At 38.9% G+C, this 144,179-nt stretch overlaps 3 protein-coding genes and 1 long non-coding RNA gene across 10 annotated transcripts; 2 read left to right on the forward strand and 2 right to left on the reverse strand.

Annotated features, from left to right (window-relative positions):
• Nucleotides 1-53,954: 53,954 nt before the first annotated feature.
• LOC311077830 (adhesion G protein-coupled receptor E3-like) lies at nucleotides 53,955-76,224 on the forward strand. 7 transcript variants are annotated; one of them, XM_084106461.1, is made up of 30 exons: nucleotides 53,955-53,964; nucleotides 55,509-55,559; nucleotides 55,663-55,713; nucleotides 55,800-55,850; nucleotides 55,982-56,032; nucleotides 56,150-56,194; nucleotides 56,316-56,366; nucleotides 56,496-56,531; nucleotides 58,250-58,300; nucleotides 58,387-58,437; nucleotides 58,568-58,618; nucleotides 58,737-58,781; nucleotides 58,903-58,953; nucleotides 59,083-59,133; nucleotides 69,962-70,012; nucleotides 70,117-70,167; nucleotides 70,379-70,423; nucleotides 70,545-70,595; nucleotides 70,772-70,803; nucleotides 71,005-71,082; nucleotides 71,200-71,386; nucleotides 71,516-71,632; nucleotides 71,754-71,935; nucleotides 72,014-72,175; nucleotides 72,251-72,466; nucleotides 72,544-72,776; nucleotides 72,862-72,928; nucleotides 73,027-73,118; nucleotides 73,205-73,367; nucleotides 75,807-76,224. In XM_084106461.1, the coding sequence occupies exons 7-30, from the start codon at nucleotides 56,330-56,332 to the stop codon at nucleotides 75,864-75,866; spliced, it is 2,160 nt and encodes a 719-aa protein (XP_083962587.1). In that variant the 5' UTR covers nucleotides 53,955-53,964; nucleotides 55,509-55,559; nucleotides 55,663-55,713; nucleotides 55,800-55,850; nucleotides 55,982-56,032; nucleotides 56,150-56,194; nucleotides 56,316-56,329; the 3' UTR covers nucleotides 75,867-76,224. The 7 variants fall into 7 exon arrangements, with proteins under 7 accessions (XP_083962587.1, XP_083962590.1, XP_083962589.1 ...); XM_084106464.1 differs by having other exon boundaries at nucleotides 58,595-58,618; XM_084106463.1 differs by having other exon boundaries at nucleotides 56,009-56,032.
• Nucleotides 76,225-89,000: 12,776 nt separating this feature from the next.
• Nucleotides 89,001-90,460, reverse strand: LOC311077849 (GTPase IMAP family member 9-like). The gene has a single exon (XM_084106492.1). It carries the CDS (start codon nucleotides 90,441-90,443, stop codon nucleotides 89,604-89,606), a length of 840 nt encoding a protein of 279 aa, XP_083962618.1. The 5' UTR covers nucleotides 90,444-90,460; the 3' UTR covers nucleotides 89,001-89,603.
• Nucleotides 90,461-90,921: 461 nt separating this feature from the next.
• On the reverse strand, nucleotides 90,922-109,521 carry LOC311077961 (GTPase IMAP family member 4-like; the record flags this gene model as incomplete). Its single annotated transcript, XM_084106606.1, has 3 exons — nucleotides 109,462-109,521; nucleotides 91,000-91,716; nucleotides 90,922-90,932 (listed from the first exon to the last, which is right to left on the reverse strand). Exons 1-3 carry the CDS (start codon nucleotides 109,478-109,480, stop codon nucleotides 90,922-90,924), a joined length of 747 nt encoding a protein of 248 aa, XP_083962732.1. The 5' UTR covers nucleotides 109,481-109,521.
• Nucleotides 109,522-128,918: 19,397 nt separating this feature from the next.
• On the forward strand, nucleotides 128,919-129,771 carry LOC311077868. The gene is made up of 3 exons (XR_014605020.1): nucleotides 128,919-128,992; nucleotides 129,379-129,489; nucleotides 129,713-129,771. It is a non-coding gene; the product is annotated as an uncharacterized lncRNA (long non-coding RNA).
• Nucleotides 129,772-144,179: the final 14,408 nt, after the last annotated feature.

Consider the following 144,179-nt stretch of genomic DNA (forward strand, 5'->3'; position numbering starts at 1 on the left):
GATATTGCGCTGCCAGAGAAAGCGAAACTAAATCACCCGCGTGTGAAGCGCGCTTTACAAATTAAACTTGATGTGCCGCATGTCTAATAACAAGCACAAACTGTGTTAAAAAGAATTTGACGTAAGGAAAAAAGTAGGCTATCTGTCCTATAGCGTTATACTTCACCACAGCAAAGCATAATAATAAGCCTAATTAAAAGCGAACCAAGGAAGAAACATTTATAATCCCCTTCGAAAATGGGTGAGATGTGAGTGAAGATTTGGGAAAAGAAACAAGAGATTCCATGCAGGGATGAGTCACGATTTTTGAATATTCGAGTAGTTTATTTAATTATAGAATATCAAATAGGTTGTGTGATTATTCTCTAAAATAAAATCTCCATGTTTTCGGTGCTGATGCGGTAACGTGTTCATGTAACCGGAGGGTTCCATTTGAACCCAGAAGACTCTGACAGTACACAAGCACCTGCCTGGTAAATAGCCTATATTAATAATTTTTTAAAAAGTATTTCATTGCCAAGACATATACATGTATCTACTGGAATAGAGCAGAGTGTAAATATTGCATAAGGCCATCCTCATACAGTAGGCTAACTTACTTGTATGAAACTCCATCTGACACGATTTCTGTTCAGCAATCAACGATTGTTGTTATGCACTGGGCTGACGTTTGCAGGTTTTATTTTCCGGGTAGTTAACGTTACAGTTACTGTGCTGTAACTTTGGCATATTCCACAAATGAACGTGCCATAACTGACATGCAATACTAACATTACATTATCACACCAAGTACTCTCAATAACTAATGGCCCTTTCAGACAGGATGCACAATGCGCTGTGCTATGAAACCCATTTTTTTCAATGGCTTGTGCCGCGCGAGGACGTTTTGTTGCTGCGTTGACCAAAGCATTGGCGAGCTCGCGCGCACGCCGTGGTAAAAAACAGTTCAACTTTTGCCGCTGCGCTCAGTGACGATTACCTGCGCGGCCAATAAAAACGGGGCACCCAAACAAGCGCGGAAATCAAAATGAAAACTCCGCCTACTTTTGCTCAGACCAGCGTAGCGCTAATCGCTCTGTATCTGAAGGGCTATATTTTATTTCTTCATTTAATAAATTCAGTCAGATAGGTATTTGTTGTGAAAGAAATACAGTTACAATTTCAAGCATTTTCAAGCATTTTATCCCACATTTAAAGGGCACCTATTATGACTCTTTTCACAAGATGTAAAATAAGTCTCTGATGTCCCCAGAGTGTGTATGTGAAGTTTTAGCTCAAAATACCCAACAGATCATTTTTTACAGCATGTTTAAATTGTAATTTTTTTGGGTTCAGACAAACGCGCTGTTTTAGTGTGTATCCCTTTAAATGCAAATTAACTGCTGCTGCTGGCCCAGGGGGCGGAGCCTCACGAGCTCACACTCAGAGCCAGGACAATCTCATCTGATAATATCAAAACAGAAACTCTCAGTTGCAGTGTTCATTTCGACCCGGAGTCGGACAATAATGCCCACAGAGCCAGAGAATATATACTGTATGGAGATAGAACAGGTATAGTTTAGCTTAATGATGGTTATAATTTATTTGTCATCTGCTTTTAATGCAAGCCTGCTGTAGCAAACCTCGTCCGAATGATGACCAAAATATACTGATGAGTTCAGTGAAGTTTATTGTAGATCACACAAAATATGAAGCGTAGAGATTTACTCCAGAAAATCACAGTAAGAGCTGAATAAACAGTATAAGAAGTGAGCATTAAAGTCTTATCCATAAACTCTCTCTCCCTTTCATTATCAACAACATAGACAGCGAAATACACAAAACACTCGTTAGAACTAACAGTAAACAAATATAAACAACACACCTTTTCAGTGGGTGCTAAATAAACTGGTAAACCTTCTATCCGTAAAACGACTGGATGAGCTGTCATAAAGAGCGCGCTCGCACTTTCACTTCTGCCGTGATCAGTAACGTTAGGCCTGTCGCTCCGGAGAGTGTAAGCTGGATCACGAACAGTTGGTGAGATCCATCCTCGAGTAACAACGAGAGTAAATTAACTGCTGTGTTCATTCTTACATCCAACAACAAAACACCTCAATCGCTTAGGAGACATTATTGTCTACAGCTGCTCAAGCGTCGAAACACTGGCAGACTCTGTGTCCAGCTCACTCAGGGCGGGTCTATGCTCAAACTGAGGTGTCAATCAACCGTCGTGGGCGGGGCCTGTGCAATTCTACGTCACATTGCGCCGAATATGAGAACAGCTCATTCTGAGACAGTGCTTATGATTTATGGGGATTGTAAAAAAAATATTGGGTGGATTTTTATCATTCTAGGGTGGTTTTGCTCACACACTCCCAACACACATTTATGTTCAAACACCATGTAAAAGTGAATTTTGCATAATAGGTGCCCTTTAAGCACTTTTCAAACCTTGAAAATACAACATCAAAATTCAAGCATTTTCAAGGATTTCAAGCACCCGTACAAACCCTGTGACTTCAACCACAGCTTACTGTGAAATCAACTGAAAATACATTAAATCTTTATTTCAAACCAGAATGACTTTCTTTTTCTGTCGTTCATCTGCAGAAGCTCTTTTTGAGAATTAGCAGAGGTTTAGATGTTAATGATTTATTGAAAATGTTTGGTTTTTATTGAATCAGTGTTTGTTTTGGTGGTGCAATCTTAGCTTTTTATATCAGTTTTTGTTTTTTGTAACAGTGTTAACAAAACACATACTTTGTTGCAAGGAAACAATATACAATAATTATTATAGTTTTATTATAAAGACCTGTTTGTCTAAACTTATAACTGAGTAAAAGTCCTGCCATATGTTTATTCCACCCATGAGCCAGGAGAACACTGAGGAGTGTTCATTTAACACTGGGGATTTTGTTGTGTGTGTGGAATAAACATATGGCAGAACTTTTACTTTCTGACCCCTGGACTTTCCACCTCTGCAAGTCACTCAAGCACAAATTATTGTTTGCATGTTATGATCCGTTTGGGAGATATTACTTTTCTTTCTGTTGTAACCTCTAGAATTCCTGAATCATTTGGTGCAATAATTTTTATTGATAAATGATGGAGCTTTTTTGTTAGTTTGAACAGAAAAGGCTTGAGAGTTTCATTAAGTGGAAAAGATGTGTGAGAATAATAATAATTTCTAGTGTAGACAATACAATATCCTGTGAAAGAAAAAGTCATGATGACAGAACTTTCATTTTTGGGTGAACTATTATTTTAAGTACAAGCTTATATTTATATATGTTTATTTATATTTTATTGTGTCCTAAACATGTTGATTCATTTGTATTTATAATAATTTTTTAGATGTCTTAAGACTGTACTTGGCCTTTTCATCTGTCTCACCGGTGACGACTGAAATAGGTAATGTACTCTGAAAAAATGTTTTGTCAGTTCAACTTAGAAAAATGTACTTCATGTGGAAACATCTACAATAACTGGTTGAAATGTTGAAATGAAATAAATTATTTAAGATTACTGATTATAACTGATTTCAAACAACCTTAAAAAAACAAGGTTTTATTGCTACATAACTGTCAGTAGATATAACCTGTGAACCTGTAGATATAGCCAATGAAATAAAGTAACACACAAAAATTGGACAGGAAATAGGCCTATTTTAAAATATTAAATATTAATATGAATATCTTATTCTTCATTCAGTTCTGAACAGAATCAGATTGAACAGATTTTTTAAATGCTTATCAAAATAGAGTAGTGCTACAGCGCTATTATTATCCGAGCATGTGAGCAGAAAGCAGGGAGAGGACGAGTGAACGAGAGGAGAGCGTCATTTACCAGCGTTGCCCAGCACTGCAGTAGGGGGTTCAGCGAAAAAATCGGCAGCTGGCAGCAGGAAGTAGCTGCCGTTGACAGCTGGAAGCCCTGCCATATAGGCCTTTATCACAACACAATAGAACGCCGGAAGTAGCCGCGAAGCAGTGTACAGCGTCTTCCGGTTATTGCATTCACCATGGCTTCATGTTAATTATCACTGGACTACTTCGCTCTCGCGTCTCCCAAAAGTTTTTTTTTTTTTTTTTTTCTTGATTCCATTTGAATGGTTTAATTAAATTGTTATAACCAATTGTTTAAAATGTAATGATTTAAGCAAAAATTTCTTCAAAGGCTAACCAAACTTTTATTTTGACGGGTTGCCGTGTAGACCTTCTCTCTGTGTTTTATGATGATAGTTTCTCTCAAATGAAGCTAAAAAATGCTGCTGAAGTGACTCTCAGAGCGGCTGTGTTGATGAAGTGCATTAATGTTAATAAGTAAGGCTGAAAAAAATCGCGAGCGTCATGCGTGCCTCAGTGTGTGTGTGTGTGGTAAATGAAACGCGTCGGTGCCATTCATTCACAGAGACACGCAGAACATGCACGATTCCTATTTAAATAGTCTTTATGCGGTTTAATATTGACAGACACTGGTCTATATCGCGATTTTATTTAAGTTTACTGACCTACTTTTCATCTAAATTTGTAACTAAGTAACCACCGGAAGTGCGAGTACACTGCTTGGCGATTTCGAACGTTCCGAAACCAGGAAATGAGATAAAGGCCTATTAGGATGGACCTGCCATTTCGTGGCAGCCAATCAGTATCGTCCAACGTACTGTAGTAGCAACCAATCACATGTAACTGGAAGTCAAGCGACAGCAGCCAATGCTCAATGGTGGCGCCGTCGATAACCATAAAACATGGTAAATCATGTTAAACCATACTAGAACACTTTTTAAAATTTTTCAAACTTTTCAAGCCAACTTAAAGTTTGTCTACGAACTTTACCATCTAGTTCAGGATTGTGGTCTATCATTCTGATTTCAGAACAACAAATACAAAGCCTGTTTCAACAGTTACAGCTGCTTCATTAAACAAAGACGAATGTAGTACAACAAATGTAAAACTGAACTTAAATGATAGCAAAATATGATTTTAAATAAAGGTAATCGATGAGACAAAGTTTTTTTTTTTTTTTTTTATTATTTAAGTTTAAATGTTGTATATTTAAAGGGGTGGTTCGGGATTTTTGACATCGGACCTCATTTTTAAGTCAGCCTGGTTGTTATTCATCAGTGGAGACATTTTTTTTTTTAAATTATCCAGTCCTTATATTTGGATAGTTAGCCGATGCTAGGCTAGCGCGAGTCAATGGTATATGTTAGCCAGCCATTAAAAACCGTTTTACCCACTCCACAGTGCACCAAACGCAAATCAATTATAACACTAGACTATCGATGCAAATGTCCGTTGAGAGAATAATGTTAGAAATCAAACTTACCTTTCATCTCAATGATCCCAAAGGAACTAGTTTCTCAGCAGCTGCGGAATTTTACTTTGCTCCAGTTAGTAATGCGGCAAAAAGTAAACACAGAACAGAAGCGCACTACAGTTGTGCCAGCGGCAGGTAAATACACTTGCGTCATGTGTGTACCGGCTCACTCGGTTGCCTAGGTAATCAATATCACTCCGCTGCTGCTGTAGACAAGGCTTATGATTGCAGGGAACAAATTATAACTAATGCAATGTGATGAAAGGTCTCTCAACGGACATATACATCGATAGTCTAGTGTTATAATTGATTTGCGTTTGGTGCACTGTGGAGTGGGTAAAACGTTTTTTAATGGCTGGCTAACATATACCATTGACTCGCGCTAGCCTAGCATCGGCTAACTATCCAAATATAAGGACTGGATAATTTTTAAAAAAAAATGTCTCCACTGATGAATAACAACCAGGCTGACTTAAAAATGAGGTCCGATGTCAAAAATCCCTAACCACCCCTTTAATATGTATAAAGAATATATATTTAATAAATATAAAATTCTATATTATATTTATAATAGGCTATATTATATTTCGCTGCGTGTCATCCGCACCAATTACAAAAACAAACAAAAAAATAACTATAACAAATGATTTAGCCTTTGTTGCTTCAAAGAAAAATAATGCCTTTTTGAATTAACCTTATAGGACTACAATAAAACGAGGTTGATCGTGAATTAAAGCGCTCTGTATCTGCTGCTCACTCGCATTCGTTTCTAGCTGGCATGAACGCGTTTCGTTAACATTGCAGTTTATGTTTAAATAAGGCCAAATTGTTGACAATCATACACACATGCTCAAACACTCTAAAACTGCAAAACCAGTTGAAACAACTGGATTGAACACTCCAATTGATTGATTTTTTTTTTTTTAATGAAAAGCCTTTAAATAGGCTACATTAGCTACAATATTTATAATTTACTTAAGATAGGGCCTATTTGGACAGAGATTTATCCTGAAAGGAATTTTGCCTTTGCCTGTTCTCATAATTTAAGTTTAATAAATGGTTATGTTTATTTAATAAATATACAATATGATTACAGGCATTTCTTTTTGTGTAAGTTATAGATTTCATTATTTAACAAACATGTACACTCATTCATAAATTACATTTATACACGCACAAATTCATAATTTCAAGTGTAGCTTAATGTTTGTTTTTTTGTATTAGGCTGTCTATGATCTTCGTTACTTGATTTATATTTGATAAACATTTTTTCATCAAATAATATAAAATAATTACTAATATAAGTATTGTATTTTATTTAAATAAGTACTAAAATTTTATATTGATATAATAACTTATTTGCCTGGCTAAGCGGCAGGTGACGTCAGCTGCCAGTGGCAGCTACTTCCTGCTGCCAGCTGCCGATTTTTCGCTGAACCCCCTCTCCAGCACTGCTACACACACCATGTTAAAGCACAGAAGATTTGCAAACAGAAACAAGTCCAGAGAAATTTTCCAGAGCACATTTTTAAGCAGACTTTGCTTTTACACACACCGTGGAGAGCACAGTGCACACACACAGCGGAGAGCACACACACACACACACACACACACACACACACACACAGCGGAGAGCACACACACAGCGGAGAGCGCGATATTGCAACGGACATTCAAACAGATATTTTATTACGAATAAAAATGTTATATCTACTGTAAATGCAGGTACACTCACTTACTCGATCTCTCACAATACTCTAAGCTTCAATGAAAAATATCAATGAGAACATGTGTTTATGTTGCTAAGAGTGGTTGCTAGGTGTGTTGTGTAGTGATACATTGAACTGTTGGGTGATCCAGTCATAGCCATTTTTTATTGTCAATAAAACAGAGCTATTGACCAATCAGAATCAAGGACTGGAACTAACCGTTTTATAATATAACCCAAAATCACAATTTCTTAATGAAGCAAAATTCACAGATCAACAAGGAGCAGCCAAACACCATAGACAGTATATAAACTGGACACAGCGACCCCATAGGTTTCAACGGAGACAAGTGAAGCCAATTAGAAGCTCTCACTTCCTGATGGTCGAGTGTACTGCACAGACTCAAACTGAGCTTGACGACGTAGATGTGACGTAAGCAACCCGTCTGTCTTCTAGTAGCTGTGCCAAGAGAAATCTGAATCATTCCCTTCCGAAACTTGCAGAGACGGAGAGTGTGAGTAGGAGGTGTCCATGAGCTAGGAGCAGGAGAAACTTTTGCTAAGTATTCTGATTAATTATTTTGTCATTTTGCCTCCACGTCCCCCCGATTGCCCGTGAGCTTCTCCTCCTGTCCATACGGTAATCTCTCTACTGTGCGACAGAGAGTCGCGTGGTTATGACGCAATCATTAGCCTATTTTTACAAAAACGGCTTCTACGGGGCCATAACGTAAGATACAAGGTAATGGAGCCTTTTATACATTTTCGTGTTTCTTTAGAAATAAATAATGGACAAATGGAGTCTTTAAACGCCTCAGATGTAAAGTTATTCGCTGTCAAAGTGACGCCAAAATGAATGGGAGTCAATGGGAATGCTAACAGCAGGTGGGGGTCCGCTAATCAATGGCGGCGCCCGGGGAAGCTTCAGTTTTTTCCGAAACCCCCTGCCAAACACAAAGCTTTTCTTCTTCTTTGTCCTTCAGAGCAGAGGTCCTGTAGCTGACACGAGTCACGACTACACTGCCCTCTATAGGACTGGTGCAGTCGGAGTGCGCATGTGTCGAATCTGTCCATCCTGAGCTTTAGTGACACTTTTCTGAGCACCTCGTGTCTGATCTCTTCTCAGCTCAAACACTGACTGTCACTGAGTGAACGACAGATCTCTGTCTCTCTCTCAATAGTGCTAGTTTAGAGTCAGACCGGATCAAACCTTTGATACAGTGTTGCTGAGGACACTACTGGAATAAAACACTTCACATGCTGCGGAGAAACTCACTTATTTTCTATAAAATAAAATACTGCTGTTTTAGTGAAATATTTTTTTTTTATTTTTTTATTTTTTTTTATTTGCATAGAACATATTGAGGAAATGTCAGATTGTTACTTTAATATTAGTTTATGGATTCCCGCTGGCAATGGTAATTTTAAATTTGTCATTTTTAATGGAAATGGAAATAAAATCTTAAAAAATAGTAATAATAATAATAATATGTACATGATTATACTGGTATGTAACGTGTTTACTTCCAATTTATTTTTTTATTTTTTTAAGACGCATTGATGTTTAAATAATCCTATAAATGCATTTGAAAAAATAGTGTGTGTCGAAATGAATCGCTCTGAATTAGCAAAAGAAGAAGAAGTAAAGTCTAAAGCTGCACTTTTGGTTACATTTTGTAATAAACCATGTTTTTCAGAAATGTGTTATTTCTTAATATATGTTCATAAGTTAATCTCTCTGCAGACCCCTGCTACAACTACACTGTGCTGAACGATACATGGAGATCCATCAATAATACACATGGCTTACATTACAATAACTCCAAGTGTGACTGGTCTGTCTCCTGGAGCGGCTGGTATCGTCTCTTCATTAGCAACATGAGCGCTCATATCCCAGACACGTGTGTTGCGTGGGGCAGCTGTGGCACTGTTATCGCACTGTGGATCCGTGGTGGACACCCAACAGTAACAGATGGAGTCGTCACTCGAGATGTCTGCGGTGATGATGGGAGTTACTGCTGCGCTTACGGGTCTTTTCCCATTAGAGTCAAAGCCTGTCCAGACGATTATTATGTCTATGAGCTGGTTACACCAGCTGACTGTAATTTTGCATACTGTGCAGGTAATTATATTCACATGAGCTCTTTCTACACACTCATGATATTTGTGTCTCTGTTCATTAATCACTATTCATCCAAACTTTCAGACACTGGCAGCATTAACACCAGCTCTACAACTGTCACACCAGTGACCATCTCACCTGGTAATGTTACACACTGTGTCTCTATTGGCTTATTTTCTGAGTGTTTTCTAATGTATGTAGGCTACAGATCAGGGCTGCATTTCCCAGAAGCATCGTAAGCAGTTGATTGTAGAACAACTGACACAATGGTCTATATAATCAACTTAGGCTTACGATGCTTTTAGGAAACGCCACTCTGTATCATTGGATAGATGTGTGCGTGTGTCAGAAGAATTAAATATTTACTGCACCACTATAATTAAAGCTGCAGTCGGCAAGTCTGGCAGATTGGGTTGACTTAGCCAAAATTTTGAATGTTTACAACTCTCATGCCCCTCCCCCACTACCAGCGAGCACCCTCCCATCGAGGTCGTGTTCGTCAGTGCGTCACTGTGCGTGTGTACCTGATTTTCAGTGAATGCGTCTGTCTCTTCAGCATCGATCAACACCATGGACTCGGAGGTAGGCTGCCCTGGCTAATCTATCCATAGATAGCAATAACCGAGGAATTGGAAGCTTGTTAGTAGATTTTCTCTCCGCCATCACGCTTCATGCAATCTTCAGGCGAACTTCAGGCGTGTCGTGTGCATGTGATATTGTTACGTGCGCGAGGGAGGGGGGATCTGTGACTGTGGCGTGTGCATGACCTGTGATTGACAGTCAGATCTCACACCCCCCTGCGCTGATTGGACCCGATGATCCGGGAGCGGTGGATTTTTGCTAAACAAATAACACGCTCCAGGTGTTAGAAGCTCGGGTTTTTTTCTAAAACCACCTTATTTATGTTGTTCTGTCGGATTATAGTGTCAATTTCACTGAATATGATCAAAAAAATGTTTTGAAGCTTTAATTAAAAACGTCAGCTGTCGTTGCCAGTACTTTACTGTAGAAAATACAGTAGCAACATATTGTTGCCTCCAATTGATTTGTTAATCCATACAGTGATTTCTCAGGGTCATTATTTTATGTCTTGCTCGTGTGTCAGCGTTATTTAAATAAATGTTTATTTTATAATAAACCACAAAGCTTCCCAGCAAACAGAGTTTAGTTACAAGAACGTTCTCCAAATATTCAGTGTTGATTCTGGGAACATAATTTTTTTTCCATTTATACATTTATCAAATGTCCAAAATGTTATTTAAAGGTTAGTGTGATGTTCCTGAAACATTCTTTCAATCATCTTTCGAAAGAGTAATAAGAACACAAACTACAACTTTATTCAGACACAGCCTTAGATGAACTGAAGATAAAAGACATTAACTCTCTCAAGATCTGATTAAACAACTCCACAAACAGCATTACCAGCTTCACTTATTACTAACCAGACTGACTTTATTTCTGTCACACGTCTACAGAAGATCTTATTGAGAATTAACAGAGGTTTAGATGTTGATGAATGATTGTTTCGTCACCATTGATCACACATCTCTCATTCATCAACTCTGTACGGATGAGAATGGCCTGTTATGATTGGCTGGATTAAAAACACATCTAATGGGATCATCTTTTTTTTCTTCCATCCTTTTATTTTGGGTTAAAAAAAAACAACCCAAAATATTTACACACAAATTCAGGGTGATTTACAAATATGTGACAATTTGCAAATGCAGGAAATGTAAAATTATTTTAAAAAAAATGTCACCACGTTTTGCATTTGGGAATAAAATTATGTGCATATCAATTCGGTTATGCATTTGAGAATTGTATTTTGTAAATATATTTATATTGAGACTATACCTTTGTACTGGTGTTTTCATAATGTTTTTAGAAGATATATATATAATTTATAATATAATATATGTATAATACAGTATATATAATGTGTTTTCATGGACATATTTATATTTAGACTATGACTTCATATTGGTGTTTTCATAAGTTAATCTCTCTGCAGACCCCTGCTACAACTACACTGTGCTGAACGATACATGGAGATCCATCAATAATACAGATCCTTCAGTCAGAAACTGTGACCAATCTGTCTCCTGGAGCGGCTGGTATCGTCTCTTCATTAACAACACTAGCGCTCATATCCCAGACACGTGTGTTGCTCAGTCCAGCTGTGGCACTGATACCGCACTGTGGATCCGTGGTGGACACCCAACAGTAACAGATGGAGTCGTCACTCGAGATGTCTGCGGTAATGATGGGAGTTACTGCTGCTATATCGGGTCTTTTCCCATTAGAGTCAAAGCCTGTCCAGACGATTATTATGTCTATGAGCTGGTTAGTCCAACTGGCTGTGATTTTGCATACTGTGCAGGTAATTATATTCACATGAGCTCTTTCTACACACTCATGATATTTGTGTCTCTGTTCATTAATCACTATTCATCCAAACTTTCAGACACTGGCAGCAATAACACCAGCCCTACAACTGTCACACCAGTGACCATCTCACCTGGTAATGTTACACACTGTGTCTCTATTGGCTTATTTGCTGAATGTTTTCTAATGTGTGGAGGCTACAGATCAGGGCTGCATTTCCCAGAAGTATTATAAGCATAAGTTGATTGTAGATGTGTGCTTGTGTCAGAAGAATAACATACTTACTCTACCAGTAAAATACATTGTAAAAAAATAAATAAAAAAACTGAAGAAAAAAAACAGCAACACCCAACAGTAACAGATGGAGTCGTCACTCGAGATGTCTGTGGTAATGATGGGAGTTACTGCTGCGCTTACGGGTCTTTTCCCATTAAAGTCAAATCCTGTCCAGACAATTACAGCATTATGTCTATGAGCTGGTTAGAACAACTCTCTGCAATCTTGCATACTGTGCAGGTAATTATATTCACATGAGCTCTTTCTACACACTCATGATATTTGTGTCTCCATGTCTGTCTATATTTAAAGATGAAGAATGTGTCTGTGTTCTGATTGTTTTCGGGAATATCTGCATTGTTTTCTATGGCAATGGCGTTGCATTAGTAGGCATACGACAAAAACAACAACAGCAACATGGAGGGGTTTGCAACACAGATGTTGTCTTATTTAAATTTTACAACATGGAAATGTGTATCCGACACGTTGGACTACTGCGTCTTCTGTGGCAGCAGCAGAACCGGAGATTTAGATTTTTTTTGCTGTTCACATCAGCTAATTCTGGCCGGATTTCAATCGGATATGCACAAAAATCTGATTTGGACTGACAGTCTGAGTGTAGCCTTAGAAACGTTTTGAACATCATAAAAAATCAGAAGTAGTAGTAGTAGTAGTAAAATCTTTATTTGTCCCTTTACAGGGCAATTTAAGTAGCTTCAACCTCACAAACATACAATTTTTTATAAAACAGAAAACATCACAAACATTACGAAAACATCACAAACCCCGGGCATTTATAATGATTCTTCATATAGCCACTAATAAAATTCACGGTACCTTTATCTTTAAGTATTTACACTCATAACTGCATTTGAAACAAAAGACCTAGAAGTTTTAACGGCCCTCCACTTGGGCACTCTATATCGCTTTCCTGAGGGAAGCAGTTCAAATTCTAAAAACAAAATGTGAGATGTATCCTCTAGTCAAAGACTTCCTAAGAACATTTCTCTCACACAAAGCAGACAAACCCAGCTGTACAGATCCTGTAATCTTTGACCCTAAATTAATAATGCGCTGAAGCTGGGATCATTTAATCCATAAAACCAACAGATCATAGCAAAGGTCAAAACAGTTTCAATAAAAGATCTATAAAACATTATCAATATAGATTTATCCACTTCAAAGGACTTAAGCTTCCTCAATAAATATAACTGTTTTTGTGCTTTCGATATAATAAGATTTGTGTTTTCCACCCACCTAAGTTTATCATCAATTATACCATGGACTGGGTGAATACTCGATTCTGATTGGCTGCAGGGTGTCCGTTAAAAAGTGATAATGGACACCTAGGAAAGGCGTCCCGTCAATTTGCCTGATGACAGTTCTAAATGATTGCGCTGGCTCAAACTCACTGATCAACTGCTGCTGTCGGGTCGCTGTGGCCACGTTGCTTGGCAACGCCTGTATACGGGAGATATTAAATAGTGCGCTCGACTTAATAAATAAAAACCCTCACGATTTTTACTCTAAAACACATTAAAGTATTATTAATTGATTAAATATTTCTTTCTTTCGTAAGTAACCATGGTATAAGCGGGTTAATGCCCTTCGAGGTGTCCATTATCAGGTTTTAATGGACTTCGGCGGAGGCAACCGCCTCGCCGTCGTCCATTAAAACCTGATAATGGACACCTCGTCGGGCATTAACCCTTACTTAATGTACCCAAATACTTATATGAACTGACCTTCTCAACCTCTTTACCCGCAATAACTACTTTAGATGGAGTTCCGACAGAATTATAAAATTCTATAGTCATATCCTTAGTTTTGGAGACGTTAATTTGTAAATGAGAACTCTCACACCAATCCAAAAAATATTTCAAAATGGGCCCATGCTCTGTGTCACCTTGCTTTAACAGACTTGGCACCACTGTAGCATCGGCATATTTAATAATATGTCTGTCTGGATATTGACTTCTGCACCTACCTGTATATAAAATAAATAATAAAGGTGAAAGAATACAGCCTTGGGGACAGCCAACTGAAGAATACAGTTCACGGGAATGTTCTCCATTTACCCGTACTATTTGAGATCTTCTGGTCAGAAAATCTAAAATCCAGGCCACCAAACCCTTAGGAACATCAAATTCAGAAAGCAAACGTTCAGCTAAAAGAATTGGTTGAATAGTGTTAAACGCTGAAGAAAAATCTATAAATAATAAACGAGCTCATTGCTTACCGATATCCACATGTTTATATATGTAATTTAAGAGTGTCAGAGTGGCATCCTACACACTCCTATTTCTCCTGTAGGCAAATTGTAGCGGATCGATCAGCTGACTAATATGCTCTACGAGCCAAAATTTAATAATTCTCTCAAAACACTTCATTAATAATGATGTTAAAGAAATTGGTCTAAAATCGTTCATTTGTTTGCCTTTTTAGGAATCGGTACAATAATGGATTTTTTTTTCCACACTGAGGGTACTCTCTGTAAGTTCATTGAGGTCTGAAAAATGAAATGACTGATATCACAGAGCTGATTAGCACAGCTCTTCAAAACTCTCCCACTGACTTTATCAGGCCCAGGGCTTTTATTTTGTTGGGTGGTCTGTAAAACCCTCAAAACAGAAGCTTTATCAATTTGCAGTGGATTTTTGCTGTTTTCAAACCAGAATAAAAATCCCTACTCATATCATTAAAATCGTGTGTATCGAATCGCCTAAAAAAATCATTAAATTCATTAGCTATCCTAGACTCAGTCAAAGTAATTCCAGTTGATTCTTTATTTTTTGCTCCAGCCATTACTTTTATTTCTTTCCATGCTGACTGAATATTTCCTGACTGAATAAGGAAGTAAAAATTTCTCGTTTTACTTCCTTATTAACCTGCCTCTTTTCTAAATCTGTTCCTTGATAAAAAAAATAAATAAAAAAAACCCTGTTTCTTCTCATTTAAAACATGTTTCAATGATTTTGTCACCCAAGGCTTATTATTTGAGTAGATTCTTACATTTTTCCTAGGTATCACAGACTCTTCACAAAAGTGAATATAAGAACTCACAACATCAGCTAGGTCATCATTGTCTACACAAGAAGTTTTAAAAATATCCCATTCAGTCCGATCAAAACAGTCTTGTAACTGTAAGATATTATCATCAGTCCATCTTTGAAAAGACCTAATGACTGGCCTTGTTCTCTGCAACACTGGTTTATAACATGGTTGCAAAGTGACTGCATTATGGTCTGCACAACCAATTGGGGGTCTGGAAAAGGATCTATATGTGTCCGGTATTGACCCATAACATAAATCAAGTGTTTGATGTTTGATGACGTGTAGGACAGTCAATATATTGCTGGTAATTTAAAACTCCCTCCAAAGAACATTTGTTAAAATCCCCCATAATAAAATGGGGAGCATCCGGTGAACACAACTGATACTGCTGCACCACCTGACTGATGATATCCGTTGCCTTCTGAACATCAGACTTCGGGTGAATATATACCACTGAAACAAAAAGTTGCTGAAATTCTCTTGGCAAATAAAAAGGCCGGATAGATACAGTCAATAGTTCTATATCAGCAGTACACATTTCCTCACGTACAATCACTGTCTTTGCCCAACAATTGTTCACGTACAAACAGACAACTCCTCCTTGAGACTTCAAGGGTCACGGTCCAGCCGTAGAGGTGCCCCAAACCCGTCCAAAGACAGCTCGGTGTCACAATCCCTCCCGTTTAACCAGGTCACTGTCAATGCAATCATACAAGCATCTCTGTACTCCCGTAAACAGCGCACATTTGTTTGTTTGCAGTTTGTTTATTTTTCTCTGTAAGGATTGCACATTCGCAAGAATTATACTGGGCAGTGGGATGCGCTTAAACCCCAACTTTTTTAGCTTCAGTCGAATTCCTCCGCGCTTCCCCCTCTTCCTCATCTTGATATTAAAGGTCCCATGACATGCTACTTTTTGTAGGCTTTAATATAGGCCTTAGTGGTCCCTAGTACTGTATCTGAAATCTCTTTCCAAAAATTCAGACTCGGTGCAGAATTATAGCCACTAAAAGCCAGTCCCAGAATGTGCTTCCTTCAGACGGGCCGTTTCGGTGTCTGTAGCTTTAAAATACACCGAATCAAAAACAACTCGATGTGTTGAAGCGGTTCAGCTGTGGATTTGTTTCTGATCATTTCTATTTAGGCCTATGTGTTATTTAAATAATAATAATAAATAAATAAATGACCAAATGTTCAAAAGTTGGCAGAGACCCACATAGCAACATTGTGTCGGCCCAGATCCGGCCCACATCTGGCACACGTGGAAAGATGATCTGGCCCAGATCTGGCCCCTTGTGGCCCAGATCTGGCAAACAGGAGTGGCCCACCCAAGTGCCGTAATTCCATGCTGCATGTGGGCCAGATCATCTTTCCACGTGTGCCAGATGTGGGCCGGATCTGGGCCGACACAATGTTGCTATGTGGGGAGGGGTCATGTTCGGGGAAACAACATAATTGTTGATAGGCTATTTTTCGGGGCCATGAGTTTAATGCGCAAACCTGCGTGACCATATAGCAACTATTCAGAAATGGAAATTACGAATGCATTAATATTTTGTTTTGAATTTAAGAAAAGTCGATTGAATATTTACAGGTTTACATTATTTTCAGAATAGTAAAGTCTTTGTAACCAACCATAGTGATCAAATATCGAAGCTATCTCTATCTAATAGGCTACTTCAAAGATCAAATCAAATTATTTATTGTTCAATTTTGTAAAAATTTCTGTAGCCCAAAAACTGCCAAAAACATAACAAAAAAATAGCTAGTAGCCTACATAACTTTTTCATTTGTATTATTATTATTATCATTCTTTCTTTCTTTTTATTATTATTATTATTATTAGGCTATTGTTATCATCATCATCATCATCAGCTGGCAAACCATTATGGAGTCTATTTAAAGGGAATGATTGTGGCGGGGAGTTTGGTCAAACTATGGCAGTGATAGCCTACAGCGAATATAACGGGTTGAAATAAAAGATGGCGCTGTCCACAGAGACATTTCTATGTGCACTATTTCATCTGTGAAAACCTTAGTCCCCTGGCTACCATGTCAGAATCTGCAATTCAAAATAAATTTTGCCTGCCACGGCAGAAAATTCAGCAGCTTTTAGATCTTGTTGTTGGTCCGACTTTGTCAAGACAAACCCGACGGAGCTCAGCCCCTAAATTCAACTGCTTTCGCTCTTCTCTTTCTTTTCCCTCCGCTGTAGCTGTTGATTATGTTTTGCGTGTTGCGCTTTTATTGAGATCATCCAATAAAATTAGTGATTTACACCAATAATGTGATGCGGGCAATTAACCCTTCTTGTGGAGTAAATGAATACTATGGCAAAATATATTATGATAGTATAAATGGTAGCCATACTATACTGCCAGTTAGTGTAGCGGGTTGATTCACATTTGATACGTTTGGACATGAGAGGTTGCGGATTCGCATTCAAATTAGGCTACATTAAAATGCAATGGTCTCGTTTCAAAAGCATTGGTCAATATGCTTGCGTCGACTTCACTGTAGCCTATATGTGCCCTGCTTCCTTTCCATGAGTTCTGACCGAAAAATGGAAAATATCAAGCGCTTCCGTTTCAGAATCCCTGTTTCATGTTTGTTAGCCCAGGACATTTTACAAATCCAGACCAAACGATGTTCTACGGCCATGTCCGGAATAAAGAGTAGCCTATCCATGTCACACAGTAAGATTTAAGATTTTGACCATATACCTCGCAGTCACAGACCGTATCAATGTCAGTCAGCTATACTTATTGTATTTCGCCACAGGGTGTCACTGTGGCCTCAACCCTTCGCTTACTCTGAGCTAGATTGCTATGTCTGAGGTAAACCACGCCCTCCTCATTACCCTACGCAGGAAGAAATGAAGAAATAAATGAAGAAATAAATAAATGTATAAATACATAAATGTATAAATAAATAAATGTAAAAATAAATAAATGTATAAATAAATAAATGTAGAAATGAATAAATGTATAAATAAATAAAAGAATAAATAAATAAATATGGAAAAAATACGGTTATTAAAATATTAAAAATACGTTTTTTTGCTTTTCTCTGTATATTTATTTATATATTTATTTATTTATTTTTTCTTTTCACATTTATTTGTATATTTATTTATGTATTTATTTATTTTTAATATTGGCAGCTTTGGAATTCCATACACTCAACCGTTGAGTTGTGTCATGTCAGAGGGTGGGGGAGGGGTGCATTGTTTTAATTGAGTAAACTTAAAGGGATAGTTCGCCCAAAAATGATATTTAAGCCATGATTTACTCACCCTCAAGCCGTTCGAGATGCATATTTCAATCTTTTTTCAGACGAACACATTTTCAGTTATTTTAGAACATGTCTTAGATCTTTCAGTGGTTATAATGTGAAGCAATGGAGTCCAGCAGATTCAAGTCCCAAAATGTGCATGCATCCTTCACAAAAATAATCCATCCGGCTCCAGGGGGATAAACGAAGGCCTTCTGAGGGTAATCCGTGCAGTTTTGTCGTAAAAATATACATATTTAAAACTTAATAACTGAAATAAAATAACTGGCTTCCGGTGGCGGTCGGCGCGCTGATGAATGACGTCGTGATGTAGAGCGAACGTAGAGTTTTGTTTTGCTCTGCTCTCTGGCTGCGCTGTCATGCTCGGTCTACGTCACGACGCTTCCTGCACTACGTCCTACGTCATATGCCAGCAACCATCTCCATGAACGCGCACCGACCGCCACCGGAAGCCAGTTATTTTCGTTTATAAAGTTTTAAATATGTATATTTTTACGACAAAACTGCACGGATCATTTCATTAAAATATCATTTTTGGGCGAACTATCCCTTTAAGTAATGTTTTTGTTTCTTGAAACAGATCAGTTTAATTCTCCTTTCTCAAATATTTTGATTAGTAAACAAGCTCCATCGCACACCTGCAGGTAATAGGTGCGTAGGATAATAAGACCAGGTGGATCGTTTCAATAGACAAGCAATTCCCGCACACTATCGTAACTTGCAAAGAAGTAATATTTATTCACACAACGTTTCGGTCACACGACCTTCATCAGGAGTATACAAATGTTCAAATTCATCTCTTTTAAGATAAACACATGACTAACTAACAAAGTTCCATCTGTAAACAATTAAGCTCATTAGTATAAAATTAGCATCACATCATAAACAGTTACAGACTATGATAGTTACAACAATCAATAAAGATCTCCCTGTAAGTTAACAAGATCATCTAAAACACATGATCAACACATCGTCATCAAACAGCATCAAAATGTTACAACAATCAGTCAGGCTCCACAGCCACTTAAACTCTTTGTGAATACATAGTAGAAACAGCACATCATTCAAATTGTTACAACAAACAGTCAGACTCCATGGCCACTCAAACTCATTGTGAATACATAGTAGAGACAACATCACATCATTCAAAACAAATACATCACTATAACATTACATGAAATGGTGCTTCAAGGCATTTTGACTACAACTTTGTTTACAAAAGAGACTGATCGTAACACACTTTTACTTGCTACCAGTTTTCATCCGACTTTTTTAAAAAAAGGGCTACCTAAGAGTCAGTTCTACAGATTGAGGAGGATTTGTCATTCTGATTCCGACTTTATTGAGAAATCGAAAATCATGAAAAATAAATTTTTGAACAGAGGTTATCCTTTGGATTGGGTCGAAGAAGGATACGATACAGCTTTTAAAAAGACACGGTCCGAATTGCTAAAAAAGAAGACAAAGAAAACAAGAAAGTATTCTTTTGCTTGTATTACAACACATTCACCTAAATCCTACATGATAAAATCAATTTTTAAAAAATACTGGCATTTATTGTCTTCTGATCCGGAGTTGAACGATATTTTTAGACATCCTCCTTTGATTGTATATAAACGTGCCAGGAATTTAAAAGATAGCTTGGTACAAGCTCGTTTTCAAAGTGTTAGTCCTCGTGCATCTCAGAGTTTACTCAGTCCTATACAGAAGGGCAATTATCGTTGTGGGAATTGTGCTCAATGTAATAATACTTTTAAAACATCATTTTTTTGTCATCCTAGAACTGGTAAAAAATATAGCATCAAATCTGTGATTACTTGTGTTTCCACTCATGTTGTGTACTTGATACGTTGTCCTTGTGGTATAGGCTATGTGGGAAAAACGTCACGTCAATTGAAACAAAGGATTAGTGAACATAAGAGTTCGATCAGAAGAAAAGATATGAATTATCCAGTTGCGGTACACTTTTTAAATTTGAATCACGATGTTACCTCTTTACGTTTCTGTGGGATCGAGAAAGTAACTTTGCCACCTAGAGGTGGAGATATTGAATTACTTCTACAGAGACGCGAACTGTTCTGGATTTACACCCTTCAGACTTTATCACCTATGGGTATGAACGATGAAGCACCATTTCATGTAATGTTATAGTGATGTATTTGTTTTGAATGATGTGATGTTGTCTCTACTATGTATTCACAATGAGTTTGAGTGGCCATGGAGTCTGACTGTTTGTTGTAACAATTTGAATGATGTGCTGTTTCTACTATGTATTCACAAAGAGTTTAAGTGGCTGTGGAGCCTGACTGATTGTTGTAACATTTTGATGCTGTTTGATGACGATGTGTTGATCATGTGTTTTAGATGATCTTGTTAACTTACAGGGAGATCTTTATTGATTGTTGTAACTATCATAGTCTGTAACTGTTTATGATGTGATGCTAATTTTATACTAATGAGCTTAATTGTTTACAGATGGAACTTTGTTAGTTAGTCATGTGTTTATCTTAAAAGAGATGAATTTGAACATTTGTATACTCCTGATGAAGGTCGTGTGACCGAAACGTTGTGTGAATAAATATTACTTCTTTGCAAGTTACGATAGTGTGCGGGAATTGCTTGTCTTCAAATATTTTGATTGAAATTTCACAAATATATTAAGTGTATTATAAATAAATAATTGGTTAGTCAAATACTAAATTCTTTTAGTGAAAAAAACTTAAATATAACTGTAAATTTAAGATAAAATTAACTGTTGGATTTTTAGTCAATTATTTTGGTATGTTTAACTCAAACAATCAAGTAAACGATATTTAGAGATTTTATTAAGTTAATAAAGTTAAATATTACTGTAATGTTTACTAAGCCACATAATTTTTTTTTTAGAGATTACTCACACCATCACCAGCACCGGTACAACAGTCCCACCAGAGACGACCTCAGCTGGTAATGTAGTCTGATGTTTCCTCTGTTGTGATTTGTCTGAATGTTTGTTGATCTTAACCTGCTTACCATATTCATCTCTATTGTTATCAATAAACCTCCTGTTGTGCCTCATCCTCCGTGTCTGAGTCTACCTCCGTAACAGAAGACCGGACCTAAAAACAGACCGCAACAAGATGGGCATCTTCCTCATCCCCTAGACCAGGGGTCGTCAAGTAACTTTATATTTTTTTTTTAGCCAGTAGATGGCGGGCCAGCTACACAGAGACAGAGTAGGCCTATGGATACAAATGAAATACTCTTATATAGGCCTATAATCGCATATGATGGGTCCGTCACCGTCCGTGGATCATTCGTTCAATCGTTTTTTCAAATTAAAACCAAAAATAAAAAGATGAAAAACGACTTGTTTTTCCATTATTTATTTCCTGAACTAAAATGAAAAACGAATAATGACGGGTTTTCTGATTTTCTGATTGTGCTCAGATCAAAAATAGAAAAAAATGAATTACTGGATTAGACAAATTTTAATTTTGATTTTTAATTTAACACCTTAGGCATATATCAAGGAAATCATTTTAAACAGATCAAGTACTATTGTGGTAACAGATTACAGCCATTTTAATAAAGGTGTGAATAGCAATCATACCTCATTCGCTTACAGTCCGACTTTTGAACTTTATTCCTTTTTTTTATTATTATTTATTCGGGACACACACATAGCCTACACACCTAAGGTTTAAGGAGGTCTGAGCGGGACTGTTTTTTTTCCGTCCCGCTCCCACAAGGTTCTATTCAGCAACCGCTTAAAATACACTCGGTGTTCACCCGCTTTATTTCCCGACCTGACGGTCCGCAAAATTTAGATCTCGTTTCCATAATCTCACATTCAAATGTCTCTAACGGAAAGAATGAGATTAAGTAGCCTATAATAAATGCTATACAAAAATTGTGTTCGTGTCAATTAGGCTATTTTAACATTGTACTGTCAGCAGAGAAAAAAAATGCCACAGAAAAAAATTATGAAATATAAATAGCCTAACATAAATTAAATAGGACAAAGCCTATCACTCAGATTTCTAAGCAACATAAACGAAAATCATATTGCCCTACTGACAAATGAAGTAGGCTATTTTCTGCCGAACTATTTCAAACATCCTTGCAAAAAAAGAATGTTGTTGACTGACAATGGTTTCAGTACCAAACAGTTCCTCTGAGGTGTACAGGTGGTCAGAATTAAGTGCGGATACGCTGTCAAAAGATGTCGGGAGTGGGCTATTGTCAGTCAGACCGCCCGCTCAGTCCAAAGTACACCAGAGTTCTGACCGTTACCGTCTTTTGACGCGCGAATGCACACAAAGTGGTCAAGCGTATAACTAGACGCGGCAGGCGCAAATTTGACACGCTATTCGCGTCCGGTGTGAACGCACAGTTATACTTTAAAATGTAACCCCGCGCCGCATGATTCCCTATGGGTGTTTCACACAGTATGCGGCGGTGAAATCGCCACGCGACTACGGCTTTTCTCAAGTAGTGGAAGAGTTTTGTGCAGCATTTAGGACTTCCAAAATAATCCGGCGGGCCAGAAAATATTGCTGGCGGGCCAGTTTTGGCCCGCGGGCCGCCAGTTGTCGTTCCCTGCCCTAGACCCAGCCGTACTGCTTCTCTCCATCTCCCTGGACCACCGCCCGGTCGAGGAATATATCGAGGAGTTCCTCGAACTCATGCACCATGTGTCCTGGAATGATATGACCCTCAAAACCATCTTTTGGAGTGGTTTAGACGATCCACTCTTCAAGCAATTACCAGCTGCTGCCACCACTTGTTCCTTGAAGAGGTACATTAATAAAATTTTGTGGCTGTGGCATTTGCATAATGGATCGTCCTACACCATCGAGGAAGCAGTTTCGGACTCCCTTTGCGTCCCTGTCTCCCCACAGTCTCGTCCTAAGATGGCTGCCATTCCAAGTCTTGTCCCGTCATATCTGCCATTCTAGAGTGAGAGTCTCGTCCCGTCATTGCCGCCATTCCAGAGTCTCGTCCCGTCATGGCCTCCATGCCTGAGTCCTTGGTCAAGATGGCTGCCGCCGTGCCTGAGTCCAGAGTCCAGAGTCCAGAGACGACTCCAGTCCCCATCTAGAGTACAGAGACGACTCCAGTCCCCATCCAGAGTCCAGAGATGACTCCAGTCCCCGTCCAGAGTACAGAGACGACTCCAGTCCCCGTCCAGAGACGACTCCAGTCCCCATCCAGAGTCCAGAGACAACTCCAGTCCCCATCCAGAGATGACTCCAGTCCCCATCCAGAGTACATAGATGACTCCAGTCCCCATCCAGAGATGACTCCAGTCCCCGTCCTGAGTCCAGAGATGACTCCAGTCCCCATCCAGAGTCCAGAGACGACTCCAGTCCCCGTCTAGAGTCCAGAGACGATTCGAGTCCCCATCCAGAGTCCAGAGACGACTCCAGTCCCCGCTAGAGTCCAGAGACGATTCCAGTCCCCATCCAGAGTCTAGAGACGACTCCAGTCCCCATCCAGAGTCCAGAAACGACTCCAGTCCCCATCCAGAGTCCAGAGACGACTCCAGTCCCCATCCAGAGTACAGAGATGACTCCAGTCCCCATCCAGAGTCCAGAGACGACTCCAGTCCCCATCCAGAGTACAGAGATGACTCCAGTCCCCGTCCAGAGTCCAGAGTCCAGAGACGACTCCAGTCCCCATCCAGAGTACAGAGATGACTCCAGTCCCCATCCAGAGACGACTCCAGTCCCCGTCCTGAGTCCAGAGATGACTCCAGTCCCCATCCAGAGTCCAGAGACAACTCCAGTCCCCGTCTAGAGTACAGAGACGACTCCAGTCCCAGTCCAGATTACAGAGACGACTCCAGTTCCCGTCTAGAGTACATATGCCCGTGACCATGATGGCTGAACCTGGGGTCCTGAGCAAGGCCACGAAGGACCATCCTCCCTGGTCTCCCGAGTTGTCGGCGCCGCCCTGGAGTCTTCATAACCTGCTTGCATGCCCCTGCTTACCCTCTGGTCAAGACTCTAGGACACACATATTTTCATATTGCTTAGATCTGCATTTATCAAGATAGTTTATTTTAGGGGGTTTAAGCATGAAGTACGTTAACTGATTTTTAGTGTTGTCAGAATTATTTGGTGCCCAAGCAGTAGATTTAATACAACCTTACTTCATTTACAATTTTCATGTGAAAGGTTTGGTCAGGCAAAGTGGTCATTATTTCATACTCTGCTGGTAAATATATTTACATGTGCCCTTTGACCGCAGTATTATTGTGATTTTCATTCATTCATTGGTATTCATCAGTCATTACTTTTTTTTCAGCTGTTACTAACATCACCAGCACCGGTACAACAGTCACACCAGAGACGACCTCAGCTGGTAATGTAGTCTGATGTTTGCTCTGTTCTATTGTGTTTTGTCTGAATGTTTGTGGATCTCTAGAAATGAACACGTGTGTGAGTGTGTTTGTGTATCTAGATAAAGATGACTCAAACAATCAAGTAAACAATATTCAGAGATTTTATTAAGTTAATAAAGTTAAATATTACTGTAATATTTACTAAGCCACAGAATTATTTTTTAGATACTACTCAAAACATGACCAGCACCAGTACAACAGTCCCACCAGAGACGACCTCAGCTGGTAATGTAGTCTGATGTTTCCTCTGTTGCATTGTGTTTTGTCTGAATGTTTGTGGATCTCTAGAAATGAACGTGTGTGAGTGTGTTTGTGTATCTAGATAAAGATGATCAGAGGTGGACAGAGTGCTTATATCTACATGAGCTCTTTTAGTGTGTGTTTAATTCATTAGTATTCATCAGTCATTATTTTTTTCAGCTGTTATCACTCTAAAAAGTTTAACTATGATTTACTCAATTTTTTTGGTGAAACATTTTTACACTCAAAAAAAATTGAGTAAATTTTAAAGCTGAGAAATCAATGAAATATACTGTATGAATTGAGTAAATGCAAGTAAAAAGATTAAGTAAATCTGAGTAACTGCATCTGGTACATTAACAAATAAAATTGAGTAGAAATAATTTAACATTTAAAGATTTAATGAGTAATATTTATGAGTAATATTAACTGTTGACTGTTGATATTGACTTTTTTATTTCCTCTAAACCTTTGTAAAATAGAATTCCATACAACCACCAGTATACATGACATTGGCCTTTATTGTCGATGAGCAATACAGCAAATTTTACACTATTTCAACATGTAGCCTATACAATATTGCCTACATTTAAACTCATTTAACAAACATTTTAGATGTAAAAATGAAACATTTAAACATTCAGGTAGCCTAATTCAAGTGTAATCAAATGTTAACCAATCTCCACCGGATCAGCGGTGTCATCTGGTTCTCGTGCCGGAGACGGACTCGTGCTCTGCGGGTGAACTTCAAACTTCAGACCGCCATCCTGCGTTTCACACACTGAAAGATACTGCGAGCGACTGACTCCATAACCTGCCAATAAACAAACATTGCACAGTTCTGAGGACATTTTAGCATCCACATTAAAGGGATACTTCAGCATTTAGCATTAAGCTTTGTATCAGTAGAAAACCTTTAGTATTTTCTAATTACCGTGCTTCCCTCCCTCATATCCCCCTGAGACGAGATATTTATGTATTTTTTGTCTGGAAAAAATCCTCAGATGATGCAAAAACGCCTCGGTTACGACTGTAACCTCGGTTCCCTGAAGAGGGAACGAGCGTTGCGTCGAGATTTGACGCTATGGGAACGCTTTGCGTGATGATGTCTTGAAGCACATGTAAAATCAGTCCAATGGCATGGCGGAACGTCAGAGGCGGGTGACGTCACGTACCAGGAAACTATAAAGCCTGCCTGAAAACAGAAAGCGAAAGCTTCGTAAAGTCTGAAGTAGTCGCTGACAGGCACGAAGGAGATATGGCAAGGTGACGCAACCCTCGTTCCCTCTTCAGGGAACCGAGGTTACAGTCATAACCGAGGCGTTCCCTTTCATGGGAACTCGCGTTGCGTCGAGATTTGACGCTATGGGAACGTCTATACCAACGCCACCATAGCTACAAGTGTCTGTCCTGTGTGAAATCATAAAGAGCAGCACTAGGATGACAGGACCTGAGACCCTGGTGTAGAGTCCAGGTCCAAGGAGTAAAACCTGACAAAGGTGTGCGGTGAGGACCAGCCTGCCGCATCACACATGTCCTGGAGAGAAACTCCTGAAATAAGGGCCTTGGAGGCCGCCATACTCCTTGTAGAGTGCGACCGGACAGCCATAGGAGAAGGCTGCCCGGCCGCTTCATAAGCAAGTGAAATAGCCTCAACCACCCACTTGCTCATTCTTTGCTTAGACACTGGAGATCCCTTGTTAGGGGACCCAAAGCATACAAACAGCTGATCACTTTTACGCCACAGGGCAGCTCTGTGGACATAAGCGTCTAACGCACGAACTGGGCAAAGCAAATTATTCGTCTCCTGGTCCGCATTCTGAGGACAGAATGCCTGCAGAACAATAGGTCTAGCCACATTAGTGGGGACCTTGTGGATATAACCCGGCCTCGGATGCAGAAAAGCTTTAACCATACCCGGTGCAAACTCTAAGCATGACGGAGCAACCGACAATGCTTGAAGATCCCCTATCCTCTTGAGAGAAGAAATAGCTAGAAGGAACAGAGCTTTCAATGTCAAGAACTTCTCAGGAACCTCCTCAATAGGCTCAAAGGGGGCCAGGGAAAGGCCTTGCAGCGCAATGGACAAATCCCAAGGTGGCACCCTAGAGCGAACTGCAGGCCTCAGCCTCCAGGTGCCACGAAGGAAACGAAATACCAAGGGGTCTTTCCCCACAGACATTCCACCCAAAGGAATGTGGTAAGCACCTATGGCCGCCACATAAACCTTTAAAGTGGACGGGGTCAGACCTGCAGTGAACCGGTCCTGCAGGAACTCCAGCACTGTACCAATTGGGCAGTTAACTGGGTCCAACCGACAGTCACTACACCAAGAAGTGAATACTTTCCACTTCAGGGCATAAAGTTTCCTCGTGGAGGGAGCTCTGGACTATAGAATGGTTTCAACAACCTCAGTTGAGAGACCTGACTCTATGACATGGGCCCCCTCAGAGGCCAAGCCCACAGGTTCCACAGTTCTGGTCGGGGGTGTAATATCGAGCCCTCCGCTTGGGACAGAAGGTCCCTCCTGACGGGTAGCTCCAGAGGAGGCCCGTCGAGGAGAGACACGAGATCGGGAAACCAAACTCTGCCCGGCCAGCGCGGGGCTACAAGAATTAGGTGAATCCGGTCCCTGCGAACTCTCTCCAGAACTCCCGGGAGCAGAGCAACTGGGGAAAAAGCGTACAGACGTAGCCTCGGCCACGTCTGTACCATAGCATCCAGTCCCAGAGGAGCTGGATGCGTGAGGGAGAACCAAAGTGGACAGTGAGACATCTCTCGAGACGCAAACAGATCCACTTGTGCTTGGCCAAACTCCCTCCATATCAGCTCCACCACCTCGGGGTGGAGCCTCCATTCCCCGGGCCTCAGCCCCTGTCTCGACAGAGTGTCTGCTCCTAAATTCTGGACCCCAGGAATGTAAGCTGCCCTGAGTGACAACAGCTTCCCCTGGGACCACAGGAGGATATGGCGTGCCAGATTGCATAATGGGCGTGAGCGCAAACCCCCTTGGTGATTTATATAGGCGACTACCGACGTGTTGTCCGTATGTACTAGCACATGGTGTCCCCTGAGATCTGTGATAAAGCTCCTCAGAGCCCGGAAAACAGCTAACATCTCTAGGCGATTGATATGCCAAGAACGATGATGGTCTTCCCACAGACCTTGAGATGAGCGACCCTCTAGAATCGCTCCCCAACCCGTGAGGGAAGCATCCGTTGTTAGCAGTTTGCGACGACAAGGAGCTCCCAACACTGGGCCTTGGGACAGGAACCAAGGTTTCTTCCACATAACCAAGGCACGTAGGCATCACCGCGTGACCTTGATTGTGCGAAATGGGTTGCCCCTCGGGGAAAACCCCCTGGTCCTGAGCCACCACTTCAGGGGCCTCATGTGCAGCAGTCCAAAAGGTATCACGTTGGAAGCTGCTGCCATGAGACCCAACAGTCTCTGGAACTGTTTGACAGTGAGTAGCTGGCCTAGCTTTACACTTTTCACAGCTGCAAGGATGGACTCTATACGTGGCGGTGACAGGCGCGCCTGCATCGACACTGAATCCCAAACCACGCCTAAAAAAGTGGTCCTCTGAAGTGGAGAAAGCACACTCTTCTTGGCGTTCAGCCATAACCCCAGCTCTTTCATATGGTCGAGGACGACATCTCGATGCCAAATCGCCATCTGATGCGAATGAGCTAAAATCAACCAATCGTCGATGTAGTTCATTATGCGAATACCCTGAAGGTGCAAGGGCGCCAGAGCTGCATCCGCGCATTTGGTGAAAGTGCGGGGTGATAAAGCTAGACCGAATGGAAGAACTCGATATTGGTATGCTTTGCCCCCGAAAGCAAACCTCAGGAACTTCCAATGACACGGACGGATGGAAATATGGAAATATGGAAATATGCGTCCTTGAGATCTATTGTGACAAACCAGTCCTCGGACCTGATTTGTGGCACGATTTGTCTCAAAGTCAACATTTTGAACCTGAGCTGCATGACTGACTCGTTCAGAACTCGAAGATCTAAAATGGGACGCAATCCCCCGTCCTTCTTTGGAACTATGAAATACCGGCTGTAAAACCCGGTTTCCCTGTTGGAGGGAGGTACATATTCTATGGCCCCTTTCTCTAACAGAGTGCTCACTTCTTGTTCCATGACCAGAACCTGCTCGGAGTCCACCACTGTGGGTAGGACCCCCATAAACCGAGGTGGGCGTTTCTTGAACTGTATTTGATACCCTTTTTCTACGGTCTGTAGGACCCATCGAGAAACATTTGGCAGTAGCTTCCACGCTGGCAAAGATTCTACTAGAGGTACCAGTCTCTCGAGACTGGCTTCTGGATTTTGTTGTTGTTGAGTAATCAGTTCGTCGCCCTGTAATGGCGCACCGGCAGGGAACGACTGAACGGACTGCTCTAACACCCTCCTCAGAGGGGGTGGGCATCCCGAGGACCCGAGGGACTACCCTCATTTTCCTGAGCCCTTGAGCGTCAGGGTTTCTTCCCCGCAGCCTTCTTGGCAATAATAACGGTCCGCAGATCCGTTCTACCCCTCGAAGGCTGCTGGGTTTGAGAGCGCCCTCCGTGTCCCCGTGATTTTTGTGGGGGAGCACGGGAGGAAACGCTCTGTTTCTGAGTGGCACGGTGTGATGCATGTGAGCTCATTTTGGATGTGTGAGGCTGCTCCCGCTCAGCAGCCTCGTGATAAGAGCGGCGGGGGAGGAGTTTTTGAAGGGCAGCTGCCTGTTTAGAAGCTTCCTGAAACTTTTCTACAGCAGTGTTAACGGCATTGCCAAACAGACCCGAAGTAGAAATGGGCGCATCCAAAAGAAAATTCTTCTCCTTCTCCTTAATATTACTGAGGTTGAGCCACAGATGCCTCTCAGTGGCCGCCAGGGCTGCCATAGAGCGGCCGATGGATTTAGCCGTCTCCTTGGTGGCCCTGAGAGACAAATCTGTGGCTCTACGTAACTCACACACAACCTCAGGACCAATACCCCCGCCCTCACCCAAATCACTCAATAATTCGGCTTGGTAAGCCTGCAGCAGGGACATAGTATGTAGACACGCTGCAGCTTGACCAGCAGCGGAGTATGCTTTGCCCACCAGAGAAGACGTAACTCTGACGGGCTTAGTAGGCAACATCGGAGCCTTTAGGGAAGATGCCGTTGCTGGAGAAAGATAGCTCGCGAGCGTCTCCTCCACCTTCGGCATTTCCCCATAACCATGCTCTTTATATTTATATATAGAGGAATAGTTGGAAGTTTGTGTGGTGTAAACTCTATATGAGACTGGTTTATCCCACGATCTCCACACCGAAAAACGGAAGGCTCTGACGTTGAGGCTGTGACCTGGATGACAGAAAACGTTCGTCAAGCTTGCTTTTCGAACGAACGTCCTGCTTATCTGATGGCCACTCAATATTAGTCTTTCGACTGCTCTGGTCACAACCTCTAATAACTCCTCAAACGCATGAGAATGAGGTGGCGAATCCTCAGACTCAGCATCAACACTAACAACATCCAGTTCCTCAGAACTGGATAGTTGCAGCGTTGGTGCCTCAATCGGGGTGGAAGGAACCGCAACGCGTGCTTCCGAACCCCGAGAAGAGGCACTGGATCTATCAGGTGAAGGCTGAGATAAGGCTGAGCCCGTCTCAAACCCCGCTGATACATCCATTTGCGAACCCCAGGTCTGTGATCGGCGCCGTGCCTCGGCAGGATCGGAGCGTACGCAAAGGCAGCGCATCACAATGCTCGCAGCCAGCACCCTCGAGTGCTGACTGGGCATGCTCCTCACCCAAACAAGCAACACATAAAACGTGAGTATCACCTCCCGTTAAATAACGCGGGCAGGAATGGACACACTGTTTAAATTGCTGCTTGCTCGCCATAGTGCTTGTGTACTTTATAAAGACAGACAACACCAAATAAGACTGACAAATTCACAAAGAGCGCTACTGAAGACACAGAAGCTTTCGTTTTCTGTTTTCAGGCAGGCTTTATAGTTTCCTGGTACGTGACGTCACCCGCCTCTGATGTTCCGCCACGCCATTGGACTGATTTTACATGTGCTTCAAGACATCATCACGCAAAGCGTTCCCATAGCGTCAAATCTCGACGCAACGCGAGTTCCCTTGAAAGAGAATCATCATTTTGCGTCATCAGAGGATTTTTTTTCTTTTTCTTTGGATGCTAAGCTAGCAGGCTCTTGTTCTGTGTAGAAAGCTGAGTAGTAGGGGTTACCATCCTCTTTTTCACGGACATGTCCTGCCGCCGAGATCGTCCAAAATGTCCAGGATTCGGCTTTTGCTTTCTACAGTCGCCATTCATTGTTTACATGCACACCTTTTGTTTCAGTCTAACTGAATTCATTCCGATTGGTGAATCTATTTACATTAACGCTAAACAAGTGATCGGTTGATGTGCGTTTTAGCATTGCTAAGAAAATTCCTGCTCCTCCGTGAGAGATAGCCTACGAGATCGGTGCGTCTCACAGGTGTTGCTCATCAGTAATCACGCCACCAGCCTCGCGCCGTTCTCCCGCGCCCCTCAGCCTCGTCCTGCTCGCCACAGTAAACATAATGAATGGCGACTGTAGAACGCAAAAGCCGAATCCCGGACATTTTGGGCGATCTCGAAAATTAACTGTTGGATTTTTAGTCAATTATATTGGTATGTTTAACTCAAACAATCAAGTAAATGATATTCAGAGATTTTATTAAGTTAATAAAGTTAAATGTTACTGTAATATTTACTAAGCCACAGAATTATTTTTTTAGAGATTACTCACACCATCACCAGCACCGGTACAACAGTCACACCAGAGACGACCTCAGCTGGTAATGTAGTCTGATGTTTCCTCTGTTGCATTGTGTTTTGTCTGAATGTTTGTGGATCTAGAAATGAACATGTGTGAGTGTGTTTGTGTATCTAGATACAGATGATCAGAGGTGGACAGAGTGCTTATATCTGCATGAGCTCTTTTAGTGTGTGTTTAATTAATTAGTATTCATCAGTCATTATTTTTTTCAGCTGTTATCACTCTAAAAAGTTTAACTATGATTTACTCAATTATTTTGGTGAAACATTTTTACACTCAAAAAAATTGAGTAAATTGTAAAGCTGTGAAATCAATGAAATATACTGTATGAATTGAGTTAATGCAAGTAAAAAGATTAAGTAAATCTGAATTTTAAGTAAATGCTTAAAAAAGATTAAGTAAATCTTAAAGCTGCAGTCCGCAGTTTTTCCTCTTTGTCGCCATCTCTGTTCGAAATCTGCAATTGCAGTTATTCGTGGAATTATCAACTTTACGCGTGTTGTGCCTCAGCATGGCACAGCGCAGATGATTCCAATGTTTTGAGGAGAATGTGCGGCTGTCAATCACCGTGCTGGTGGTGTGGATACTGTCATTCGCAATCACATATTCTACTTTTTGGAAGTATGGCCAACATAATCATTTTCACCGAAAATGTCGTCTGAACAAGCAAGTAACATCCACTTTTGTTCTGACCAACTAAGGGGAAAAAAGCATTGCAGTAAATCACGCCGATTAAATCTAACGATCGCTTATCAAATCACGTCATACCGTGCAAATTATACTTAGTTCTCAAATTGTTAATGTTAACAACATCAGCATTGTGTGACTACATTTAATGCCCTTCCGATATTTGTTCTTGTTTTCGCATGGGCCCGGTAGCAGTCTCTTTTTTTTCTCCGAAGTCTTTTGCGTTTTACAACGGATGAATCTCCAGTTGTCACTGGTGATTGTCGTTTGAACCTTTTGTGGATCCGCCATCAAATGAATACGTTTAATTATATCAAGTGCTGTGAGAAAAGGCTATAAATCTCCACCACCAACATCCTCACACACAATATAGCCTACTAGCCGAGACTCTTCTTTGTGTGCACAGATGTGACGTAATAACACAAAAACATGCTCGAATTTCCAGCGGAAATCCACCAGTACCACTGGAATTAAAAACAGTATTTACAAGCTTACGATTTTGAATCGAGGTACGGCAAGCAGAGAGTTCTGAACACTGGCTGGTTATGTACTTGTTCAAAAAATGATTTTGGATAATTTTTAACCCAAAAAAGCTACGGACTGCAGCTTTAAGTAAAAAAGTAATATTCAGAGATTTTATTAAGTTAATAAAGTTAAATATTACTGTAATATTTACTAAGCCACAGAATAATTTTTTAGATACTACTCAAAACATGACCAGCACCGGTACAACAGTCCCACCAGAGACGACCTCAGCTGGTAATGTAGTCTGATGTTTCCTCTGTTGCATTGTGTTTCGTCTGAATGTTTGTAGATCTCTAGAAATGAACGTGTGTGAGTGTGTTTGTGTATCTAGATAAAGATGATCAGAGGTGGACAGAGTGCTTATATCTACATGAGCTCTTTTAGTGTGTGTTTAATTCATCAGTCATCATTTTTTTCAGCTGTTATCACTCTAAAAAGTTTAACTATGATTTACTCAATTTTTTTGGTGAAACATTTTTACACTCAAAAAAATTGAGTAAATTTTAAAGCTGAGAAATCAATGAAATATACTGTATGAATTGAGTAAATGCAAGTAAAAAGATTAAGTAAATCTGAGTAACTGCATCTGGTACATTAACAAATACAATTGAGTAGAAATAATTTAACATTTAAAGATTTAAAAAACAATATTTATGAGTAATATTAACTGTTTTTATTTATGAGTAATATTGACTTTTTTTTTATTTCCTCTAAACCTTTGTAAAATAGAATTCCATGCAACCACCAGTATACATGACATTGGCCTTTATTGTCGATGAGCAATACAGCAAATTTTACACTGTTTCAACATGTAGCCTATACAATATTGCCTACATTTAAACTCATTTAACAAACATTTTAGAAGTAAAAATGAAACATTTAAACATTCAGGTAGCCTAATTCATGTGTAATCAAATGTTAACCAATCTCCACCGGATCAGCGCTGGTTCTCGTGCCGGAGACGGACTCGTGCTCTGCGGGTGAACTTCAAACTTCAGACCGCCGTCCTGTGTTTCACTCATAGCTGAAAGATACTGCGAGCGACTGACTCCATAACCTGCCAACAAACAAACAGTGCACAGTTCTGAGGGCATTTTAGCATCCAAATTAAAGGGATACTTCAGCATTTAGCATTAAGCTTTGTATCAGTAGAAAACATGTAGTATTTTTGAATTACCATGCTTCCCTCCCTCATATCCCCCTGAGACGAGAGATTTATGTATTTTTTGTCTGGAAAAAATCCTCCGATGATGCAAAAATCATAATTTTGCGTGATCGGAGGATTTTTTGGCCAGAGGCTAGAGACTACAGCCAGTAGTAGGAGCTGTCCCACATGTTCTCAACCCGCCCATAGAGGGTGGGATCTCACTCACAGAATGTACAAACAGTGTCAGCCGTCTTTCTTTGGAAGCTAAGCTAGCAGGCTCTTGTTCTGTGGAGAAAGCTGAGTAGTAGGGGTTACCATCCTCTTTTTCCCGGACATGTCCGGCCGTCGAGATCGTCCAAAATGTCCGGGATTCGGCTTTTGCTTTCTACAGTCGCCATTCATTGTTTACATGCGCACCTTTTGTTTCAGTCTAACTGAATTTATTCTGATTGGTGAATCTGTTTACATGAACGCTAAACAAGTGATTGGTTGATGTGCGTTTTAGCATTGCTAAGAAAATTCCCGCTCCTCCGTGAGAGATACAAGACCGTTGCGTCTCACGCTCATCAGTAATCACGCCACCAGCCTCACGCCGTTCTCCCGCGCCCCTCAGCCTCGTCCTGCTCGCCACAGTAAACATAATGAATGGCGACTGTAGAACGCAAAAGCCGAATCCCGGACATTTTGGGCGATCTCGAAATCCCGGGCATCCTTAGAAAATTAACTGTTGGATTTTTAGTCAGTTATTTTGGTATGTTTAACTCAAACAATCAAGTAAACGGTATTCAGAGATTTTATTAAGTTAATAAAGTTAAATATTACTGTAATATTTACTAAGCCACAGAATTATTTTTTTTAGAGATTACTCACACCATCACCAGCACCGGTACAACAGTCACACCAGAGACGACCTCAGCTGGTAATGTAGTCTGATGTTTCCTCTGTTCTATTGTGTTTTGTCTGAATGTTTGTGGATCTAGAAATGAACGTGTGAGTGTGTTTGTGTATCTAGATACAGATGATCAGAGGTGGACAGAGTGCTTATATCTGCATGAGCTCTTTTAGTGTGTGTTTAATTAATTAGTATTCATCAGTCATTATTTTTTTCAGCTGTTAATTAACATTTAAAAAACAATATTTATGAGTAATATTAACTGTTTTTATTTATGAGTAATATTAACTGTTTTTATTTATTAGTAATATTAACTTTTTTTATTTCCTCTAAACCTTTGTAAAATAGAATTCTATGCAACCACCAGTATACATGACATTGGCCTTTATTGTCGATGAGCAATACAGCAAATTTTACACTGTTTCAACATGTAGCCTATACAATATTGCCTACATTTAAACATTTAACAAATATTTTAGAAGTAAAAATGAAACATTTAAACATTCAGGTAGCCTAATTCAAGTGTAATCAAATGTTAACCAATCTCCACCGGATCAGCGCTGGTTCTCGTGCCGGAGACGGACTCGTGCTCTGCGGGTGAACTTCGAACTTCAGACCGCCATCCTGCGTTTCACTCATAGCTGAAAGATACTGCGAGCGACTGACTCCATAACCTGCCAACTAGAGATGCGCGGATGGGCTATTATTTCATCCGCAACCGCATCACAAAACTCATCATCCGTCCGCCATCCATCCGCACCAACGTTTTTGACCAATTTTCAAAACCGCACCCGCCCGCCATCCGCTGATTGCTGTATACATAATATTTTTCATTTGATTGGTTCAACCGCCCGCCACCCACCCGAATTGAATTAAAATATTATTTTTCGTCACGTCATCCGCCCGATCCGCGGTTTATCCGCGGAGTCCGCGGCTGTAACAGCCAACCGCGCATCTCTACTGCCAACAAACAAACAGTGTACAGTTCTGAGGACATTTTAGCATCCGAATTAATTATATTCATTATCATTAGGAATAAAGTTGTGTGTTTTATGCAAGGCGTTTCAATCACGCAAAAAGACAGGCATTTAGGTGTCAAATTATGCCTCTATGTTGTTTTGCTTTAAATAAAATGATTTAAAGCACAGTAATGATTTTATAGATAAAATAAAACATACACAGACCTGAATTTCACAGAGGAAATGCACCAATTCTGCGACGCTGAGAAGAGAAGAACTGTTCTGGACTGGAGAGAGTTCAAACAGCTTGTGCTCACTCAACCGTTGAGTTGTGTCACGTCAGAGGGTGGGGGAGGGGTGCCTTGTTTTAATTGAGTAAACTTACTCAATTTCTTAAGAGTGTGTTATATATTAATAATATTGATTTGACTTAAGTCATATTTTTTTTTCTTGAAACAGATCAGTTTAATTCTCCATTCTCAAATATTTTGATTGAAATTTAAATATTATAAATAAATAATTGGTTAGTCAAATACTAATTTCTTTTAGTGAAAAAAACTTAAATATAACTGTAAATTTAAGATAAAATTAACTGTTGGATTTTTAGTCAATTATTTTGGTATGTTTAACTCAAACAATCAAGTAAACGATATTCAGAGATTTTATTAAGTTAATAAAGTTAAATATTACTGTAATATTTACTAAGCCACTTATTTTATTTTTTAGATACTACTCAAAACATCACCAGCACCGGTACAACAGTCCCACCAGAGACGACCTCAGCTGGTAATGTAGTCTGATGTTTCCTCTGTTCTATTGTGTTTTGTCTGAATGTTTGTGGATCTCTAGAAATGAACACGTGTGTGAGTGTGTTTGTGTTTCTAGATACAAATGATCAGAGGTGGACAGAGTGCTTACAGTATATCTACATGAGCTCTTTTAGTGTGTGTTTAATTCATTAGTATTCATCAGTCATTATTTTTTTCAGCTGTTATCACTCTAAAAAGTTTAACTATGATTTACTCAATTATTTTGGTGAAACATTTTTACACTCAAAAAAATTGAGTAAATTGTAAAGCTGTGAAATCAATGAAATATACTGTATGAATTGAGTTAATGCAAGTAAAAAGATTAAGTAAATCTGAATTTTAAGTAAATGCTTAAAAAAGATTAAGTAAATCTTAAAGCTGCAGTCCGCAGTTTTTCCTCTTTGTCGCCATCTCTGTTCGAAATCTGCAATTGCAGTTATTCGTGGAATTATCAACTTTACGTGTGTTGTGCCTCAGCATGGCACAGCGCAGATGAATCCAATGTTTTGAGGAGAATGTGCGGCTGTCAATCATCGCGCTGGTGGTGTGGATACTGTCATTCGCAATCACATATTCTACTTTTTGGAAGTATGGCCAACATAATCATTTTCACCGAAAATGTCGTCTAAACAAGCAAGTAACATCCACTTTTGTTCTGACCAACTAAGGGGAAAAAAGCATTGCAGTAAATCACGCCGATTAAATCTAACGATCGCTTATCAAATCACGTCATACCGTGCAAATTATACTTAGTTCTCAAATTGTTAATGTTAACAACATCAGCATTGTGTGACTACATTTAATGCCCTTCCGATATTTGTCCTTGTTTTCGCATGGGCCCGGTAGCAGTCTCTTTTTTTTCTCCGAAGTCTTTTGCGTTTTACAACGGATGAATCTCCAGTTGTCACTGGTGATTGTCGTTTGAACCTTTTGTGGATCCGCCATCAAATTAATACGTTTAATTATATCAAGTGCTGTGAGAAAAGGCTATAAATCTCCACCACCAACATCCTCACACACAATATAGCCTACTAGCCGAGACTCTTCTTTGTGTGTACAGATGTGACGTAATAACACAAAAACATGCTCGAATTTCCAGCGGAAATCCACCAGTACCACTGGAATTAAAAACAGTATTTACAAGCTTACGATTTTGAATCGAGGTACGGCAAGCAGAGAGTTCTGAACACTGGCTGGTTATGTACTTGTTCAAAAAATGATTTTGGATAATTTTTAACCCAAAAAAGCTACGGACTGCAGCTTTAAGTAAAAAAGTAATATTCAGAGATTTTATTAAGTTAATAAAGTTAAATATTACTGTAATATTTACTAAGCCACAGAATTATTTTTTAGATACTACTCAAAACATGACCAGCACCGGTACAACAGTCCCACCAGAGACGACCTCAGCTGGTAATGTAGTCTGATGTTTCCTCTGTTGCATTGTGTTTTGTCTGAATGTTTGTGGATCTCTAGAAATGAACGTGTGTGAGTGTGTTTGTGTATCTAGATACAGATGATCAGAGGTGGACAGAGTGCTTATATCTACATGAGCTCTTTTAGTGTGTGTTTAATTCATCAGTCATCATTTTTTTCAGCTGTTATCACTCTAAAAAGTTTAACTATGATTTACTCAATTTTTTTGGTGAAACATTTTTACACTCAAAAAAATTGAGTAAATTTTAAAACTGAGAAATCAATGAAATATACTGTATGAATTGAGTAAATGCAAGTAAAAAGATTAAGTAAATCTGAGTAACTGCATCTGGTACATTAACAAATAAAATTGAGTAGAAATAATTTAACATTTAAAGATTTAAAAAACAATATTTATGAGTAATATTAACTGTTTTTATTTATGAGTAATATTGACTTTTTTTAAATTTCCTCTAAACCTTTGTAAAATAGAATTCCATGCAACCACCAGTATACATGACATTGGCCTTTATTGTCGATGAGCAATACAGCAAATTTTACACTGTTTCAACATGTAGCCGATACAATATTGCCTACATTTAAACTCATTTAACAAACATTTTAGAAGTAAAAATGAAACATTTAAACATTCAGGTAGCCTAATTCAAGTGTAATCAAATGTTAACCAATCTCCACCGGATCAGCGCTGGTTCTCGTGCCGGAGACAGACTTGTGCTCTGCGGGTGAACTTCGAACTTCAGACCGCCATCCTGCGTTTCACTCATAGCTGAAAGATACTGCGAGCGACTGACTCCATAACCTGCCAACAAACAAACAGTGTACAGTTCTGAGGACATTTTAGCATCCGAATTAATTATATTCATTATCATTAGGAATAAAGTTGTGTGTTTTATGCAAGGCGTTTCAATCACGCAAAAAGACAGGCATTTAGGTGTCAAATTACGCCTCTATGTTGTTTTGCTTTAAATAAAATGATTTAAAGCACAGTAATGATTTTATAGATAAAATAAAACATACACAGACCTGAATTTCACAGAGGAAATGCACCAATTCTGCGACGCTGAGAAGAGAAGAACTGTTCTGGACTGGAGAGAGTTCAAACAGCTCGTGCTCACTCAACCGTTGAGTTGTGTCATGTCAGAGGGTGGGGGATGGGTGCCTTGTTTTAATTGAGTAAACTTACTCAATTTCTTAAGAGTGTGTTATATATTAATAATATTGATTTGACTTAAGTCATATTTTTTTTTCTTGAAACAGATCAGTTTAATTCTCCATTCTCAAATATTTTGATTGAAATTTATCAAATATATTAAGTGTATTATAAATAAATAATTGGTTAGTCAAATACTAATTTCTTTTAGTGAAAAAAACTTAAATATAACTGTAAATTTAAGATAAAATTAACTGTTGGATTTTTAGTCAATTATTTTGGTATGTTTAACTCAAACAATCAAGTAAACGATATTCAGAGATTTTATTAAGTTAATAAAGTTAAATATTACTGTAATATTTACTAAGCCACTTATTTTATTTTTTAGATACTACTCAAAACATCACCAGCACCGGTACAACAGTCCCACCAGAGACGACCTCAGCTGGTAATGTAGTCTGATGTTTCCTCTGTTCTATTGTGTTTTGTCTGAATGTTTGTGGATCTCTAGAAATGAACACGTGTGTGAGTGTGTTTGTGTATCTAGATACAGATGATCAGAGGTGGACAGAGTGCTTACAGTATATCTACATGAGCTCTTTTAGTGTGTGTTTAATTCATTAGTATTCATCAGTCATTATTTTTTTCAGCTGTTATCACTCTAAAAAGTTTAACTATGATTTACTCAATTATTTTGGTGAAACATTTTTACACTCAAAAAAATTGAGTAAATTGTAAAGCTGTGAAATCAATGAAATATACTGTATGAATTGAATTAATGCAAGTAAAAAGATTAAGTAAATCTGAATTTTAAGTAAATGCTTTACTTAAAAAAGTTTAAGTAAATCTTAAAGCTGCAGTCCGCAGTTTTTCCTCTTTGTCGCCATCTCTGTTCGAAATCTGCAATTGCAGTTATTCGTGGAATTATCAACTTTACGTGTGTTGTGCCTCAGCATGGCACAGCGCAGATGAATCCAATGTTTTGAGGAGAATGTGCGGCTGTCAATCATCGCGCTGGTGGTGTGGATACTGTCATTCGCAATCACATATTCTACTTTTTGGAAGTATGGCCAACATAATCATTTTCACCGAAAATGTCGTCTGAACAAGCAAGTAACATCCACTTTTGTTCTGACCAACTAAGGGGAAAAAAGCATTGCAGTAAATCACGCCGATTAAATCTAACGATCGCTTATCAAATCACGTCATACCGTGCAAATTATACTTAGTTCTCAAATTGTTAATGTTAACAACATCAGCATTGTGTGACTACATTTAATGCCCTTCTGATATTTGTCCTTGTTTTCGCATGGGCCCGGTAGCAGTCTCTTTTTTTTCTCTGAAGTCTTTTGCGTTTTACAACGGATGAATCTCCAGTTGTCACTGGTGATTGTCGTTTGAACCTTTTGTGGATCCGCCATCAAATGAATACGTTTAATTATATCAAGTGCTGTGAGAAAAGGCTATAAATCTCCACCACCAACATCCTCACACACAATATAGCCTACTAGCCGAGACTCTTCTTTGTGTGCACAGATGTGACGTAATAACACAAAAACATGCTCGAATTTCCAGCGGAAATCCACCAGTACCACTGGAATTAAAAACAGTATTTACAAGCTTACGATTTTGAATCGAGGTACGGCAAGCAGAGAGTTCTGAACACTGGCTGGTTATGTACTTGCTCAAAAAATGATTTTGGATAATTTTTAACCCAAAAAAGCTACGGACTGCAGCTTTAAGTAAAAAAGTAATATTCAGAGATTTTATTAAGTTAATAAAGTTAAATATTACTGTAATATTTGCTAAGCCACAGAATTATTTTTTTAGAGATTACTCACACCATCACCAGCACCGGTACAACAGTCCCACCAGAGACGACCTCAGCTGGTAATGTAGTCTGATGTTTCCTCTGTTGCATTGTGTTTTGTCTGAATGTTTGTGGATCTCTAGAAATGAACACGTGTGTGAGTGTGTTTGTGTTTCTAGATACAGATGATCAGAGGTGGACAGAGTGCTTATATCTACATGAGCTCTTTTAGTGTGTGTTTAATTCATCAGTCATCATTTTTTTCAGCTGTTATCACTCTAAAAAGTTTAACTATGATTTACTCAATTTTTTTGGTGAAACATTTTTACACTCAAAAAAATTGAGTAAATTTTAAAGCTGAGAAATCAATGAAATATACTGTATGAATTGAGTAAATGCAAGTAAAAAGATTAAGTAAATCTGAGTAACTGCATCTGGTACATTAACAAATAAAATTGAGTAGAAATAATTTAACATTTAAAGATTTAAAAAACAATATTTATGAGTAATATTAACTGTTTTTATTTATGAGTAATATTGACTTTTTTTAAATTTTCCTCTAAACCTTTGTAAAATAGAATTCCATGCAACCACCAGTATACATGACATTGGCCTTTATTGTCGATGAGCAATACAGCAAATTTTACACTGTTTCAACATGTAGCCTATACAATATTGCCTACATTTAAACATTTAACAAACATTTTAGAAGTAAAAATGAAACATTTAAACATTCAGGTAGCCTAATTCAAGTGTAATCAAATGTTAACCAATCTCCAGCGGATCAGCGCTGGTTCTCGTGCCGGAGACGGACTCGTGCTCTGCGGGTGAACTTCAAACTTCAGACGGCCGTCCTGTGTTTCACTCATAGCTGAAAGATACTGCGAGCGACTGACTCCATAACCTGCCAACAAACAAACAGTGTACAGTTCTGAGGACATTTTAGCATCCGAATTAATTATATTCATTATCATTAGGAATAAAGTTGTGTGTTTTATGCAAGGCGTTTCAATCACGCAAAAAGACAGGCATTTAGGTGTCAAATTACGCCTCTATGTTGTTTTGCTTTAAATAAAATGATTTAAAGCACAGTAATGATTTTATAGATAAAATAAAACATACACAGACCTGAATTTCACAGAGGAAATGCACCAATTCTGCGACGCTGAGAAGAGAAGAACTGTTCTGGACTGGAGAGAGTTCAAACAGCTCGTGCTCACTCAACCGTTGAGTTGTGTCACGTCAGAGGGTGGGGGAGGGGTGCCTTGTTTTAATTGAGTAAACTTACTCAATTTCTTAAGAGTGTGTTATATATTAATAATATTGATTTGACTTAAGTCATATTTTTTTTTCTTGAAACAGATCAGTTTAATTCTCCATTCTCAAATATTTTGATTGAAATTTATCAAATATATTAAGTGTATTATAAATAAATAATTGGTTAGTCAAATACTAATTTCTTTTAGTGAAAAAAACTTAAATATAACTGTAAATTTAAGATAAAATTAACTGTTGGATTTTTAGTCAATTATTTTGGTGTTTAACTCAAACAATCAAGTAAACGATATTCAGAGATTTTATTAAGTTAATAAAGTTAAATATTACTGTAATATTTACTAAGCCACTTATTTTATTTTTTAGATACTACTCAAAACATCACCAGCACCGGTACAACAGTCCCACCAGAGATGACCTCAGCTGGTAATGTAGTCTGATGTTTCCTCTGTTCTATTGTGTTTTGTCTGAATGTTTGTGGATCTCTAGAAATGAACACGTGTGTGAGTGTGTTTGTGTTTCTAGATACAGATGATCAGAGGTGGACAGAGTGCTTACAGTATATCTACATGAGCTCTTTTAGTGTGTGTTTAATTCATTAGTATTCATCAGTCATTATTTTTTTCAGCTGTTATCACTCTAAAAAGTTTAACTATGATTTACTCAATTATTTTGGTGAAACATTTTTACACTCAAAAAAATTGAGTAAATTGTAAAGCTGTGAAATCAATGAAATATACTGTATGAATTGAGTTAATGCAAGTAAAAAGATTAAGTAAATCTGAATTTTAAGTAAATGCTTTACTTAAAAAAGTTTAAGTAAATCTTAAAGCTGCAGTCCGCAGTTTTTCCTCTTTGTCGCCATCTCTGTTCGAAATCTGCAATTGCAGTTATTCGTGGAATTATCAACTTTACGTGTGTTGTGCCTCAGCATGGCACAGCGCAGATGAATCCAATGTTTTGAGGAGAATGTGCGGCTGTCAATCATCGCGCTGGTGGTGTGGATACTGTCATTCGCAATCACATATTCTACTTTTTGGAAGTATGGCCAACATAATCATTTTCACCAATCATGACCAACTAAGGGGAAAAAAGCATTGCAGTAAATCACGCCGATTAAATCTAACGATCGCTTATCAAATCACGTCATACCGTGCAAATTATACTTAGTTCTCAAATTGTTAATGTTAACAACATCAGCATTGTGTGACTACATTTAATGCCCTTCCGATATTTGTTCTTGTTTTCGCATGGGCCCGGTAGCAGTCTCTTTTTTTTCTCCGAAGTCTTTTGCGTTTTACAACGGATGAATCTCCAGTTGTCACTGGTGATTGTCGTTTGAACCTTTTGTGGATCCGCCATCAAATGAATACGTTTAATTATATCAAGTGCTGTGAGAAAAGGCTATAAATCTCCACCACCAACATCCTCACACACAATATAGCCTACTAGCCGAGACTCTTCTTTGTGTGCACAGATGTGACGTAATAACACAAAAACATGCTCGAATTTCCAGCGGAAATCCACCAGTACCACTGGAATTAAAAACAGTATTTACAAGCTTACGATTTTGAATCGAGGTACGGCAAGCAGAGAGTTCTGAACACTGGCTGGTTATGTACTTGTTCAAAAAATGATTTTGGATAATTTTTAACCCAAAAAAGCTACGGACTGCAGCTTTAAGTAAAAAAGTAATATTCAGAGATTTTATTAAGTTAATAAAGTTAAATATTACTGTAATATTTACTAAGCCACTGAATTATTTTTTAGATACTACTCAAAACATGACCAGCAACAGTCCCACCAGAGACGACCTCAGCTGGTAATGTAGTCTGATGTTTCCTCTGTTGCATTGTGTTTTGTCTGAATGTTTGTGGATCTCTAGAAATGAACGTGTGTGAGTGTGTTTGTGTTTCTAGATACAGATGATCAGAGGTGGACAGAGTGCTTATATCTACATGAGCTCTTTTAGTGTGTGTTTAATTCATCAGTCATCATTTTTTTCAGCTGTTATCACTCTAAAAAGTTTAACTATGATTTACTCAATTTTTTTGGTGAAACATTTTTACACTCAAAAAAATTGAGTAAATTTTAAAGCTGAGAAATCAATGAAATATACTGTATGAATTGAGTAAATGCAAGTAAAAAGATTAAGTAAATCTGAGTAACTGCATCTGGTACATTAACAAATAAAATTGAGTAGAAATAATTTAACATTTAAAGATTTAAAAAACAGTATTTATGAGTAATATTAACTGTTTTTATTTATGAGTAATATTGACTTTTTTTTAATTTCCTCTAAACCTTTGTAAAATAGAATTCCATGCAACCACCAGTATACATGACATTGGCCTTTATTGTCGATGAGCAATACAGCAAATTTTACACTGTTTCAACATGTAGCCTATACAATATTGCCTACATTTAAACATTTAACAAACATTTTAGAAGTAAAAATGAAACATTTAAACATTCAGGTAGCCTAATTCAAGTGTAATCAAATGTTAACCAATCTCCACCGGATCAGCGCTGGTTCTCGTGCCGGAGACGGACTCGTGCTCTGCGGGTGAACTTCAAACTTCAGACCGCCGTCCTGTGTTTCACTCATAGCTGAAAGATACTGCGAGCGACTGACTCCATAACCTGCCAATAAACAAACAGTGCACAGTTCTGAGGACATTTTAGCATCCAAATTAAAGGGATACTTCAGCATTTAGCATTAAGCTTTGTATCAGTAGAAAACATGTAGTATTTTTGAATTACCATGCTTCACTCCCTCATATCCCCCTGAGACGAGAGATTTATGTATTTTTTGTCTGGAAAAAATCCTCCGATGATGCAAAAATCATAATTTTGCGTGATCGGAGGATTTTTTGGCCAGAGGCTAGAGACTACAGCCAGTAGTAGGAGCTGTCCCACATGTTCTCAACCCGCCCATAGAGGGAGGGATCTCACTCACAGAATGTACAAACAGTGTCAGCCGTCTTTCTTTGGAAGCTAAGCTAGCAGGCTCTTGTTCTGTGGAGAAAGCTGAGTAGTAGGGGTTACCATCCTCTTTTTCCCGGACATGTCCGGCCGTCGAGATCGTCCAAAATGTCCGGGATTCGGCTTTTGCTTTCTACAGTCGCCATTCATTGTTTACATGCGCACCTTTTGTTTCAGTCTAACTGAATTTATTCTGATTGGTGAATCTGTTTACATGAACGCTAAACAAGTGATTGGTTGATGTGCGTTTTAGCATTGCTAAGAAAATTCCCGCTCCTCCGTGAGAGATACAAGACCGTTGCGTCTCACGCTCATCAGTAATCACGCCACCAGCCTCGCGCCGTTCTCCCGCGCCCCTCAGCCTCGTCCTGCTCGCCACAGTAAACATAATGAATGGCGACTGTAGAACGCAAAAGCCGAATCCCGGACATTTTGGGCGATCTCGAAATCCCGGGCATCCTTAGAAAATTAACTGTTGGATTTTTAGTCAGTTATTTTGGTATGTTTAACTCAAACAATCAAGTAAACGGTATTCAGAGATTTTATTAAGTTAATAAAGTTAAATATTACTGTAATATTTACTAAGCCACAGAATTATTTTTTTAGAGATTACTCACACCATCACCAGAGTGCTTATACATGAGCTCTTTTAGTGTGTGTTTAATTCATTAGTATTCATCAGTCATTATTTTTTTCAGCTGTTATCACTCTAAAAAGTTTAACTATGATTTACTAAATTTTTTTGGTGAAACATTTTTACACTCAAAAAATGTAGTAAATTTTAAAGCCGTGAGATTAATGAAATATACGGTATGAATTGAGTGAATGCAAGTAAAAAGAATAAGTAAATCTGAGTAACTGCATCTGGTACATTAACAAATAATACTGAGTAGAAATAATTTAACATTTAAACATTTAAAAAACAATATTTATGAGTAATATTAACTGTTTTTATTTATGAGCAATATTAACTTTTTTTTTTAAATTTCCTCTAAACCTTTGTAAAATAGAATTCCATACAACCACCAGTATACATGACATTGGCCTTTATTGTCAATGAGCAATACAGAAGTAAATTTTACACAGTTTTAACATATACAATATTGCCTACATTTAAACTCATTTAACAAACATTTTAGTAGTAAAAATGAAACATTTAAACATTCAGGTAGCCTAATTCAAGTGTAATCAACCAGTCTGTTAACCAATTTCCACCGGATCAGCGCTGGTTCTCATGCCGGAGATGGACTCGTGCTCTGCGGGTGAACTTCGAACTTCAGACGGCCGTCCTGCGTTTCACTGATAGCCGAAAGATACTGCGAGCGACTGACTCCATAACCTGCCAATAAACAAACAGTGCGCAGTTCTGAGGACATTTTAGCATCCAAATTAATTAAAGGTGCTATAAGCGATCTCGGTTGGCGTAACCTCTTGTTGATGTTTGAATTATTTTCAAACAAAACAGAGGCTAGCTAGACCCTCCCTCCTCCTCATCCGCGCACTAACCCCCCAACCACACCCCCACCCCCACCCCCACCCCCACATCATTCTTGTCGGTTATTGGCTGGAACAGTTTGTTATGTTTCGTGCTGCAGGTCGCTCTGTTTGTTGCTCAGTTTGTTTTTGCTGCAGTTTGTGGAGCGTGGGCTGTCTGCAGAGACCGTGTTTTTTTTTACAGTGTGTTCAGGGGACAGGCAGCTAGCGGATAGTGAGGAGATGTTTGCGGTATGTGAAAAAAAATGTTTTGGCCTAAAAAACGTGCAAGATCGCTTATAGCACCTTTAAATTCATTATCATTAGGAATAAAGTTGTGTGTTTTATGCAAGGCGTTTCAATCACGCAAAAAGACAGACGTGACTCTCATTTAGGTGTCGAATTACGCCTCTATGTTGTTTTGCATTAAATAAAATGATTTAAAGCACAGTAATGATTTTATAGATACAATAAAACATACACAGACCTGAATTTCACAGAGGAAATGCACCAATTCTGCACACTGAGAAGAGAAGAACTGTTCTGTACTGGAGAGAGTTCAAACAGCTCGCGCTCACTCAACCGTTGAGTTGTGTCACGTCAGAGGGTGGGGGAGGGGTGCATTGTTTTAAAGTCCGCGTGAACCGGAAGTTGCAAACGACTTTTCTCCAGTGCTGTGACGTATTAGCCTGGTAATACCAAACTCTGCTACTTCGCTTTGCTTCGTAGACAGAGTCTGGCATGGCACAATTGAAAAGCATTTTCTTTCTCGCGGGGGGGGCGCTTGTCTGAAGTTTAAAATCATTGGTTACCCGTAAGCCAATCACATAACGTTTGGTTATGGCGTGTGTTATGCGCATGCTCAGCCGCATCTAACTTCCACTGTAAACACATGTATGATGCGAAAACAAAACCATCGAGCGAAATACTGGAGTGAACATGGCTGTGAACGACTTTTGCAGATTATGTGAAGTAAATCTACGCATCCACGGTACAATCAGCATCTACGTCACGGCTCTCAGCCCGCCCTCTGTTCGTTGATTGGCCGGCTGTTTTCAGACCAGAGAAAAACGGAAAGCTATTACGCTGTCTCAGACTGAATACAGAAGCGAAATGAAATTGAGCGGAAGTAGGAAGTCTGACGTAGTCAGGCTAGTGACGTATTTCCCAGTGAAACGGAATATTGAACAGAGGGCAGGGTTTTACTCTAGCGCTCCTCCTCTACATCTCTCGCTCATTACAGACTAACGATTTGAGGGGAGTGGTTAAGCGTTTCCCAAACCAAGTCCTCAAACCTACGTCATCAGAGAAGGGACGCCATTCCAGACCGGAAGTAACTTTTCAGACTTTGATTAAAGATTACGACGGCAAACAATTTTTTTCTGTGTTTTAACTTGCACGGATTAATTGTTCACCACAAGACTAGTAATATGCGCTAACAAAGTAAATAGGTAAAGGCAAAGTAAATTAATTTGTTACAGTGTCTGGTTTGTGTTACCTTGGTGTCCACTAGAGGTCCCCTTCCCCCACGGTGTCATTCTCATTAGAAACTGCATTTCCCACAATCCTTGTCTGCACACATCACTGTTCATTGTACCCAGCTGTTCCCCATCATGATTGTTAGTTCTGTGTGTATTTATACCCTGTCTGTTTTAGTGTTTGTTATGGAGTCCTTGTTATTCGTCACACCACCTTTGAGGTCTGTTGATCGTCTGTGTCTTGTTCCGTTCTTGTATTTTTGGATTGCTTATATTGAGTTTGACCTTTGCCTGGACTGTTTACGAGTATGGATTTCCCCAATAAATATTACTTACTGCTATTGGATCTTCTTCTCTTTTCCTGTGAGTGGATCGTGACATAATTGAGTAAACTTACTCAATTTCTTAAGAGTGTGTTATATATTAATAATATTAATTTGAATTAAGTAATGTTTTTGTTTCTTGAAACAGATCAGTTTAATTCTCCATTCTCAAATATTTTGATTGAAATTTCACAAATATATTAAGTGTATTATAAATAAATAATTGGTTAGTCAAATACTAATTTCTTTTAGTGAAAAAAAATAAATAAATATAACTGTAAATTTAAGATAAAATTAACTGTTGGATTTTTAGTCAATTATTTTGGTATGTTTAACTCAAACAATCAAGTAAATGATATTTAGAGATTTTAAGTTAATAAAGTTAAATAATACTGTAATATTTACTAAGCCACATAATTATTTTTTTAGACAGTACTCACAACATCACCACCAGTACAACAGTCACACCAGAGATGACCTCAGCTGGTAATGTAGTCTGATGTTTACTCTGTTCTATTGTGTTTTGTCTGAATGTTTGTGGATCTTAACCTGCTTACCACATTCCTCTCTATTGTTGTCAATAAACCTCCTGTTGTGCCTCATCCTCCGTGTCTGAGTCTACCTCCGTAACAGAAGACCAGACCTAAAAACAGACCGCAACAAGATGGGCATCTTCCTCATCCCCTAGACCCAGCCGTACTGCTTCTCTCCATCTCCCTGGACCACCGCCCACTCGAGGAATATATATCGAGGAGTTCCTCAAACTCACGCACCATGTGTCCTGGAATGATATGACCCTCAAAACCATCTTTTGGAGTGGTTTAGACGATCCACTCTTCAAGCAATTACCAGTTGCTGCCACCACTTGTTCCTTGAAAAGGTACATTAATAACATTTGGTGGCTGTGGCATTTGCATAATGGATCGTCCTACACCATCGAGGAAGCAGTTTCGGACTCCCTTTGCGTCCCTGTCTCCCCACAGTCTCGTCCTAAGATGGCTGCCATTCCAAGACTTGTCCCATCATATCTGCCATTCTAGAGTGAGAGTCTCGTCCCGTCATTGCCGCCATTCCAGAGTCTTGTCCCGTCATGGCCTCCATGCCTGAGTCCTTGGTCAAGATGGCTGCCTCCGTGCCTGAGTCTCCAGTCCCGTCCAGAGTCCAGAGACGACTCCAGTCCCAGTCCAGAGTACAGAGATGACTCCAGTCCCCATCCAGAGACGACTCCAGTCCCCGTCCAGAGACGACTCCAGTCCCTGTCCAGAGTCCAGAGACGACTCCAGTCCCCATCCAGAGTCCAGAGACGACTCCAGTCCCCGTCCAGATTACAGAGACGACTCCAGTTCCCGTCTAGAGTACATATGCCCATGACCATGATGGCCAAACCTGGGGTCCTGAGCAAGGCCACGAAGGACCATCCTCCCTGGTCTCCCGAGTTCTCAGCGCTGCCCTGGAGTCTTCATAACCTGCCTGCATGCCCCTGCTTAACCTCTGGTCAAGACTCTAGGACACAAATATTTTCATATTGCTTAGATCTGCATTTATCAAGATAGTTTACTTTATGGGGTTTTAGCATGAAGTACTTTAACTGGATTTCTAGTGTTGTCAGAATGATTTGGTGCCCAAGCAGTAGATTTAATACAACCTTACTTCAATTACAATTTTTTCAGTACAATTTTCATGTGTAAGGTTTGGTTAGGCAAAGTGGTGATTATTTCATACTCTGCTGGTAAATATATTTACATGTGCCCTTTGACCACAGTATTATTGTGATTTTTATTTATTTATTTTATTCATTGGTATTCATCAGTCATTTTTTTTCAGGTGTTGATAGAACAGTCAGTCTATGTATATCTACATGAGCTCTTTTTGTTGTGCGTTTGTTAATTCATTGGTTTTCATCAGTCGGTTTTTTTTTTTTCAGCTATTACTAACATTAGCAGCAGCACCAATATAACAGTCCGACCAGAGACGACTGGTAATGTAGTCTGATGTTTCCTCTGTTGCATTGTGTTTTGTCTGAATGTTTGTGGATCTGTGGAATTGGTGTGTGAGTGCATTTGTCCACCTCTGATCATCTTTATCTAGAGACACAGAGTACTTATATCTACATGAGCTCTTTTTATTGTGTGATTAATTCATTAGTATTCATCAGTCATTCTATTTTTCAGCTGTTATCACTCTAAAAGCTCATAGCTGAAAGATACTTGACTAAAAGTAAATCACTCATAGATGAAAGATACTGCGAGCGACTGACATAACCTGCCAATAAACAAACAGTGCACAGTTCTGAGGACATTTTAGCATCCAAATTAATTATATTCATTATCATTAGGAATAAAGTCGTGTGTTTTATGCAAGGCGTTTCAATCACGCAAAAAGACAGGCATGACTCGTTTAGGTGTCGAATTACTCCTCCATGTTGTTTTGCATTAAATAAAATGATTTAAAGTACAGTAATGATTTTATAGATAAAATAAAACATACACAGACCTGAATTTCACAGAGGAAATGCACCAATTCTGCGACGCTGAGAAGAGAAGAACTGTTCTGGACTGGAGAGAGTTCAAACAGCTCGCGCTCACTCAACCGTTGAGTTGTGTCATGTCAGAGGGTGGGGGAGGGGTGCATTGTTTTAATTGAGTAAACTTACTCAATTTCTTAAGAGTGTGTTATATATTAATAATATTAATTTGAATTAAGTAATGGTTTTGTTTCTTGAAACAGATCAGTTTAATTCTCCATTCTCACATATTTTGATTGAAATTTCACAAATATATTAAGTGTATTATAAATAAATAATTGGTTAGTCAAATACTAAATTCTTTTAGTGAAAAAAAACTTAAATATAACTGTAAATTTGAGATAAAATTAACTGTTGGATTTTTAGTCAATTATTTTGGTATGTTTAACTCAATCAAGTAAACGATATTCAGAGATTTTATTAAGTTAATAAAGTTAAATATTACTGTAATATTTACTAAGCCACAGAATTATTTTTTTAGAGATTACTCACACCATCACCAGCACCGGTACAACAGTCACACCAGAGACGACCTCAGCTGGTAATGTAGTCTGATGTTTCCTCTGTTCTATTGTGTTTTGTCTGAATGTTTGTGGATCTTAACCTGCTTACCACATTCCTCTCTATTGCTGTCAATAAACCTCCTGTTGTGCCTCATCCTCCGTGTCTGAGTCTACCTCCGTAACAGAAGTCCGGACCTAAAAACAGACCGCAACAAGATGGGCATCTTCCTCATCCCCTAGACCCAGCCGTACTGCTTCTCTCCATCTCCCTGGACCACCGCCCGGTCGAGGAATATATCGAGGAGTTCCTCGAACTCATGCACCATGTGTCCTGGAATGATATGACCCTCAAAACCATCTTTTGGAGTGGTTTAGACGATCCACTCTTCAAGCAATTACCAGCTGCTGCCACCACTTGTTCCTTGAAGAGGTACATTAATAAAATTTTGTGGCTGTGGCATTTGCATAATGGATCGTCCTACACCATCGAGGAAGCAGTTTCGGACTCCCTTTGCATCCCTGTCTCCCCACAGTCTCGTCCTAAGATGGCTGTCATTCCAAGTCTTGTCCCGTCATATCTGCCATTCTAGAGTGAGAGTCTCGTCCCGTCATTGCCGCCATTCCAGAGTCTTGTCCCGTCATGGCCTCCATGCCTGAGTCCTTGGTCAAGATGGCCGCCGCCGTGCCTGAGTCTCCAGTCCCGTCCAGAGTCCAGAGACGATGCCAGTACCAGTCCAGAGTCCAGAGATGACTCCAGTCCCCATCCAGAGTACAGAGACGACTCCAGTCCCCATCCAGAGATGACTCCAGTCCCCATCCAGAGTCCAGAGATTACTCCAGTCCCCGTCCAGAGTACAGAGACGACTCCAGTCCCCGTCCAGAGTCCAGAGATGACTCCAGTCCCCGTCCAGAGTCCAGAGATGACTCCAGTCCCCGTCCAGAGTCCAGAGACGACTCCAGTCCCCGTCCAGAGTACAGAGACGACTCCAGTCCTCGTCCAGAGACGACTCCAGTCCCCATCCAGAGTCCAGAGATGACTCCAGTCCCCGTCCAGAGTCCAGAGACGACTCCAGTCCCCGTCCAGAGTCCAGAGACAACGCCAGTCCCCGTCCAGAGTCCAGAGACGACTCCAGTCCCCGTCCAGAGTCCAGAGACGACTCCAGTCCCCGTCCAGAGTCCAGAGACGACTCCAGTCCCCATCCAGAGATGACTCCAGTCCCCATCCAGAGTCCAGAGACAACGCCAGTCCCCGTCCAGAGTCCAGAGACGACTCCAGTCCCCGTCCTGAGTCCAGAGATGACTCCAGTCCCCATCCAGAGTCCAGAGACGACTACAGTCCCCGTCTAGAGTCCAGAGACGATTTCAGTCCCCATACAGAGTCCAGAGATGACTCCAGTCCCCATCCAGAGTCCAGAGATGACTCCAGTCCCCATCCAGAGACGACTCCAGTCCCCGTCCAGAGTACAGAGACGACTCCAGTCCTCGTCCAGAGACGACTCCAGTCCCCATCCAGAGTCCAGAGACGACTACAGTCCCCGTCTAGAGTCCAGAGACGATTTCAGTCCCCATCCAGAGTCCAGAGATGACTCCAGTCCCCATCCAGAGTCCAGAGATGACTCCAGTCCCCATCCAGAGTCCAGAGATGACTCCAGTCCCCATCCAGAGACGACTCCAGTCCCTGTCCTGAGTCCAGAGATGACTCCAGTCCCCATCCAGAGTCCAGAGACGTCTCCAGTCCCCGTCCAGATTACAGAGACGACTCCAGTTCCCGTCTAGAGTACATATGCCCGTGACCATGATGGCTGAACCTGAGGTCCTGAGCAAGGCCACGAAGGACCATCCTCCCTGGTCTCCCGAGTTGTTGGCGTCGCCCTGGAGTCTTCATAACCTGCCTGCATGCCCCTGCTTACCCTCTGGTCAAGACTCTAGGACACAAATATTTTCATATTGCTTAGATCTGCATTTATGAAGATAGTTTACTTGATGGGGTTTAAGCATGAAGTACTTTAACTGGATTTATAGTGTTGTCAGAATTATTTGGTGCCCAAGCAGTAGATTTAATACAACCTTACTTCAATTACAGTTTTCAGTACAATTTTCATGTGTAAGGTTTGGTTAGGCAAAGTGGTGATTATTTCATACTCTGCTGGTAAATATATTTACATGTGTCCTTTGACCGCAGTATTATTGTGATTTTTATTTATTTATTTTATTCATTGGTATTCATCAGTCATTTTTTTTCAGGTGTTGATAGAACAGTCAGTCTATGTATATCTACATGAGCTCTTTTTGTTGTGTGTTTGTTAATTCATTGGTTTTCATCAGTCGTTTTTTTTTTTTTTCAGCTGTTACTAACATCACCAGCACCGGTACAACAGTCCCACCAGAGACGACTGGTAATGTAGTCTGATGTTTCCTCTGTTGCATTGTGTTTTGTCTGAATGTTTGTGGATCTGTGGAATTGGTGTGTGAGTGCATTTGTGTCTCTAGATAAAGATGATCATAGGTGGACAGAGTACTTATATTTACATGAGCTCTTTTTAGTGTGTGTTTAATTCATTAGTATTCATCAGTCATTCTGTTTTTCAGCTGTTACTAACAACAAATATTAACATGTAATATTAACTTTTTTTATTTCCTCTAAACCTTTGTAAAATAGAATTCCATGCAACCACCAGTATACATGACATTGGCCTTTATTGTCGATGAGCAATACAGCAAATTTTACACTGTTTCAACATGTAGCCTATACAATATTGCCTACATTTAAACTCATTTAACAAACACTTTAGAAGTAAAAATGAAACATTTAAATATTCAGGTAGCCTAATTCAAGTGTACTCAACCAGTCTGTTAACCAATCTCCACTGGATCAGCGCTGGTATTATTATCTGATTTTATAGATAATAATAAAGAATAAAACATACACAGACCTGAATTTCACAGAGGAAATGCACCAATTCTGCGACGCTGAGAAGAGAAGAACTGTTCTGGACTGGAGAGAGTTCAAACAGCTCGTGCTCACTCAACCGTTGAGTTGTGTCACGTCAGAGGGTGGGGGAGGGGTGCCTTGTTTTAAATGAGTAAACTTACTCAATTTCTTAAGAGTGTGTTATATATTAATAATATTGATTTGAATTAAGTAATATTTTTGTTTCTTGAAACAGATCAGTTTAATTCTCCATTCTCAAATATTTTGTTTAGATAAATAAATAATTGTTTAGTCAATATTACTGTAATATTTACTAAGCCACAGAATTATCTTTTAGAGGGTACTAACATCACCAGCACCGTTACAACAGTCACACCAGAGACGACCTCAGCTGGTAATGTAGTCTGATGTTTCCTCTGATGAATTGTGTTTTGTCTGAATGATTGTGGATCTCTAGAATTGAACACGTGTGTGAGTGTTATCAGAGTGTTATAAGTAACACTGAAGCTAATGAGATAATTAAGTGATTAATTTAGTGATGATTGAGCATTATTGAAGACACCTGATATTAACAAGCAGAATCACTGAAGGATAATTTAAGTCACCATTATGGAGATCAATGTCTGCTTTAGTTGGGCTCTTGACCCGTACATTTTTAGCTTTCGATTTAGTTTGGCTGCTGTAATTCAGTTATAACAGTCAGATGAACAAAGAGAAAAAGTGATCTGATGGTGTTGGTTGTGTTTTAACATAATAAGGTGAATGTGTTGCCAAACTGGAATACTTTACTTTACTTTATACTTTATTTTCCCATTCCTGGGAAATTTGTCTTAGACAACATGACTCAGTTGTAGAAGTAGTAGATGTTGTGGAAGTGACGGGCTGTAAAGCAACTAAAACAGAATGTGGCTTTCAAAAGAAGTTCCTCCTAGTAATTGTCTTCATGAAGAACACAGTAATTCAGCATCTGAATCTGATCTAACATGTTTCCATCTTTTATTGTTTCAGTTTCTTTACAGCCTGTCACTTCCACAACATCTACTAGTTCTACATCTACAGGTGAGGATAATTCTAGACTGAATGTGGAGTTATAAAATAAACCCCTCACTAGTTCATCATCTTAGTTTGATTTAACATCTGTTTTCATCTGTTATGTTTTCAGTTTCTTTACTGCCTGTCACTTCCACCACATCTACCAGTTCCACTACTTCAGGTGAATGTCTTGCTGGACTAATATGTGGCTTCATGAAGAACACAGCAATTCAACATCTGAGTCTGATTTAACATCTGTTGTTTCAGTTACTTTACAGCCCGTCACTTCCACAACAGCTGCTAGTTCTACTTCTACAGGTGAGGATGATTCTAGAATAAATGTGACCTTTAAAATGAAGAAAAAAAGAAAGTAATTATTTTCTTCTTGGTGAATGAGTATTTCATCATCTGCGTAAAATTTAACATGTTTCCATCTGTTATGATTTCAGTTTCTTTACTGTCTGTCACTTCCACAGGATCGACCAGTTCCACTACTTCAGGTTAATGTGTTGCTGGACTAAGATGTGGCTTTCAAAAAAGATTCTCTTAATAATTGTCTTCATGAAGAACAAAATAATTCAGCATCTAACATCGGTTTCCATCTGTTATTGTTTTAGTTGCTTTACAGCCCGTCACTTCCACAACATCTCCTACTTCTACAGGTGAGGATGATGTTTTACTGGACTGATATTGAAATGCAACCCTAGATAATTAATGTCTTCATGAAGAACACAGAATTTAATTTCTGACTTGGCATCTCTTTCCATCTCGTAAATTTTGCAGGTCATTTGCTGACAATGTCTTCCACAACATCTATTAGTCCCACTACTGCAGGTGAGCATGTTGCCGGACTGAAATGTAGCTCTCAAAAGCAGCTCCTCTTAACAATTGTCTTCACGGAGAACACAGTGATTCAGCATCTGAGTCTGATTTAGCATCTGTTTCTATCTGCTATTGTTTCAGTTACTTCCACAATATCTACTAGTTCTACATCTACAGGTGAGGATGACTCTAGACTGAATATGGCCTTTTAAAAGAAACCCTTCCACAATATCAACATTGACCTGACCACCACAAATAGATTTCAGTACCTCCCATTCATTAAGTAGACTGTGGTGACCCGATAATAGATTTAAATTTCTCAAAATAACACAAAAAGTATTTAATGTTGAGTTTTGCGCCATTGCTGTTAAACAAACTAAAATCGGAAGCAGGAAAAGACTTTGTGTCCTTATCAAAAGAATGTCTGTTTGCGCTGTGCAAAGATAAGTGCACACTTCGTGCGATCAGCACATGATCAGCTCCGCGGGTTCGATTCTCAATACCGTCTCACAGTAGCTGCGTTTCCATTACCCTTGAAATTGCGCAAATTAATAATGCAAATTGACCATACGCCCAATGGAAACACGTAATTTCGCAAAAACTCCCATATATCGCGAAAAAGTTTGAACGCTCACATGAGGTGGTTTTTCAGGTAATTCGAAAAAGGAATATTTAGCAAAAATGCAATGGAAACAGTTTTTTTCACATTTACAAGTCACCTGGCATCATTCTTCACATGATCATTCTTTAAAGAGGGTAGAGATGCGCGGATGGGCTATTATTTCATCCGCAACCGCATCACAAAACTCATCATCCGTCCGCCCTCCATCCGCACCAACGTTTTTGACCAATTTTCAAAACCGCACCCGCCCGCCATCCGCTGATTGGGCGATGCAAGGCGCTGCTGATGACAGCCGCGAGACTAGAAAGCTCTTACCTCAGAATATCAGCAGTGAACTCCGTCTCCGATCGGCGCACAGGGACAAAAATAAATAAATAGCCTAAATTAAACGCACTTCGGCAAACCTGACCTTATCTGATAGACTACTGTACAGTATTTTCATTGTAGCCTAATATAAAACGCATTTTAGCACATCATTTCAACATGCTGCTATTTAGCCTACTACTAATGAATGCCTATTTCACTTTATTTTTTAGCAAATAGATAGAAAGCTCGAATAAAATAACAAGTCATTTACATTATAGGCTAATTAACTCTACGCACTGTCATGTCAGGGTGACGACTATAGGACAGGCCTGTTCTGAAGACTCCTGTTAATTTTGAATGCACGGGAAGAGAGCGGCGAGCGCGTCTTTTTCAGGCACAGTGCAATTCATTTTATACCAACAACAGGCCTAACAATCATATAATAAACTATAGAGCCTCGATATTAAAGAAACGCCGACTCTATTCATTCCGTAATTCGATGAAATTATATATATATTTTTCATTTGATTGGTTCAACCGCCCGCCACCCGCCCGCATTTAATTAAAATATTATTTTTCATCACGTCATCTGCCCGATCCGCGGTTTATCCGCGGAGAACACGGCTGTAACCGCCAACCGCGCATCTCTAAAAGAAGGTGTGGTATGTTTAGACAGAGGATATTAGACAAAGTTATTTGTTAAACTATGCATTATTCTTTATGAACTATTCATCTGGAAATTCTGAATCCACAGTTCTTCTTTGAAATCGTGTACTATGACCTCACAGAAACACCTCATACATTCTGCTCCCAGTATAAGGGGCAATCCTTGCCATTAATGCTTGGATAACGCGCCTACATAACCTTCAATTAAAAGTAATGGCTAGTGCGGTGGCTGGGATTTACGTAAACCTAGTTCATCATCTTAGTTTGATTTAACACCTGTTTTTATCTGTTATGTTTTCAGTTTCTTTACTGCCTGTCACTTCCACCACATCTACCAGTTCCACTACTTCAGGTGAATGTCTTGCTGGACTAATATGTGGCTTCACGAAGAACACAGCAATTCAACATCTGAGTCTGATTTAACATCTGTTGTTTCAGTTACTTTACAGCCCGTCACTTCCACAACATCTACTAATTCTACTTCTACAGGTGAGGATGATTCTAGACTAAATGTGACCTTAAAAAAAAAGAAAAAAGAAAGAAATGATTTTCTTCATGAAGAACAAGTATTTCATCATCTGAGTATAATTTAACATGTTTCCATCTGTTATGATTTCAGTTTCTTTACTGTCTGTCACTTCCACAGGATCGACCAGTTCCACTACTTCAGGTTAATGTGTTGCTGGACTAAGATGTGGCTTTCAAAAAAGATTCTCTTAATAGTTGTCTTCATGAAGAACAGCATCTGAATCTGATCTAACATTGGTTTCAATCTGTTTTTGTTTCAGTTGCTTTACAGCCGGTCACTTCCACAACATCTACTACTTCTACAGGTGAGGATGATGTTTTACTGGACTGATATTAAAATGCAACCCTACATAATTAATGTCTTCATGAAGAACACAGAATTTAATTTCTGACTTGGCATCTATTTCCATCTCGTAAATTTTGCAGGTCATTTGCTGACAATGTCTTCCACAACATCTATTAGTCCCACTACTGCAGGTGAGCATGTTGCCGGACTGAAATGTAGCTCTCAAAAGCAGCTCCTCTTAACAATTGTCTTCACAGAGAACACAGTAAATCAGCATCTGAGTCTGATTTAGCATCTGTTTCTATCTGCTATTGTTTCAGTTACTTTACAGCTGGTCACTTCCACAATATCTACTAGTTCTACATCTACAGGTGAGGGTGACTCTAGACTGAATATGGCCTTTTAAAAGAAACCCTTGTGAATAACACAGTTCATCATCTGAGTTTGATTTAATACAGTGTTTCACATACACTGATTTATTTGTGGTGGCCTTCCACAAATCAACATTGACCTGACCACCACAAATAGATTCCAGTACCTCCCATTCATTAAGTAGACTGTGGTGACCGGATAATAGATTTAAATTTGTCAAAATAACATAAAAAGTATTTAATGTTGAGTTTTGCGCCATTGCTGTTAAACAAACTAAAACCGAAGCACGAAAAGACTGTCCTTATTAAAAGACGGTCTGTTTGCACTGTGCAAAGATAAGTGCACACTTCACATGATCAGCACATGATCAGCTCTGCAGGTTCGATTCTCAATACCGTTTCACAGTAGCTGTGTTTCCATTACCCTTGAAATTGCGCAAATTAATAATGAAAATTGAACATACGTTCAATATTTTAACGCTCACATGAGGTGGTTTTTCAGGCAATTCGAAAAAGGAATATTTTGCAAAAATGCAATGGAAACAGTTTTTTTCTCACATTTACAGGTCACCTGCCATTATTCTTCACATGATCATTCTTTAAAGAAGGTGCGATATGTTTAGACAGAGGATATTAGACAAAGTTATTTGTTAAACTATACATAATTCTTTATGAACTATTCATCTGGAAATTCTGAATTCACAGTTCTTCTTTGAAATCATGTATGACCTCACAGAAACACTTCATACATTCCGCTTCCAGTATAAGGGGCAATCCTTGCAATTAATGCTTGGATAACGCACATTTTTGTATTTTATTTTTATTTAGACACATAGACATCAAGAATCAGCCTGTGAATCTCAACAATGGTGACAATTATAAAGCATGTTGCAGTTGTTGTGAACTTAGAATCGAACGACCAGGAGACTTGGTTGTTTCTTCAGCAGGATTCTTTATTGAGAACACGAGCCGTCGGCAGCTGCAGTCACCAAGCCTGACGTGAATGTTCTCTTACAGTTTATATACATTTAGGGGCAGGAACCGAAAAAGACAGGTTTAGGAACTGGTTTTAGACCACTCAGCATATCTATTCAAACACTGAGACCCGAGTACACAGGACTGGCTGGACTTTCTTGCTAATACACAAACTCCAAGAGTTTCAGTAAAACAGGACTGACCAGAGTCGTTTGCTAGAAAACTCTGATAATCATAATTTATACCTAACCTTAACATGCTAAATTCAATGTAAACCTAAATGAAACATTTTAACAAATTTGCATTCCCACATTTGCCCCTTTGAGAGTCTTAAAAAAACTCTCACAAAATACAAATTTAGACACTTAAAAGTTAATTCTTGTAACTTGTGTAAATTACAGGCACATAGCAAGTTCAATCTTGTAACTTGTGTAAGTTACAGGCACATAGCAAGTTCAATCTTGTAACTTGTGTAAGTTACAGGCACATAGCAAGTTCAATCTTGTAACTTGTGTAAGTTACAGGCACAAAGCATGATCTGTGTTGTTCATCTGTAATTGCATGTTGACACAGAAACAAACATGCAATTAGAGTCCGTGAAGTTCTTACGGGTAATATTCTTTTATGGTTCGACCAGTCACTTTCTCGTGCGAGGCGTGAGTCATTTGTTGAATGAAACACTTGATACTGTGGAAGCATACGTAGAACGCCAGTAGGAGAAATAACAGCAGCATTGCTATTTCTTTAATCCACAGCCAGGGTTTACCTATCAAGTTTCCGAACCATGAAGAATTGTCTTCAGTCATCTGGTGTAATTTTGTTGAAAGATCAAGAATGACTTGTTGGATTTTGTTCAAGTTCTCTGTTGGATCCATTAAACCGGTGCAGCACTCAGGTACACCATACGATGGGATTAATGCTCCAAGAGTTCTTGACCACCACGTTTGAACACAAGTGAGTCCTGGAATGCAGCCATCTTTGTTGATAGAAGGAGCTGAATTTTGTAGCTGTGGAGAGCTTGGGGTGGAGTGTGTATTTTCTCTGATAGCTGGTAGAACATAAACCAGGGTGCACCTGCCGTTGAATTGGCTGGGTAGGATGCTGTAGACAGAGATAGGGTGTGCAACCCATGGGATTCCGGCTCCTACTGAAGGTGCATGTGGCATGCAAACGTTCTTTCCAGCAAACAAGGCATTTCTTGACATATTCATCAGCTCTAAGAAGATGTTGTTTCTGGGGTCCACACTTTGTGCGATGTCCATGATGGTTAGTAGTAGTACGACAATCTTGATCATGATGAGGGATGACTGAAGTTCCCGTAGGTGACTCTGCGTTGTGTATTTTTTTTTTTGTGTGTGTGTGTTGGTTGTAGTCTCTGCAGTTGGTCTAGTTGTTTTCTGGAGGTTGGGTATATGCAGGTGTGTAGGTCAGTGCATATGGTTCTCAGGATAACCATCAAGTGGTGTCGGCACAGAGTTTAAGAAAGAGAAAAACAAAAACAAAAAAACAAACAAACAAACAAACAACTGCAACAGACCAGTATTCATTGTAAAGACTACAAAAATTAGGGTTGTATTCTCTGTTCAATCTGTATCTGCTAATTGTGGTTCCTTCTTTCCCTATTTCTTAATTTATGAGACACCTAAAAAGGAACAGTGAGGTGAGGATGGACTATGGTTGGGAAGGGCCTATAAGGGAATCTTCACCGCAGGGTTGGCCCCCGAAAGCCTGTTGCTTCCAGTTCTTTCCCTGGGCACCTCACTGGTCCATGTGTCCTATCCTATCCCTGTAGGGGGAGGAACCACTTTGCAATGTGACACATGAGTCCATGTTTTCTTTCCCTGGCACAACACCGCAGCTGCTGTAATCAACATTACTTGATGTGGTCCATGCCACTTAGGTTCTAACGGCTTGTGTCTGAATGATTTTATCATGACCCACTGACCTGGGATGATTGTGTGTCCACCCTCTGGTGGAGTCTGCCAACATGACTCAACTCTCTCTCTGGCACTCTGTACTGCCTTTGTAAGGTGTTCACAGTAAGCGATCAGGGCATCTGAGGCAATGTGAACATCAGCATTTCTAAGATCAATCACACCTGGCATCTGCATTGGGCGTCCTGTAATAATCTCATGAGGGCTCAGTCCTACTGATCTGTTAGGTGACGCTCTCATACTACACAGTACTGCTGGCAGTGCTTCAACCCATGGTACTCCTTCCTGATGCATTTTGCTTAGCCTGGTTTTGATTGTTCTGTTTGCCCTTTCAACCTGTCCTGATGCTTGTGGCCTGTAGGGGCAGTGCAGATTCCACTTAATCTTCAACATTTTAGACACTTCTTGAACTACCTGTCCTGTGAAGTGCGTACCCTGATCTGAGTCAATGCAATCTGGTAATCCCCATCTGGGAATGAAATCAGTGACAAGACATTTAGCAGTATGTGCAGCTGTAGCAAGCCCTGTTGGATAAGTTTCTATCCATCTTGAGAATTTGTCTATTACTACCAAAACGTCAGTTTTTCCCTTACAACGAGGCAACGATATGTAATCAACTTGCAAATGACGAAATGGTCCTGGTGGAGCTGGGGTATGTGCTGCTGGTGTAATGGCTGCTGGTACATCATTATTTTTCTGACATGTAACACACCTTTTGGCTGTTTCTGTGGCTACCTGTCTGAATTTTGGATTCCACCATTGATTTGAGAACCTGTGATTCATCGTTGCTGGACCACTGTGACCCAAATTGTGTATTTGTTGAGCCAAATATGGCAGCAGTGATTCGGGAGCAACATACTTCCCCCCTTTGGTCCAGCAGCCAGATGAATCAACGGTGGCTCCTTTGTCTAACCATGTCCATGCTTCATATAGAGGAACATCTTTGTACAAATCAATGATAGATTCAGGAGGCAGAATTGTCTTCTGTGCTGTACTACCTGAACACACTTGTACAGTTACATAGAAACAAGCCTGTTTAGCTGCTACATCTGCAAGAGCATTACCTTTAGCTTCTGTAGTGTTAGTTGTGAGATGTGCTTTCACTTTGATCACCGCTAATTTCTTTGGAAGTTTCATGGCAAACATAAGATCTTTCACTAATTCAGCATGCTTAATGGGGGATCCAGCAGAAGTTAGAAACTGTCTGCTTTGCCAAATGACGCCAAAATCATGAATAACCCCAAAAGCATATCTGGAATCTGTGTAGATATTTGCAACTGATCCTGAAGCTAGTGTGCATGCTCTAGTTAAAGCTACCAGTTCTGCAGCCTGAGCTGAAAAATGATCTGGAAGGCGACCTGAAGCTACCACCTCAGTGGTGGACGTTACTGCATAACCTGCTCGTCTGTTCCCTTCAATTTCTTGAGCTGAACCATCAACAAACAACTCAAATTCTGAATTTTCTATGGGAGTTTCTGCTATTTCACTTGTCGCTGCGTATGTAAGCGTAACACAATCATGAGTCATTTCGCCTTCATCCTCTAACACAACTTCAGTCATTGCAGACATCATACATGATGAGGGGTTCGTGACTGGTGCACGCTGTAAAACAATGTTCGGGGCTGTGAGAGTAGTTAACCAATTTCCCCAACGAGAGGAAGTGACAGAAGTGACTTTTGCTTGATTCATTGCGGATACTGCATGAGGGCATTTTACATTTACCGTCTGACCTAACACCATTACTGATGAAGCCTGAAGCGCTAGATGAACTGCCTGTACTGCTCTGAGGCATGGTCCCATACCTTGAGCTACTATGTCAAGTTTACCAGAATAGTAATGAATTGGACGTAAACTGCCCCCATGATCTTGCATTAGACATGCAGTCATAAAGCCCAAATGTTCATGGACATAAAGCACAAAGGGTCTATTAGATTGGGCAATTCCTAATGCTGGTGCTTGACATAGTGCTCTCTTCAAATCATTGAATGCTTTGAGGTGAAGTTCTTCCATACAAACAATATCTGAATCTTTACCATGGCCTTTCAACAAGTCATAGAGAGGCTGAGCAATCGAGGCATATTCTTCAATCCACGGTCTACAGTAACCTGCTGTTCCTAAAAATGAGCGTAGTGTTTTAATGGTAGTAGGCGGAGGTATGGCTTTGACTGAAGCCGCTCGATCCTGTGTAATGGATCTATTTCCTGCACCAATTGTTTGACCCAGAAATGTGACTTGCTTTTTAGCAATTTGAGCTTTGTGAAAGCTGCATTTGTGTCCTTTTTTATGCAAATAGTCCAACAATGATGCCAATTCAGTTTGATGTACCTCGTGATCTGTTGAGGCAATCAAAATATCATCGACATATTGGATCATAGTGGACTGTTTTACTGGACATTCTGGGTCACACAAATCACGTCTGACAGCCTGATGGTATATGGTCGGGGAGTTTTGAAATCCCTGGGCCAATCGGGTCCACTGATATTGTTCATGGTCAACTGTGAAAGCTAACCATGGCTGGCTGTCAGAGTGCAATGGTACAGAAAAGAATCCATTAGACATATCAATTACTGAAAAAATCTTACACTCTAATGGTAAGCCATTACAAATTGTAGATGGATCTGCCACTAGCGGGGTGATTTTATCAATGTTTTTATTGGCTACTCTGTAATCTATGGTGAGTCTCCATGTCCCATTGGATTTCTTGATGGGCCATATGGGTGAGTTACAGGGACTGTTGGTTTTAACTAGCACTCCTTGCGTCAGCAGCTTTTCTACAATAGGTTTGATTCCCTGTATGGCTTCCTTACTGATCGGATACTGTTTGGTAACTGGGGGTGGAGTTCCAGTCAGTTTGACTGGTTCTACACCTGTCAATAAACCACAATCATCCTTGTCATTAGCCCAAATTGGATGATTCAGTAAGAAAGCATACTCTGGAGGGATTGCATTATTGGTAGAAATGTGTGCTGAGGAAATTTTAATGCTAGCAGATTCTGAGGACATGTCTAAATTTAGATGTACTTGTCTCAGGAGATCCATGCCTAAAATTGCACCTGTATTCAATGGAGCACATAGCAATTTTGTCGTCAGAGTTTTCGGGCCAAATTGTACCTCTATGGGCGGGGTTTCATACAAAACAGAATCTTCACCTATTACGCCAGTTAAAGAAAGTTTGGTTTTCTTGTACGGGATGTCTAAACCTTTAGCCAATTTTGTAGGAATTATCGTAATCTCTGCACCTGTATCAAGCAAAAAGTCAATCTCTTTTTCTTTTATGCTACCTTTCACAAAAATTATTTTGTCATTATGATGGATTACAGGGGAAAGGTAGCTACTCACAGCCCCAACAATTAGTTTTTTTCCTGTTCTTTTTGTGCTCTTAGAAGAGCCTGCGCGAGCTGTCCTAAAGTTTCAGTGGACATTGGCGGAACTACATCAGGATTGTAGGCAGGCTGAGAAGGAGCAGAATTATGCATAGCATTTCTTTTTGTATCTTGCAACTTCTTCCTACACTCTCGCTCCCAATGTCCTAAGTTTCCACAGTAGTGGCATTTGCCTTCTTTTTTAGACCACCTGTTTTCTTGTTTCGTTGGGTTAAACGTAGCTGCTGCTATTCTCACTTGACTTGCCGGGGCGGCAGTGGCTCAGTGGTTCATGTAGGTTGTCTACAAACCGAAAGGTTGGTGGTTCAATCCCCGGTTCCACTTGACCAAGTGTCGAGGTGTCCATGAGCAAGACACCTAACCCCAGCTGCTCCCGACGAGCTGGATGGCGCCTTGCATGGCTGACACCGCCGTCGGTGTATGAATGAGTGAGTGAATGGGTGAATGTGAGGCAATGTAAAGCGCTTTGGTGGCCATAGGTCTGTGAAAGCGCTATATAAATGCAGTCCATTTACCATTTTTTTTACTTTTAACATCAGCATCTCTTTCCCATGTAGCTAACCTGTCTAGGTTACTTCTGAGAGTTCTGTTAGCCCACGTAACATGTAGGAATGGCAAGGCTGATCTGTACTCAGCTATAAGACCATCTGCCCAAATACGGATTAGAGCTCCTCTATCATCTAGTACACTTTCAGAATCCTCCACTATTCCACTGTACGTTGCAGCTGCCTGAGAAAATCTTTCAGTGTATTCACTTATAGTCTCTCCTTTCTTTTGTACACATCTAGTAACTTTCGACCAGTCTATTTTGGGTCCTAAGAGATTCTTTAGGATTTTCAAAACACCTTCTCTCAAATCGCCTTTACTGGCATGTTGTAGTTCAGACGTAACAGCAGACTCAAAATTGTTGAATTCAGATTCAGTTAGAATTTGTGACATCAGCTGTGTTACTTCTGGCAACGACATGTCGTAAAGACGCATTTTACTTATCAATGCTCTTCTAAATTCAGAAAAATTTGTGCGTGCTGAGGGTAGGCTCTGGGATAGTCTCTCTACATCTTTAGGTCCTAGCGCTTTGACAACAGTTTGTATTTGTACAACAGAAGAGTTGAGAGGAACACTTTCAGTTCCCTCAATTCCCTGAGACCTTCTCCTTGCCCCACACACCTTCACTGAATCTACTGGCTTATCAGTTACTGATTGGATGGCTACATCTGTTTCAAAAAAAGCTTGTAAGTCAGGGTAAATGGTATCTGGCTGACTAACTTCTACATCAGTTTTTTCTATAGCTTTGTTGCGGCTCAATTTCTTAGTCAACGAAGATATTCTAGCACGTAGCTCATTTACCTGTTTCTCTAGCTCTGCGTTGCGCTTAGACTGTTCTGTGGCTTTTGCTAAGACAAATTCTCGATGAACACAAATAATGCCCTTCATATGGTTTTTGCGGATGCTTGCTCCAAGCACCTTTTTACACTCATCTACTGACCAAGTTTTGTCTGGGTGAATTTCATATTTCTGAGTTAGTTCCTGTCTAACTTTTTCAGTGACTATTAGGTCCATTTGTTCTCTTAACATATTTTTTAATTCGCTTTCTGTCCACGATGGAGTCGCAAAGCCACCCTTTTCCGTTGTGGGGATCAGTCTGGCATTTTTTCTAAACATTTCTGTGAGTTTTCTAGTTACCACACAATAAACAAAAAAACTAAAACTTCTCTAGGGTACACTTGTTAACACATCGGCTATTGATTTCCAAATGACCAACACTTCACACTTAACCTCCCTGCCTACAAAAAACAGAGGATAAAACAAAATATTAGCAATTTACGCTAAAATCTTCCCTGCCTACAAAAACAGAGGATCAAACTAAATATTAGCAATTTACGCTAAAATCTTCCCTGCCTACAAAAACAGAGGATCAAACTAAATATTAGCAATTTACGCTAAAATCTTCCCTGTCTACAAAAACAGAGGATCAACTGCAAATAACTAGCACGTAAAGCTAATTCTTCTCTGCCTAAAGCAAAGGGTACACAATATTAACCTGTAATGTTAATCTTCCCTGACGGGCAGAGGGTATCTTTCATCTCTAAAAAAAACCTTTTTTTTAAAGGATAACTTAGTTAACAAAACCCTGCAGCTGTCTGTTAACTCTTCTCTGAACGGCGCAGAGGCAAAACACATATACTGGTCTGTAGCAGTTCTTTGAATGGAGCGAAAAAAAACTCACCAACCCTTGGTTGTAAAGGAAGATTCTGGAACTCAGTCAGGCTTTGAGATCTTTGAGCTTGAAGTTTCAATCTGGAGGAAGCTGGAAAGATTCAGTCTGGTAATCTTTGTTTAGCTGGAAGTTTCACTCTGGATTCCAAAAGATGCAGTCTGGAAAGCAGATCTTTTGTTGAGCTTGCTGTTTCAATCTGGATTCAGGTCTTTGAGCTTGAAGTTCTTTGAGTTTTCTTTTTTTCCATCCGGGTTCACGGCACCAAGTTGTTGTGAACTTAGAATCGAACGACCAGGAGACTTGGTTGTTTCTTCAGCAGGTTTCTTTATTGAGAACACGAGCCGTCGGCAGCTGCAGTCACCAAGCCTGACGTGAATGTTCTCTTACAATTTATATACATTTAGGGGCAGGAACCGAAAAAGACAGGTTTAGGAACTGGTTTTAGACCACTCAGCATATCTATTCAAACACTGAGACCCGAGTACAGGACTGGCTGGACTTTCTTGCTAATACACAAACTCCAAGAGTTTCAGTAAAACAGGACTGACCAGAGTCGTTTGCTAGAAAACTCTGATAATCATAATTTATACCTAACCTTAACATGCTAAATTCAATGTAAACCTAAATGAAACATTTTAACAAATTTGCATTCCCACACAGTGCATTCTGGGTACCACCAATCAAAACTCATTCATGGCTCCCATCATGCATTGCTGCATGAATAAATAATGAGGTTAATTTTCTTGTTAATTTCCTTTATTCGTACTATTTTAAATTAACACTGATCGGTGTTCATATGGGAACCACCAGCAGGATGTTAAAAGTAACACTGGAGCACTGTTAGTTAATTAGATAATTAAGTGATTAATTGAGTGATGATTGTTCGATTATTGAAGACACCTGATGATAACAAGCAGAATCACTGAAGAAAAGAGAAACAAAAGAACTGACTTCCAGACACAGCTTTAGATGAAATCAACTGAAAATACATGAAATCTCTATTATTACAAACCAGTTTGACCTTATTTCTGTCAATCGTCTACAGAATATATTTTTGAGAATCAATTTTTAGATGTTGATGTTTTATTGCAAATGTTTGTTCACCATTATGGTATCAGTGTTTCCTTTAGTTGAGCAGTTTGACTCTTTATATTTTCTTTATAATCTCAACAATGGTGACATGCTTCATACAGTAATGCATGCTGGGAGCCATTAGTTTTATAATATGGTGGCTCCTAACATGCATTGCTGCATAAAGCATGTCACTATTGTTGAGATTCATATGCTAAATCTTGATGTGTTTGTGTGTCTAAAATGATTTTCTCCGCAATGTGTTTTTAAAATTACAATTCAGAATGTCTGATCGATGGCAAGAAATTTTTATTGGTGAAAATAATTTATTAATAACAAGAAAAAATTTGGACAGTGATGAGATAAGTAAATCATTCTACTTCATGATGGTTCAAACTATATCACCTGACCATCTTTGTTTCTGACTTCCTTTGCAACAAATTATGTGTTTTGGGAAACACTGTTACAAAGACCATAAACTTGCATAAAACCATCAAGTGTCAAACCGAACAACTCAATGACACACCGATCATAATAATGGTGACTTTACTAAATCTATTATTTCCAATAAACCATCACCATCTACACCTCTATTAATTGTAATTGGTAATAAGTGAAGCTGGTAATGCTGTTTGTGGAGTTGTTTGATCCTCCTCTGCTGAGATCTTGAGAGATTTAATGATGTATTTTATCTTCAGTTGATTTATTCTCCGGAAGTCAGTTGTAGTTCTTGTGTTTCTCTTTTCATCAGTGATTCTGCTTGTTATCATTAGGTGTCTTCAGTGCTCAATCATTGCTCAATTAATCACTTAATTATCTCATTAACTCTAACACTGCTTCAGTGTTACTTTTAACACCCTGCTGGTGGTTCCCATATAAACACAGAGCGGTGTTAAATTTAACACCAGGGATTTTACTGTGTAGTTCTACTTCTACAGGTGAGGATGATTCTAGACTTAAATGTGACCTTTAAAAAAAAAAGGAAAAAAAGAAAGAAATTATTTTCTTCTTGGTGAACGAATATTTCATCTGAGTATAATTTAACATGTTTCCATCTGTTATGATTTCAGTTTCTTTACTGCCTCTCACTTCCACAGGATTGACCAGTTCCACTACTTCAGGTTAATGTGTTGCTGGACTAAGATGTGGCTTTCAAAAGAAGTTCCTCCTAGTAATTGTCTTCATGAAGAACACAGTAATTAAGCATCTGAATCTGATCTAACATGTTTCCATCTTTATTGTTTCAGTTTCTTTACAGCCTGTCACTTCCACAACATCTACTAGTTCTACATCTACAGGTGAGGATACTTCTAGACTGAATGTGGAGTTATAAAATAAACCCCTCACTAGTTCATCATCTTAGTTTGATTTAACATCTGTTTTCATCTGTTATGTTTTTCAGTTTCTTTACTGCCTGTCACTTCCACCACATCTACCAGTTCCACTACTTCAGGTGAATGTGTTGCTGGACTAATATGTGGCTTCATGAAGAACACAGCAATTCAACATCTGAGTCTGATTTAACATCTGTTGTTTCAGTTACTTTACAGCCCGTCACTTCCACAACAGCTGCTAGTTCTAAATAAGATTATCTTAATAATTGTCTTCATGAAGAACAAAATAATTCAGCATCTAACATTGGTTTCAATCTGTTTTTGTTTCAGTTGCTTTACAGCCCATCACTTCCACAACATCTACTACTTCTACAGGTGAGGATGATGTTTTACTGGACTGATATTGAAATGCAACCCTACATAATTAATGTCTTCATGAAGAACACAGAATTTAATTTCTGACTTAGCATCTATTTCCATCTCGTAAATTTGACAGGTCATTTGCTGACAATGTCTTCCACAACATCTATCAGTCCCACTACTGCAGGTGAGCATGTTGCCGGACTGAAATGTAGCTCTCAAAAGCAGCTCCTCTTAACAATTGTCTTCACGGAGAATACCACAACATCACCCAGTCCCACTCAAATGAAAGGGAAGGAATTTAAAAGGAATTTTATTCCGAAAGAAATTTAAAATGATTTCATAAGACTTTTCTCATTCCAGGTCTGATTATCAGACTGCAGGACAAATGCAATGTAAGTTGTTGCAGGGTAAATTTTTGTAACAACAGCTCAATCATGCAAAATAATGTGTACTGTTTTGTATTATTGTCAGTGTTGTTGTATATAATATGTAGTATAATATTAGAGCAATTAACTTTTATTTGACATCAAATACTCCACAGTGCACACATGTTCAGTTTTCAGTTTATTTTTAAAGCTCAGTTGTGATTTCAGAGTCAGACCATAGGGCGATGTGTAGAAAATCTTCTTGACGGGATAGAGAACATTACAGATGAAGTGCTGCCTTTGACCGTAAGACAAAAATGACAAAATAATCATTATTTGTCACTTACATAAATTATCCTGTAGCAATGCTTTCTTTTGTTTCAACGTTTACAAATAATCTTATTTATATGATGACTAAAATAGGATGTGAAAACAATTTTTAATATGGTCCTCAACGCATCAGAGAAGGTTGTAGTGTCATCGTCTGCTGACCCAAATAAACTGGTGTCAGATGGAAACCGTGTGTTAAAAGCCAGTGAGAAGCTGGTGTCCATGCTGGTGAAGCCGACAGACACATATGCCAATGTCAGTTTTTCTCTTGACACTGTGGGTAAGTGAAAACCAAACTATGGATATACTGTGAAATTACTGACTTAATGTGCTCAAGTCTAGAAGACCTTTTGATTTTTTTTAGATGGCCTAATTGTTAATACGGATTAACTGTATTTTTTTTAATCAGAGGTACAAGTCTTCATCGTTGGACCAAATGCAACCTTAGATAAAATCCCTCGACTTAACACGACAAATTCTTCTGTGGACATTGATCTCATTGGGATTGCCAAGAACAACGATAACAGTATGTGACAGGTTTTAGTTTGATTAAATGAACAAAAAAACTAGAAAGAGACATCACTAATGACAAAAAAAAGAACATTGATTTGGTTTATTGCATGTAAGCTTCTGTTTCTGTCACACAGGATCAGCTGCTGTGGCTTTCATGAGTTATAACACAATGGAGAATCTACTGAAGCCTGACTTCTTCAACACATCAAATGACACGATTAAAACCATGATGTCCACTGTGATCTCAGCTACTCTTCCCAAAACCACCAACACTAAACTCACCAAACCAGTCAACTTCACCCTCAAACACATCAGAGTGAGAGACTGAAATGTGTTTTTGTCCAACCTGAGAACTGTTGAACATCTGAAAACATGTTCTTTCTTCTTTTTGCAGGAGTTTGACCCCAACGGTTCCCTGTCCTGTGTGTACTGGAATATCAGTGAGTGGATTGTAGATGGTTGTTCTGTTTTAGAGACCAACAGCAGCTACACTGTGTGTTCCTGTGTTCATCTGTCCACATTCGCTCTCATCATGCAAACCAGCCGTCCACCAGAGGTACGAGAACATTTATAGTGAGCATTGAAAAACAGCACAGATTTGGCACTCATGTACTCTGACATGTTTTCTCAGAGCGACTCAATGCTGGAGCTGCTGGACCTGTTGAATTTGGTGTGTGTGATCGTGGGGCTGGTGTTCTTCAGTTTGGCCCTGTTGACCTTTACCCTTTGTCAGTGGAGTCCTAGAGTAAATAATGTGGCTCGAATCAACATCTGCATCAGTCTACTGTTGGCTCACCTTCTGTTCCTGCTCACACAACAGCTCCTGAGCCTCATACGCCCTCATCAGGTGAGAATGATGAAGGAGCCGTACAGCTCAGCACAGTCTCACTGAGAATCACCATAACCGTCTCTCATGATCTCCAGGTGTTGTGTGCCGTGATATCAGGTGTGCTGCACTTCCTCTTTCTCTCCGGCTTTGTGTGGATGTTCATTGAAGCTGTGCTGCTCTTCATCTGTGTGAAAAACATATCACAGATCAGCTCCATTAATAAGGAGGTGCTTAGCAGAGAATTCCTGTGCGTGATTGGATATACGGTTCCTCTGGTTGTGGTGGCCATGTCTGCTGTGGTGGATCCTAAAGGCTATGGAAGTGAAATGTGAGTTTAATTTGAGTGACTCATTGCTCAAAATCTTCTTCCATGTTTGTTCACTGATTATTTGACTATATCTTCCTCTGAACAGGTGCTGGATTAAAATCGATGAAGGTTTTATCTGGAGTTTTCTGGGACCGGTTTGCATGATTCTATCAGTAAACACATTTCTCGTTTAATTTTGCTTATGACTTTGTATTAAGTGGAAAACAATTGGATTAATTACTTTTTTTTTTTTTTTTTTACTACTTTGCAGTCAAACACAATTCTTTTCATCAAGATCATCATCAATCTGAACTCAACTCTCAAAAATCTGAACGCTGAAGTTTCACAGATGAAACAAACCAAGTAACAAACATGATTGAATTGCTCTATTTAAAAGAACATATAGTCAAGTAAGAAACATTAAGTCTCTTTTTTCTGTTTCTTTGCAGGATTATGGTATTTAAAACACTGGCTCAGTTTGTGGTTCTTGGTTGCTCCTGGATTCTGGGTTTCTTCACTAATGGCAGGAAGGAGCTGGAGATCCTCTTCCTGATCTTGAACTCCCAGCAGGGAACCTTCATCTTCCTGATCTATTGTGTCCTCAATGATGAGGTCAGACATTTTAAATGCTACCAAGTAAACCATTTCAGTGTCTCCAGAGACAGTATAAGGAAGAAACTACGGTGACGCATTGCTGCCACATACATATTATTTTTCTACTCAATTATGTCGTAATAACGAGATATGTCGTTAAAACGACATAATATGTCGTAATAACAAGATGTTATGTCGTTAAAACGACATATTTTCATTACTACAGATTAGCGGATGAGCCCAGAATACAAACATTGCGTTTAATTGCATATAAGGCTAAGCGTTTTCCTCCCATAGAAAACCCTTATTATAAAGAAAAAGCTTAATGTGACTTAATAGGCTACTTCAGTGATAAAGATCAAATGCTGTACACACCTTATTAATAAACCATACTATCCTACAGAAAAGCAGATGAGCCCAGAATATGAACGCAACGCATTTAATTACACATTAAGCATTTTCCTCCCATAGAAACCCTTTATTATAAAGAAAATAAAGGTGGCTTTTAACGTGGCTTTTAACGGGAGGATGGCATTGCGGTGCACAGCAAAACCTTTAAATGGTATTCAATGCAAAACAAAAATGACACATATAAGTAGCCAATAAAATAAACAAATTATTGTGGCATTAATTAGCCCACAAACAATATTTATTTTAAAGCCTAAACAAATTTATTTAAAGAAAAACACCAGCGTTGGGCGTTTATCTGTTGGCTAAGTGTTTCAGCCACGCTTTTCAAACTGGCACAAGGAAATGCAACAGAATTTGATTTGTTAAACATGAAGAGGACTTATCCGTCTGGCATGGCCGCTCACTCTAACGTTAACCTAGATAAATGTTCACTATTATGAAGCGCATATCCAAGTGTTTGTGCGGAGTGTGGAGCATGCACTGCACGACATGGAGGCGCCGGTGCCATCACTCACAATTTCCTATCAACAGTGGAAACAACTTAAAATACTCTATCATTTCTGGTCATACAGAAAAGAATAATACATCAGTCGCAACTACTTTTATTTGTGTAAACTCACAACAACAAGAAAACGGTGTGCTTTTGTAAAATAAAAGAAAACGAACAGGGCGCGCTTTCATGATCTCTGTGAATTGGAGCGCGTCTCAAAAATGAACTGAAAAACTGCGTATAGACAAGCCTCACAGACATGAGAAATAGCTATCTATATAAAGCTTATAAAAAAATGTCCACCAACGGAAAAAATCCAATCGAAAGCAAATACGGTAGCTACCATCTGATTATGTAATCCTGTCCGTATGAAAGGCGCATCTACTTTACAGCGGAGATGAATGGAGATATGTTTGCAGCCTACACTGATTTAGAAAACACTAGTTTATTAATAAACATTTAAAATGCTTTGTTATTTTTGTAGACACATTTATTATTATTAGCCTACTTTTGCCGGTACTTTGCGGCAAGATTTATGCATGCGCTTGAGCGCGGAATATAGGCTATAGCCTACATGCACCCAGGATTGAATATAAACGTGCGATTAAGTCTAGAAAAATCTTTAGTCTATGGCAACTCTAATCAATAGCCTACATTTAATAGTTGACATTATTTAATTAGTATCCAGCTCTTTACATTAAATTAGTTGAGTTAGCATAATTGATTAACTAATAAAATAATAAAATTAAGTTTAAATTAAGATACTGACCATATATTTCTATATAGCATTGCTTATTCCACCACACAAAGGACTGTTATAAGGTGACAATCTGTTATAGACTACATGTGAAGATTGTAGGCTGTATCTTGAAGGTTTTTGTATTGTATTGTATCTTCTGTTATAAAGACGAAGATTGACATTTTGTTAATTAAAAAAAACGGGGGAAAAAACACAATTTTGTAAAAAAATAAACAATAGGCTATGATCTGTTAGATGTGTTTTGACTACTTTTTGTTTAATTATATCTCTAGGTAATGAAGATATAGCCTATTAACAAAAATAAATATTATATATAATATATAAAAAAAACGTATAGGCCTATATAAAATATATTTAAAAAAAGGGCCTCATTGATTAATTTTGCCTGGGGCCCCCATTCAGTGTAGGTTCGCAGGACATGTTTAGTCATGTACAAAATATGCCCTTATCCACATAAAATTGATAGCCTATCATGTCTTTATCATATTTCTACGTTCAACATACATATTTCTACGTTCCACATACATATTAGTTTTTCCACTCAATTATGTCGTAATAACGAGATCTTATGTCATTAAAACGATATCTTATTTTGTTAAAACAACATCTTTTTCTCGTAATAACGACATAATTGAGTGGAAAAAACTAATATGTATGTGGCAGCAATGCATCACCGTAAGAAACACATCTAAAAAGGCAAATCTAGTCTCTTTTCTTACCTGTTTAATATAAAAAAAAACTCCATTACGGTTCATGAGTTTCAGCTCATCTCGTGTCTCGTCTCATTCTTGTCCAGGTTAGACAGCAGTACATGAAGTTCTTCAGATGTCTTTGCTGTGGATTCAAACAACACTGAGGACTACAGCTAAACTTAAATATTTGTAAATGTTGGCAATAAAAATAAAAAATAAACTATTTGTGTGTGCATGGTAAAGGGAAATAACAAATGAATTTAAAGTATGGAATCAGTTATTTATTATGTTATCAGTTATGTTATATCTTATATTTTTATTTGTATTGTTTGTGTTATATTAGACTGTTTCTTCTGTAAGGACACATTTTACAGTATATTATTTTAAATATTCATACACCTCATATGTCATATAAATGCAAAATGTATTTTCAGGATGGAGGACTACAGGTTTTATGGGCATTGTGATATAAATTTAAAATATACTATAAAAGTAACTCAATAAACAGCTAATGTCTTATTCAAAATGAATCTGTATTTTCATTTGGCTTTAAACACAAATGAATGATTGCATTTTGCTTTTGTTCAGGGTTTCCTGTATTATTTGAATGAAATTGTCTTACAAAATATCTCTAATTGCATTTTAAAGGTGTTTTTGTTTAGAATAATATTCTACACAGTTAAAAAATTGTCCTGAAAATTAACGATAAAATACTGGCAAAATTAAAGACTATTCTTTGAGTTTTTTTCTTTGTGCGTAGCCATACAATGTTACAGAACACTGGACCAATAGAAGTGATTTTTGCCCCTTCTTTATTTTTGAAATGGACCTACCAGCTGTCCAATTGCTAGAGCTAGAGTAAGGGGACCAATCACTGTAAGAGCATACCTGAGACTTTCTATAGCGCATCTCCACAAATGCGTTTGTGGAGTGGGTGCTGCTGAGTAATGGATCTGAACAACTTTTAAGAAATCCTTTGGATTACATTGAAAGTTCTAAAAATATTATTCTGTACAAGGACAGTGCTGCTATAATCAATAAAGTCAACCTAACTCAAAATAGGCTCTAAATAAGTTGTGATTCAGGTCAATAAATGATTAGGTTAAAACATAACCAACACCATCAGTTCACCTTTTCACTTTGTTCATCTGGCTGTTATAACTCAGTTACAGCAGCCAAAAATCTAAAGTTAAAAATGCAACAGTCAAGAGCCCAAATAAACCAAACACTGATCACCAAAACTTAACATTTGTGATTTTCTCCTTCAGTGATTCTGCTTGTTATCATCAGGTGTCTTCAATAATGCTCAATCATCACTCAAATAATCACTTAATTATCTCATTAACTTCAACACTGCTTTTGGCACTGACCAAAAGTGATAATTTGTTATTAAAAGATGATTTTGGCCCTTTTTTGCCACAGATCAGACATTATGATTTTTGTAATACATTGCTAGAATGATTATTATTATTATTTATTATTTATTATTTATTATTTATTAATTATTATTATTATTATTATTATTATTATTTAGAAACAAACAGACATCAGGAACCAGCATATATATCTCAACAATGGTGACATGCTTCATGCTGCAATGCATGCTGGGAGCCTTGAGTTTAATACTATGGTAGCTACCAGAATGCATTGCGGCATGAAGCATGTCACCATTGTTGAGATTTGTATGCTAATTATTGATGTCTGTGTGTAAGTGTCTAAAGATTTTTTCCCCTTAATTAAAAAAGAAAAATCATAATTAAGAATGTCTTAATAACAAATAACCACTTTTAGTCAGAGGAAACATTAGTAAATTATTTTACATTATGATGCTGTAAACTAATCTAAAACTCACCTAATCATTTTCGTTTCTGGCTTTCTTTGCTACACATTGTGTGTTTTGGTAAAAACTGTTATAAAGACAACTCACATAACAAATCCAGAGTCAAACTGCCCAAATAAAGCAAACACTAAAGGAAACACTGGTCACCATAATGGTGACCAAATATTTTCAATACAACATTACCATCTAAACTTCTGCTGATTCTCAATAAGAACTTATGAATGACAGAAATAAAGTAAATCTGGTTAGTAATAAGTGAAGCTGGTAATGCTGTTTGTGGAGTTGTTTAATCCTGCTCTGATGTAATCAACTGAAGATATAAGAAGACATTAAATCTTTCAAGATCTCAGCAAAGGTTGTGGCTGGAAGTCAATTGTAGTTCTTGCGTTTCTCTTTTTTCTGTTCTTGTTATGCCTCTTTCCTTCAGTGATTCTGCTTATTATCATCAGGTGTTGCCACTAATGGTCATTCATCACTTAATTAATCACTTAATTACCTCATTAACTTTAACACTGATTCATTGTTACTTTAATATCTGTAGAGTGGGACCATATGTGCTCTGAGCTGAGTTAATTTAACACTGGGGATTTGCTGTGTGTATACTTGATTTCTATAATAATGAATTCCTTATTTAGGCTTTTTTAACTTTGGCAAGGCTCAGTTTCCTAACCTGGGTTACACTTTCTCACATGCTTACTGTATTTCTACAAAGTAATATAAGAGTGATGACAAATAACCAACTGCAAATTCTTAACTGTTTAATGAAAGTCACGAATGCAAATGTATACAAACATCAGCACCAAATAAGTGTTTACAGGAGTTGATCAGCATCTGTCCATCATTTGACCACCACCAAATCCGCTAGAAGTATCTCTTAATATCATTGTTATTTCGAACTATTTTCTATGGAAATTATTACGTAATACCAGTTTATCTCAGAGCATTTTTAGTTCCTCTCACACTCTCTAGAGTTATATTCAGACATTACTCTAAGACATTTCCATCTTTTCATTGATTTGTTTTTTGGTTTATTTAGTTGGAACCGTATTTGTATGTACGGATAACATTGTCTTTATCAGAGGTGGGCACAAATACATCAAAAACTTTTTTTTTACAAACTACAAATACTGGCTCATGAAATGTAACAAAATAAAATACAAAATACTGATGTGAAAAAATGTATTTAAATAAAATACAAGCTTTAGTTGGAAAATAGTTTGCTTTAGTTGGGCTCTTGACCCTTATACATTCACTTTAAATTTTGTTCAAATATGTTTGTTTTAATATATCCACAGCCACAGAGTTTTTTTTCGTGAGAATTACATATTTATTATTTTATTGTTTATGTTACTTAAATGGGCACTGATGTCATATTGCACCTTTGATCCAATTGTCAAGTAAGTTAAGTTTTAATTTATGTAACATTTTTCGAAACATCATAAACAAATCAAGATAAACGGGAAAACTCTTTTGCTCTTTGCTCTTGCATGTATATCTGTGAAGAAGCGCCAGTTCATCTGAGTTCACGAGATCCTTTGAGACTCGGCTCACTTTCATTTAGAAAAACTCTTTGAACTGCATCTTACGTAAAGTCGTCATGTGACTTTAGATCATGCTGTTGCTTTTAACCAGTTTTCAGGTATTTGTCACTCTCTCACATCCCACTCCCATGCACTATAAAACATTGTCCCACAAATTAATGGTAAAATACTGGCAACACTGTTGCTAGTAATTTACTATAATCTACAGTATGTTACTATAAAAATGCCATGCACTAAACTGAGATTCAAGGTAACTAATTTCATCCACAGAAACCGACTGCTTTAAATTGGCCGACTGCCATTACATTGAGTTCATAAAGGACATTTGTTATCGCAAGAAAAAGCAGAGCGGAAGTTGATCAGGTGTTTTTGGCTTTTGTGATGATGTTATAATCATCACAGACTTATCATCCTGTGACTAATCTTTGATTTTATTGGCCTTTAACATTTATAGATCATAGCGTCTCTGTGATTATACTACATGACCTAGACAAACACAGACATCAGCAATCAGCATATTAATCTCAACAATGGTGACAATCAAAAGTTTTATGTCGCAATGTATGCTGAGTTCCAGGATAGTATAAAACTCCCAGCGTGCACTGCTGCATGAACAAATTATGCAGCTGATGTGTTTCCACACAAAAAAAATGTTTTTTTGTTTTTTTTGAATGCCAGCATTGTTGAGATTCATGTGCGGATTTTTTACATCTGTGTGTGTGTCGTGTAAATCACATTATCTGATTGCTGTTGGAACTCTTGCACACTGGTGGTAATGATGTAGAATTAAGCACTGAATGAGATCAGAGAATTGTTTAAGAAGCTATGTGAACATTGTGTCATCATCAAAACATAACAAACTGCATTCACTGACCTTGTGTGCACATATATGTGTTAAATCCAACAATATTATAACAGTTAGTTAGAAGATCTTAACAGACGTGAGCACGAAATGCTGATCTATGATGACACACACAGACATCAACAATCAGCACAATAATCTCAACAATGGTGAAAAACAAAAATCACCCAGATGAAAAATCACCCATCTTTCCCAGATGAGAGACCTGGGAAAACCAGGTTGCTGCTGGAAGAAGTGTAAGTGAGGCCAGTAGGGGGCGCAGCTCACAATGTGTTCTGTGTGTGTCCTAACATCCCAGTAAAGTGATGATGACACTATATTGTGGTCATTAAAATCCCATGACACTTCTGGTAAAGAGTAGGGATGTAACCCACATTCCCTCCATTGGCCTTTATCAATCATGGCCTCCTACTAATTGAATTGACTCTATTACTCTCTCCTCTCCATATAGCAAGTGGATGGACACTGGTGGTGGTTGAGGAGAGATCCCCTGATATGATTGTAAAGCACTTTGGATGCACAGTATTGCATAGCAATTTATATATATAGTCTCATTCACTCATTCATTCATACTTTTAAATTTTCAAAGAATTTCTGCTTTGAATTCATGTGTTATTTAGTTTATTTTGAGCTTCTGGCTGGAAGGGTATTTGTACAGATTACATTTGCTTTAGGAACCGGATGATGTTTCCCATTGGTGCCGTATCCCGTCCCGACTGCTGCATCACTGCAGGACTCCATTCACTCTTCAGTTTCACTGAAAAAGAAAAGATTCAGTATTAAATGTTTGTTATGCCTCAACAAACACACACTCTCACACACACACACATAGAGGTAAGGGTTTTTGTCCCGTACAAACTGTATATTCTCTTCCCTGAAGCTGAAATTTTAGGAATTATAAGATCATTAGAAATCACACTGTATGACATGGATCTAATAAACTTGAGGACGACATGTATGTAGACTATACGATGATGACACCTACACTGTTAACCCTTGCTGTAAAAAAAGGTCAAATTCTGACAATATCATACCAGTTTCCATTAAAACAGTAATATACCGTACACAGCAAAATCCCCAGTGTTAAATTAACACTCCTCTGTGTACATATGTGTCCACACTACAGAGTGTTAAAATTAACACTGAAGCAGTGTTGAAGTTAATGAGATAATTAAGTTAACACTGAAGCAGTGTTGAAGTTAATGAGATAATTAAGTTAACACTGAGGCAGTGTTGAAGTTAATGAGATAATTAAGTGATTAATTAAGTGATGATTGGCCATTAGTGGTGACACCTGATGATAACAAGCAGACTCACTGAAGGAAAGAGAAACAAGAACAGAAAAAAGAGAAACACAAGAACTACGGACTTTGAGCCATTATTGCACTTATTATTTTACCAGTTTGACTTTATTTCTGTCATACATCTACACACGGTCTTATTTAGATTTAACAGAAGTTTAGATGGTAATGTTTTATGGTATTTTTTTTTCATGTCATCATTATGGTGGTCAGTGTTTGCTTTAGTTGGGCTCTTGACCCTTTACTTTTGAACATTAGTTTTTCTCTGGCTGCTCCAACTCTGTGTGTATAAAGCACATTTGTTGTGGCAAGAGAAACTATGATTTGGGCTGTGTTTCCTGAAAACATTGCAAGCCTAATTTGATCGTACAAACCATTTGTTGCAGTTGGTCTGAGATCAAGTTAGGCTTAAGATGCTTTTGGGAAACACAGCCCTGGTTATGTTTCGATGATGAAATTACTAGTGACCTGATTCAATGATCTCACCCATCATTATAAACTTATTATCCAAATGCTTTATTAATGTTTCACTACAGTAGTTACTTCCAGGAATGTTTTAGAAATCTGAAGGTTTTAAAATCACACACAGACATCAAGAATCTACATATGAATCTCAACAATGGTGACAATCAAACAAATGCTTAATGTTGCAGTGCATGATGGGAGCCACCAATCAGAACGCATCAATGGCTCACATCATGCATTGCAGCATGAATAAATTATGCAGCTGAATTGTCCTGTAATTTTCATTGTTTGCTTTTATTTTGCTATTGTTTTGTTATGAATTTAGTAGCTTGTTTTGTGATGTTCAGAGTTGATCTGTTTGTCACTAGTTTGTTTATTGTCACCATTGTTGAGATTCATATGCTGATTCTTGATGTCTGTGTGTTTAAACACAATAACTTCTGTGCACAAAGTATTTTCAAAATTTTTGATATTGCCTTTGGATCCTTAAACTGTAGAATCTCAGAGCTACAATCACCAATAATAAAGCAAGACAAGCATATAGTCAACGATTCAGGCTGATAATGTCATTGTCATCAGAACATATTGTGAGCAGGTCATGTTTTCTCTTGCAGTAACAAATGTGCTTTATAAACACAATGTTGTAACAGTCAGAGAAAAACTAATATTAAAAAATGAAAAGGGTCAAGAGCCCAACTAAAGCAAACACTGACCACCATAATGGTAACTTGAAAAGAAAAAATCCATAAAACATTACCGTCTAAACTTCTGTTGAATCTCAAGAACTTTTGTCGATGTATGACAGAAATAAAGTCAAACTGGTAATAATAAGTGCAACAATGTGTAATGACTCGAAGTCAGTTGTAGTCCTTGTGTTTCTCTTTTTTCTGTTATTGTTTTTTCTCTTTCCATCAATGATTCTGCTTATTAACATCAGGTATCTTCAATAATGCTCAATCATCACTTAATTAATCACTTAAAGGTGCCATAGAATGTGAAATTGAATTTATCTTGGCATAGTTAAATAACAAGAGTTCAGTACATGGACATGACATACAGTGAGTCTCAAACACCATAGTTTTCTCTTTCTTATTTAAATCTCGTTTTTGAAAAACACCCCTGAAAAACGGGCGAATCTCCACATAACACCAACTGTGACGAAACCGATGGGATCATTAATATGTACGCCTCTAAAAATTTGCATATGCCAGCCCATGCTCAGTGCCAGGCGAAACTGCACAGCCGAATCATCAGAAGTTCTGCAGGTGAAGAAACAAGCAGGAGGAGGATCATAGGGAAAATGGCAGATCTATCTATAATCTATCTATCTATAATCGGATACCGCTACAGTTTAATTCGAAGTTGTTTAGTTGCTCTGCCCATTTCACCACGGACTGTTACAACAATATCAAGCAGCCAGGCTTCTCTCGGCGTCTCAAACGGACGAAGGGGGCAATTTCAACTAACGTTATATTCCCGCAAGCGGCAAGTAGGGATTTTATTAACGATAATTTACATTGTGTTATCTAGATCCTGCGCGATATTGTTTTTTCCTCGAGAGACATCATGGCTTGCAAACGAGCAAACGAGCGAACGAAGCATGGCAGTTGCTCAGTGTTTGGTTGTACAAATGAACACAAAAATATTTTTTTGCTCCTTCATCCGAGCCTCTGGAGAACCAGTGGGTTATGTGAATTTCTGATGTGTAATTGTTCAAATTCAGACAGATAATCTTTCTTTCAAAGTCGTTCAACACTGTTTATGCATCAGTATATCGCGTTGCAGTGATAAGATCTTCATTCACGCGATCAACAGGCTGTCATCTGCTCAGTGCTCATCACTGAAACCTTTTATGTGATGGGAATAGATCTAAATACTTTAAAAAAAACTTCTCATGATTCGTTAATCCCGATAGCTGTAATAGTAAAAACATATAAAAGCTGTAATAGTAAAAGTTTTCCAGATAGCTCTACATGTAATGCCAGATATTTCATATGCAAGCATGTCAGCCAATCACAGCAGTGGGCAACAACACTGAAGTTTCACAGCAGACACGCCCCTTCAAACAGAGTGTTCAAATCAATGGATGAAATCAGGCTAGGAAATATGCCTTTTATTTCTAAATTATAACAAATTTTGATCTAAAAAACATACTAGCATTATAAGGGCACCCCAGGAAACATTATAAAATAATAAAATAATCCATTCTATGGCACCTTTAATTATCTCATTAACTTCAACACCGCTTCAGTGTTAACTTAATTATCTCATTAACTTCAACACTGCTTCAGTGTTAATTTTAACACTCTGTAGTGTGGACACATATGTACACTGAGGAGTGTTAATTTAACACTGGGGATTTTGCTGTGTATAAAACAAAAATAGCCTACAGGAATATACTGTGAATTAACAGTGCTCAAATCGACACTCAGAGGCTGTTTTCCCCATAGATATCAAAGGCTAGATGTCTTGTGCGCGCTGCTGGCCAATGGAGGTCGACGTCTGCACATGGTGGCCATCTTACCACAGTGTGCTCGCTCACTCCTAACATGGTGCATATACTTTTAAATAACCATAACTTGCTCAATTTTCTACCGATTTTCAAACGGGTTAGTTAAACGTCACATATGTAGTTATGACACTGCATACATACACTGCATACATATGAATAATTATAACATGCATGTTCAAGCATTCGGAATTATAGCCACGTTAATAACGTTTGTAAGAAACCAACACGTTTGTAAATCCGTCAAGATTTCAGCGAGAGTTTGTAGTTCTGTTGTCTTTGTGTTGATGATGTTCTGGATCTGAAACTCGTCATGAACGCTGAAGCGTCTCCACAAATCCATTCACTCCGGACAGATTAAACACTTCAGGAAAAACACTGATTGACATTAAATATTGTTGTTTTAAAAGTAAAAAGATTTAAACATCTTTACAAATTTCTTGCATCCTTTTACAAAGTTAGTTTACTTCTAAAACATTTTTTTTTTTTTCAGAGAATATATCAATAAGATTATGTTTGGTTTTCTTACTTTATCAGGTTTTTTTTCTTTTTTTTTTTCTTGTTTTAAAGGTGCTCTAAGTGATGTTGGGTGACGTCACTTCTTGTTGACGTTCAAAGTATTGTTAAACAAAATGGAGGCTAGCTCGACCCTCCCTCCTCCTCATTCATGCACCAAACCCCACCCCCAAATCCTTCTTGTCGGTTATTGGCTGGAACACTGTTTGTTATGTTTCGTGGTGCGGGTTAGCCCAGTTTGTTTTTGTTGCTGTTCGTGGAGCCTGGGCTGTCTACAGAGACCGTTTGTTTTTTTACAGTGTGTACAGGCAGCTAGCGGAGAGTGAGGAGATGTTTGCTGGATGTGACAAAAAAAAACGTGTGACATTGCTTAGAGCACCTTTAAATCATATTGACTCGTAGGCTACGATACAAGTTTCTACAGAAGAATAAACGTTATCAGTGTGCGCTAATGGTAAAAAAATAGAGCAAGATGAATCACACTTTGGCAGTTGTAGTTTTAATGTGCGCTGAAAAAAAGAGGAAGCGGTGAAAGAGGAAGGGAAAAGAGCTTGAGGTTAACAGTTTTAAGTTTTAGCGCCATGTTGCGTTGATTTCATGTTGTATTTTTATTGGCTGGTCAGTATCTGTAGGCCGTAGCAGCAAACACACTGAGATGATCATGCTGAATATCTGACACTGTCAGAAAATTATCGTAGGCTTTCTTTGGTCGCAAGATCGTGACAACGGCCGTCTTTATGCCTCTCTCACTGTACGACGAAGGACCAGCGATTAGAATCCACAATCACAGAAATCACCACGATTGTTTCACGATGGCAATATTTCGTAAAATTGTACAGTGTGTCCCGGGCTGTACACTAACCCTACCCCTAAACCTGCCCATCACAGAAAACTTTCTGCATTTTATATTTTTATAAAAAAACATTCTGTATGATTTATAAGCTTGTGTACCTCAATTTAGACATGGGTCTGTGTGTATTCAGGTTGAAGTCCCCACCAGGATAGAAACACATGTACACACACACTTTTTTCGTCTTCTTTAAAAAGTATATAATAAACTTAACCTACCTTTAAAATGTACCTAAAAAAATTCAGAAAGTGTTTCCCATATATTATTTTATAGCTATATTTATTTTCTTAATTGACAAATTGTAGGTCCCCCCCCCCCCACCCCCGTTTAAAGAATAAATGCTAAAAAACTTTATCATGTTTATGGGGTGAGAAAACTTAACATAATTCAAGATGTATTACTTGAAATATGGAATTACGTCAATTCATGATGCTGTTGTGATGCTTCATAATGTTGTTGTTAAATGGCCAGTTAAAGGTGTCAGCTTCCCACATAGCAACATTGTGTCGGCCCAGATCCGGCCCACATCTGGCACACGTGGAAAGATGATCTGGCCCACATGCAGCGTGGATCTACGGCACTTGAGTGGCCCACTCCTGTTTGCCAGATCTGGGCCACAAGCAGGCCATAGCAATGCCACATGTCAGCCAAGAGCAAAGAAATAAACCAGAACTGGACCTTATCTGAGCCACAAAGTCTGTGTATATTAAATATGAAGTCATCTCAGCCTTAATAAACCTGTTAACAAGCAGAATCACTGAAGGAAAGAAGAGAACAGAAAAAGAGACGAGCAGAAACACAAGATCTATAACTGACTTCAGACACAGCCTTAGAGGAAATCAACTGAAGAGAAAAGAAGACATTAAATCTGTGAAGATCTCAGCAGAGGAGGATTAAACAACTCCACAAACAGCATTACCAGCTTCACTTATTACTAACCAGACTGACTTTATTTCTGTCAGACATCTACAGAAGTTTTTATTGAGAATTAACAGAGTTTAACTCTAATGTGTTTCATTTGAAGTCATCATAACAGTGATTAGTGTTTCCATTAGTTGGGCTCTTAACTCTTATTATATTTATTGTCTCTTTTGGCCGCTGTGACAGTGTGTTTATCAAACACATTTGCAGCAGCAAAGAAAGCTAAAGTGAAATGAGATCAGGTGATGATGGTTACCTGTTGATGGTTTTATAATCATCATGATATAATCTGTTTCACTGATGTCTTTGAAATCTAAAAATTATGTTGTTCAACTAATATATTCACATTACATACATCTGCATACATACGTAACATCTGCAGCGTGAGATCCAGCAATATTATTACAATCAGTTAGCAGACTTTAACAAACATGAGCACGAAACATTACTGTTCGATGACAAACACTGACATCCATAATCAACGTATGAATCTCAACAATGGTGACAATCAAAAGTACCTTGCTGCAATGCATGCTGGGTACCATCATAGTACAAAACTCCCAGCATGCATTGCAACATGAATAAATTATGCAGCTGAATTGTCCTATAATTTTGTTTGATTCTAAATATTTGCTTTTATTTTTTTGCTGTTGTTTTTGTTGTGACATTTAGTAGCTTGTCAGTGATGTTCTGAATTATTCTGTTTATTTAAAAAAAATATATTGTCACCATTGTTGAGATTCATGTGCTGATTTCTCATATCTCTGTGTGTCACCATTGCTTCATTTTTCGTGCTCATGTTTGTTAAAATCTTCTAACTGATTGTTATAATATTGCTAAATCTCACGCTGCAGTAACACAGGGTTTGTGATGAGAATATATTAATGGAACAAAACAATTGTTAGATTCCAAAGACATCAGTGAAACAGGTTATTTCATGATGATTATAAAACCATCAACAGGTAACCATCATCACCTGATCTCATTTCACTTTAGCTTTCTTTGCTGCTGCAAATGTGTTTGACAAACACACTGTCACAGTGGCCAAAGAAGACAAAAGATATAATAAGAGTTAAGAGCCCAACTAATGGAAGCACTCATCACTGTTATGGTGACTTCAAATGAAACACATTAGAGTTAAACCTCTGTTAATTCTCAATAAAACTTCTGTAGACGTCTGACAGAAATAAAGTCAGTCTGGTTAGTAATAAGTGAAGCTGGTAATGCTGTTTGTGGAGTTGTTTAATCCTCCTCTGCTGAGATCTTCACAGATTTAATGTCTTCTTTTCTCTTCAGTTGATTTCCTCTAAGGCTGTGTCTGAAGTCAGTTGTAGTTCTTGTGTTTCTGCTTGTCTCTTTTTTCTGTTCTCTTCTTTCTTTCAGTGATTATTTTTGTTAACAGGCTGAGATGACTTCATATTTAATATACACAGACTTTGTGGCTCAGATAAGGTTCAGTTCTGGTTTATTTCTTTGCTCTTGGCTGACATGTGGCATTGCTATGGCCTGCTTGTGGCCCAGATCTGGCAAACAGGAGCGGCCCACCCAAGTGCCGTAATTCCACGCTGCATGTGGGCCAGATCATCTTTCCACGTGTGCCAGATGTGGGCCGGATCTGGGCCGACACAATGTTGCTATGTGGGCCGTCCCTCAAAAAAAAAAAATGTATCTCCACACACACCCCCGCAGCACAAACTCTCATTGGTTAAGAGCAGACGTATACAATTTCAACATTTTTCACAGAACTTAAAGGTACACTCTTGTTACTTAAGCTTACATTGGCAAACCCTTTAAACAAACATTTTGTTTTAGGAGAGAGAAAGAAAGAAAAGAAAATAGGAGAGAGAAAAAAAATACAAAACAAAAACAAAATACTACAAACATAAAACTCACTATTTTGCCAGTGTTTTTTTATTATTTTATTTTCTTTATAGCCCTGAATTTTCAAAAAGGCTACACCAGCATACATTGCAACATGACACTTTTGGTTGTCACCATTGTTGAGATGCATGTGCTGATTGTTGATGTCTGTGTGTGTCCAAGATAAGCAGGAGCTCAAAATGTTTTAATACACTATATGATTATGATATTCTTCAGAAGACCTGATTACACAAATATTAGTTTCATGTTGTAGATTTACAGATATATGCTAAATATGAAATACCTATTAATTCAAAGAATATCTACAGAAAAGCACCTGATCATCTTCCGCTTGGCTTTTCTTGCCATAACAAATGTGTTTTATAAACTCACTGTTACAGCAGTCAGAGAGAGATGAATGGTAAGAACTCAAGGTACAAGAGACCAACTAAAGCAAATAGGCCTACTGATCTCCATCATGGTGACAACAAACTTTATTATTAACTATATCTCTGTTAATTCTCAACAAGAACTTTTGTACATGTATGAAAGAAATAATAGTGAACTGGTTTCACACTCGGTGTTGCTGTTGTAGTTCTTGTGTTTCTCTTTTTTCTGTTCTTGTTTCTCTGTCCTTCAGTAATTCTGCTTATCAGGTGTTCATCAGAGTCTCAATTCACTCACTCTGTCAAGTGGACTATATTAGTGAACTACTGTAGGAATAGTGAATGAGGGTATAGGGTGTGATTGTGAAAACAGCCTCTGAGTGTCGATTTTGAGCACTGTTAATTTACAGTATATTCCTGTAGGCTACTTTTGTTTGCTATGGTATATTACTGTTTTAATGGAAAATGGTATGATATTGTCAGAATTTGGCCTTTTTTTACAGCAAGGGTTAACAGTGTACCGTCTAAACTTCAGTTGAATCTCAAGTAGATGACAGAAATAAAGTCAAACTGGGAATATTGACCCTCCCCTCAACAAAGAATAAAAAGGCATGACCCTCCCCTATTTTCCTCCAGTGGTCCATTCCATAAATACCGAACGGTCCCTAATTTGTTGCAAAGGGAGCCAAAAAAAATGTTAATGAGGTGATTTTTTTTCAGCATCATAACATAGTTATGTATTAATAATTATATAATCATATTCCTGACCAAAGGTGATTGTTTGTTATTGATAGGTTATCTTCACCAACAATACTTTCTTGTATTATATATGACTCCTGCCTTTAAAGCTTCAGATACTGTGGCTCCAGGAGGCTAGTCCTGCAGCTACTCCAGCTACTCCAGCTACTGCTGCTCCTGAGATTAAAGCTGGACTCAGTGCTCCTCCAGCAACTGCTGCTCCTGCACACACTGCCACTCCTGTTGCCACTAATGCCACTCTTTTAGCCTTAGTCAACATCTTCATTCTTTCACCCTCCCTTATCTTTTCTTCTTCGTCTAACCTCTGTCTCTCCTCTACCTCTCTCTCCCTTTTCTCAATTTCCTCTATTTTCCTCTGAGCTTCTTTGTACATCTCATTTGTGTAATGCTCTCCTCCATTCTCCATCACCATTCTCTCTATCTTCTCCAGCAGTTCAGGGACCTGTGATCTATCTCCATCTTTGTTATTGAACACATAATAAGCTCCCTTACACTTTCTAACTAGCTCATTTATCTCTTTGTTTTCAGTCATAAACTCCTCTATAGATGTATCTAACTGATCTCCTCTAGTGAACAGAATGATGGTGTAACAAGCAGCTTCTTCTCCAAAGTTCTTCTTAATCCATTCCACTGTGTTTTTCTCCTCATCTGTGAATCTCACGTCCAGTCTCATGACCAGCAGAAACGCATGTGGACCAGGAACAGACATCTCCACACACTTCACTATTTCCTCCTTCACTTGATCTTCACTGATTGATGTGTCACACAGTCCTGGAGTGTCGATCACTGAGATGTTTCGACCTTCTACCCTCTGCTGATGTTGTTGGCTTTTCACAGTCACAGATTCAGAAGAACATTTTTCTTTAAACTCCTTTCGTCCCAGGATGGTGTTTCCTGTTGCACTCTTTCCAGCTCCAGTTTTACCAACCATCACGATCCTGAGATCTGTGTGCTCACTGGGTTTAGAGTGCTCTGAGACTGAGGCACAGACAGGTTTAGAGCAGAAAAAATAAGACAAAAATTCACATTTCAGGAAATGAATCATGATATTTGGGAAAAGTGCACTCTAAAAAATGTTATGTTGACTTTAATTAACTCTCAATTAAGTCAACAGGTTCCACGTAACTAGGTTACGTTGGATTTATGTAACATTATTTATTTCAATTAACTTAAGTTAATTACATAAGGTTAATCCAATGCTGTTTAGTTGAAAAAAGGTTAACAGTCTTAATTTTGTCCAAAACAATTAAGTTAATTAAGTTCAATTATCCTAAAATTAATATTTTTACATTCAACCAATTTGTTTTAGTTGAATGTAAAAATATTAATTTTAGGATAATTGAACTTAATTAGCTTAATTGTTTAATAAAACTTAATAAATAATGTTACATAAATCCAACGTAACCTAGTTATGTGCAACCTGTTGACATAAAAAAGTTAATTAAAGCCAACATAGCATTTGTAAGAGTGTGTAATAAAATAGTTACCTGTAGGCTTTGATTGTTGTTCTGTCACTTCTTTCTTCTGGTCCCATTTTCCTGTTTGCATTTTATTTATTTCCTGAACCAATTTAGCTTGCTGTATTTCTCTGTAATTTTTTTCCTCTGTGTTTTTCTTTTCTTTTCCGCTCTTTATTTGGTAATTAAAGTAAATCTTGTTAACATTCTGTTTGACTTTATCAATCTTCGCTAGAAGCTTTGTGATGTTAGTTGGATCAATCACAGTTTTACTGTTGATCACATGATAATTATTCATGCAGTGGTTGACTAGATCCTGAAATTTAAGACTAAACCGAAAGTCCAACCATTCTCTCTTTGACATTTTTTCTCTTCCAGTAACCAGCACCATTGTGAACCTCAAAGCTTGAGCTCCAAAGTTCTCCTGAATTTGCTCCACAATGTTCCTCTTGTCCTCTTTAAAGTTCTCCAGGTTGATGACGAGCAGGAAGACATGAGGACCAGGATCAGAGAGATCCAGACTCTTCATCATCTGCTTCTTCATCTCTTCATCAGTCAGTTGAGTGTTGAAGAATCCTGGAGTGTCGATGATGGAGATGTTTCTGTCTTCTACTCTTCCTCTCTGTATCTCACTCTCTCTGGTTCTGCTCTCTTTAAACGCATCTCGACCCAGTATTGCATTTCCTGTTGAACTCTTTCCAGCTCCACAGACTCCCAATAACACAATCCTCAGATCATGTGAATCACCTGTTTAAACAGTTCATGTTAATATCTGGAACTCTTGATGATTTATAAATGCTTCTGTGATTCTAAACACGGATGCTTTGTATTCCCAGATATATTTTGCTATTTCACCAGACCCCTTTATTCTCTCATGTGCTGAGAGGTGCTACCCACTAAGCACAATGATGTCCAAAAGACTTCTTTTCAACATCTTTGTCAGTAAAGTCGTATGTTGAAAAGACGTTCACTGAGGAGCCAGAATGAAAGTTTTTATGACGCCTTTTTTTGAAGTGTTCTGCACGTCTGATATAGACGTTCATGGACCTTTCATACAAGATTAAAAACTAGTTCAAATGTGGTCATTGTGGACATATTTTCAACATCATTTATGGTCTCATTTAGATATAATTTATACTATTTTTTTGGGACCAAATAAACACTCTTAGGATGCATTAAATGAAAAAAAAAAATGTTTATTTCAATGTAATTTCCTTTTGTAATTGCAAAGCAACTCACAGACAGTTTGTGTTTGTCCAAAAATCATGAACTTGTTTATGATCATGAATCATAAAATACAGATACTTTGACTATTTCTGTCAGACATCTATAGAAGATCTTAGTGAGAATTAACAGAGGTTTAGATGTTGATATTTCTTTCATTTGAAGTGTCACCATCGTGGTGATCAGTGTTTGCTTTAGTTGGGCTCTTGGTCCCCGTCCTTTTTGCGTTAGCTTTTCTTTGGCTGCTGTAACTTTGTAAATCACAATTGTTATGGCAGAAAAAGCCAAGAAAAAGTAAGATCAGGAGTTATCAGCTCCTTGTTTATGATGACATAATTATAACAAAATTAGCATCTAATGATGTGTTTAAAGTTTTGTGTTTATATTTGTTTTTTATAACTGCCAACCTTGTGGAACTGCAAGATTTGTATCAACAGCATTTAAATAATCACTTATTTAGATAAAAAGAATGTGCACATGATGTTTGGAGCAAATGTATCATGTAGTCACACACAGACATCAAGATCAGTCAAAACAAAAAAGATTGGGAATCAAGGATGAGTTTTGTACTATGAAGGCTACCCATCATGCATTGCAGCATGATGTTTTTTTATTTTTTTGTCGTCACTATTGTTGTGAATCATATGCAAAATCTTGATGTCTGTGTGTCACTACATGATGAAATTGCTCAAAACATTGTGTGCACAACCTTTTTATAATAGATACATAATTTAAATGATATTGGTGCCAATTTTGCAGTTCCACAAGTTGAAGCTATAAATGCCAAAGCATCTGACAATATTCAGTGCTTGTTTTGTGAAGATTTTGTTGATAACAACTAATTTTGCATTATCTTGGCTTTTTTTGCCACATCAACTGTGTTTTACAATCACAGTTATAGCAACCAAAAAAAATCTAAAGCAAATCACCGGGGACCAAGAGCCCAACTAAAGCAAACACTAATCACCATGATAGTGACACTTCAAATGAAAGAAATATCAACATCTAAACCTCTGTTAATTCTCACTAAGATCTTCTATAGATGTCTGACAGAAATAGTCAAAGTATCTGTATTTTATGATTCATGATCATAAAAAAGTTCATGATTTTTGGATAAAATGATTGTATAAAATGCATTTTGTTGTTGTGCTCAGTATCTCAGTACAACTTGAGCACCAATTGAATTCTTCGTCTGTCCAGTGCTTATAACATTAACCTGCACAGTGTTCACTAAAGGGATGGTTAAACTAAAACCAACTAACATTCAACTAACTAAAAACTAACCTGCAAACTACAGCTAAAATGATCTAACTAGCCAGTTAGAGGCACAATATGTAATTTTGCCCCTAGAGGTCACTAATTCAAAACAAAGCTGTAGATTGTTAATCCCGTGAATGAGCGTGGAATCATGGGAGATGTCATCTTCACCTCCACATCCGATGGAAAGCATACCGATGGGAGCTAATGTATTAACCCCCTGAGGTCGGCGGTATCGCCGGCGATACCAGCTCGCTTTTTTTTTATCAGTGTAAAAGAAACTCATAAATACTCTGTTGACTTTGATTTTCCATTGGAGTTTCATACATCAATCGATTCTGTTAAATGTGTATTATTTTTGTGTATACTCACAATAAAAACAAAGTGTTGTGCTTTTTGCCAAATAAAGAAAAATAAACACGAAGCGAGTTCTGCCTTCTCTCTGTCAGTGTAGTCCATTCTGAAACGCGTCCGAAAATGAACAATAACTCAGCGAATACTCAGTCAAACAGGCATACAGACACACAGGCATGAAGCTTGAATTCTCTTCTTTTAAATTAAGTAATTTATATAAAAAAAACAAATATTCTCATCTTGTGAAATCTGTATTAAAAGAGAGCAATTCCAGTCGAGCTCATTACAGCTGATTCAAATGTAATGTGACACGCCCACGGAGAGCGTGCGCTATTCAAACGCAAATGACTGAGGCAATCCACGGCGCAATCCTGTGAACGCCCCCATATCAGCTCGAGAAAACATAAGTTTATTCAGATCATTACTTGTTTACACCGTCTCGCAGCGCTGTGAGGAATAATAATAATGGAAAATGTCCCTCAGAAGTGCGGGTATTTCGAGGAGCAAGGATCAGACTGAGCTGAGGAACACAGTAGTACGTTTTTTTCCCTTCTCACGTGAATCGGGTTTCTGTTTATGAATGAATGAACGGCAGACATGCGCGCTGTTTACCACAGCTGGCAAAAGACAGTTTAAATTTAAATCGCGTGTGTGAATGAATGATGATGTTTTAGCAAACTGTATTGCTATACTGAGATGAGTAAAAATCGACTGAAATATGTTGAAATAAAATGTAGGCTATTTGTATAAGCAACGTATTAAACTGCAAATTAACATTTATATGCCCTAATATTTCATAAAGACAAACGTTACAGTCAGGCGAAATATGAAAAAAAACATTTTGTTGACTAGATTTGGGTACAGTTTTTACTGTAGAATATACTGTAAGATTACACTTGAAATGTTGTTGTAATTGTAACCTTTTTAATAAAAATATATATTTACAAGGTAGATGTAAACAAACTATTAAAAGGTAAATATAATTTTTTTCTTTAAATAATTTGTATTGTGTTTTATTAGTAACAAATTTGGGGAGAGGATAAATATTCCAAAACTTAAAATACAGTATGAGAATTAACTGCACAATTACTAGACATGTTTACCTTGGATATTATACAATTTACAAGCACAATGTGTGAAAAAAAAAAAAAAAGTATATAAAATACTTGTGTATAAATATATACACATATATATATATATATATGTGTGTGTGTGTGTGTGTGTGTGTGTATGCATTTATATATATATATATATATATATATATATATGCATATATACTGTGTATATATATATATATATATATATATATATATATACACACACACACACACACACACACACACATATATATATATATATATATATATATATATATATATATGTGTGTGTGTATATATATATATATATATATATATATATATATGTATGTATGTGTGTGTGTGTGTGTGTATATGAAGAGTTCAGATGCAAAAGCCTCTAAATGCCATCTGAAATTTTCTTCTAGAATGATCATTTTTATGAAGCTTGTATATTTAAGTTAGCTATAGGTGACACACCTGAATGAATGGCTCATTAAGTATGCAGGGGCATTGTCTCATCATAGGGGTGGGCGATATGACCTAAAATTAATATCACGGTATTTTTCATCTTTTGAACGGTGACGGTATAATATCACGGTATAACTTTTTTTTTTTCACCAATAAAGAAATTTTCATTGATTTACTCCTTGATATTTATTCCTTTATAAGCAGTTATATATTACTGTATTCTAAATATAATTAGCCTATGTTTTATCCACAACTTTAAATGCTTTAATTTAGGCTATTTTGTAACAGCGCCACAGTTTAGCGCACCACGTAGAACACTCGGGAACCGCACCTGTGGCTGGCTGCACTGCTGCTTCGCGCTCAGTAAGGAATATAGGTAGTAATCTCTATGTGTCTGTCTGTCCATTTGCATTTTGATTATTTCGAGAACCGTTCATCCAATCGACTTCACAAGGGAGTGCAGTGTCGCATTTGGTGCAATATAGACAGACACGCGAGACGCGACACGTTCAGAATTAATAGTAAACTACAGAACAGCGCGAGCGGGAAGCGGCGCACCTCACGCGAGCAGGGCGGCTATATTCTCCGAGAACGGACACTGCACTAGTGATATAAAACGCACACAGTCTGTTAATTAAGCAATACTTTTAAGGTAGTCTAATATTTTTCTGACTAACAAATTACTGACACAGTAAAGGGTAGATTTAAATAAAGAAAAACGAAATTTAAATAAAGAAAAACGAAATTTAAATAAAGAAAAACGAAATTTAAATAGGCCTAAAGAAAAACTAAATTTAAATAAAGAAAAAACGAAATTTAAATAAAGAAAAACGAAATTTAAATAAAGAAAAAAACGAAATTTAAATACAGAAAAAATGAAATTTAAATAAAGAAAAACGGAATTTAAATAAAGAAAAACGAAATTTAAATAAAGAAAAAACAAAATTTAAATAAAGAAAAACGAAATTTAAATAAAGAAAAAACGAAATTAAGTTTGCCTAAATTAAAAACGAGATTAATTTAGATTGATAATAACGGGTAAAAAGTCTAATACATTTTGTTTATTCTATTTTCCACAATGTCAAAGCAACAGCAGCAATACAAGCTCAGGCATGCACTTCGGTTCATACAAACTCCGCTGTTCTGCGCTCTAGCCAGAGAACACTCTTGTTGCAGGAACACTCAGGCGTCGGTTCTATTTCTAGCATGCACGCGTTTTCCGCGTGGCTCGAGCCGCGCCTGAGACGCGTGTCTCACGCAGGCAGTGTGCAAACTCCAACCTTTTAACATGGGAGCCGAAATAAAAACAGACACCCAACGCAGCTGAGACTCTCACGCCAGCAGCCAGTGTGTCGCCGGCCTTATTCAAGCGCGAATGAGAACCGTTTCGCGGGGGATCCCAGGTGTCAATAAAACAAAAACAAAAACGTTTTTTCGTTGTTGTTTTATAAATGCTCTGACAATTGTTTAATAAATGTTCAATCAAAATGCAAAACATCGCGTTTTTTTTTTATTTTTATTTTTTTTAGTCGACTAAATCGTTGTGCAGGACAGGACTTTGGTCGACTAAGCATTTCTTTGGTTGACTACAGCCCTAATGTAAATGCAGCCGTTCAAGGAACATAATTGATTTATTACGGTATTGACGGTATTAGAAAATCCATGTCGTGGCGCAATGTCACACCGGTGATGACTATGACACCGGTGTACCGCCCACCCCTATCTCATCAGGTGTGAACTACTAAATATGCATGATCGCTTACGCCCCATCCGCATATTGCCTTTCCAAACTAAAAGTGTTTTGCAAAACTTAAATCAATGTATTGTTTTATGTGAATGATAAGGGAGGATGATTTTCACATCATTTTGAACAAAAAACCCTAGGCGACGACATTAGTCAAAAGCCTTATTGACATATATTTAGTATGTGTTTTGTGGCCTTATTTCAGAAACTTTCATTTTTAGTGAAAGTGAAACGCATGTCGACGTGCAGTTTATGAATGGCTCTTACTTCAATGGCGACAGTCGAGATAGACTCTGCACTCTCTGTGAGGACGCTTTTCTCGTTCGAGAAACCACTCTGAGAGACTGATCAGTGTCTGGGGTTCGCTGCTTTTATAATCTGGCAGTTAGATCAGTTCTCTTTGTTTGTGCTCGAATGTGTTTGTGCTCCTGATGCGTGTTTTGAGGTGCCTGCTAAATGTTTGTTGCTGTCATGAAACCATTACATCAGTTCACCGTCCAACATTGTGTAGACTGGCGGGAGAGGTTGTGAGTCAGGTAAGCAGGTCGCGACCTACATTTGCACACGTAGGTTTCTATGACATGTTTTAGACGCACTAGTGTTAGGAGTGGAGCTAATTAATTTTGTTTGTTTTAGTTAGTATAGTTTAGTTATAGCGTCTCGTACGTTGAAGATGTTTCTTTCTACCTCTTTTGTTGATAGTTAGTTTAGTTCTTTACCTTTAGTTAAAGGGGCTTTTTAATATTCAGTTTTTGATTTAAGCACCACTCTCTTGCTCCTTCCTTTTCCCCAGATTGTCTGTTCATCTGATTATTCTGGTTACGTTGTACAAAATAGTAAATATTCATTACTTTAATACTTTTCATTACTTCATTACTACTTCACTTTATTGCAGTTGAAGAATTAAAATCTTTCAACTTTGTGGGTTGTTGTCTGTTCCTTTTCTTTTGCAATTCCCGTTACTGTATTGGCACACACATGCAAAACTTTTGTTACGCCTCATAATATTCCTAGACAAATAACATCTAATTAACGAGGGACGTAACAGTTCTGACATGCTCTGACATTTGTGCTTATTTCTGTTACTTGTGACATTTTCATGGCTAAAGTCTGATTACACTGTATTCAGCACAAACTCTGCTACAATAATATATCAGCAGCTTGTATGTAAAATTTTGTAGTTTTGAGATAATGACATTTATGCGTGGTTAAAAAAATAAAATGTCACTGAAATAAGGTCATGAACCCCATACTGATTATTTCTTCACAAGACTTTTGAAAATTGTATCACTTAGCCTAGAATATTTGCTTCAAAACTATGTGAAAATCATCCTGACTGCTCATTCAGATAAGACAATATATTGATTTAAAAATGGTAAGACGTGTTTTGTTTAAGAAAGCTTTATGCGAATAGTTTTCACACCTGAGAAAGACAAAGACCCTCCCCTAATGGCCCTATTAGGAGCTATCAGGCCCCTCAGATCATGATTACACCTTGGAAAGTTTAGTATTTTTTATTCTCCAAGCTGCTGCAAATAGATGAGCAGCCAACTAGTGTTGCTTTCGTCAACGAAAATAATGACTAAATATGGTCGTCAATTAACCTTTATCGCGTGACAAAAACGAGACGAGACGCAACGTAAATGCTGGTCATGTGACGATAACTATACACTGTTAACCCTTGCTGTAAAAAAAGGCCAAATTCTGACAATATCATACCATTTTCCATTAAAACAGTAATATACCTTATAAAACAAAAATAGCCTACAGGAATATACTGTGAATTAACAGTGCTCAAAGTCGACACTCAGAGGCTGTTTTCACAATCACACCCTATACCCTCATTCACTATTCCCTACATTAGTTCACTAATATAATCCCCTTGACAGAGTGAATGAAAAGAAGTGAGTGAACTGGGACACTGATGAACACCTGATAAGCAGAATCACTGAAGGACAGAGAAAAAAGAACAGAAGAAAGAGAAACACAAAAACTACAACTGACTTACAGCCACACTGAGTGTGAAACCAGTTTACAAACCAGTTTAACAATATTTCTTTCGTACATGTACAAAAGTTCTTGTTGAGAATTAACAGAGATTTAGTTAATAATAAAGTTTGTTGTCACCATGATGGAGATCAGTATTTGCTTTAGTTGGTCTCTTGTACCTTGACTTCATACCATTAATTTCTCTCTGGCTGTTGTAACAGTGAGTTTATAAAACACATTAGTTATGGCAAGAAAAAGTCAAGAGGAAGATGATCAGGTGTTTTTGGATTTTATGATGATGTCACACTCATCCTGGACATGCCTGATTTTCAGTTTTTTGAAATTATAGTTATCTCATATTTAACATATATCTGTGAATCTACAAAATGAAATCAATATTTCTGTAATCAGGTCTTCTGAAGAATATCAAAATCATATAGTGCTTTAAAACATTTTGAACTCCTGATTATCCTGGACACACACAGATATCAACAATCAGCATATGAATCTCAACAATGATGACAATCAAAAGTTTCATGTCGCAATGCATGCTGGGTTCCAGGATAATATAAACTCCCAGCATGCACTGCTGCATGAATAAAAAAATAAAAAAAATATTGCCACCATTGTTGAGATTCATGTGCTAAATTGTGATATCTCTGTGTTTCGGAAAAACAGTGTAGCTCTGTTTCTCTGGTTATGCATGATGTGTTAAAAAAATTAGTTGTTGTAATTTATTGCTGTGGTCTTACAGTGGTGCTAATGAAACACTTTTGATTGAGGATTAAACTCTGAACGGGTGTGTGAAACTCTGAATGAATTTCCTTAGTGATTGAACAGGCAATATGATGATTTTGTCACCATAATCATTGTAATATACTATATAATATATAATATTATACAATCATTCATAAACTGTGTGCGCACAAGTGTGACTTGCAAAAACACAGCTCAAGCAGCACAAGAAACACTAATGTTTTAGCATCAGCATCCCAACTAAAGCAAGCACTGATCTCTATAATGGTAACTTCAAACAAACATTTTCAATTAAACATCTTAATAACAACTTCTGTAGATGTATGACAGAAATAAAGTCATACTGGTTAATAATAAGTGTAATAATGTGTAATGGCTGGAAGTCAGTTGTAGTTCTTGTGTTTCTCTATTTTCTGTTCTAACAGCAGGTGTTCATCACTAATGCTCAACAATCACTTACATATTCTCTTAATTATCTCACTGCAACACTGTCTCAATGTTACTTGTTACTCGTTGTAGTGTGTATTTCCCTGTGGGGTTGAAAGGGTTAACAGTGTAAGATAAAAAAAGTCACACCCACAAAATGTATTTTACAGTAATAAACTGTAAGTTATAAAACAGGTTTATACTGGCAACACTGTTGCCAATAGTTTACTGTAAAATCTTGTTTTTTGGGTCACCGTTGTGCAGAAGAGTAGAGCCTGTGCTTCAGTCCAGGAGAAGATCTACAAACATTGATGATTTGCTGCATGTTGCTTTATTTAACAGGCGGTGACTGTGTAGTTGCTGGTCCAGTGGAAATCTCTTTATTTACAAAAGTTTTGTTGTGGTTTCAAATGAAATAAGTTCACAGTAATACTCTGCTCATGTTAGTAATGCATTATACATTTTAGTTAATATATTTAAATGACAGTTGGTCAATTTAAGGTAGTCGGTTTCTGTAAGTGAAATCAGTTAACTCGAGTTTTAGTGCACTTTTACAGTAACATACTGTAGATTACAGTAAAGAAGTGTACAATTAACAGTAAATTACTGGCAACAGTAATTAGTCGCGTTATTATTATTATTTTGCAGTATTTCTGTTTCCCGTGTCTCACTTCAGGGGCTGCATCAGTTTGCACTGCGCAGACGCAGGCGACGTCACTTCCTCAAGCCCCACTCGCGGCATTATTTAGAAGATGCAGCTGTGGTGAGTTAGCATAAACGACAACAAACAAAGTTAAGTCTGATGCCCGTTTCACACATACTGCGTTGTTGCAGTGCGTATGCGGTGCAGGAGCAGCACTCGCTATAGTGCTTTCACATATGCTGCCTTTGCAGTGCGTAACTGATCCACATGTACCACAAACACATACTCATTATTTTTATTTCAAATCCAGAAGTTATCAGCAACTTTTATTGAAAAAAAGTTTTGTCAGCATTGCGATTTTCTTTGTACACATAATACACTCTTTAATAGACATATTCACATATTATTCAATTATTTTTAGACAATGTATTATTAAATGCATTACTTCTATATAATAAGCAAGTGGTAAAATATTGAACCATGTACTTATATTAAAATCGCATATATTTTAAAATAAAACAAAACTGACAAAAAGAGCAGGCTCATATACCTTTAAATCTTCATACAATAAATTTTGCAAGTCACAAAGAACTTGTTTTTCCACCTCCACGAATGAGACGAGTGTTGTTCATTATGTTGCCTTGTTGAAGTATAGTTTTCTTTGATTTACCCTGGTCTTAAAGTAAAAAGATGACTGTGAAAAATAGTAGTATTTAATTAAACGCATTTATGGTGAGATTATTATATTTTCATGTCAATCTGTGTTCTTTTTGACCACGGACCATGCGCTGTCATTTTAATTCAGTGTTTGCGGCACAGCAAAAATAGACTCTGTGTGGAAACGATCTCTGCACTGCTGTATACGCACCGCTCCTGGCTGGACCGCATTGCCGGACCGCATCCGCGTGCAGTGTGAAAGCTCTAACCTGTTTACATGGGTGCGGAAAAAAATATGCACTGCAAACGGAGTATGTGTGAAACGGGTGTGACAGAGAGAAAGGGACCGACATGTATGTATGTGTGTGTACTTCTAACATGTTTGGTTGGTAAAATAAATGTTGTAAATTCAAATCAGAGCGTCTTCCGTGTCTGGAATGGATGTATTCTTGAGTCTATAAGGTAACAATAATATAATAAGATAACCTTGTTTGAAATGGGTTTGGCTAAAAGAAAATGTAGGTTTTATCTAAGTACTTATACTATGTTGACTGGGTTAAATCGAATTGCATTACTAAAAAGAGACTAAAATACAATTTTCATTGACTAAAACTAGACTAATGTCATCAGTTTTCGTCGACTAAAACTAGACGAAAATAGTTGTGGATAATTCTGACTAAAATAAGTCTAAAGTGCTCAGACTTTTAGTCGACTGAAACTTGACTAGACTAAAAAGAGTATGAACGTGACTAAAACTAATAAAACTAAAATGACAGCTTGTCACAAAAACTAGACTATATATAATATAATATCAATATAAATTAAAACAGGCTGCCAAAAACAACAGTCAACATTTACATTCCTGTAAACACCAGAAACATCTGCAGTGCCAGTTCTGAATAAATGTAATGGATGATTCATTTTAGCTATTCAGGTTCGCTAAGTTAGTGAGAACTGACATGTGAGTTAGTGAGAATAAAAACATTGTGAATGATGCCAACTTTTTTTGCCACTAACAAGCTTTGTCACATTCCTTTAGTTTAAGGATGGTGATTCAAACTTGGCATTGAAGACAGATGACAATCCCTCATCATTAATTTGGCAACATACAGTATTTTAATCATGCTACTTGTACAGATACATTTTTTCAAATGAATTAAAACCCCAGATAGCAAACAACCATTAAAAAAAAATGTTAAATCAATATTAATGTGTCATTGTTAACCACATTGATTCAACATCACTTTTGAAACGAATCATGCTTGCTCTCTCACTGAAGAAAAGAGAAACAAAAGAACTACAACTGACGTTCAGACACAGCATGTGTGTGTCTAAAATTATTTTCCCCACAATGTATTTTTAAAAATATCATTTTTGGTCATTGATGATATTAGCGAATCATTCTACTTCATGATGGTTCAAACTATAGCACCTGATCATCTTTGTTTCTGGTTTCCTATGTAACAAATTATGTCTGTTGTCACTGTTACAAAGACCACAAACATGCACAAAAAAAGCCAAGAGTCAAACTGACCAACGAAAGGAAACACTAATCACCATAGTGGTGACTTTACAAAAACTATTATTTCCAATAAAACATCAACATCCCCACCTCTATTAATTGTAATTGATAATAAGTGAAGCTGATAATGCTTTTTTGGAGTTGTTTAATCCTCCTCTGCTCAGATCTTGAGAGATTTAATGTCTTATTTTATCTTCAGTTGATTTCATCTCCGGAAGTCAGTTGTAGTTCTTGTGTCTCTTTTCTTCAGTGATTCTGTTGTTATCATTAGGTGTCTTCAATGCTCAATCATCGCTCAATTAATCACTTAATTATCTCATTAACTCTAACACTACATCAGTGTTACTTTTAACCCCCTGCTGGTGGGTCCCATATAAACACTGATCAGTGTTAAATTTAACACCAGGGATTTTACTGTGTGGGCGTGGCTTATAGCTATAAAAGCCCATCTATTTCACCATAACAACACGTTTAAATCGACTGAAGCGAAAGCACCTGACAGATTGCAATAGTGCGGTAGGCTACGCAATACTCGTTCCCTACTCTCAGGGAACCGAGGTTATGTTATTAACTGAGTACTTTCTATTTCGAGAACGGTCACTTCGTATTGCGTAGCTAATATGCAGTGGGGACACAATGTAGAACGCTGCACTATTAGCAATTGACTACGTCCTGCACCGGAGCCTAGGGCACAGCCTGAGACTCACAGTAAATCATGTGTAGAGTACAGTAAAAGACTCATGAATCCCAGAAAGGAATTTCGAATGGAACCAGGCCTAAGTTTGGTCCTTATGACATAAAAGGAGGGATTGGCCAAGGGTCAATTCACTCCAAAATATTACCACATAGGACAATTAGTGGTTTATGACAGTAAATTGTGTTTAGACTGACTAGACCACAGATTGTCACATCAGATCCTTCACAGAGAGGACTTTAGTCTATAAACAGGGTACCTCCATATTACAAAACCTGACAAATGTGTACGGTGAGGACCAGCAGGCTGCCGCACATATGTCTTCAATGGGTACACCACTGGACCAGGCCCACGAAGAGGCAGTGCCTCTTGTGGGGAGTGCAGCTAAAGTGATGACCTGTGCTCTCAACGGCGTAGAGAGCACCTAGGGCACACAGCCGTAGGGTAACTCTGGAATCACCAACCTCAAACTCCATGTAGGAAGGGCTCACAGAGAGCGCCTGCAAATCACCTAGGGGTCACACATGGAGGGCCCACAAGTCGCCTGTGTAAGGAGGTCTTTCCTCATCAGCATCGGCCAGGGGGCTGAGCTCAGCATTTATGTCAACTCTGGGACCCACACCTGGGTTTTCCAGAGGGGAGCTATTACAAGGAATTTGCTTCTGCTCTCCCTGATTCACTCGATAACCTGAGGGTTCATCGAGACGCGAGGAAACGCATGGAGGGGGCTACTGGGCCAGACATGGGCCAGCGCATCCCTGCTCCCCGCATCCGGACGCCCCGGAACGTGAGCAGCTCTCAGAGAGTGCAGGTTGGCTTGTGCCCAAAGGAGGAGGTTTCTGGCCATGGCATATAGTTTGCCTGATCTGAGGCCGCCCTGGTGATTTATGTAGGCCACCATATGTATATATACATATATATATATATATATATATATATATATATATATATATATATATATATATATACATATGGTGACCTCAGGGACCTGACGATCAAATCACACTCCGTTTGAATCCACTGCCTCATGACGTGCGTCAAATGAAGAAGCCACATCATTTTGAGGTGGAGGGGACAGCCTCACTCCAACCACAAGCAGTTTTTAAAAAGGAGCACTGAAGTGATCGAACACCTTCGGGATCTCCTCAAGGATAGAAGACTCAATTCAATGAACAGGTTCGACTTCTATTAGAGGAGCAAGCATCTTTCTAGAGAGTGCTCACAGAAGTGATGGTCTCTACTGCATAACAATTCTTGCGGTAGACTAGAACCACCATGTCCCGTTCTTACTAGAACCAGATCTGGAATCTTCCAAGGTCTAGACGCGGGTGCCATCGTGCCTCATCTCTGAGAATATGCTCAGAGGAAGGTGTCAGGAAGGCTGTCGAGAGGAGGAGGTTGGTTGGCCAATAAGGGGCAACTAACAAGACCTGCTCCTTTGCACAAGACAGGAGCAATGCTCAACACCAGATGTGAAAGGGGATCACTGAGCATCAGGAGCATCTCTGCTCAACACGTGAGTGTGATGGAATTCACTGAGCTTCAGGAGCATTCCTGCTCAACACCTGGTGTGATGAAGATCACTGAACTTGTTCTCTTCCTGATTTAAGCACCATAGTGCAAGAAGGCTCACTGGGGCCTTTCTGGCCAGAATCTATGTCGAGGGATATCCACTCAGACAAGAGAAGAAACAACTGGCGTAGGACGAGTTCAGAGGGGCAACAGACGTAGCTGTGCAGCCCCGAAGTGATCCGAACAGCTGGCCAGCTGGGGATGGAGTCTCCACTGTATCCGGACCGGAGGCTGTCGTGAGGCTTGTGAGCAGCACTATTGAGCAGGCCAGAAAAAATAGGTGGAATGAAGCGACCTTAGAAGCTTCTGACTCCAAGGAGGAGGTGGCGGGCGACCTGCAATATGCAAGGGAAGCGCAGCTCAACGGTCGCAATGTTGTCAGAACAGTACAAGCTCGCTGAGCAGCTTTGTCTCGAAGCGAGGGACTGTACGCAACTCGAGACAACGAATGCCAATGCAGTCAGAGGGCGCCCAGAGCTCTGTTACTGCATGCCCTTTATACGTGGCCCCTCAGCCATCATTTGGAGAACACTAGTTCTAGGAGCCACTAGCACGGGGAAATGAAGGTCTGCTTATGGGCTGAGGGTTTGGCGACAGGCCAATGGAGCGTGTCGCTCTGCCACAGCCACCTTAGGGAGTCGGTCATGAAGCCAGTGCTGAAGCAGTCTCATATGGAGGAAGCCGTGCGGCTGCATCTGCCATATGCCCCAGGAGCCTCTGAAAGTTTCTGTGGGACCCTTTCTTACTTCTAGAAAGCACTGAGCTGGCACACCTCACTTGAGAGATGTGCTAGACCGAGACCACCTCCACACTAAAAAAGAGAAACTCGGAATTGGGGCGAGATTACTCTTTCCCAGTTGACCTGAGGACCCAACTGGCTATGGAGCACTCGAAGGGTAGGACCAATGTACTGATACTTCGTACCTTCAAACGCAAGAACACAGTAAGTCTATGGAGCAGAACGATAGAGATCTGAAGTACACGTCTTTCAGGTCGAACACTGCAGACCAAGCTTGGGGACAGGGCATTGAAAATGCAACTCTGTGTTTACAAGTGAACGGAGACTTTTGAAAAAGGGCCCGTAATAGTTGACACAGAACCAAGATGGTCGTAGCCCACCACATTATAAGGGTACAATGAAGTACAGGCGCTGAAGCCAAACTCCATACTGGCTGGAGGGAATGGCTTGCACGCGTCCTTCGCCAGTAGGACTGCAGTGCACACACACAGGACAGGAGCTCTGCTCAACACCTAGGTGTGATGGATCTCACTAAAAAATATTTTAGGAGCATTTCTGCTCAACATCTAGGTATGATGAATATCACTGAGCCCGGGCGGAAGCCGAGCGAAATGAGTTGCAAGCCAGTTCTGAAGCTACCGAATGAGGCCAGGCTGGGCATTGGTTGGAAGCGTTTTAGACTTCGACAAAAACGGACCAGGGCCAGGAACCACAGACGTACCCGAGGTGGGGCAGCGAGGTGGAGGACAGGAATCCGGCTCGAGAGGCCCAAAGGCGGCCCGAAGCGGGATCTGAGTGTGCGGTGCAACACTTACTTGACTCCACTGGGTGGCAGGGGAAGCGTGAGAAGGTGGATGACTGGGTCCTCAAACGTGCCCAGCTGCCAGCTGGCGAACAAGAGGGGGCTGAGGGGTGTAAGGCTTTACAGGGTCACACACCGTCAGACTAGCCATCTTGGGACCCAGGAACAGAGGAATTACTCTTCTTTGAAGTGTGGGTACCGCCTGCTCCATTTTGGGAGCCAGCGGTGGAACAGACACACACACAAAGACTCCACCTGGCCCTCAACCGGGGGGAGGGAGTGGATGACCAACTCCAAAGCACCCTCCTCCATCCCTGAGCAGCCCATCCCAGGGCTGGGCGTCCCTACTGCGGTCGGCTCTATGCTGAGGCCTGACTGGAGGCTGCTGCGGTGGCAGAAAAATAAGTTCTTTGTGACATGCAAGACTTATTGTAATACAATTTAAATGCAAAAGAAAAGGCATGAGAGTCGCTGTTTTTGTCAATTTTAAGTTTTAATTTAATTTAATGTACATGGTTAAACATTTGACCACTTGCTTGATCTATTTAATATAAGTAGAAGTAATGCATGAAGTAATAGGCCTACGTTGTTTAAATTGTGTTTAAACGTGTTTAAACATGCAAACGGAGTATCCGTGTGCAGTGCGTATGCGGTGCGTGTTGTGGTGCAGGATTTTTTTCCAGGATTAAAAAAAAAAAAAAGGGATACATTTTAATACACTAAATCTTGCATGTCACAAAGAACTTGTTTTTCCACCTCCATGAATGAGACGAGTTTTGTTCATTATGTCACCTTGTTGAGGTATATTGTAGTTTTCCTTGCTTTTCCCCAGTCTTAAAGTAAGATGACTGTGGAAAAAAAAATAGTATTAAATTAAATACATTTATAGTGAGATTACTACATTTTATTTAATTAAACGCATTTAAGGTAAAATTACTACATTTTCAGGTCAATCTGTGTTCATTTTGACCACGGACCATGCGCTGTCACTTTAATTCAGCGTTTGCAGCACAGCAAAAATAGACTGTGTGGAAACGATCTCTGCACTGCTGTATACGCACCGCTCCTGGCTGGACCGCATTGCCGGACCGCATCCGCGTGCAGTGTGAAAGCTCTAACCTGTTTACATGGGTGCGGAAAAAAATACGCACTGCAAACGGAGTATGTGTGAAACGGGTGTGACAGAGAAAGGGACCGACATGTATGTGTGTGTACTTCTAACATGTTTGGTTGGTAAAATAAATATGTTGTAAATTCAAATCAGAGCGTCTTCCGTGTCTGGAATGGATGTATTCTTGAGTCTATAAGGTAACAATAATATAATAAGATAACCTTGTTTGAGTTGGTTTGGCTAAAACATGTTGGTTTCATAGGTACTTATACTATGTTGACTGGGTTAAATAGAATTGCATTACTAAAAAGAGACTAAACTAGAAATAAATAAAAAACTAGACTAAATGTCATCAGTTTTCGTCGACTAAAACTAGATGAAAATAGTCGTAGATAATTCTGACTAAAATAAGACTAAAGTGCTCAGACTTTTAGTCGACTGAAACTTGACTAGACTAAAAAGAGTATGAATGTGACTAAAACTAATACAAACTAAAATGACAGCTTGACACAAAAACTAGACTAAAATAAAAATTAAAACAGGCCGCCAAAAACAACACTACAGTCAACATTTACATTCCTGTAAACACCAGAAACATCTGTTGTGCCAGTTCTGAATAAATGTAATGGATGATTCATTTTAGCTATTCAGGTTCGCTAAGTTAGTGAGAACTGACATGTGAGTTAGTGAGAATAAAAACATTGTGAATGATGCCAACTTTTTTAGCCACTAACAAGTTTTGTCACATTCCTTTAGTTTAAGGATGGTGATTCAAACTTGGCATTGAAGACAGATGACAATCCCTCATCATTAATTTGGCAACATCATACAGTATTTTAATCATGATACTTGTACAGATACATTTTCTCAAATTAATTAAAACCCCATTTAGCAAGCAACCATTAAAAATAATGTTTCATCAATATTAATGTGTCATTGTTAACCACATTGATACAGCATCACTTTTGAAACAAATCATGCTTGCTCTCTCAGAAAATTAAACACATTTCTGTGTGGCTTTAAGTCAGTTATAGTTGTTGTGTTTCATTTTCTGAGAGTGCAAGCATGATATTGAACCAGTATTACATTATAAGATTAATTTAATGCCATCAACATAGGTTTTTGATGACATTTCAGCTTTTTTTTTTTTTTTTACATTAATTGCGGGTGCAAAAGTGATGTTGCTTCAATGTGGTTAACATTGACATATTAATAACATTATTTCATTGGTTGCTTGCTATCTGGAAAACATTCACATTCTGAATATAGTTAGAACCTTAAGGTTGTATATTGGCCACAAAATAGTAATGAAGATTATCTTAACTATTTACATTCTGATTTACTGTTTAATGCTGTCAACTACCAGCAACAAAAAGCACAGTATACAGTATGATTAATTTCTCAGTATGGTCTTAAACTAGCAGTTTCACATTAGGTTATTTAACTTAGACTGACCTTTATCTGCTGATGCCATTATGCCTTTCACAGTTAGTGCTTGTCGTTCAAAGTCCCTCTGTGTTTGTCTGTGTAAACCGGACTCAGGTAATATATCTACACTCATACTGTAAAAAAAAAAAAAAAAAAAAAAATCTGTCAGCATCACACATTGGCTGCATTTTGACACCTGAAAGCAAAAAAAAAAAACTTACAGAACTACTGTATTTTATTTTTTAATTTTTTTTGTCCGTGACCTACACTGTAAAAAAGAATACATTGATTTTATTGATATCTAATTAATAAAAATGAGGCAACAGATTACAAGCAATATTATTAATTAAATTTAACAAATTAGAATTGAGTAATAATTAATCAAATTAATTCCTTAAAAGTTAACCATTTAAAATGAGTAAAATTTACAAAATATATTTTATTGCCAACATTGAAGACACCTGGTGTTAACAAGCAGAATCACTGAAGGAGAAAACCATAATTAAAGCCACCATTGTGGAGATCAGTGTGTGTTTTAGTTGGGCTCTTGACCTTAAATTATTAACTTTAAGTTTTGTTTGGCTGCTGTACATGAGTGATAACAGCCAGATGAACAAATAGAAAAGATGATTTGATGGTGTTGGTTGTGATTTATCATAATCATTATTTCACAATCATTAGACCTGAATCACTGAACTCATATAGAGTCCAATTTATAAGTTAGGTTTACTCTTTTTTACAGTGTAGCATTGTTTACACAGTAAATTCCCCAGTGTTAAATTAACACAACTGTTTATATGGGAACCACCAGCAGGGTGTTAAAAGTAACACTGAAGCAGTGTTAGAGTTAATTCGATTATGAAGTAAGTAATTGAGTGATGATTGTTCGATTATTGAAGACACCTGATTTTAACAAGCAGAATTACCAGTGCTGCCAACTATTTTCAAAGGAAAGTAGCTAACGCCTCCCCTAAAAGTCGCTAAATGTCGCTAGATGACGTAATACTTCAAATAGCATATTAATGACGTCATCGCGGCGTACTTGCGTTCTGCCTGCCTAATGTTTTTTCTCATTAAAATCATGCTCACATACTGTATTTTAATACAATATAATATAATGTAATATAATACAATAGAATACAATATAATATAATATAATATAATATAATATAATATAATATAATATAATATAATATAATATAGCCGAATGTCCAATAAAGCTGTCATTTACTATATTTTTTTGTCAGACAATAGAACGAGTAGCTATTGAATGACTATTTTTTATATGTGTAAAATTATCTGAATTGAGAGAGTTCGGGAACTGGATGAACTAAAACACTGTGATAATGAGTATTACATGATAAGCACAAGAAAAGAAAGGAAAATAAAATGGTCAAACTAAATTCTTTAAATATAAAACAAAAGATAAGTGATAAGTCAGTGGAAACAACACTGCTCATTCACGTCTGTTAGGTGCCGTGCTTCTCCTCTCTCAGCCATTCACTGAACAGGGTAGGCGCAGAGAGAGGTTTGTGACGGCAAGGAGAAAGCAAAACTCGCGCTCGCAGGACTGTGCTGGCAACATTTGGAGGTTACTGAGGTTTGTCCAAAAAGTAGCTAGATTTGTCGCTAGTCGCTTTTTTGAAAAAATTTCGCTAAAGGGGTCTGAAAAGTCGCTAAAAATAGCGACAAAAGCGCTAAGTTGGCAACACTGAGAATCACTGTCAAAGTCAAAGTCAAGTTTATTTCTAGAGTACATTTATAACAACAGAAGTTGACCAAAGTGCTATACATCCCAAATCATGAGCCAACAAACAGCAACAAAAATAAAATTACATCAAAAAGACAAAAACACACACCTCTCAAACTGAATTAAAAGCCAAGGAAAATAAATGTGTTTTAAGACTAGATTTAAAAGCAGATAGTGTTGGGGCCAGCCTCACAGACAGTGGTAAATTATTCCATAGTTTAGGGGCCGCAACTGAAAAGACCCGATCTCCCCTATGTTTCTGCCTTACTCTAGGAACAGCCAAAAGCATGCAATCTGCCGACCTAAGAGACCTAAACAGCAAAATCTCCAGTGTTAAATTAACACGCCTCAGTGTACATATGTGTCCATACTACAGGGTGTTAAAATTAACACTGAAGCAGTGTTGAAGTTAATGAGATAATTAAGTGATTAATTAAGTGATGATTGTCCATTAGTGGTGACACCTGATGTTAATAAGCAGAATCATTAAAGGAACGAGAAACAACAATAACAGAAAAAAGAGAAACACAAGAACTACAACTGACTTCGAGTCATTACACATTGTTGCACTTATTATTACCAGTTTGACTTTATTTCTGTCAAACATTGACAAAAGTTCTTGAGATTCAACAGAAGTTTAGACGGTAATGTTTTATGGATTTTTCTTTTCAAGACACCATTATGGTGGTCAGTGTTTGCTTTAGTTGGACTCTTGAACCTTTTCATTTTGTTAATATTAGTTTTTCTCTGACTGTTCCATCATTGTGTTTATAAAAGCACACTTTTTACTGCAAGAGAAAACATGACCTGCTCACAATATCTTTTGATGATAATGACATTATCATCATGTAGTGACCTGATGCACTGATGTCATTCAGAGTCTAAATCTTTGACTATATGCTTGTTTTGTTTTATTATTGGTGATTGTAGCTCTGAGATTTTACAGTTTGAGATCCAACAGCAATATAAACACTTTTGAAAATACTTAGTGCAAAGAAGTTATTGTGTTTAAACACACAGGCATCAAGAATCAGCATATGAATCTCAACAATGGTGACAATAAACAAACTAGTGACAAACAGATCAACTCTGAACATCACAAAACAAGCTACTAAAGTCAGAACAAAACAATAGCAAAATAAAAGCAAACAGAAAAAAAACAATGAAAAGTACAGGACAATTCAGCTGCATAATTTATTCATGCTGCAATGCATGATGGGAGCCATTGATGCGTTCTGATTGGTGGCTCCCATCATGCACTGCAACATTAAGCATTTGTTTGATTGTCACCATTGTTGAGATTCATATGTAGATTCTTGATGTCTGTGTGTGATTTAAAAATGTTCAGATTCCTAAAACATTCTTGGATGTAGCTACAGTAGTAAAAAAATAAAAATAAAACCTGTGGATAGTCAGTTTATAATGATGGGTGCCATCATTGAATCAGGTCACTAGTAATTTCATCATCAAAATATAAACCAGGGCGGCATTTCCTAAAGCATCTTAAGCCTAACTTGATCGCAGACCAACTGCAACAAATGGTCTATACGAATCAAATTAGGCTTGCAATGCTTTCAAGAAACACAGCCCAGACCATAGTTTATTTTGCCACAACACATGTGCTTTATAAACACAGAGTTGGAGCAGCCAGAGAAAAACTAATGTTAAAAAGTAAAGGGTCAATAGCCCAACTAAAGCAAACACTGACCACCATAATGGTGACATGAAACAAAACATTCCATAAAACATTACCATCTAAACTTCTGTTAAATCTAAATAAGACTGTGTGTAGATGTATGACAGAAATAAAGTCAAACTGGTAAAATAATAAGTGCAATAATGGTTCAAAGTCAGTAGTTCTTGTATTTCTCTTTTTTCTGTTCTTGTTTCTCTTTCCTTCAGTGAGTCTGCTTGTTATCATCAGGTGTCACCACTAATGGCCAATCATCACTTAATTAATCACTTAATTATTGCATTAACTTCAACACTGCTTCAGTGTTAATTTTAACACTCTGTAGTGTGGACACATATGTACTAGGGCTGGGCGATTTAAATCGCGATATTGTTATGCGCATCTCGTCAGTAAAGGCGGTTCCTTGATTAGTAGTAAATCACCATCACCTGCTTTCAGATGGAGCGGCATTTACTACAAAGAGCCGTAGTTAACTGACAAGCTGAGCCATATCGCATTAAAATCGCGGACGTATCGCCAGCGATATTTAATGTGATATGGCTCAGCTTGTCAGTTAACTACGGCCTTTTGTACACAGCAAAAACTCCAGTGTTAAATTAACACTCCTGGGAGTGTATGAGTCCACACTCAAGAGTGTTTAAGTTAATGAGATAATTAAGTGATTAATTTAGTGATGATTGGACATTATTGAAGACACCTGATGTTAACAAGCAGAATCACTGAAGGAGAAAATCTCAAATTGTAAGTTACTATTATGGCGATGATTGTTTGCTTTAGTTGGACTCTTGACCCATATATTATTAACTTTAGATTTTGTTTGTCTGCTGTATCTGAGTTATAACTGCCAGATGAATGAAGAAAAAAGTGATCTGATGGTGTTGGTTATATTATGACAATCATCATTTGAACTTGATCACTGAACTCATTAAAATCCTTCTTTCTGACTTCGATTTATGTTGTTGGTTACAGCATAACTGTGAATCTGCATAAATGCCAGAATTTTTGATATAATATAAAGGATTTCTTAAAAGTTGTTTAAAAAAAAAAAACATTATTTTAGGCACACACAGATGTCAAGATTCAGTCTATGCATCTCAACAATGGTGACGAGCAGAATATTCAATTAGGAAAAGTAAATTACATAGACAATTCAGATCATAATTTATTCATACCGCAATGCATGATGGGAGCCATTAATGAGTTGTGATTGGTGGCAGCCACTGCAACATGCTTTATTATTGTCACCATTGTTGAGATTCACAGGCTGATTATTGATGTCTGTGTTTTAAATGAATTTATTTGAATGTCTTTTGATCAGAACAATGTTTATTAAATATTTTGAATTATAAGTAAAGTACTGATAATCATAGGCTGAAGAATCACAAAACTGCTGTTAACAAGTTAAACCAAACTATCTCAATAAGTTTTCTTTTTCAGATAACAGCATGATTATGTCAAAACATAACCAACACTATAAGATAACATTTTACTTTGTTAATTTAACTGTTATAAATCAATAACAGCAGACAAACAACAGTAAATATTAAAGTAAACATATAATAGTCTAGAGCCCAACTAAAGCAAACACCCATCACCTTAATGGTAACTTACAATTTGTGATTTTCTCCTTTAGTGATTCTGCTTGTTAACATCAGGTGTCTTCAATAATGCTCAATCATCACTAAATTAATCACTTAATTATCTCATCAGCCCTAAATGCCGCTCTATCTGAAAGCAGGTGATGGTGATTTACTACTAATCAAGGAACCGGCTTTACTGACGAGATGCGCATAACAATATCGCGATTTAAATCGCCCAGCCCTATGGTCCCACTCTACAGAGTGTTAAAATTAACACTGAAGCAGTGTTGAAGTTAATGAGATAATTAAGTTAACACTGAAGCAGTGTTGAAGTTAATGAGATAATTAAGTGATTAATTAAGTGATTGGCCATTAGTGGTGACACCTGATGTTAATAAGCAGAATCATTGATGGAAAGAGAAAAAACAATAACAGAAAAAAGAGAAACACAAGAACTACTACTGACTTTGAGTCATTACACATTGTTGCACTTATTATTACCAGTTTGACTTTATTTCTGTCATACATCGACAAAAGTTCTTGAGATTCAACGGAAGTTTAGACGGTAATGTTTTATGGGATTTTTCTTTTCAAGTTACCATTTTGGTGGTCAGTGTTTGCTTTAGTTGGGCTCTTGACCCTTTTCCTTTTGTTAATATTAGTTTTTCTCTGACTGTTCCATCATTGTGTTTATAAAGCACATTTGTTACTGCAAGAGAAAACATGACCTGCTCACAATATGTTTTGATGATAATGACATTATCATCATGTAGTGTCCTGATTCACTGATGTCATTATCATCATGTAGTGTCTTGATTCACTGATGTTATTCAGAGTCTAAATCTTTGACTATATGCTTGATGTCTCATTTTAGTATTGATGATTGTAGCTCTGAGATTCTACAGTTTGAGATCCAACAGCAATATGACAAATTTAGAAAAAACTTTGTGCAAAGAAGCTGTTGTGTTAAAACACACAGACATCAAGAATCAGCATATGAATCTCAACAATGGTGACAATAAACAAACTAGTGACGAACAGATCAACTCTGAACATCACAAAACAAGCTACTAAAGTCATAACAAAACAATAGCAAAATAAAAGCAAACAGAAAAAACAATGAAAATTACAGGACAATTCAGCTGCATAATTTATTCATGCTGCAATGCATGATGTGAGCCATTGATGCGTTCTGATTGGTGGCTCCCATCATGCACTGCAACATTAAGCATTTGTTTGATTGTCACCATTGTAGAGATTCATATGTAGATTATTGATGTCTGTGTGTGATTTTAAAACTTTCAGATCATTAAAATATTGCTGGAAGTAACTACTGTAGTGAAAAATTAATAAAACATGTGGATAATCAGTTTATAATGATGGGTGACATCATTGAATCAGGTCACTAGTAATTTCATCATCAAATCATAACCAGGGCTCCATTTCCAAAAGCATCTTAAGCCTTACTTGATTGCAAACCAACTGTAACAAATGGTCTGTACGATCAAATTAAGCTTGCGATGCTTTCAGGAAGCACAGCCAAAGTTACAGTTTCTTTTGCCACAACACATATGCTTTATAAACACAGAGTTGGAGCAGCCAGAGAAATACTAATGTTCAAAAGGAAAGGGTCAAGAGCCCAACTAAAGCAAACACTGACCACCATAATGGTGACATGAAATGAAACATTCCATAAAACATTACCATCTAAACTTCTGTTAAATCTAAATAAGACCGTGTGTAGATGTATGACAGAAATAAAGTCAAACTGGTAAAATAATAAGTGCAATAATGGCTCGAAGTCAGTAGTTCTTGTATTTCTCTTTTTTCTGTTATTGTTTCTCTTTCCTTCAGTGAGTCTGCTTGTTATCATCAGGTGTCACCACTAATGGCCAATCATCACTTAATTAATCACTTAATTATCTCATTAACTTCAACACTGCTTCAGTGTTAACTTAATTATCTCATTAACTTCAACACTGCTTCAGTGTTAACTTAATTATCTCATTAACTTCAACACTGCTTCAGTGTTAACTTAATTATCTCATTAACTTCAACACTGCTTCAGTGTTAATTTTAACACTCTGTAGAGTGGGACCATATGTGCTCTGAGCAGTGTTGATTTAACACTGGGGTTTTTGCTGTGTATAGTGGAGAAAAATAGTCTGGGATTTTTATTATTTTCGTTAATAATTTTTGAATAGAATTGTTGTCGTTCAGAGCGCACTGTTTTTGTATATTCTGAGATATTAAACACAAGAATCTCACGGTGAACAGTTAATTTAGTTTTTCTCCATAGACGCTCTGATTTACGGCATTCCCTCTTAAGCCGACAGATGCGTTCATTTTTCCATGGCATATTTTTAGATATCGATCTTTTTTTTAATTTTCTCTGGCGCCACTACATCAAGAGTTGATTTTAACGAGGCATTAAAACTATCAACCATATCATGTACAGTAGGCATTTCACTTAAAGTTAAAGGCGTCTGTAGAATCTCATTAACAAAAGACTCAGAGGTCAATGTATTAAAATAACGTTTTTTAATTATTTTATTTTTGTGATGAAGCATGGTGTTAATTTTGTAATCAAAAAATAAACAAAAATGATCTGAGATTGCTAAATCATGTATTTCATTTAAATTAGCATTAATGCCGTGTGAAATTATGAGATCAAGCGTATGTCCTTTATTATGTGTAGGTCCATTGACATGTTGTGTAAAATTAAAAGAATTTAAAACCTCTAAAAAGTCAACTGCTTTACGATCACCTTTGTTATCGACATGGATATTGAAATCACCCACAATCAGGATTTTATCATAGTTGGTAACACAGAGAGTTAAAAGTTCAGAAAAGTCCGATATAAAGCACAGTGTTTGCTTAGGTGGTCGATATATTATTACAACTAAATATTTAATTTCTTGTATTTCTATTGCTAGATATTCAAAAGTAGCAAAATCATCGAAAACAATCTCTTTACAGGGCAGTGACTGCAGAACTATAGCGGCTACTCCGCCACTCCTCTTGCCACAGCGGGCCTTTGCAAGAGTGTATAAGCTGGTGGGCATGCCTCAATAAGGGATATAGCCCCATTCTGATCAAGCCATGTTTCAGTTAAAAACATACAATTTAAACTTTTTTCCGATAAAATATCATAGATAAGAGAAGTTTTCCCTGAGATTGATCTTACATTAAAAAGTGCCATCTTTATTCTTCCTTCATTTATCAAAGAAGCCTCACATATGTTATTCAAATCCTTTCTCACCATCAATAAATTCGATTTTCTCCGATGATTATTTCGTCTATTTATATTATTCCTTGAGGAGACAACAACTTCAATGTTGTTGATCTGCTTGCATCCCTGTTCTAAAATCAGTGGTTTCAAACTAGTATAACTTCTTACAGGGATGCTGCATACTTGTCACACTTTGTCCAGTGCTGCTTTGATGTTTCTCGACAAAAATTGTGCTCCAGTCCTGCTGGGTTGTATACCATCAGCATGATAAAAACGCGCTCTCTCCCAGAAGAGATCCCAATTGTTAATGAAACCCAAGTTCTGCTTCCTACATAAGGATTCCAACCAGTTATTAAATGCAAATAGTCTGCTGTAGTATTCATTACCTCTTCTATATGTTGGGAGTGGTCCAGAGATTAAAATCCTTGTTCCAGGCGATGTGTAGCGGACAGCTTCCACCAGTTCATTAAAATCCTTTTTTAAAATTTCTGATTGTCGGAGTCTAATGTTATTCACACCAGCATGCAGAACAACTTTGTCCAGTTTTTTGTCATGATTTAAGATCGCTGGGATTTGGCTAGCAATGTGAAGTACCTGAGCTCCAGGAAAGCAATGTTTTTGCACAGTAGTGTTATTTGTCTGAACTTCAAGATGTCTAATGATAGAGTCGCCAATGATAAGCGTTTTACCGGGTGAAGAAGGAGACGACATAGTTGTGGCAACTGGAGATCTGAGTGCCTCAAATCGATTGCTGATAGTGAGATCAAACTTCGGGATCGTTGAGGCCAATGTCCTGGCTCTAAACTGGGATTTCCTGCGTTGGTATGGCCAAGGTCCATTATACGACGGAGCAGGTGTAAAACAAATTTGACCCGTCTTTATCCGAGGTGCATTCCTCTCATGAGTGAATATCCCCAGTGTTGGTGTTGACGGTGTAGATGCTGAAGGTGCTTCAAAGCGGTTCTCCCGTGAAGTATCCATGACCCGGGAAGATTCCAACAAATTTTTCCGTTCACATAACTGTGAATGTTTCTCCAGTAGCCCCTGTATTCGTGATTCTAAGGCCGAAAGTTCATCCTCAATTGAGCGTACCTCAAGATCTCTTTGATTGATTGAGCAAAACTTTGTTTCCGTTTCGCAATGCTGCCACGTCAATGCTGTCGCCATGATCGTCAGATGGATCAGGAAGTGATTCAGTGATTCCGTTGAGACATTAAAGTTAATGAGATAATTAAGTGATTAATTTAGTGATGATTGATCATTATTGAAGACACCTGATGTTAACAAGCAGAATCACTGAAGGAGAAAATCACAAATTGTAAGCCACTGTTATGGAGATCAATGTTTGCTTTAGTTGGGCTCTTGACCCTTACACATTACACGTTTTGTTTGGCTGTTGTATCTGAGTTATAACTGCCAGATGAACAAAGAAAAAAAACTGATGGTGTTGGTTACACTATATCAATCACTGTTTGAACTTGATCACTGAGCTCATTAAGATCCTTAATTCTGACATAGATTTAAGTTGTTGATTACAGCATAACTGTGATTCAGCATAAATATCCAGAATTTTAGATATAATACAAAGGATTTCTTAAAAGTTGTTTTGAAAACAAAAAACAAAAAAATCTTTCTTTTAGGCACACACAGACATCAAGATTCAGTCTATGCATCTCAACAATGGTGACGAGCAGAATATTCAATTAGGAAAAGTAAATTACATAGAGAATTCAGATCATAATTTATTCATACCGCAATGCATGCTGGGAGCCATTAATGAGTTGTGATTGGTGGCAGCCACTGCAACATGCTTTATTATTGTCACCATTGTTGAGATTCACAGGCTGATTATTGATGTATGTGTTTCTAAATAAATCCATTTGAAGGTCTTTTGATCAGAACAATGTTTATTAAATATTTTGAATTATAAGTAAAGTACTGATAATCATAGGCTGAAGAATCACAAAACTGCTGTTAACAAGTTAACCCTTTAGGCGCCAGAGGTTTTTTCCTAAAACGTTCGATTTTGACATCTTAATTTCAAAAGGCTATATCTTAAAAGTGATAAAAGATAGAGACTTTCTGTAAATTAGAGAAATATTAAGGATGACCCAAAGTTTATGTAGGGATTACATTTTCCCATCTAATTTGCATATTTTGACGTCATATGGTGGCGGCCATCTTGGATTATAGAATTTTTATGAAAAGTCACGTTTAAATGATAAAATGCAGCACTTCTTTCCCCCCAAAATGTCCCTCACCTTCTGTATGCTACTACAACAAACTGTGTAAATCATTACTAATAAATGGTAGAAACAAACCAAATGCATGTAGCGGTTGGCCTTTTGCTGTAGAGATTTTCCATTTACTACATACAGTAGGCACTCTGATTCCATGTATGGGGCACATATATATTATTCATATGACACACAAACACAAGTAGACAATACCTGTTTAGTTCAAAAGCTCACTCGCCACGGCAAGGCACAGATCATGAGTGAGATGACGAGACAAGACGAGAGACAATGTTAGTATTTTTTTTTTTGTGTGTGTGTTTTTTGTTGATGTTTATTTGGTTGTTGTTTTTTTTTAGCTGACAAAGACGCACACATCACAAGGACATGAACACACAAAAAAGAACACATATTGTACACTACTAAATGGTCAGGGAAATAGATAGTAAATCAACAGTGTAATAAATGGCAGACAAAAAAAAAAAATTGTTGCAGGGCTTTTGCTGTAGAGATAATGACTCCCTATCCATCCAGGTGACATTTCTTGTAGTGTTTCATGGTGTGGTCTTGCGATAGACTATGCATAATAGCCCCTCTGCCCCGTGTCACACCGCCTCTTCTCCTGCTATGAGCAGCAGCGCGGGCGCGGCCAGATCTGCCTCGCGCGCGCGCCGAGTGTGCACAGCTCGGACTACTGTCATTGTCATTGCGACTCCCCACCCTGCCTCCACGTTGCCCCCTAACTGTCCTATGAATACTTTGACCTCCTCTAACATACCCAGTGGCATTAGACAAAGCCTCCACCACAATACTGTCGCCGCGATTGCGGAGAGGCACACGGTCACCATGGCTCGCGCGGTAAAAATCTCCCGCGGCCGCCTCGTTCCCCACAACACTAACACGCCTGCTAACTTCGCGATGAACACTCCGACCCCGGGAAACATTGTTCCCACCACTGACATTGGGCAAAGGAGCATATATAATGGGCAAAGGATTCACCGTTTGTGCTTGGTGTAGGGCTATACTTTCACTTTCAGAATCACCGTCATTTTCTGAAGGCAGATAACGTTATTCCCCTTCAGAATCAGGGTCCGCGAATAGAAGACCCAACACTTCATTGCGGGTAAGCTTTATTGATGCCATTAGATAATAATAATAATAATAATCTAATGCAAATACTCGCTGACGTTGACAACATTGCTCTGATAAAATGGCTCACTCGCACACTAGCTCCGCTTTTGTTCGCACTGATTCAATGCGCTCTAGCTCGAAGATTTTGTATAGAAGCATGACTTTTTTTTGAGTCGGGGATGAAGTATGACATGTCTGCCAACTAGTGGAGGGGAGGCCGAACGAAATTTGACACCCTATTTGACAAAATCGTCCGTTTTATTCAGTGCCGCATCTTGTCGAGTAAACTCGACCGTGGCGCCCAGAGGGTTAAACCAAACTATCTCAATAAGTTTCATTTTTCAGATCACAACATGATTACGTCAAAGCATAACCAACACCATCAGATCACATTGTCTCTTTGTTCATCTGACTGTTATAAATCAATAACAGAAGACAAGCAAAATTTTAAGTAAACATATAAGGGTCAAGAGCCCAACTAAAGCAAACACTGATCACCATAATGGTAACTTACAATTTGTGATTTTCTCCTTCAGTGATTCTGCTAGTTAACATCAGGTATCTTCAATAATGCTCAATCATCACTAAATTAATCTCTTAATTATCTCATTAACTTTAAAGCTACACTGTGTGATAATTTCCCCCATCTAGCGGTGAAATTGTATATGACTACCCAGTGAAAATTAGTTTTTGTTCCTTTCAATTTTGAGGGTGTTTTAACTCCTACGGTGGCCGTATTATTCCAAGATTAACATGGCTTCCAGTTCGACTTCGTCCAATTGCGCCTTTAAAACTATTCATCACCTGTGATCCGTCGCAGAACAGATTTATGTTACAAGGTAAACAATAATTTTTCACCATTGACGTGAGGAAAAGTAACGTAAGTTATACTAGAGGTCGTTCTGGCGTTATGCACAACCATGCTATGGTTAGACAAGCAACTATAAAACTTCGAATTTACACAAATAGGCTGAATTACCTGTCGAGAAGAAAGCAGGCAACTTCGCTATCCGTTTTAAAGTCTTTGCTCCTCATGAGCTCTTTCCATCTGGGAAAAGTTACTCCAATATTGACTTTGGTCTTGCTGATTTGCCTGTCGCGTTGACGTTTTAATTCTCTCTTTCGCTTCCTTGGCGACTCTGCTACATGTCCTCGAAAATAGGCGTGATCCTCCATCAGCAATCTTTCAAATCTGCCGGCAGTCGCGAGTAATCTCCCCCTCGCATTCGTCTCTGTGTCACTGAGTGTAAAGCGCGAAAGGCGAAGCTTGAATTTACAGGTATGTCCCTCTTTGGCTAATGTAGTTTCAAGATGGAGGGGCAACATGGCGACCGGCATTCGAACCCCTCACCCGTATGTACTTTCAATGGCAGATTATAAACTTACGAGAATACTTTATTACTTGAAAGAAGTAAATATACATTAATGAGCACATATATTTTTGAAAGAACTAAGTGTTTTTTGCTAAGAATCAACTAAAAAAATTACACAGTGTAGTGTGTTAATTTAACTCTCATATTTTAACACTTTACACTTTTGAGTGTGGACTCATATACACTCCCAGGAGTGTTAATTTAACACTGGAGTTTTTGCTGTGTATTTGAACACCTGTCTATCAGCTAGAATTCTGACCCTCAAAGACCTGTTAGTCTGCCTTTAAAATGTCCACCTCCACTCCATTTATTATCCTAAATTAGATGCACCTGTTTGAGGTCGTTAGCTGCATAAAGACACCTGTCCACCCCATACAATCAGTAAGAATCCAACTACTAACATGGCCAAGACCAAAGATCTGTCCAAGGACACTAGAGACAAAATTGTACACCTCCACAAGGCTGGAAAGGGCTACGGGGAAATTGCCAAGCAGCTTGGTGAAAAAAGGTCCACTGTTGGAGCAATCATTAGAAAATGGAAGAAGCTAAACATGACTGTCAATCTCCCTCGGACTGGGGCTCCATGCAAGATCTCACCTCGTGGGGTCTCAATGATCCTAAGAAAGGTGAGAAATCAGCCCAGAACTACACGGGAGGAGCTGGTCAATGACCTGAAAAGAGCTGGGACCACCGTTTTCAAGGTTACTGTTGGTAATACACTAAGACGTCATGGTTTGAAATCATGCATGGCACGGAAGGTTCCCCTGCTTAAACCAGCACATGTCAAGGCCGTCTTAAGTTTGCCAATGACCATTTGGATGATCCAGAGGAGTCATGGGAGAAAGTCATGTGGTCAGATGAGACCAAAATAGAACTTTTTGGTCATAATTCTACTAAACGTGTTTGGAGGAAGAAGAATGATGAAGAACACCATCCCTACTGTGAAGCATGGGGGTGGTAGCATCATGCTTTGGGGGTGTTTTTCTGCACATGGGACAGGGTAGGGCTGTGCGATTTAAATCGCGATATTGTTATGCGCATCTCGTCAGTAAAGCCGGTTCCTTGATTAGTAGTAAATCACCATCACCTGCTTTCAGATGGAGCGGCATTTACTACAAAGAGCCGTAGTTAACTGACAAGCTGAGCCATATCGCATCAATATCGCAGACGTATCGCCTCAGCTTGTCAGTTAACTACGACTCTTTGTACACAGCAAAAACTCCAGTGTTAAATTAACACTCCTGGGAGTGTATGAGTCCACACTCAAGAGTGTTTAAGTTAATGAGATAATTAAGTGATTCATTTAGTGATGATTGAGCATTATTGAAGACACCTGATGTTAACAAGCAGAATCACTGAAGGAGAAAATCACAAATTGTAAGTTACCATTATGACGATCAATGGTTGCTTTAGTTGGACTCTTGACCCATATATTATTAACTTTAGATTTTGTTTGGCTGTTGTATATGGCTTATAATCGCCAGTTGAACAAAGAAAAAAGTGATCTGATGGTGTTGGTTATATTATGACAATCATCATTTGAATTTAATCACTGAACTCATTAAGATCCTTCTTTCTGACTTCGATTTATGTTGTTGGTTACAGCATAACTGTGAATCTGCAATGCAATTTTGAATTAAAGTACTGATAATCGCAGGCTGAAGAATCACAAAACTGCTGCTAACAAGTTAAATCAAACTATCTCAATAAGTTTCCTTTTTCAGATCACAGCATAATTATGTCAAAACGTAACCAACACTATAAGATAACATTTTACTTTGTTCATTTAACTGTTATAAATCAATAACAGCAGACAAACAACAGTAAATATTAAAGTAAACATATAATGGTCTAGAGCCCAACTAAAGCAAACACCCATCACCTTAATGGTAACTTACAATTTGCGATTTTCTCCTTCAGTGATTCTGCTTGTTAACATCAGGTGTCTTCAATAATGCTCAATCATCACTAAATTAATCACTTAATTATCTCATCAGCCCTAAATGCCGCTCCATCTGAAAGCAGGTGATGGTGATTTACTACTAATCAAGGAACCGGCTTTACTGACGAGATGCGCATAACAATATCGCGATTTAAATCGCCCAGCCCTAGGACAGGGCGACTGCACTGTATTAAGGAGAGGATGACCGGGGCCATGTATTGTGAGATTTTGGGGAACAACCTCCTTCCCTCAGTTAGAGCATTGAAGATGGGTCAAGGCTGGGTCTTCCAACATGACAATGACCCGAAGCACACAGCCAGGATAACCAAGGAGTGGCTCTGTAAGAAGCATATCAAGTTTCTGGCGTGACCTAGCCAGTCTCCAGACCTAAACCCAATAGAGAATCTTTGGAGGGAGCTCAAACTCCGTGTTTCTCAGCGACAGCCCAGAAACCTGACTGATCTAGAGAAGATCTGTGTGGAGGAGTGGGCCAAAATCCCTCCTGCAGTGTGTGCAAACCTGGTGAAAAACTGCAGGAAACGTCTGACCTCTGTAATTGCAAACAAAGGCTACTGTACAAAATCATTGATTTTCTCAGGTGTTCAAATACTTATTTGCAGCTGTATCATACAAATAAATAGTTAAAAAATCATACATTGTGATTTCTGGATTTTTTTTTTTAGATTATGTCTCGCACAGTGCACATGCACCTACGATGACAATTTCAGACCCCTCCATGATTTCTAAGTGGGAGAACTTGCAAAATAGCAGGGTGTTCAAATACTTATTTTCCTCACTGTATATCTTTCATAAAAGACAATTGGATACCAGCATAGTACAAAACTCCCAGCATGCATTGCAACATGAATAAATTATGCAGCTGAATTGTCCTATAATTTTGATTAATTCTAAATGTTTGCTTTTATTTTTTTCTGTTGTTTTTGTTGTGAATTAGTAGCTTTTTAGTGATGTTCTGAATTAATCTGTTTATCTAAATATTTGTGATTGTCACCATTGTTGAGATTCATACGCTGATTGTTGATGTCTGTTTGTGTCAGCATAAGCATATTGTTTGATTTCATGTTTGTTAAAAGGTTTAAACTGACTGTTATAATATCGTTAGATATCATGCTGAGGTAGCACAGGGTTTGTGATGTGAAATATTAATGGATCAGCTCAATTGTTCCAAAGACATCGAGTAGGGTATAAACCATAGACAAAAATATGGACAAAGCGTCTGTGACGTCACCCATAGACTTTCTGAAGAACGGGTTTGAAGCCATTTATGGGGGGTATGGGCGGCGCCATCTTGGAAAATCTTGGGAAATCCTAACCCGCCCACCTTCTGACGCAGCGCGCGTCACTCAGCTCACTCTGCTGCTACTCCGGTTATCTCTGTGTATATTTTAGGCAACGAAATATGTTATAAAACACCATACTAACTCTTTTCGTTTTCATTTAAAGAAATGTTAAACATTATAGCCACACAAATGTGGTTCAGGCAACGCGTATTGATTATATTCACTGCACATAACATTTGCCTATTTATAAAAAAAACAAAATATAAAACACAAACCTGCTTCTTTTCGTTTTAAATATAATATAAAAATATTAAACATTTTAATATGGTCTACTCTAGGCAATATGTGCATTTGTACTAAACAACAGATGTTGCAGTAAACAACATTACAGATCATATTCGTTGTATTAAAATTTAAAATGACAAAACTCAACCCAGTCTCTTTTTGTTAAATTTCACTTTTATCAACATTAGCCATTATAAAAGTAAAAGGTAAAGTTACAAGAAGCTATACAAATAAAGCATACATACAAACATACAAAGTCAGCGTTCTAGTCTAACAATACAACGGTAAAGTTAAATAGCTTATAAAGTTATGAAACTTCCCCTCAGCCAAAACGATTGGCCAGGGAACAAATTATAGATTCACGAAACCAAAAATCGCCTGTTAGATATAGACAAGATAGGGCTGGGCGATTTAAATCGCGATATTGTTATGCGCATCTCGTCAGTAAAGCCGGTTCCTTGATTAGTAGTAAATCACCATCACCTGCTTTCAGATGGAGCGGCATTTAGGGCTGACGAGATAATTAAGTGATTAATTTAGTGATGATTGAGCATTATTGAAGACACCTGATGTTAACAAGCAGAATCACTGAAAGAGAAAATCACAAATTGTAAGTTACCATTAAGGTGATGGGTGTTTGCTTTAGTTGGGCTCTAGACCATTATATGTTTACTTTAATATTTACAGTTGTTTGTTTGCTGTTATTGATTTATAACAGTTAAATGAACAAAGTAAAATGTTATCTTATAGTGTTGGTTATGTTTTGACATAATCATGCTGTGATCTGAAAAAGGAAACTTATTGATATAGTTTGATTTAACTTGTTATCAGCAGTTTTGTGATTCTTCAGCCTACGATTATCAGTACTTTAATTCAAAATATTTAATAAACATTGTTCTGATCAAAAGATATTCGGACAAACTCATTTAAAACACAGACATCAATAATCAGCCTGTGAATATCAACAATGGTGACAATAATAAAACATGTTGCAGTGGCTGCCACCAATCACAACTCATTAATGGCTCCCATCATGCATTGCGGTATGAATAAATTATGATCTGAATTGTCTATGTAATTTACTTTTCCTAATTGAATATTCTGCTCCTCACCATTGTTGAGATGCATAGGCTGAATCTTGACATCTGTGTGTGCCTAAAAGAATGATTTTTTTTTTAAACAACTTTTAAGAAATCCTTTATATTATATCAAAAATTCTGGGCATTTATGCAGATTCACAGTTATGCTGTAACCAACAACATAAATCGAAGTCAGAAAGAAGGATTTTAATGAGTTCAGTGATCAAGTTCAAATGATGATTGTCATAATATAACCAAATCAGATCACTTTTTTCTTTGTTCAACTGGCGATTATAAGCCAGATACAACAGCCAAACAAAATCTAAAGTTAATAATATATGGGTCAAGAGTCCAACTAAAGCAACCATTGATCGTCATAACGGTGGCTTACAATTTGTGATTTTCTCCTTCAGTGATTCTGCTTGTTAACATCAGGTGTCTTCAATAATAGTCAATCACCACTAAATTAATCACTTAATTATCTCATTAACTTCAACACGTGGACTCATATACACTCCCAGGAGTGTTAATTTAACACTGGAGTTTTTGCTGTGTACAAAGAGCTGTAGTTAACTGACAAGCTGAGCCATATCGCATTAATTATCGCTGGCGATACGTCCGCGATATTAATGCGATATGGCTCAGCTTGTCAGTTAACTACGGCTCTTTGTAGTAAATGCCGCTCCATCTGAAAGCAGGTGATGGCGATTTACTACTAATCAAGGAACCGGCTTTACTGACGAGATGCGCATAACAATATCGCGATTTAAATCGCCCAGCCCTAAGACAAGACGAATTATATCTCATGTTTACCACTACAGAGACGCCAGAGACAGCGACAAACCTCAGAACGTCTAGCCGAGGAAAGGCTGCTCCAGGCGGGGTACATGAGCGTTGAGCGCCCGGTCATCGCGGGATCTCACAGCTGGATACAATTTTCATAAATCTTTATAAATAAACCACAGATTTGAGCTTTAAACAACTACATTCTCGCCTGAAAAACTCTTAAAACTACATTTCATGATACAGAAACAGTAGTATTATATGTCAACTGTACTAATAAAAAATGGCGCTTCTTATGTTGTCATTCTCCGTGGCGCTGCCTTGTCAGCTGTCAATCAAGCTGTCAATCAAAGTTAACCACGCCCTTATTGTCATACATTTTATATCTAAATACGATCTAAACTAACGAGTTAGAAAAAAATTCACAGCCCTCATGGTTGTCAGGCACTCGGAAACTATCGAAAAATACAATAAAAGTCCATGGGACCAACCTGTAAAAACATGAATTTATGCTGTGAAAACGGACATTTTAACTTGGGGGCTATGGACATTTGCTCCCTTTTGGGACCTTCCCCTAGTGGATTTTCGATGTATTGCAATTTTTCGCACTTCAGGGTAGGCTTCATTTTTCAGATCAGGATGCTGCCGCTTGGTATAAACGGAGGTCGGAGCCAGCTGCAAATGGGTGGGTTAGCAGCAAGTGGGTGGAGCTTTAGCCGCAAGTGGGCTGTACAAACTTCCAGAGGATTTTGATTGGTTTATTTAGTATCACCTGTGTTGTAGTAGCTATTGGTTTATGCTCCACAGTTGGTGGCGGTAATGTGTACGTTTTGTTGCGATCCATCAGAAAACCGCTTTCTTCTTATACTGTCTATCTATGGCTTTCACATGTCAGCGTGCCTTTGAGATGAAGGGGTAAGCTTGTTGTACAGTTTTTAGTTTTGTGAAAAAGCATTATAAGTTCTGAAAAAGACCATTTCATAATGGCGTTTGTACACTGTTTTTAGTCTTGATGTATTAAAAAAGAATAAGGGTAAAGTGTATCCAAATAAATTTCTGTAGTTTTTTTAGTAGCACACAAATTACAAAATCTGTAACGTGCATGACAATATCTTTTCTGCATTCCATTTCTACAATTTGCTCTCCAGATTATGGATTCTGAAGACCATAATAAGGTATTGTGGCAGTGTAATTTTTGTACGTTTTAGGACTGCATTGATTTTCAAATTGTAAATGTCTTAAACGTTTTGTAAATGGATTTGATATTAGAATACAACTCCTAACTTAATTGTACAATGCATGCAATTCTTTTAAAACTTGTTTTCATTGTAGTTATGCTTTTTTCTGCGTAATCCACAATGTAATGTAATGTAATTGAAACATTTGTTTTAATATCATTATTTTATAAAAATGGATTACTCATAACAATCAGTGAAATAATTGTGAAACGCATGTTATTGTGCTTCTTATGGCCAGAAAGTAAATATTGACAATAAAAAATAAAACAAAGAACATCATTGATAATGTTAAATGTTATGTTCATATTTTTTTTTCACCTCAGGTGTTGCATGCTGGAAAAATAAGTTGTCTCACTACAAACAGCTCTTCTGGAGGATGTACTCAATCTCCACTTGTTTGGAGTGTGGGTTTGAGTACAAATGCTGCACACCTGGTATACGTTTTGTGTAAATTGGTGATGAATAAACTACTTGTTAGTCTAAAGGAAAACTAAAAATCTAATTTACTTATGTCATCCCTTGGAGTTTAAAAGTTCTGGACACCATTCAATTGCATGGCATGGACCTACAGAGCTGAGAAATTATTCTTAATGTTTGTAAATGTTCAATGTCAACTATAAACCCTAGTTCTTATTGTGCTTCTTGTGTATCCACCAGGTTATGCTGGGAAGGGAAAGCGAGGTGAGCTCCAGGGCATTTATTCAGAAACCTTCCACCCTGGATTTTGTAGTTTTCACTGCATGCAGATCAGTTCTAATGAGCTGATATAGTGTCCTTACAAATAAAAAAAATAAAAAGACTAAAAATAATCAAATAAAATAAACACTTTTGCAATCAATTCTGAGTGACTTGTACATGATTTTATTCATTGAAAAAAAATTATTTATCCACCCTGAGATTTAAATGTAATATATGTGTAACACGTTCAGAAGAACATTAGTCTGCTATTTAAAAAAAATATGCAGTAAAGATGGATGGTAACTTTGTTTTTGTTTTTTTACATTAGCCAAATGTTTTTCATGTATTTACACATTCACTTCACTGAATCCAATTGCATCACATTTTGTTGATAATGTTCATTTACTTGATACTGTAGAATTGTAGAATATATATCTAATATGCAGAAATATGCTTGAATAAGGCCTACAGCCTGATGAATTTAAAACACCATCACTTTAAGTATGGTAAAAGGTGTAAAGACGTGACTTCATCATTGACGGTGAGTGGTATTGGACACACACAATAATAACAAAGCTGTAAGAAATCAGACCATGATAACTTCAAGACATAAGGACATGTATTAATGCAAAAAAAAAAAAAAAAAATCATGATTTGTTGCACTTGTGTTTGCAGTGTAAGGTGTATTGAGCCAATTAGTATTAAGTGACAACATGCATTCAAATGCAATACCCAAACTATTGCAAAGCTGATTTTATTGCATACAACTCAATACTGCTACACTTAAGCTTTTTTGTCTGAAAAACTGAATGAACTAGAAACTGATTGGTATATCACCACAATCTTTTCTTATAAAGAAAAGTCGAATTATTATGCAGTCCCTGAGGGGTGCCCAAACTTTTTCCAGAAAACACACAATGCTCTATGGCTAGAAGAATCATGATGAGATTGTGCAATAGCAACCCTGCAGCACTTTCATAAGGTTTTAGTTCAATTCTACAAGCTTACCACAACATATGGAGATATGGAGATATTGAATTGGTCAAGTTGTGAATTGAGCAAACCTACAGTACATTCACAAAGAAAATGCAACTGATTCTGTTTTGAAGTTTTATTCACAGACAAGGAGAAGTAATAACATATACACTCTCAGAAATATGGGTACAGTAGGAGTCCATTTCTGTCCCCCAAGGTACATATATGTACCTTTTTGAGGGTCAAAAAGGTACATATATGTCCCCAAGCATTAAAAGGTACAAATATATACCGTTTCTTTTAAAGGTTAAGGTACAATATCAAAAGACAGCCTCTGCTAAGTAATTTTTTTTTTTTTTTAAAGGTTTTAATGATACCTTAATCATTTAAGGTAGATTTTAACTTATCACTATATTTGAGTAGCCTTGAAATAAAGGAAATAAAAGTTTTGTAAGTCAATTTACTGATATTAAATCATTATAACACAGCAAAAACTCCAGTGTTAAATGAACTTTCTTGGGAGTTTATTTGGCTCAAGACTCAAGAGTGTTAAAGTGTTAAAATATGAGTGTTAAATTAACAATCAAGAGTGCTAAAGTTAATGAGCTAATTAAGTGATTCATTGAGTGATGATTGAGCATTATTGAAGACACCTGATGTTAACAAGCAGAATCACTGAAGGAGAAAATATATTTTTTAAGACACCGTTATGGTGATCAGTGTTTGCTTTAGTTGGGTCTTTTGACCCTTAAACTGTTAACATTAGGTTTTGTTTGGCTGTTGTATCTGAGTTATAATGGCTAGATGAACAAAGAAATAAGTTGATCAGGTGGTGTTGGTTATGTTTTGACTTAATCATAATTTGACCTGAGTAGTATTAACATATACTTTGTGTCACTTTTGGTTGATTTATGACCACTGTGATTGATTTATGACCCTTGTCACTAGTGATTGACAGGGAATCCATGTGTCACTCAAACTGACTGGTCAGTGGGTGTCAAATGTTTTTACAGGGGGAACGTCTGTATGGGAGAAACTGTTGCTGATTGTATTTTCCTTTGATTGTTGGGGGTGAAATTCACCCAAGCAGGTATTACGTAATGTTGACACCCTGAGTGTCAAAATCATTGTTGTTTGATCAATAGGGTAGCCTATTAACTGAGTCAAAGTATTTGAGTCAAGACATTCAGGAATACCATTACCCCTACACCACACTGGCTATATTCATTCAAATAACATGTCTGGGGATGTTCTTTTAAGTCAAGTCATCTTCATTTATATAGTGCTTTTAACAATGTAGATTGTTTCAAAGCAGCTTTACAGAGATAAACGTATAATTTATGGTAACAGAGATTGTTTTGGCTTTATAGCGGTTCTTTAATAAAGTTATTTTCCAGCTAAAGTTAGTTTTGATTGATTCGCTTCCGTCACAACGATCATTTGTTATTAAATTAGGGGCCGCTAAGACGACACCATTCTCTCTACACAGACTTTAAACGCAAACCTGTGAGAAACGCTGATGGCGTTCACATGCGCATTAAGAATTGGTTCTATAGTTATGTGCGTTTGAATATATGTGCACAGGTTTGTAATTCCCTACAAACCAAGCCTAAACAAAGTACTGGTCTTTCCTTATAAATTTTGATACAGAATTTTATTTTATTTTGTCACTTCGGGGTAGGTACGCGAAACGAATTTTCCCGACAATGCCTTATCTGTAGAGTGGTAAATGTTCTTTTAAGAACAATTGTGTGTGTGTGTGTGTGTGTGTGTGTGTGTGTGTGTGTGTGGTGTGTGTGTGCACCTCAGTAGGATCAGTAGTACCTGAACTTTAGGTTTTATGTTAATGCCTAAGACAAAGAATCAGACACGTTCATCAAGCCAAGGAGTCCTAATTACCCACACACCCCGTGCTATATTCTTCTCAACAAGAAAAGGTGTCGTTTTTTCTAGAACATCTGTATCTGTTTCCCGACGCCAATAGGATCAGTGTTAAAAAGACAAAGAATCAAAACATTTATCTAACTCACAGTGAAGGTGTTTGCGAGTGGAACTGGCGGGGGAAGAGTGCATCCTAAATGGGTTTGTTAATGGTTTTAGGACAGTTGCTTAGGCTAGCCTAGATGTTTAAAGAATGACACTTCATCAAAAGCTTTCTGGTGATTCTCTGGGCTCGCACACAAAAACATATTTTTAGTGTATATAAATTTGGTTGTTACTTTTGTTATTTTAGTATTTTTAAAGAAAATGTTTTAGTTTTTAACCCAACCCATAGTGTGTGTGTGTGTGTGTGTGTGTGTGTGTGTGTGTGTGTGTGTGTGTGTGTGTGTTGCAAAACAACAAATTGACATTTTTTACTACAAAATTCTGAGTAAAATAAGACACACAGGGATTTTAAATGTTCAAACATTTTATACATTTGTTTGCCATACAAAAAGCAAGAAAAGTTGTCTATTTCCTTTAAATAAAACTTTTACTTTATTTCATTCTTTAAAACAGACTGATGACCAGCATATTTTATTAGTACTGTAGCCGAGCAGTTTCCTCACGAGTAAAACACAATTTTCACTTAGAAAACTTTTTAAATGTATGCATGTACCTTTTTTTCTTTTGACAAACCTACATTTCAAATTATACCTCTGTGTGTGTAACAACCACAAGGGATACATGTTGATGCCTACGTTTCGGGTACAGTGCAAACCAATACTCCAATACTCCAATCCAATCCAATACTCTAGAAATCTAATCTTAAGCCCTATTCGCACGGGATTAGTATTACCCCTGGACCTCTGTAATTAGGAAATTACCCCCTGACGTCTGTATTTTTGGTGGCTCATTCACACGGGCAAATAAATGTCCGTAATTCCCTCGAGTTTACGGACTTTACAGCACGCGCCCACCCATTCACACTTCACTAGCTGAACGTGCTGAAACGAAGATCGCGCTGCAGTATTGCAATTCAAAAAAAGAACTTATTTAAAACCAATTTATTAGAGAAATATATTATAATATATTATAGAATATCATATTATTGTATAAATATATATCTTCTTTTTCTTTTATTCTTTGTCCAAATTTACAACAAGCCTGCCTGAAGAAGGTATTATAAATACCGAAACGTCGCGATAGGCTTGTTTTTCTATTCATTTTATTTGGTTTATTTCATTTTATATCATTTTTACTCTTTCACACTTTGATTTCTTGAGATACTTACAGGATGGACGTCTTTAGAGGCCGTGTGAGACAAAGAAATGCTCCACGATACAGAAGTTATCCTACCACAAAAAGCGTCCAAACTTTCCAAAAGAGCTTCCATGTTGCGCCAAAATACTTAATTTGACGTTTCCATGACAACGGTCCGAGTTGAGCTTCCGGATCACGTCCGTAGTAGTAGTTTGTTTTCTCTTTTGCAGCACTTCATAGTTTTTATTGGAGAAAAACTATAATCGGATTGGAGTAGAGCATATCGAGAGATTTTATTGTTAATATAGTTTTAATACAGACGTAAAATGGACTGTTAAACGGCCCATAATGGTTATTACATTCTTTAGGAAACGATAGGCTCACAGAAAAACAGCCCAAATCACAGACATGGGGATTCGCACGGGACTGGTATTATCAGAGGACCCCGAAATACGGTAGGTAATTTTCGGGGGAATTTTTACAGACATTTTTACAGACATGGCAGATTCGCTCGGGATAAAAATCACAGACGACCTCTGCGATTATTACAAATTACCGGAGGTCCCTAGGTAATACTAATCCCGTGCGAATAGGGCTTTAGTGTGGTCAGAACACAAAACTTTGTGTTGAGTGATCCAGACAAAGCTTCATGCTAGAAAATATCATGGAAATCACTTCAACATCCAGCACAAAATTAAAGAGATGAGCTTAGGATGTTTCGACTATTACCATCATCTTTGACCCCCAAAAACGGGTGATATCAAGGTTCTATCAAAGCGACACAATATATAGTTCTCTTACGAGAGGTCTCTCGTACTGCGTTGAAAACGCTAGGGGAAAATCTCTTTTTCCACGAATACTGAAGCAAAAAATTATCCTTTAATTTTGTAATAATGTAAAACGCATTGCAGCAGCATGCAACCATGGGCGAGACGGCTCGCTCGCTCATTGGTTGCCCTGCGGCAACTGCATAAGCCTATCGAGTGAGGCCTGTGGTGACGTCAGGCCAATGAGGGCGCTTCGCGCCCTCCTTGCCACTTCCCGCCGAAGCTCGATAAGGTTGATTCACTGATTTTTCATCTCTTTAGCGAAGCGCATGCATCGTTGGATCACGAGAAGAAGCAACGCGTCGTCTGAAAGCACTTCAGCGGGACGAGTCACGGAAGCTGCTGGCCACGCCGCCTTCGACTGCCGTTCCTGCTGCGCTTTTCCGGCGCCCATATCCTTTACCATTCTCTGTGTTTGTGTGTGTGTGTTCGCCTTGCGTCACACACTGGTAAAAGAGCTCGCGTCTTTTTCAAGATGCCTTCTAAATGCGGTTCGTGCCGAGCCCCACTCAGCGAGGGAGACCGTCATGTCATCTGTGTCTCCTGCCTGGGTGAAGACCACGCAGCGCTCGCGCTCGCTGACGGCGGCTGCCCTCACTGCGAGCTTATGCCTATGGTGACTCTGAGGACTCGCCTGGCAGTATTCTCCGAGCCTGCATTTCCCGCTGCACTGCCGCGCCGCAAGAAGCGCCGCTCTCAGCGGGTCCCGGAGCCTTCTCCAACCCGACTAAGCTCGCCGGTTCGCCCGCCTGCTTCACCGGCTTCGCCTGGATCACTTCCTGACGCTCAGCGACCGCCGTCTGCCGCCGCCTCAGCGGAGGAAGTTGATTCTAAAGCCGCGTCGGGGGATGATGACTCGTGCTCTCTGTTAGCCTCGGGCAGCGAAGACTGGGCGAGCTCTGCGGATCTCGCGCTTTCTGCTCGTACACCTAACAGAAGAGCTAACATCGAGAGGGAGCTGATGCGCGTACTCTCGCTGGCCGCGGCGAGCCTCGGCCTCGAGTGGTCCGCCCCGGAGCCCCCCTCTCGCCTAGGAGCCCCCCTCTCGGTCCGCCCCGGAGCCCAGCCCCCCGGCTGGATGGTAGGTTTCTCCCCGGTGAGCGCACTTCTCCGGAATCCAAGCCCGCCCCCTTTCTTCCTGAGCTGCATGAAGAAGTTGCGAAGGCTTGGAGCGCTCCCTTTTCAGCCCGAACACGTTCCTCGGTTTCGCCAGCATTCGCTACCCTGGACGGGGCTAAAAACAGAGGCTACCATTCTCTTCCGCCGGTAGAACAGGCGATAGCGACCCACCTTTGCCCGCCCTCTGCCGGACGGCGGACGAAACCGGTGTTGCCGTCCAAAGCCTGCCGCACGACGTCGACGCTGCTCACGCGAATCTTTTCCGCCGCTGGGCAGGCCGCATCTGCGCTACACACCATGGCTACCCTGCAGATCTTCCAGGGAGATCTCCTCCGCAAGCTGGACGAGATGGGACCTGATGCGATCTGCCTCTCGGACTTACGAAGCGCTTCGGATCTCACTCTCCGCGCTACTAAGTCCGCTGCTCAAGCCATGGGACGGTGTATGGCTTCCGCCACTGTAGCTGAGAGACACCTGTGGCTAACGCTTTCGGATATGGCTGAGTCTGAGCGCACCGCGTTCCTCGACGCCCCGCTGTCTCCTGATGGCCTCTTCGGATCCTCTGTCAACGAGTTCGTAGAGAGATTCGCCGAGGCCCAGAAAGCGTCGCAAGCTTTTAAGCACTTCCTTCCGAAGCGCTCTAGCTCTTCAGCGAGTCGTGCTAAACCGACCCCACGGAGCTCTCAGCCACAGCCTCCTCCTCCTGCTGCTTCGTCACAACACCGACAACAACGCAGCTCGAGACCCCGCTCTCGCTCTGCCAACCGCCGCCCCGCTCCGCGTGGGCCGCGGCCGAGGATTGCGGTGAAACCGGAAGCCCCGAAAACATCCTAGCATGCCTAGGAAAGCGCCGGTGTGTAAGTCCCGCTGCGGCCGGACCCTCACCCAAGCGCGCCGCTGTCTCAGTTCCAGGAATTGCGACTGTCTCAGCGTCTTCTGCAACGTGCAAGCCCGTACAGCTGCCCGCTTGCCTGCACACAAAAGCCGTTTTTACGGCTACCCAGATAAATCCTGTAAAGAGTGTATTTTCTGGTATTCCGGCCACGGCCGATGGTGCAATAAATGTAGTACTGATGCCCACTGTACAGTGCCCATCTCTACACACAAGCACAGCCCTTCACACAGGGCGCGCGCCCATAAAATCGTCTCAGGTCGATCGCGCAAACAACATAGTGAACGTGCCCACTCCCCAGTGCCCACAAACACTATGTCATGCATGTCACAGGGTTTCTGTAAAAACGAAACCGGTGCGCGCTCGCTCTGCCCAGGCAGACAGCGCGTCCAAAGCAGTAAATGTGCCCGCTTCCCCGCGCCCACACTTACTCACAGACACCATAAGTCCTTTGGGACCCGCTCAGCCCTCCCCCACTCGGTTAAGCACCGTAGTCGGGTTGAGGACGAGCGTTCTGCCTGCTGTGATCAGCGCGCCCCCCGCCTCGAATGTCACAGGCATTGCGCCTATGTTGCAGCACACCGAAGCACCTCTGTCGCCCAACGAACAGAGCGCGATTCGCATCCAACCCTTAGCCACCCATGCAGATGCATGGGCAGCGCTTCCGGGGGTTTCGGAATGGGTGCTAGGCATTATAAAGAGAGGCTACTCGCTACAGTTTTGTCGACGTCTTCGCCGCTTCACAGCGCGCGTCGAGACTACGGTGAATTCGGAAGTAGCACACCTACTTCGCGACGAAATATCAAAACTGTTGAGCAAAGGGGCTATAGAGCCCGTGTCGCGAGCTCAAAGCGGAGAGGGGCTGTACAGCAGATATTTTCTGGTCCCCAAGAAAGACGGGGGTTTCAGACCCATACTGGATCTAAGACAACTGAACAAAGCATTAGTGAAACAGTTTCAGAATGCTCACGACCAGGAAAATCCTCGCGCAAGTTCGCAGAGGAGACTGGTTCATGTCGATAGATCTGAAGGACGCGTATTTTCAAATACAGATAGCGTCACGTCACAGGCGATACTTGAGATTCGCCTTCGAGGGCCAGGCATACCAGTATACAGTCCTGCCGTTCGGCTTGTCCCTGGCACCTCGTACATTTACGAAGTGCATGGACGCAGCGCTCGCACCCCTCAGACTCAGAGGCATGCGAGTGCTGAACTATTTGGACGACTGGCTGGTTCTAGCTCAATCGCGATCAGAACTCGCGGAGCACAGGGCCATTTTACTCGATCACCTCGAGAATCTTGGTCTCAGAGTCAACTGGGCGAAGAGCTCACTGAACCCCAGTCAAACGATTTCGTTCCTGGGCACAGTTCTGGACTCGCAGTCTATGATAGCGCGGCTGTCACCACAGCGCGTACTAGACATCCAGCGTACGGCGAAACTCTTTCGCTGCGGCGCGACCGTCATGCTCAGGAAATTTCTGAGGATGCTAGGTCTTATGGCCTCAGCATCGTCAGTTCTCCAGCTGGGCTTGCTCCGCATGCGCCCTCTGCAGTTCTGGTTGAAAGAGCGAGTGCCGCGCAGAGCGTGGGCATCCAGCTCGTTGCGTCTCAGGGTCGATCAGAGCTGTGTGAAAGCTCTAAAACCCTGGAAGACGAGCGACTGGTACCAATCAGGTGTAAACCTGGGGACTTCCTCGAGAGTGATAGTGGTGTCGACAGACGCCTCCACATCGGGATGGGGAGCGCTGCTCGAGGGCAGAGCATTTTTCGGCCTGTGGTCAGAACGCGAAAAGCTCCAACATATCAACTGCCTGGAGATGATGGCAGTAGACAACGCGCTGACGCGTTTTCATCCCCAAATCAAGGACCAACACGTCTTAGTCCGTTCGGACAATATGTCTGTGGTGTCCTACATAAATCACCAGGGCGGTCTCACATCCCCAAACCTGTACAGGCTGGCGGAACGCCTCCTGTTATGGGCTCAGCGCAACTTGCGCTCGCTGAGAGCAGTGCATGTGCCAGGGATCCAAAATCTGGGACCAGACAGACTATCCAGGAACAACGTTCCTACGAGCGAGTGGTCTCTACACCCGCAAACAGTCCGGCTGTTGTGGGAGAGATTCGGCAGAGCGGAGGTGGACCTGTTCGCGTCCCACGAAAACGCTCACTGTCCCGCATTCTTTTCCAAGAGCGAGAGCGCGCTGTCCCGAACGTGGCCGCGCTGTCCGCTCTACGCTTTCCCCCCGGTCTCCCTCTTGCCTCAGGTGTTAGAACGGATCAGGGAAACGAAATGCCCAGTGCTGCTCGTAGCGCCGCTCTGGATGAACCAGCTGTGGTTCCCAATCCTGATGCAGCTAGCAGACACTGCCCCGTGGCCAGTGCCGTTGAGGAGGGACCTCCTCTCGCAGGCCAGGGGTTCCATTTGGCATCCTCACCCGGAATTGTGGTCCCTCCACGTGTGGGCGCTCAACGGGTACCCGCTGATCTCTCAGTAGGGGTGCTAAACACTATCACTCAGGCTAGAGCACCGTCAACTAGACGGCTTTACTCTGCAAAGTGGTCTGTATTCTCCAGCTGGTGCACGGCTCGAGGTTTTTCACCCCCCGATTGTGGGGTAACGGAGGTTCTCTCCTTCCTACAGGAGCTGTTGGATAAAGGCAGAGCCCCTTCCACGCTCAAAGTCTATGTGGCGGCTATCGCAGCGTTCTCTGAAACAACGCTCGGTCAGTCATTAGGGAGGAACGATCTAGTCATCCGCTTCCTCAGGGGAGCTAGGAGGCTGAATCCCCCCAGGCCCCCCTCGGTCCCTATGTGGGACCTCTCTACAGTTTTGGAGGCCATGAAAGGTCCCCCTTTCGAGCCCATCCAAACGACTAGCCTCAAACACCTGTCATTCAAAACAGTGTTTCTGTTGGCTCTCGCTTCAGTTAAGCGCGTAGGTGACCTGCACGTGCTCTCGGTGAGCGCAGCATGCTTAGAGTTTGGTCCAGGTGACTCAAGAGTCATACTCAAACCTAGGCATGGCTATGTGCCAAAATCCCTCAACACACCGTTTCGGGCTCAGGTTATCTCCCTGTCTGCCCTGCCGGTGTCGGACGAGGAAGGGGACTCAAGTTTTCTCTGCCCTGTTAGGACCTTGAGAGCTTACGTGTCTCGCTCTTCTGTCTTTAGACAGACTGAGCAGCTATTTGTCTCGTTCAGTGGACATTCCAAGGGAATGGCTGTTTCGAAACAAAGCCTGTCCAGATGGATAGTCGATGCTATAGCGCTAGCTTACACTGCCAAGGGTCTTCAGTGCCCGTTGGGTGTCAGAGCGCATTCCACGAGAGGCGTTGCCTCATCGTGGGCTTGGTCTAGTGGGATTTCCTTACAAGATATTTGTATGGCGGCAGGCTGGGCCTCGCCCTCTACATTTATCAGGTTTTATAACCTAGAAGTTCCCGCTCTACTGGCTAAACTATTGTCGGTATAATCAGTCAGTGGTCTGATTAGGACTCTGAAGCCGCGAGCGCAGTGCGCTGTCGGCTACCATATGGGCGGTATTGCGTAAGACCCACAAATTCCCACATTAGTTCAGGCTCAGCGCCTTGTCTATGTGATGTCATGTTACCGCGTCTATGGACGCTACCATATAGGGGCACAGGGGTTCCCTTCCTGTCCCAGGACTCTCTGTGAGTCCCTCTAGTGATTTGTGCTTATAAATCCTGGATTCCAGGTTTATGGGTGATTAATCACAGTACGCACGGCGTTTTGCACTGGTTCCCCTAGCGTTTTCAACGCAGTACGAGAGACCTCTCGTAAGAGAACGTACTCGGTTACTAACGTAACCTCGGTTCTCTCTAGAAGAGGGAACGAGTACTGCGTTTCCTAGCCGTGTGTACGGTTCACTCTGGTTCGCTTCAGCGATGAATAAAATCAGTGAATCAGCCTTATCGAGCTTCCTTTATAGGCAGTGGTGTAGTGGTAAAAAAAGAGGTGGGTAAACTATAAATTCTGGTGGACCACGACGTGTATCCTGATGACATCGCTATAGGCTATCATTTGATGGTACCAAGGGTATCACTGGTTGTTCCCTCATCATAGGTCACACAATTACTATTCAATTCATACATTAATCTAAGTTCTTGTTAAAGAGACTCAAAAAGGAATAATATGGTTGAAATCTATAAAGTTTACTAAATGACAAAACAGAGAGATCAAAAATATTTAAGAGAGATCGAGAGGGAGGCTTATATCCAGGGCTTCCAATGCAATGCACTTGTGCATAATGATTAGTGATTTGGGATTATTTTCATAGTCGATTAATCTGCTGAATATTTCCTCGATTAATTGATAAATTTTTTGGTCTATCAGAAAAATGTGGATCAGTGTTTCCCTGTAGAGGGAAAAGTCTTAAACCTGGTGCAGGCTTGACTCCCTCTGAATCTCTTGTACAGTTGGGTTTTGACATGCTCCCTACATTAAACCAGCTGCCTGTAATGAAATTAAAAAATCCCTTTTTTGCATTGTTTTAATGATGTCCTGTTGCGGCTGCGATCAAGTTTCATTCTCACGCAGTTTGTTTAGTAACTTCACGAGCGTGTGTTTTCTGCTACGTGTGTGCGCCGTTCTCTTTGTTCCGTGTGTGTGTGGGTGTGTGTGTGTGTCGGCGCGCTGCGCTCTCTGCTCCGTGTTTGTGCTACGCGTTCTGCTCTGTCGTTAACGGCTCAAATGCTCGAATCATGTACCGATCGGCGATAACGCACTGGAAAAACAAAGTTCGCTCAAATAACGTGAAATTTAGAGGTGGATAAACGCAATGTAGAGGTGGATAAATGCACTTTGGAGGTGGGCAAACGCTATTTCCGAATTTTGGGAGGTGCGTAAACGGCGTTTATGTGCGTTTAGCCTCCACTACATCCCTGTTTATAGGGCTAAGCCACGCCCGTTTCGGCGGGAAGTGGCAAGGAGGGCGCGAAGCGCCCTCATTGGCCTGACGTCACCACAGGCCTCACTCGATAGGCTTATGCAGTTGCCGCAGGGCAACCAATGAGCGAGCGAGCCGTCTCGCCCATGGTTGCATGCTGCTGCAATGCGTTTTACATTATTACAAAATTAAAGGATAATTTTTTGCTTCAGTATTCGTGGAAAAAGAGATTTTCCCCTAGCGTTTTCAACGCAGTACTCGTTCCCTCTTCTAGAGAGAACCGAGGTTACGTTAGTAACCGAGTACGTTAGATATGTGTGTGTGTGTGTGTGTGTGTGTGTGTGTGTGTGTGTGTGAATAGTTGTGCTAAACTCTTTGTGTGTATTTTTACACGCCAACATATTCTGTCAGGGGTGTGTCACACCACTCTGATGCAAAGTGTTCACATTCTTGAATAACTTTCAAACATAATATTTATACAGGAGTTACTGTATGTGTGTCCAAAACACCTGTAAAATTCAAAAGACCAAATCAGTAAGAAAAGAGGGCACAGCATACATTGAAAAGTAACATTTATAATAAATACACAAAATCCATTCGTGAGCAATTGTGAAAGTTTGTTAATTTTGTCTTGTAAGTGTTGTTTTATCACTCCACTAGTGTCCATCTTATTCAGATAGCACTATTTTGTTTGTTGGACTCTCCTTTGAGAACTGTCAACATTCGGTGTTTATAGGAATAAATGCAAATTAAGAATTTGAGTGGTAGTCTTTCTGCTTGAGAGTGTTTGACTAAGTTGATATTTTTTAGTGCAACTTTACAGCTATCTATGATGTGGGATCACATGAAGCAACAGCACGAAAAGTAAGTTATTCTGTTTTACACTTAATCTGTTACAACTGAATCACATCTGACTATTGCACTGAGAGCTGCACATTCATTAACGTTTGAGACTGGTAAACAAAGTGCCACACTCTGGTAAAACCTGCAGATAAAATAAAAAAATGACGTGTGAAGAAATCACCATGTAAAATTAAGACCCCAAATCACTAAGAAAATAAGTTAGGCCATACAAAAATTGTTAATGATGCATACAGAATATAGAAAACTCAAATGATGAGCAATTTGTAAGTTTGTTACACGTTTGTAAGTATGGTTTTGCAAATGACTTTTTATTACACCACTAGATCATCTTGTTGAGATGACACTGTTCACATTTCTTTGTTTGTTGGTCTGTGTTTTGTTTTAGGCGAAGACAAACCGATGTAAGTTCATGCTATTCCGCACATGGGAAAACGTGTGTGATAAACGCAGGCCTTTCATTTAAGAGGCTTTTTAAATATATGACTGAGCTTTCTCTTTTTGACAAATCAGTATTTCATATTATATTACATTATACTTAATATTATATTAAGTTGTTTAACATCCGCAGAATAGTTTATTTCAACGTCCCGCTTAACATTAAAAATTATAGTTTGTTTTCAATTGTTATCACCATCTTCTTTGACTCAAATAAATATATGTGCTTAAAATCCTTGTGCATTTTTTGCTCTTCTGTCAGATTTGTTAGAGGAACTATGCCACACTGTTGTAATGCAAACTCATTTAGAACTATAAAGTTACATGTCCTTGTAAAGACTATGAATAAAATTCAAACATATTCGTTATACAGGATTTATGTGTGCACAAAAGTAAATTCAAGAGGTCAGTTTATTACGAAAGAGTGTAAGGCATATAGGAAAAGAGACAATTAGCCATAAAGAATACAGAAATCCTCTCTCCTGGTCTATTGTGAAAGTTTATGTCGATACAGTATGTAAAATGATATTTTTCCACTAATCGATGACCCGCTTTACATTTAGTTTCTCTGTTTTATACAGTTTGTAAAGACTAGTCTCTGAGCATGGTCAAACATGTTCATAGGAATAATGAAAACATGAACAAATACCGCATTTTGAGAATTAAATGTCAGTCCTTCTACATGACACTGCTTGAGACTAAACAAATGAAATTTATTTTAGGACATCTTTCTGGTTTATCTACGCTGTGGGATCGCAAGACACAATGAACCAACATGAAAAGTGAGTTATGCCGTTTTTCTGTTACCTATTCAACCATTACACTTCAAACTTTTCGAACTATTACACTTAAAACTCTGCATTTCACTGCACAGTCATAGATACACAGTTCTTTTGTCTATGTCTCTAAACAACTGTTAAGTAAATGAACTACAGTTGATAAGTAGTAATTTTAAGTGAAAGGTGCAATGTTTCTGTCCATGCCAATACTTTGACACCAGTGTTTTAGGCGTCTGTCTTTTAGGTTTGATCCAGAAAACAGACGGTGTTGTTTTATGTCTTAATATTTTGTTCTCCTTTTCTTTTCTTTTTTTTAATGAAAACATGCAGTTTTTGTTCACATCAGCAGAGTACCAAAATGTTTTAGTATATCGTAAATTTCAATAGTTAGCTAGCAAATGCAAGTGAACTGTTTATTACTGTGATAATTTACAGTTATATGTGAAACAAGCTCAATCACATCAGA

The sequence above is a fragment of the Abramis brama genome, assembly GCF_963993115.1.
Source record: "Abramis brama genome assembly, chromosome: 2".
Classification (NCBI taxonomy): Eukaryota; Metazoa; Chordata; class Actinopteri; order Cypriniformes; family Leuciscidae; genus Abramis; species Abramis brama.

What these genes read in the sequence shown, in the direction of transcription:
- LOC311077830 (XM_084106461.1), top strand. Translation starts at nt 56,330, where the DNA reads ATGTCTTCCACAACATCTATTAGTCCCACTACTGCAG. An exon ending in TACTAGTTCTACATCTACAG is followed by an intron (nt 59,134 to 69,961) that starts GTGAGGGTGACT and finishes TTATTGTTTCAG; the next exon opens with TTTCTTTACAGCCTGTCACT. An exon ending in TACTAGTTCTACATCTACAG is followed by an intron (nt 70,013 to 70,116) that starts GTGAGGATACTT and finishes TATGTTTTTCAG; the next exon opens with TTTCTTTACTGCCTGTCACT.
- LOC311077849 (XM_084106492.1), bottom strand. Translation starts at nt 90,443, where the DNA reads ATGGTTGGTAAAACTGGAGCTGGAAAGAGTGCAACAGGAAACACCATC.